At 39.0% G+C, this 144,179-nt stretch overlaps 2 protein-coding genes and 1 non-coding gene across 4 annotated transcripts; 1 reads left to right on the top strand and 2 right to left on the bottom strand.

Annotated features, from left to right (window-relative positions):
- Positions 1-23,965: 23,965 nt before the first annotated feature.
- On the bottom strand, positions 23,966-30,883 carry LOC145986263 (uncharacterized). The gene is made up of 2 exons (XM_083120220.1): positions 29,890-30,883; positions 23,966-25,213 (listed from the first exon to the last, which is right to left on the bottom strand). The coding sequence occupies exons 1-2, from the start codon at positions 30,249-30,251 to the stop codon at positions 24,643-24,645; spliced, it is 933 nt and encodes a 310-aa protein (XP_082976346.1). The 5' UTR covers positions 30,252-30,883; the 3' UTR covers positions 23,966-24,642.
- A 40,975-nt stretch (positions 30,884-71,858) lies between these two features.
- LOC145993428 (tubulin polymerization-promoting protein homolog) lies at positions 71,859-138,967 on the bottom strand. 2 transcript variants are annotated; one of them, XM_083129438.1, is made up of 4 exons: positions 86,748-87,501; positions 84,791-85,122; positions 78,173-78,302; positions 71,859-75,766 (listed from the first exon to the last, which is right to left on the bottom strand). In XM_083129438.1, exons 1-4 carry the CDS (start codon positions 86,913-86,915, stop codon positions 75,584-75,586), a joined length of 813 nt encoding a protein of 270 aa, XP_082985564.1. In that variant the 5' UTR covers positions 86,916-87,501; the 3' UTR covers positions 71,859-75,583. The 2 variants fall into 2 exon arrangements, with proteins under 2 accessions (XP_082985564.1, XP_082985565.1); XM_083129439.1 differs by lacking the exon at positions 86,748-87,501 and adding an exon at positions 138,696-138,967 and having other exon boundaries at positions 71,860-75,766.
- Positions 95,620-95,694, top strand: TRNAA-UGC (transfer RNA alanine (anticodon UGC)). The gene has a single exon. It is a non-coding gene; the product is annotated as a tRNA-Ala (tRNA).
- Positions 138,968-144,179: the final 5,212 nt, after the last annotated feature.

The raw sequence follows: 144,179 nt of genomic DNA, 5'->3' as shown, positions 1-144,179 counted from the left end.
CCCGGTGGACGCATATAGTGGTTCGGATCCCACTTTAAACTGTAGGTCTAGTCCCGATTAGCCTTTCTGTGCATAAAGTAGACTTAAAATAACAATTCATTCATTCTGTTAAAAAGAAACGTTAGTTGGAAAGGAGAATTAATATTAAGAGGAAGTAAAAAGGAAACTAAATCGAAAATAGGTTTAGAAACACTCCCGGAACTCTTTATCATCATGTCCATTATCAGAAATCAATATAGCTGTAAGTCGTTTATCTTATCATTAGTATCTTCTGAGAAACACGATACAAATTCATAAATTACAGGTCTTTGAAAATAAAATACTTGGAACAACAATTGGTGTTGAACTTCACACTTTGTAGCTATGCATCCACCTGCGTGATTAGATTATAGAGGATAATATGTTCTGCTTTTTCTGAAAGTAAAGGTGATGGGGAAATATATGCATATGTACTTTGACTGTCAGTAGCAGTGGCGCAGATACGGACGGGGGAGGGGTACATGGGGTACGATACAGTCAGAAGATATACCTTACGCACAGTGATCATAACTATTAGACATTTCGAGAGGGAATTACGCCTTGTAATCAATTGTTCTGGCTTCTATCCAAGGTGGAGACACATTGCGCGGTGGAACGGATCGTAGTTTTAAGTGTAGATCCAATAGTCCTGATTAACTTATCTAAACTTAAACTTTGCCGAAACGTTTGTCAGTAATTTATGGACAATTACGAAGAAAAATGGAGACATGTAAAAAATAAAATATGTTTAACTATGTAATTTTATAGAGCAGTACTTTTATATCCTATAACTGCTCTAAGGTACAGTACAACTGCAAATAAGTTGTGGAGTGTGCAGGCTGGACGCATATAATAATGGGTTCCGCTCTTAAATAAAATTAAAACTTGAAAACTTAAGTCATCTCGAAGTAACACTGTTAATACGATATTGCTGTACCCTGGTTGTAAGGGTTGACCATTTCTGAAGACACCCAAATGTCAATCTATTTCACGTAGTACACCCTGGACTGCATTTTGCAGACTAACGAGGCTCTGGCGTCACAACTCACAGCCAGTCTAAACCTCTGTAGAAACTTGTGTCGTGTCTTGTCCGTGTGTGTTTATGATTGTCCTTTCATCAATTTCAATCATCATCATTCATACTCATCTTAGCCAAAAATGGCAGAAAAGGGAACTAAAAACAAAGCAAATCAAACGAGTACACACACGTACACATGAGGCATGAGTATATCAATGTCTTCGTTCCACCGCTTAATCTATCTGTTCATCATTCTTCCTCATCGTCACGATTAACTCAAGAGGTAGAAAAGCGACACAAATAAGCAAAAAATTAAATTCACACACACACTGCTTGCCAGCCATATTAAAATAGCGTGTCTTCATGATTCTGGAACCTTCAGTATCTGGACCAGAATATGCTTGTATCGAAGAGGTCCCCATCTAGAATGATTCACGTCATGCAGTGTGTAGATTACAGAGTTGAGATCAAAGGCTGCGGCTTTGCTGACCCTTCTTACGCCGCTTGCTCAACATACTTCGTCAGTTACATTAGAAAATTCCCTTCTTTATTACTGTTTTGTCATGTCATGTTTCTCGTGCCTCCCCTAGGAAACCTCGCATGATCAGATGGTCTCGTTTCTGATGCAATCCATCTGCTCTGTTACACCTACACTACAGATCAATTCCAGAGGTAACAGATTGACAATTCAGAAGCAATTTTACTTATATTTTATTTCTTTGTAATGATTCATGAAACATATGATTAAAAACATAATCCAGGAAATTTACAATAAAACCCTGTCCCAGCTAACTGTAGAGCAGGGCCGCGCATAACGGCAGAGGAGGAGGAGGAAAATCGAGTGTTGAAAGCGCAGCGTTGCCAACCGTACGGTTCTGACCGTACATGTACGGACGTACGGTCCAGACCTTAGTCCGTACGGTAAATGCACGGCTTGTCAAAATTTGCTCTTGCAGCTTTATCCCTAATTTTTCCCTAAGAAATTCTTAAACCAATCGTACAGACCTGAAGGCAAAAATACGGTCCGTTTGCCATGTGCGTTCGGCATTATCCTTTTCAAAAGTTTGCAACTCTGCATTGGAAATCAGGTAACTCCCGTCGCCCATTACACAATCCCGTTTCTCTCACTGTTCATTGGCGGAGCCGTCTCGCGTCACTACTTGCGCAGAGACTTGTTCTCGTTCGCCTGGTCTACAGTTAGCTGGTACGAAGTTTAGTAGTCTTTCTTCTTGCGTAGCAAAATTTCTTCAAATGCATTCTGCCAGTAGTAAAAATAAATTTGAAGGTAAAACAGACTGACACAATTAGCAACCTATGAATCTGGATTTTCTGAATCAAAGTTAGTGGAATAATACTTGATGAGGTAACTTTTTAGACAAATTTTATAGTTTAGAAACACATGTATTCAGTGACGTGACTTTCTCAAAAGTGTTACCGGCCATCAGTACGATAATTATGCCTGCTAGACGTTATAACCCCCCCCCCCCTCGAAAAAAAAGATGTCTTCGATTTAGAGTTTTGTTCATTTCATTCTTTTTTTGCAATCCGGTCCGTGATTGAGCCACAAATACTCCTAGAAAGAACTACCACTCATGAAACAGTTACCGCTAAAATCCGATGAATAGTGGTGGACCCTTGTCAATTCTTCATCTGTCTCTGTTATTTGCAATGGGGTGCAAAGGGGAAGACGAAGAACCACACTTTTCTCGGGTCAGTTTGACGTTTGTGAGGTGAGCACTGAGCAGACGACAGAACTCCGCTCCACCAGTGACAGTCAATGTGGAAGGGAAGCCCAGCTGTACGTAACTGTTGCCAACTTAGTATTTTGGAGTAAGGTTTGTCCAAATCACGAATCGCACAAAGGAACTATATTTTCGTTTATTACGTAACTGGTCTCAGTTGTAGTTAAACCAACCTTGACTTTGCAATCTATCACTAGTTGCTTCACAGAAATAGTATGCCCATTTTAGGCGGGATTTGGCTCTTTTCTGCCAATCCAATGTGACAACACTGGTCTGATCCGGCAGGCCTGACCAGTAACCGGGTCCTTAAAAGGCATATAAATAACCCCGTAGCACGCTTTGCCCCAAATACTTCCCCCCTTCTTCCCTTGCATTGGCGCCCTCTCCTCTTGTTACCTCTTCAGGGTAGCGGAAACGGCCTATCTCTTCGCTTCTGTCGGCTGCAGGAAAAAAAATGTCCTATGCAATATATATTCGACAGCAACGCTGTTGGTTAACGTATTTAACAATGTTGTCATTTTATTGAAACAACTTTTTAATTCTTTACATTTTGCTGTTACCTGCGGTACCACCGGTTACATGCACGCCACGCCTCTGCATGTATTGTATATTTACATTCTAAAGACAATGCTTTGCTCTTCACTGATATAAAATTTTTACCATCAAGGCTGATAATTTTCTCGAATTGCTCTACAGTAAAATTTACACTCTACTACAGTTAAGACTAACGAATATATAAATAAGTTCAAGTTCGTTTCGTTCTAAAACGAAGAAATATCAATTTTCTTTAAAAAATTAACGACGTATTTAATTTCTGAATCTTAATGTTTTTGTGTAGCTACGCTTTGACAGTGTCGCAGGACTTTTTTTGCTTTTGTGAGTAATAAGTGCTCATCCTCCTTATATATATATATATATATATATATATATATATATATATATATATATATATATAATGTGTGTGGTGTGCGTCGACAAACCTTGGCGGAGTGGTTAACACAACGCTCTACGATGCCAGGGTTTCGAAACACGACCTGGTCATGGGTGTTCTTTTATCAATTTCATATTATCACTCATCTTCATCTTAGCGATCAGCCAAAAGTAGCATAAATGCGAAGTCAAATAATCTAAATCAGTCAATCTATTTCACTTGACAACGGTTACATTACGTACTGACTTGCACATACAATTGTTACGTAACACTTGCAATTTTGTTACCTACGGGGAAGTCCCGAGAAATAAACAGACAATTCAGATAAATTGCAATCGTGGATAAGATCAGGTTTAATCTAAACGTGTTTTATCCTAATCAGGAGGAAGGAATAAACGCATTAATGATTGATTAACGTAAGCTTTCATTCACATAATCCTAGGGCGCGGTAGTCACTTATATAACATTACTGAGCACACACACACACACACACACACACACACACACCCCCACACATACATATATATATATATATACATATATATCTTTATTTATTTATATCATGTGCATACAAAAAGCAGATTTCATTTCACATTTTTATATTTTGTGAATAAAATATATTGTTCCCGTGCTTATTATAATAGCATAGGCTAACAGTGGAGTTAACATTGCAGAAGTGATATAAAGATAATTATGGTTCCTAAATTTGAGAGGAGGGGTAAGATGGCCTCCTTTTGAGGATTTCTTTTTTTTTGGGTGGGGTGACAGAGATGTCTTGTCGGCACCTGGTATCGAATTTGAGTTACCAATTCGTTACACTCGATCCTATACCAATACCCGTTATCTGTAGGAGCCTCTCCGAAGGTGCACTGGTAACAATGCCGCCTTGTAATCAAGGAGTTCTGGGTTTTATACCCGGTGGAAACACATTGCACAGTGGTTCGAATATCAGTTTAAACTGAACATTCAGTCCTGGTTAGTCTCTCTGAACATATAGTGAGCTTGAAAACCTTTGCCTCCTCTACAAATTCAGTTTTGATTGATATTTGGTTAGGTGTACTAACCACTCCGCCACAGAGGTTAAGGTTTGGTGGTTGAGATGGGAGTTATTTAGCAACATACACAAAGTTATAATTATAAATTGCAATAAATGTTGTTATTAATAACGTGAGAGATGTGTTTAAATGTAAGACGGAACAATGTATCCCAGTCATAAATTAAAACGTATTTACCCGTTAAGAAATTCCTGGGAAATGTCCCACTAGCAGTACGGCCCTTCAGGAAGTAACATTGAGCCACATTAAACTTAAATAATGTAAGTGTCGCCTTCGAACTTCCTTGCAACAATTAAAACATTCTACGTAATTCCACCCTCCCTTCGTGTGGGATGAGTGCATCCAGGATCCGCATGAGATAATTGCATGCCAGCAGTTACCAGCATCTAGACAAAGGCCAAAATAATAGTCTCTGGAGCATTTCTCTTCGACAGTCCTCATCCTTGCGTGCTTTCTTCTGTTTCTAGTTCAGTTAATTTACGTCGCTTTTTCTTCCTCTTGTTTCGTCCGCTACGATAAGAATGATGGAACAATACAATGACACAACCTTACCTTAACGAAGGCTCGAAACTGGGACCTCTCGATACGTAGCACCTTAATCTGACCACCCCACCACGGAGAACAGCATGTATGTGCTTTTTGTAGGCAAGGAAATACAGTTCTAGTACTCGTATTTTGAAAATTATTGGATAAAGTGAGCGTCCACAGAATGCTCAACATGGACAAAGGAACCTATATTTTTTTCCAAAAGTTTCTGGTAAGAAATTGTGCTTCCTATGCGATGTACTTTTTTGATAATTTGGTTGATAGAATAACCAATCTTACATAATTTATTTTACAAATAATCCCCTCTATGAACTTTAGGTACCGGTATTTAACTTAATTTAGACACTTTGTTTGATTGTTCAATTGGAATGTGTTCTTACTGTATATGGTATAAAGAAACGAAAGTGAACTAAAAAAACAGAATCTAAAAAATTAATCGAGAAGAGGTAATCGCAAGAACAAAATCTCAAATATAAAATTAAGACTAAATTATTAACATTTAAAAATCAATTCCGCTTTATTCACATTCCGGTCTTACACTATTGTCCATTCATACAGTCTATTGGCAAAATAAATAAAACTAACATTTTATTTCACTTTTTGGTTTTATTATTCAGTGTTAATAAGTCTTTCAAACCCAAAACTTGAGATATTAAGAAACTGCTATTTGAAACCTGATAAAGTGATATGTGCGTTAATCTTTTTCTAATCGATCAACTGAAGTAAATTATAAGCATGCCAGGTTACTGGCGTTTTCTCTTAAACGTTTAAGGGGTTTATCCCTTTCTCCCCATTGTCTCTGATGTTTTGCCCCAAAAAGCACACCAATTTAAAGAGATTATTCCCATGCTACTGCCGTAGATAATGCTAAGATATTTGCAACATAAATTGGTTCTTAACCCAGTAAAAAACAACGTGCTAGAAAAAACTAAAATTGTTTCGTTAACCCCTAACAGCGTTTTACTAAATAACTAAGTATTTGTTGTTCCTAAGAAAAGTTATTTAGAAATCTTTCTTGCTGGAAGTGATATAAGCTTTCGAACACCATATCGAAATTTAAAGTTGGTTATTTGCCATTTAATTCCCCACACATATTTTTCTACGTATTGAGTATGTTGCATGTAGAGTTCAGGAATTGAATTGTGACAACCTCTTCAACAGCATACGTAAAAATCCACTCCCTAAAAAAATATGTAGGGGTGCAAGAAAAAATACTCAAAATAATCATAGGCAATTTACCGAGCAATACTTATGCATTTCACTGTACTAGGCTCAAGGTTCGCAAGGTAATTACGTTACGTTGTTTACGTAAATTACGCGCAATTTACTAGTAATTTACTTCGCATAGAAAACTAGTTTTATACGCAGATGTAAAAAATTAATTTTATTTCGTAAATTAATAATATGAAGACTAATTATAGGCTATTACATTTTAAACTTTAATCTTCTTACGTATTTGAGCACAAAATTATTATTTTCTGAAGATTCTTTGTAGTACAGTCACCTCACGCCTTCATGCTTACTAACAGATTTTTGAAAATAGAACTGTTTTTTCACATATTTTTAAAAATTGAGAAACCTGTTGATGTATGCGTCCTGCACTAGTACTTCTATTTATACTCGTAACATAACGACTAACGACAATTTAGTTGGATTGGATTTCAAAGTTTTAGTAACAGTTTCAAATTCCTTTTTCATACGTATTATACACTTCCATAGGCTAATTATGACTTGAATGTGGATATGGCAGTTTGTAAAAATTACAATATAAGAGCACATACAAATTCGGAAGGAAAGTTTTTAAAAGCCTTTTTGTTTTGTTTTTTGCCACTTGCAATTGCTATACACAACAATAACCATCGCAAAAAAACATGTTTTCTTTTCATTTTTATGTTTGATTCTAGTTTTTTACATACTTTATGTTTTATACGTATTTTACGCGTAATTTACGTATCATATAGAAAACTCTTTTTTACACGTAATTGTGTAACCCTGACTAGGCTTGTTGAAACCATGCCTACCTAGGTCAAGCTCTAATATGACTAGAAGTAGATAGGTGTAACCAGCGCCACAATTCGGATTCTCTTACCCTGAAGGATTGCCCCAAGGTCAAGCAAGTCCCAAGAAAATGACTTGGTTCGTATAAAATTTTTCGTCACCACTTTGAGATCAAACCGCATGCTCACGTATGCTTAAAAATCACAATCAACATGGAAAGGCATCCAATACAATATTCAGACCTGCGAGGAGTTTACGCAGACCGATAACGTTCATTTTATTTTTTTTATATATTGGCAACATTCATGACCTGTGATGAAATATTTCGTTGATAATCCTCAGTATTGTGCAAGACTTTCAGAATATCTCGATTGAAATGAGAACAAGTGATTTTCTATTTTTTATCCGAAATGCAATGCCAAAGGGTACCCTTGCGCAAATATCGCATGACGCAAATAGATATATCAAATTTGGGTACCGATTTAGTGTAATAACCTTTCCTTTGATTAATATTACCTAGGGCAATAAGGAAGTTTTCTTTAGTTTGATTTAAGGCAGACTGAAAAAGTTGGTAAAGTGTTACAGAAGTCTTTTTTTTTAAAGATGTTTTCTCATCTTTCCGAAGTGTCTAATATATTTCTAGTGTAGACAGGCTGGATCGCCTCTATCAACTGCCAGTCTTTGGGATATATTATTATGCCTAATAGTTTTTAAAGTTTCATTTAAGCCCACTTTATGATCATGATAGGCTAAGCAGAACTGGACCTACACTTTGGATCCAAACCACTGTGCAATTATGCCTCAAAAGGGGATCAAACCCCATACCCCTTGAGAGAATAGGATTTTGTTTCCTTGTTTATTTGCTTTGCTCCTCATATCTGATAGTTCCATACCCGGTGGAGGCACAAGCCACAGGGGTTCGGATTCCTCTTTAAACTGTATGTCCAGTCCAGATTAGCCTTACTGTGCATAAAGTAGACTTAAAACACCAAATCAATCAATCAATCATATCTGATAGTTCAGTTTAAGGTGGCAATGGAAGGAATTATGATAACGACATACAATACCATCTATTCCAGCTCTGAACCCCAATTTTTGCAAAACAATACGCTAAACCACGAAAAGTCAGCTTTGTTCCTGTTTACGGTACTATATCTATACAGTTCAAGTGTAGGTTAGAATCATGCATGTATCTAGAAATACATTTCTGAGGGGTACCTCAATAATAATAGAATACTTATATTTAATTAAATTAAAACAATATTAAATATATAAATTAATTAATATTGATTGTATTATTATTATTACATGAATAGGTAAAAAGATGATAAAAGAATAGGTAGTTAAGATCGCCAAAATTTGTATAAAACCAACTGCCCTGGCAAGGAAATTAATGCCAGATAGCTAGATAAAGAATTGATTGAATAATGAAAAAGGAGTTACATCAAATTGTAATAAGCAAAAATAATTGTACGGTAACCACTTTAAAATTGCCTATTACAATTGACGAAATGTAAAGTTCCTGATTAATATTTTATGCATATTATCATAAGTAGTGTGCATGCATAAATCTTTCGAACTGACCTTCAAAGCCGTATGAGTCAAATTCCTTGCCTTCCAATACGTTCATCGGAAATAACTAGCGATTATCGTATAACAAATGCTAAAATTATATTTATTATATTTTTATTATTACATTTTAGTACTTGTTAAGTCATTCGGAGCGGGTCCGGACACCCTGAACCCCACCCACCCCCTAAATACGTCCTTGGTTAAAATTGATTCTCGGTGAGGTGAGGTACCCAACCGAAACTCGCTCCTCCCAACTGTAATTTCTGTACCCACCTCTGAGTATAGATTCTGAAATAAGGCATCTTGGCGGAAGTACAGTCTCGGCAATAAAGATGGGACACCTAGATCCTGAAATATTAGATTTCTTGCAAGGCGTTATGTGTGTTGCCTAACTCTACGGCGATAAGTTGATTTTAATAGCAAATTTTCAATGGCAGGTTCTGCCACCACCGTAGAGTTAGGCAACACACAACGCTTTACAGGGACGTCTATTACTGAATTGAGAAATTTTTGTTAGTTCAAGTCCTGATTTGAACGCCAGTTCTGTTACTCCTGTATCTTCGATATAGCTCGAGAGGAAGCCGATCGGACGCGTATCTGGTTTCGACCCCAGCAGCTGTTTTCCTGAGAGGCCCTGTTGTCACTTACCTGCAGTGTTTAGACATCCAACACGAACTACGACAACGTTACACTCCCAAGATTTCCACTTTGTATATGTATAGCCTATGTATACATATAAATATGTATGTGTATGTGTGTGTGTATATAAAAGCACAACACAAACTATAAAAAACCCTGTCCCAGCTAACTGTAGAGTAGGGCCACGCATATCGGCAGAGGAGGAGGAGAAAAGTCGAGTGGTGAAAGCGTTGCCAACCGTACGGTCCAGACCTTAGTCCGTACGCTAAATGCACGGCTTGTCAAGATTTGCTCTTGCAGTTTTATCCCTAATATTTCCCTAAGAAATTCTTAAACCAATAGTACAGTCCTGGAGACAAAAATACGGTCCGTTTGCCATGTGCGTACGGTATTATCCTTTTCAAAAGTTTGCAACTCTGCATTGGAAATCAGGTAACTCCCGTCGCCCATTACACAATCCCGTTTCTCTCACTGGTCATTGGTGGAGCCGTCTCGCGTCACTGCTTGCGCCGAGACTTGTTCTCGTTCGCCTGGTCTACAGTAAGCTGGTACGGATAATAGCCAAGATAACCGCAACCTCACGTTATGAAATCTCTAAAGAAACTGAATTGACAAGGACAGCATCTTATTTACTCCACGTGGACTTCACACGTACTGACAGTTCCTAAAACATACGCTTTTGGTGGGAAAAGTTTGAGGGGAGGATTTACTGGGAGTCCACGTGGACTTGACATATGGTTGTCAGAAGGAAACTGATCTTTCGAAACTTTCTTTGAAGTAAAGTGACGTTCGAATCAGGACTTCAACTATACAGCTAATTGATCTGCTTCGTTACCAGCAGTGACGTGGGCTGACCTCGGTACTTAGGGTTGCAACTGATTATGCGTATATTTTTAAAGCATCGTAATTCACCTCCCCTCCCCCAACTACACAAATGCAGATATTGTAGCGTTATTTCTATACAAACGAAAAATCTAGCCTTTCAGTGGAAGTGATAATTTGGCATGAAACCTTAATTTTATTTATCTATATCTAATCTACGTCTGCAAATACCCGATACCTCTATGAAGTTTCACTTCAAAAATTAAACGCGATTTGCAGTTATTACCGTCGTAATTAAATAAATAGAAACGATTTGTTAATTTGTTATGCCCGGGCCGGGATTCGAACCCGGAACCCCTGGCGTCGTAGCGAGATGTGATCGTTTTGTGTCACTTCATTCTCGTTAGCAATCAGTTTGTTCATCGGGTGGAGGATAGGGATGGCCAGATCCGGATCCGGTTGGTTCCGGATCCTAAAATTTTTCGGATCCGGATCCGTTTGGCCATCCCACATGAGCGCTTCTTTGGAAAGTAAGAATGTGTTTATAACATATTGTTACCTGCTAATATACATACATATATATATAATACTCACACACACACACTATATACGTATATATATAGTGCGCGATTTGTAATTAATACACTTACAAGGGAGGTTATCTAAGTGTCCCCCTCCGATTTCCATGAAACTTGGCAGGTGTATAGAGGGGCCCAAGGGAAGAAATACGTGTTTTTTTGTTTCGGCTAAAAAACTGTTTTAGGAGGCAACCCCCATCAAATGTCAAGATGAAGACAAATTGACGCGGGGATCTGACCCCTGTGTCCCACTCCGATTTCCATGAAATTTGGCAGGTGTATAGAGGGGCCCAAAGGAACAAGTACATGTTTTTGTGTTTCAGCTAAGAAACGGTTTTAGGGGGCAACCCCCCCCCCCCGCTCAAATGTCAAGATGAGGAGAAATTGAAGTGGGGATATGACCCCGAAACCACGTAAATATGGCATAGGAAGAAACAGTGGGCATAGGGTCCCTCTATACACCTGCCAAATTTCATGGAAATCGGAGGGGGACACAGGGGTCAGATCCCCACGTCAATTTGTCCTCATCTTGACATTTGAGGCGGGTTTCGCCCCCTAAAACCGTTATTTAGCCAAAGCAAAAGAAACACGTGTGTCTTCCTTTGGGCCCCTCTATACACCTGCCAAGTTTCATGGAAATCGGAGGGGGACACAGGGGTCAGATCCCCACTTCAATTTGTACTCATCTTAACATTTGAGGGGGGGTTGCCCCCTAGAACAGTTTTTTAGCCGAAACAAAAAAAAACACTTATTTCTTTCTTTGGGCCCCTCTATACACCTGCCAAGTTTCATGGAAATCGGAGGGGGACACTTAGATAACCTCCCTTGTTAGTCTTACACTTTGTAATTATATAACACTGCATATATTATAATGTTTTATTTTAATTTTTAAAACTGTAACTGTAGAACAATTGTATAATTTTTGTATAACATTTCTATATTGTTAAATGTGTTAAAGGTTTCATCCTGGAATGGAATGTCTCACATTTGTGTGTGTGTTTCCATTTCCAATACATTCTAATGAATACATATTCGTTTCAATGGAATTTACAAAATCACCTCTGACATTTTATGTTAAACAAGTAAGATTATTTTTGTGCACGAGTGTGTTAGCCGATGAGTAGCAAATTATTTTAGGAACAACACTTGAAAAAAAATCTAACTACTAACTAACTCTCTAGCCTTCTTAAACCCGAAGGTTCGTGGCTGCAGCAACACAGGCCTTCCATCTTTCCCTATATTGAGCAAGATCTATATACTCTTTTCCATCCCTACCGATTTCCCTTAGGTCCATCTCAACGTTGTCCCTCCATCTTCGTCTTGGCCTTCCTACAGGTCTCTTACCATCAGGTTTCCCAACAAGAATCCTGTAAACTCCTCTTTCCTCTCCCATTCGTGCCACATGGCCTGCCCACCTAAGTCTTCTTGATTTAATTATTCTAATAATATCTGGACATGAATACAAATTATGTAGTTCTAAATTATGTAACCTTCTCCACTCACCTGTCTCCTCATCCCTTTGTAGGACTAACAAATGAAAAATTTCTTTGTAATCGACGATCATAATACCTTTTAAGGTGTGGTAATATTATAATGGGATTGAGATACGAAACTATCGGATCCAGATCCGGAACTTTTGGATCCGGATCCGGATCCGTTTGGCCATCCCTAGCTGGAGGATAGTGGCTAGTCTATTAGTTCCATTGTGAGGGAGAACGAGAATGTGTAAATTCCCTAAATCAGTTCTCGAGTTTGGGAATAGGTGGGAGATGCTTGTATGGATCAACATGGAAACAATACAGAAGGTGGTGGATTCCCATGCATATTATCCTAGCTGGGGAAAATGTAGGAACCAGGTCAGAAATTCATGTATTCATATTCAGCCATTTAAATCAAAGAATAAATGGATGCACAGATTCAAAATTCAAAATATTATAGTTTTATGTGGGAGGTCACAAATAAACTTTGACTAAAATTTTCCCCTAACTTTTAAAGCTCTTTCTTGTACGAGGTGTGCCAAGGGTGCCCACAGGGGGGGGGGTTGCGCCATCGAGATTTTGGGGGGGAATTTTACCCTTCAAATATTATAAAATTCAACATTTATATCTTTTTTCAAAATATATGTAAAGATTTTACACCTTAAATGCACCATATTGAATCCATTCGATGAAAAAAGAAAGTGTTTAAGTGTATTATCGAAGGTGGGAGGGGGTGGGGAGATATCCAACTTTTACATATTAGACCTTAATTGACATGTGGATTCTGGGGAGAATTCTGAATTAAATTTTGGGGGGGACAGTATCCAACTCTAGGTCTTAGATTATGGCGGGTATTTTAGTTAGAGGTGGGATGAGCATTAAATTGAGGGGGTATCCACATCTTGTGTATTGCTATTGTCTTAGACTGTTGCGAAAATTCTGGTGTGGAGACTGAGATTTTTTTTTTTGGAGGAGAAAAATATCCACTCTTCAATATCAACAATAAGTCTAAAATTGATTGAGTATTAAATTTAAAGGGGGAGATAGAAAGCTCTTGATAAAGTGTTAAATCTTAGATTGTCAAGGGATTTCTGTAGTGGAGAGAGAGTTTGAACATTAAATTTTGGAGACTGTAGCGATATGGTATCCACACGTTTTCGACCCCAAACGTACCAAAGGAGAAGCTATCCTATTAAATTAATATTCTTGAAAACCTGCAAAGAAATGGATGTAAAAATGTTCTTACTCGCTTCGCTCGCAATGATGTGTTGATAGGATGCATATTTGCTGCTTTAATGAGATGGATGTGAAGTTTTATACTATAGCTACATTACAAGACAACCAATATTCTCGATTATGATGGACGATTTTAGGGGGTGGTCTTGAGTGATGGCCCCCTGTGTAGAGAGGAGGGGCAGATCAAGCATAGTGTTCAGTAAAGCTAGGAGAAGAGTTACTTTCGGTAGACACGCTATCGTAATTAAATACTTTGTGGAGATTACGATATGGTTTGAGGGCGCGAATGATATGATTTGGGGGGGGGGTATGCATGACATAATTTTGGAGGGGATGCATGACATGAATTGGGAGGGGGTGGCACCCCTGAGGTGTGCAAAAGTTAATAACAAAATAGAATAACTATGCATTTCAGTGTACTAACTATATGAAATGTAAAATATAATGGTTGAAATAGTTGTATATTTAAGTAATTTTGGTTTATATTATACTGTAGCTTACGTAAGACTCTAATGTAACTGAAAGTGTCTTCAGCCTCCATGATGGAGTGGTGAGCACAATGTGCTGTGCAGACTGAGGTCCCAGGTTCAAACTCTGGAAAAGGCATGGCTGTACAATTGTGCATTTCATCAGTTGGACCTCCCTGATGGTATAATGTTGTTTATATCAACCCTTAAGGGGTTCGATACACAATGCAGACATATAGTGGTTCGGAGCCCACTTTAAACTGTAAGTCCATTCCCGATTAGCCTTTCTGTGCTTGAAATGAATTTAAAAACAAACTGGAACTCAAACAAACAATCAAACATTTCACCATTCATCCTCATTATGATGATTAATCCAAAAGGTAGAAAAGCTGCTTAAACATTCATAAAAAGAGAGACAGAGTGGTCGATTTTATGGAGATCTGTCTTTGTTCTCGCCCTCGTCTTGACAGGTCTCAAAGGATCTACTCTTGTTCTCGTCTCAAATTTCAACAGGTCATATCAGTCCCATCTCTAGCTGTGGTGATTTGCTAGGGATGTCGTGAACAAATTTTAGAAATAATTAGAGTATATCTATCCATCTCTCTCTCTCTCTGCACATATATGTATATATATGTTTGTCTGTGTATTTATTGACTAACTGAGGACCTCCCCCATGGTGCAGTGATAGTGGCGCCACCTTGTAATCAAGAGGTTTCAGGTTCGATACCCGGTGGAAGCATATAGTGGTTCGGATCCCACTTTAAACTGTAGGTCCAGTCCCAATTAGCCTTACTGTGCATAAAGTGGACTTAAATATCAATAAATCAATCAATTATTGACCACTGAGGATCTATCAGGTGAAAGCTTCTTAATTATCTTTGGTCCCTCCCTTGAAACTTTCATGGATCCAACTGTCTCTTAATGTTACGTCACTCTAGGTCAGTGGCCTTCAACGTTTCCCGAGCCATATTTACATTCTACAATAAGGGACTGGAATATGTTCAGCTTTACAAATAATTGCATGTTTTTTTGTTGTTCATTATGCATTCACTTATTGTACTCTTTTCTTCTGAAATAATATATCAGCATGAGTAACTGTTGCAATAAACTGTCACGTTCTAAATTGAGCTTAGTCACTACAACGCAACAAATAAACATAATGAAACAATGTTGTGTGATATTTCTTAAGAAAAAAGCACATTTTAATGATTCATGAACAAGAATTTTCATTTAGTTCTTCAATGAGAAGACTCTGATTGTTTTTTTCTTCACTAGCATGTCAATATTTCCCTTGAAGTTTGATGAGCAAATTTGAAGACATGTGTTGGTCAGTTGATTCTTCAACTTTGATTCCACATTCTTCATTTTGGAAAAGAGCTATTCACATACATAAAAGATACCGAACAGAAGGCAATATTTAGGTCAGGAATGTACAGAACAAACAATTCTAACTTTGACATATTTTGAGTTCAGCCACTCTCCACCATAAAGAATCGTCCAGATGTCTTCTTTGTGCCACAGGGTACTGTGTAGTGCAAGGTACATGTCCAACCAAAACTGATAACATGCAAACTGACCATCCAGCTTTCAATAGCTGCCCGAACAGCCATCATGCGAAGTGTGTATGGTGATACAAACACCATTCTGTTAATAGACTGGCATTGTGTCATTCTCTTGTCCCATCTGACGGCAATCATATGCCATTTGATATTATTTCTCGTGGAGTATATGCCTTTAGTTTGTGTTGTTTTCATTTTGTGCACCGTGTATTTTGCTCAATTAACATCAGTGCTAAAATACCAATTTTAATTTTAGCAAGATGAGCTTATTAAATATTAGTTTACTATTTCAGGAGGGTCCAGACCCACCTGGATTCCCCTGTAAATACCACTTTGACCAGGGATATTTTCTTCAGTGGCGTAACATCCCTGAAATCCTCACTTCCCATTAAATTGTACCCTAGGTGTAATATTCAAAAAGCAAGTCTACCACAACTACCATTTCAGACTACAACCAACTGCTGGTAAATGCAAGCAATTTGGCCAATATTGTCTGTAATTTGAAACATCTCTTAAATGCTGAGTTGTCCATTTAAAATGCATGTTTTACAATTTCTGTATTTGTTAATAAAATTAATCCAAATATTGTGATGAAATGCATCTAAGAATCTGTCCAATGATATTATTATGGATTATAGACAGGGTACAGGGTTCTTTCTCAGGATATTTTAAAATAAGTTTCCAGACCATTCTCTAATGCTTTAACGTACTATAATAGCCAAATGTTAAAATGCACGTTGTATTCAAGACAATAAAATTTTTCAACATTGTTCAAAACAGATTTTTGAGAAATAAGCTTCAAAAACTTTTCACACAGAATATCTATCGGGAAGCTGGTTGAAGAAAAAAGTGGAATTTATTTTCATAGAAAATCCTGACAAGAAATCAAAATTCCCTGATCTTTCCATGTGGGTTTCACTGATAGAAAGATTTCCATGACTTTTCCAGGATTTCCATGTATGCGAATTAATGGGGTGGGGGGGATGCCAGGGATTTCCCACCCACAAAACATTTTATCCCTGCCAGGAATGTTTTTATTCGCCTCAAAGAAAATGGAATTGAAAGCATATAATATAGCATTTCTTAACAGTAACAAACAAAACTGAAAAATCATCTGTGTACATTAATTGTCTAGTCATCAAAGCCATGGCGAAAAGGATGCAGCCTTGTGGATTAAAGGAGGACCATTGTGCAACTGACCAACCTTACCAAATATATATTCAAGTGTTCACAAGAAACTTGCAGGTAGGTTAAATGGATATTAAGTTTGAACCTGGCAATGGAAATTTTGATACATTTTCGGTGTTACTAGTTAGATAGCTCTTTTGCGTACGAGTTTGGGTTTTCTTCGAATGTAAATACACTGTTTCTAAATTACATCATAAATATATTAAGCAATGTTCTAAGATACTTAGGACCGGAAGACAATAGTTTAGTTTACTGACTGGTAACATATATATACAAATTTGAACATGCAAAGAACCTACCTGTAAAGTAGTAGTAGTAGTAGTAGTAATGTAATAGCAATAATAATGAAAACAACAACGATGCAAGTTTCTATGACTGAAGGGCAAGATATGAAATTTAACTATGCCCCCCCTGAGAAAAAATCCTACTGTGGCCTTGGAGTGCGCATCTGCTCAGAGCAAAAGGTTTCATTCGCACAGTGATTAGAAATGCAACATAAAATATGCTGTTGTAGCCTGTTCCCAAAGTGGGGAGATTCCGGGGACTGATATTCCACCAACTGGAAAAGTTCATGCAAAGTCCCCCACCATCTGTCTCATTGGCACAATGATAAACCATAGTAGCAATGCTTGAAGTGGAAATTCCTAGCTGAGGGATGCGTCGGGATAGAGGGAGGGATGTTTGTGTGTACCAACATGGAGACAATGCATTAGGTAGGGGATGCTTTTGTTAATTATCTTAGTTTGGGGATGCTTTATGAACATTTTCTTAACACGTTGACTGCCATAATAAATGCTGCATAAGGCCCCGGGCATAAAACCAGTGTGAACTAAACACAACTCACATTGCAGTTAATGTGTTAACTTGGGGATAGTATCCCCTCATGTTTCCCCAGTTCAAATACTGCATTGAAGCATCTCCCCCAGCTAGCCAAATGCTTGTGCAAACACCCCTTCCCCACATAAAAATTTCCACTTCTTGCTACAGTAGACAATTTTTGCTCTTTCATCCTTTAAAAATGGTGGTACAGTTAAGAGAAATTTAGCATTCTCATATAATCATCATAGCTGGATGGTTAGCACTATTGCTCTTTTGTGTGAGCTCCAAAATTTCAGTGTTGACCTAGCATCTTGAGCAGGGGCACCAACTTTTATAAAACACTGGGATAGCTCAAACACTTGAGTTATATGTACACAAAAAATCTCATAAATCCTCTCTTCTATGTATCATTATATTAATACACACCCAGGGGTGCCCAAACCCCCCTCCCCCCAAGGCCGAGGATGCATCCCCCCAAATCGTTCATCAAAATCCCCCCAAAAGAATTGTTCACCATAAACCCCCCCAAATACACACACACAGAAATATAGTTTGGATAAACATGCAGTAATGGATTTTTGTTTGAATGTCGATAAAATTAACATTAAATTTTCGAAATATGTAAGTTTTGGACAACGAACGCTGACAGTATGTTACAATTATCCAGTCAGAAACACAAAGAAGCGAAACAAATCGTGCCTGAAATCGTCCAACACTAAAACTGAAGTCCGCATGTTGGAAATTCCGAGCTGACTCGGAACAACAAAACACCAGATAGTTTACCACTGGCCAAGATGCCAACAATTGAAAGATGCATGAAATTTGAATCCTTTCATTGCAGTTGAAATTAAAAGACTAAAAAAGAAAAAGCACAGCTCACTTTCATGTTTGCTAACATAAAACGTGCAAAACTGCTCAGTACTGAATCAACCTTATTCTTAATAGTTTGTCTGCTTGACTAACCTTGTATTAATGCGAACAGCATGCCCTCCCCCCTTTCAAACCGATTCTAAAGGCATAAAATGTGGTGTTTCATTTCTACCCAATTGCTGCGATCACCCACAGGTAGGAAGAAAAAAAATTAATAACGATAACTAAAAATAAAAAAACAAGTCAATCAAACGAAACAATCCCCATTTTAGAGTGAAAATATATAGAATTGGTAGGTAAACTATAACTTTTTTCCCCCCAAAAAAATTCCCATGACGCATGCACATCATGAATCCCCCCTGTGAACACCCCTAAAATGCATCGCAACTTTTTCTTTAATCTGTTATTTGCTTATTTGAGTAAGCACTTCACTACAATCATATAAATAAATGTGGCTATAATGATGATGATGATGAGAAAAATTACCATATTTATTCATGTATAATGCACACTTTTTTCCGAAATTTTTGACCCCAAAAAGTGTGGTGGGTATTATGCATGGAATAATTTGGACAGCCAACATATAAAACCACGCATCTTTTCACTATGTCACTGCATATAACACGTATATATAAACAGGCACAACAACAAATTTACCAGGTTGGATTTCTTTAGTAATAATATTATTATTTTTTAAAAAAATGGCCATTTCCCATGATTTTTCACTTTTTAACAGAACATTTTGTGACACCAAGAAAAGTGGTGCCGCATTGTTCTTTCAGAATTGCACCTTCCATTACACAGGATGTGTGTCAACGGTATTTGTCAGGCGAGAAATAAAGAAAATAGCTTCCTGAGTTCTGCAAATTCATAACATAATTTTGATCTCTCTTACTTCTGCTACAGAATAAACAAGGTGGTTACAGAAGTTAAAGAGCTTTTGGATTTAAAGTGGAGGGAAGTAGGGGGGGGGGGGACAGAGGTGGTATGAGCTGGTGATTCATATGTATACACAAGGCAATATTCTCCTTTTGGTCCACATAGAAACAGGTGACTGATTGAATAGGTATGATGTCATGATGTCACCCACTCTTGATCAACATATGATATTTATTTATTTATTTATTTCCTTCAACAGAGAAATAATATGATATGATTTATTTGCATCCAAGGACTACAATTTTGTACAAGTAGGTACATCTGTAGTATAGGACATGTCAAATAGAAATACATGATAATAAAGTTTGGTAATTTTAACATAAGCTAAACCTATATATATTGGTGTATTATAACCCTTGCATATAAAGATATTATAATTGATAATTTCAGTTTGATGTGCAACAGCAAGCTCTGCATGTATGGTAACTAACCATACCTTTTAACATTTATTCTGATTACACATACACAAGATCTTGAGTCCTTCACACTCTGTCCAATAGATATGTCTGTATGCATTCAAAAGATAAGTGTTGCCTCTGTATTTTCTTGTATGCTGTAAAATGAATGTTTAATTAGCATGGTTTTGATTTTATTTTTAAACCTTTCCACTTTTGGTTCGTGTCTTAACTCTCTGGGCAACTTGTTATATGGTCAACTGCTGAGTTTTAAGGTCCCTTCTTGTAGAGAGTAAGTCTTCATCCAAATTTTATCTTTATTTCTCATGTTCAAGCTATGGATATCTTCATTGGTTCCAAAAGTACTAATATTTTGTTTGATGTATACCTAGGGTGACCAGATGTCCCCTTTTATCCGGACATATCCTCCTTTTTAGGTGTCTGTCCGGAGTCCGAGCAGATTTTTTTAGAAATCGGTAAATGTCCTCCTTTTTTTGGAAAGAGTTTAGCATCGACCATAGAACATGTGCTAGATCAAGATTGCTTCCACACATAACGATCATCATATCATTTGGGGCGTGATAAGTATTCGAGCAATGCTCACCTAGCATCTGGGAGTTGAACATGATCATTTTCCCGACTGAGTCATTAGTGGGGGTGTGCGGGATCCAGAATAGCCGGTACCGAGAGCGGTAACAAGAATTTCCCGTCCCATGGCCATTTGACTTCAGCCTCGCGAGGCCCGGCCTCTGAGTTGAAGGTCGGCCTCCGGCCTCAGTCTCCGAACTCCATCTCGGCATACGGCCTCTCACGGCCTCAGCCTCCAAACTCCAACTCAGCCTCACATGGCCTCAGCCTCCAAGCTCAAAGGTGGCCTCACATGGCCTCAGCCTCCGAACTCTATCTCAGCCTCCAGCGTCACATGGCCTCAGCCTCCAGACTTCATCTCGGCCTCCGGCATCACACGGCCTCAGCCCCTGAACTCCAACTCGACCTCAGCCTCTTAGTGGTCGTGGAGGCCGAGGCTGAGTCTGGGCCTAAAAGACAGTGACATAAAATTCGTGATTTCCACAGCGTCGGGAAATTTATAAACATTTCCCATCCTGAAAATTTCCCGGCTTGGTCCGGATATCGTGATTCTCTCCCGTCCTGACCAAAAAAAGTTCTGTCCGGCACACTCCTAGTCATTAAAAGGGTTGCTAAAGGTCCAGGAATTTTAAATAAATTCAATTCCGGTCCCGGAGAGAAAATCAGCATGCGTAATGGGTTCTGGACCGTAGAGAACCTTTTATCTGTGAAGTATTTCAATTCGGTCCAGGAACCTTTTTTACCGGATGAATTTAAATACGGTCCAGGAACCTTTTTTTGGGATGAATTTATATTTGGTCCAGGAACATTTTTTCCAGGATCAATTTAAATTCGGTCCAGGCACCTTTTTTACCGGATGAATTTAAATACGGTCCAGGAACCTTTTTTTGGGATGAATTTATATTTGGTCCAGGAACATTTTTTTCCAGGATCAATTTAAATTCGGTCCAGGCACCTTTTTTACCGGATGAATTTAAATACGGTCCAGGAACCTTTTTTTGGGATGAATTTATATTTGGTCCAGGAACATTTTTTCCAGGATCAATTTAAATTCGGTCCAGGCACCTTTTTTACCGGATGAATTTAAATACGGTCCAGGAACCTTTTTTTGGGATGAATTTATATTTGGTCCAGGAACATTTTTTCCAGGATCAATTTAAATTCGGTCCAGGCACCTTTTTTACCGGATGAATTTAAATACGGTCCAGGAACCTTTTTTTGGGATGAATTTATATTTGGTCCAGGAACATTTTCTCCAGGATCAATTTAAATTCGGTCCAGGCACCTTTTTTACCGGATGAATTTAAATACGGTCCAGGAACCTTTTTTTGGGATGAATTTATATTTGGTCCAGGAACATTTTTTCCAGGATCAATTTAAATTCGGTCCAGGCACCTTTTCTCCCGGATCAATTTAAATACGATCTAGGGACCTTTTTTCAGGATCAATTAAAATACAGTCCAGGAACCTTTTTTCAATGAAACAATATGCAACTTGGACCGAATTTAAATTGTGCGAGATAAAAGGTTCCGGTCCTGCAGCGCAACCCATTAGAATTTATAGGTTGCTTGACCTTTAACAACCCTGGTCATTGGTACATATTATTCTAAGTCGTTGCTTCGCGATCTGAGACTTCTGAAGCACATGTAATCTGAGCAGTTCATTTTCGATTGATTGTTATGGTTTATTTTCATTCACTTTTCTGCCTCTTTTGGCTAATCGCAAAGATGAGGATGAGCGATGATATGATGATTTTGATGAAGGGGCACTCCCAAAAAACACTCATGCTCAGGCTGGGATTCGAACTCGGAACCTCTGGCGTTGTGGCGCAGTGTGCTAACCACTCTGCCATAGAGGTTGGCCAGTTCATTTTAGAGTTAAATATATGCGATACAGAAAGTGTAAATTCATCAATGATCTTGCAAGAAATTATTCTGCTTTTAAAGGATGGAAGAAACGAATATGAGGTAAAGTGTAAGGTTCCCCTGCTGTTGAAAGACTGCAAAAATGTTCGTGGCATTAAAATCATATTTTCTGACACAATGTAAACTACCTAAAATTTAAATTCAGTTTTTGGAAATAACTTAAAGTAAAGCTTACTTGTAACATTTGCATTCACATATGGGGGATATTGCATTCTAATATCCAAGAATTGGAAAAAAAGAGAAAAAATTCTGTGCTTCAAACTATAGATACTCTTAGTTATGATTGCCATGTTAAACAATAGATTAGGAGATTGCTTTTGTTGCTTAAAAATAGGAGGAATTTATTGAAAAAATCATCAGAATTATCTGAGTAAAATGTTGGTAGTTTTTTTTTTATATTGATTAAATTATGAGTAATGGCAAAATGTGTTGCCATTTTTTGCGGTGTCCTCTTTTTTTGTGACTTTGTCCTCCTTTTCAACCATGCTCTGTTCTCTTTTTTGAATGCGTTTGTCTGGTCACCCTATGTATACCAGACATCTATAGATATACAAACAGGGTCTTTACAACGTACAAGTAAGAAAGCCATTTCTTATACCTGAATTGTTCTGTGCATTATATACGAGATATAATTGTTTGCTGCTTTACCCCAAAAAAAACAGGGTGCGCACTATACATACATAAATACGGTATTGAGTGGGTTAACCCAGCAGCCCCACATAAGTTGGCGCTACTGATTGTGAGTACAATTTGTGTGCTACTCGAAAGCAATATTCGTGAACTCAAGTCTAGACAGCTATAAACATCGGCAATGGTATGCTGAGCATGCGTCACCCAATGAAAGGCCACTTGGTAGGGTTTGGCTCTCTTCAAATACATACCAAAATTCCTATGGTTAATTTTATGATTCTCTTGCTGTAAACTAGACAGCTGATTATTGAGAGACCTCCCAAATAACAGACAAGATGAGATAGTTTGACTTTGAGTTTAAGGCCACTTTATGCACAGAAAGGCCAATCAGGCCTGGACCTACAGTTTCATGTGGGATCTGAACCACTCTATCCCTCCACTAGGTATTGAACCCATAGTTACAAGGTGACTACGCTACCACTGCACCATCGGAGATGAGAACACAACATGAATAACTTGAAAAAAGGGGTCATGTAAAGGTGTCTTACGGCAAAGAGTATAAATTCCTGCCAGTTTCATAACAATGCTAATTCTTTTCTAGACTGTACAACACTCATTCCAATGTAAATGTGGATTTTCCAAAAGAACATAAAGTTACAACTTCACACTATGATTCATGAAGGTTTCAACCAAAAGAAATATAAACAATATTAAACTAGTACTGTATTTCCTTTCAAGAACTAAAAAACAACATCTAAGAAATCAACAAATTTTAATACACAATTTTTCGCTTAGAAACATTTCCTTCATGTTCATATATAGTAAGGTTTAAGAAAAGATGTAAGTTGTACACACACATGTACACACTCCATTTACAAAAATTCAAAGGTTCCTTATTGTAAACATTCAAACTCTATGTAATTCAGTATTTCTATCCATTAATTAGCAGAGTTTGGAAATGTAATATAAGCATTACTTACACATAACAGATAGGAAGAAAAAATTTTGAAGTCTAATAGGATCACCCACATTGCTCACTCTAGCAAGGATAAACAAAATCATTAATTAATTATATGCAATCAGTACTATCAAAGCTATAACAAATATACAACAGTACTGCTAATTTTCTTTGGCAATTTACAAATTCAAGATGATCTTTATATTTCTTTGAAAATTACTCATACACTCACTGTAATTCTTTGGTAAATATCATATTGCTTAAAATCTATGAATCTTTTATTCTCTGGTGTATAATAAGCATGCATACTTCTCGTGACCAATTTTAATGAAGCTTATTTGGTGAATTGCTTCTACATATAGCTGTACTTGTTATATTTACTCAGCCAACACAATTATCTTTTTCCATCTTCTATAAAATGCAACAGCAAATGAATGACTTTGCACTCAGAGAAGGAAGTTTCCAATTATTTTACATAGGCATTACAAATATGACAAAGCAAGGAGATCAATTGATAAACTTTGGTAGCATTTCTTCAAAACAAGAGTATGCAGTGTCTATTTTAGTGTATAATATCACAGTATGTTGCACCAGATGTAGCATGAACAGCAATATGTTACTGCACCCACAAGAGCAACTTCTTAATAAGGTTCTCCCGGACCAAAAATGATTTAATAGTGGGTAGCACTAAAATGCCTATCAAGCCCAGATCTGGAACGGAACTGCTTAGAACACACACCACAGTGGAAAGAACTTACTTGGTCATGTGCTTTTGTATGGCGTTTCTGACTTCTTTGAGAAATAAACTCCTTCGTGCAGGAATTGCACCTATATGGTTTTATTCCAATATGCTTATTTATGTGAGTTTGTAAATCACACTTCCATTTGAATGGCTTTTGGCATTCATTACACATTAATAGATCATTTTGATGATGCTTGAGATGGCCTTGGAAGGATGATCTGTTCAAACACACTTTGTTACATTCACTACATGTATATGTAACATCCCTCACTTCTTTGTGACTAATCAGATGATTCGAAAACTGTACTCTCCGGGTGGATTTAAAGTTACAAAAAGTGCACAGATAGTATTTGCTTATGTTATTATAGAACATGTTAAATCTAAGAGGGCCCCTTTGTCCAAGGCATTTCTTGATTTCTTCCAGTTTTGGACGCTTCTCATCTCTTAATTCTTCAATCATTTGTGCTTCCATTGGGAGGCAAACATCAGAATTGTCTTGCCTGCAAAATATCATAGAGAAACAAATTGTTATTTATACATACATATTCCCTTGTTTGCTTTTGATTACATACACTAAAAACAATCACCATCAATTGTAGATTAATGAAAAAGGTGAAGTGCTCCCCTGTTCTTTGCACCACATCATGAAGGCGTATAGGTGGTGTGGAGTTAGGGCCCCACACTTTCTTGATCACAGCCGAAGGTGGGGGTGATGAGATCAGCACCACACCCTGGCCGCCTTTAGCCCCAAGGGTTTCCTCCAGGTACCCACTTTATACGATGCTGGGTTGGTGCCGGAGCCGCTTGAACAGGTGGAAAAATCCCAGTTCTCCCCTGCCAAGGATCGAATCCGCGTCTCTTGCATGGCAGTCAGATGCCCTAACGACTGAGCTACCGCGGCTTATTTTTTCAATTGTAGATTAAAGAATTAGCAATTATACTATTGAGCCTATTGCATACACAAACCATTAAATCAGAGTGTTCCTTGATGTGTGATTTTTATCTTCCTGAACTATAGGGGCAGAATATTTTACAATCAAATACATCAAATACATGTTGCAAAATGTATTCCTCGTCCTCATTATCATTTCTTTTGTACCAACGTAAGTTTAAATACTGTATTTTAGCAACTTCAACACTATAGCCCCCTTCCTGGGTTATCAAATTGTATGTTGAGAATGTATTAAAAACTTATTGTAAGTGGCAATAGTAGTCCTGAATTTGATCCATAATATGATACCACAATTACGTTATTGACCCATGAGGACCACAGCCAAGCAACTCGCAATGGAAGAACAACAGGCTCTGTTCTAAAGAACGAAGTTGAAAAGCCGTGGCATTCAATGCACTGACATAATGAAGTTGTTCGGCAAATCTTTACTTTCAAATGCACCATTGAGTTTAGTTCTAACTTGCAATAAAACTCACTATCATATTCCACTTGAACATGCAAGTTTAATATGGCTATTTTACCAACTATTTATTGAATGCAAAATAATAATGATCTAATGAATAGTAACTCACAGCAACATCAAATACGTCAATGGACCTGTGACCTGTCTAGACCTGTGGTAGACAGCAAGCAATCAGTGTACAGTGATTTGTTCAGCGGTGGCGCTAGAATTAATCATCTAGGAGTGCGGAATGAAATTTAGAGGGTGCTATGTTGAAAATAAAGAAAACATGAAATATGCATGCATGTTTTAGTCCCTAAATCAAATATCAATGAACTTTTAGAAGGCATCTATGATAATATGCTAATGAAACTGAAAAATACTAGCGACTTGCTTAATTTTTGCCTGATTTTAGCCCAACAACGATGGCAAGGCATTTTTCACGGATAGGGGTCAAATATATTTCCCACCTAATAGTGTTGCTTACTCTCTCTAAAATAATCCTTCAATTTTAAGTTACCATTTTCCTGTAACACTCTTATAATAATTTACGTAAATGACCGTGACTGAAATATACAATTTTAGATTGATATCCGTTGTTTTAAGTCCACTTTATGCACATATAGGCTAATCGGGACTGGACCTAGTTTAAAGTGGGATCCAAAGTGCAACATTAAGTTATTAATCAAATGTCAAATACGTTGTATAGGTGACAACTGGTGAGTGTTCAGTTTGTGTGTGTTGGGTAAAAGAAAGATTGATTGATTGACTTGGTGTTTTAAGTCCACTTTATGCACAGTAAGGCTAATCGAGACTGGAACTACAGTTTAAAGTAGGCTCCGAACCAATATGTTCCTCCACCAGGTTCGAAGCCGGGACCCCTTGATTACAAGGCAATGATGCTACCACTGCGCCATCGAGGAGGCCCAGTAAAAGAAAGTAATCGATACTATGCAACCTAAAGTTCTGCAATTTGAAATAGAAAATAACACAATAAATAAATATGAATTCATGTAGTCACTTTCATGCAATTTATCAATTCACTTTTTTTGGGACTGCGTTGTCTTGTTAACCCTCTTTTCATATGTGTTCGTTTTACATAATACATAGCCTACATTCCATTCGCCCAGATGCTATGGTGTCAGGACAAGACGCTAAGTGCACAGCACCTTCTTAGTTAAAATCCCTCTGGCCGCACTGTCCCCAACAATGAACTATAACGTTTCTTCGTGAAATTTTGGCCTTTTCGTAACAGTCTTTGAAAAAGTCTGAAATGGTACATTTCCTAGAACAAATTGAACGAATTAACAAGGAAACTACTGTCATGATACAACTCGCGTTAAATAATTTCCCGAACGACCTGATGATACTTGAAAGCAAGCAATTGCAATTTTTGTTCCAATGTGACAAGTAGGAAAACAACAAAACCGTGTATCAACAGTGCATATTAAAACATCCAATGACTAACACTGAGCTATCGAAAAACACAAACAGACTACTTGAAACACAAGAAGAAACAATTCTTAACAACAATTCTCAAGATAAAGACAAGGACCGCTGATCTTTATAGACTGGCGACAGTACAGGAAAATGAATGGCTAATCTCTTTCAGAGTAGAAGCAATGCTTGCTTGCTTGTAAATAATAACAGCAGTCTCACTTCAGTACCTAACATTCGGTCCTCAATATGACAACGACATGACATAATATGACACTGTAAGAGGTAATGTTTGCGCACCCTGGCGCCGCCCCTGGATTTGTTAAAATCTCAGAATAGTAAATATGAAGATTTAAAATTTTCCAAAGTTAAAGATATTGTAAATAGAAGCTTAACAGGGCAAATTTTTATCACCTCATCTGTCTGTATATTAAAAAAAAAAAAATTCATTACATCTTAAAGTTTTTACGAACCAAGAATTACTATTTAAAGAAATCAATCCACCCCACCGTTGGTAACTTGGAACACATTTTAAATGTGGGAAGAAACCCCATGACATGCAGAGGAAGTGTGGGGGATATCTGGTTCGAGCATTGTTTTCATATAATATATGTTTGATATACACTATTTGTGGCAGCTAATTAGGAAATAAAGAAAATAAGCAGAATTCTCTAAAAACTTCAATACTGTGATCAGGTTTGTAGCCAGAATTTATTTGGGGGGGGGGGGGCAGGCTCATCCCTTATGAGCAGCTTCCATCTAAAGGAAAAAAATGGTGGTAGAAGCCCTGAAGATGAATTTCTCAGTATATAACATATTCAACAAAATGTTTAATCCTGCTAAGGGAAGTAAGTTGAGCCTTTACATAACAGAAGCCACATTTTGACTAATGGTAAAGAATTATTGCCACTGGCGTATGCAGAGAGGGGCTGATGGGGATACAGCCCCCTTTGAAATTTTGGGATAATCAACATTTTCAAATAAAAACAGTGAAGAACTCAGGGAAAACCAAAGTGGTAAATGGACCCCCCCTTAAAATGCCCCCAATTGCCATTTTTGAGAGCGGAAAGTTCTAAAAATATGAAAAATCATGTGTATTCTGCCCCCTGGAAAGCACACACCTTCACACCAGCCCTCTCCCCCCCAAAAAAAAATCCTGCCAGTGCCAATAGCGATCTTACTGTAGTAGATTTATACTTGAAGGTAATTCAAAACATGACCCCATTTTCTGGAGCATTTAATATGCAATTTCTACTGCAACTACCCATAATACTTAGCATATCAAACTGAAGTATTGTAGGTATAGAAAAAAAAATGTAAATTAATTTCTTGCTTGTCATTTTTTTCTTTGTCCACAAAACTACTTTTACTACAAAAATGTTGATTTTTCCAGAAGTAAATTTCCCTCACACCAATGACCTTTCCAGAAAAAGTAAATTTCCTGACTTTTCCAGGTTTTCCAGACTGAGATATCCTGACATATACATTTTTTACTGGAAACCAGTAGTGCACTTGCATGAAAATTGTAAATTGACAACAATACATGTATACATCACATTACTAGAAACCAAGAGTAATAGGCTGACATACATATGCATATTTTAAAGTGCCAGCAAACATTTTAATTCCTAATACATGAAAGAATTTTCAGACTGTTGCAGAAAGAATGTTAGACATAAGTGTTCAAAGATGAGATTTGTGTTGAGTTATTTTAATCTCCATGCCAAATGAACTTCTATGTGCTAATAATATGCTACCTATAGAGTGGTCACAAAGTGGGCGTACCCTTTATTTTCAACATTACAATGGTTATGGTTGAATGCTTGATATGGACACATACCTGATGGTTTAAGAGTCCAGAACATCGGTATGGGGACCATCATTTTTGTAGCACAGTTGAATTCAGCACCATTTTCTGGCAGATGTCTTGTGGAGATAATTCAGAGTCACATGCATCTTCCACAGCTCTCGTAACTCTTGCGCTGTACAATACCAGTTAATTCCGACTCTGTTATTGATGAACCCCCAGAGGTGAGGTCTGGACTTCTTGGAGGCCAGTCTAAGGGAGTTAGGTGATCTTCAGAACCTCTTTCAATCCACCACCCAGGAAAGGTCTTATTCAGGTAATGATACACATGCAATGCAAAGTGTGCCAGAATATGGTGCAGAATTAGGCTGTGCTACAAAAATGACAGTCTCCATGCCGATGTTCTGGACTCTTAAACCATCAGGTATGTGTCCATATCAAGCATTTAACCATAACCATCGTGGTGTCGAAAATAAATATGCCCACTTTGTGACCACTCTGTACAAACTTACTATTATAAAGTGTAATTTAAACTTACGGATAATTTTCCATGTGATTCGCCAAAATGAGAGCCAAAGACTTTTCCTCTCCTGATACTGGTTGTTTTCTTGTGCGTTCAATATCTTTCTCTGGCACTTCCTTCTCAGCCAAAGCAAGTTTCAATCTTGATCGAAGAAGTTGTTCAGTTGGTGGTTTGAAGTTTTCAGCTACACATCTATTTTCCTCCAAATGTTCTTCACAGTCAATTTCATAGTCATAAGTATTTAAACCTTCAAGTTTAGAAGAATCCAAACCATTCAACTGTGATCTGGCTTCTACAGTATATTGAAGTTCATTGTTTTTTTCATCCGTTTCTTTAGAGTTTTCATCCTGTTCACAATTTTGACCATTGTAATACATTTCAATGCATTCTCCATATGAAACTTTGCAATCTCCAGCATGTGATTGCGACACTCTTTTATTTCCAAAATTTCATCAATTTTAGAATCTGAAACCTCACAAATTTCTTCATCAAGTTCATTATCCTCAGAGTCCATGTCACTGGTCAGGTCAACGAGTGCAATAAATTTTGAGGTCTGAGTAGATGATGAGATCTTTTCTACAGCTGTTGAATTTATAATTGCTCCTGCATTTCTATGGTCATCTGAAGATGAAACCTCTCCAATGACATCCGAATTAATTGTGATACATTCTATCTCAACAGATCCTTTATCACTTTCACTATTTATACATATTATTGCCTGTCCTTCAGTTTCAACTTCATTTGAAGTATCAATCATTTCCGAAGTTTCATTTTCTAAGCATTTATTACTTGAAGAATCTGTAACCAGCATACTTTCTTCATGAGAAGCAACTTCATCATCTTTAGTTTTACTGTCTGTTGTATTTTTGTTATCCGATACAAAGATTTCTTTTCTCTTGAGTGCATCGGTTACAACTACATTGGTTGTTTCTAATGTGCTTGCTGGGGCTTGATCTATACAGACATCATTAATCGAATCATGTCTAGAATTCGTTTTTCATCAATGTCACCATTAATCGTATCTAGAATTCGTTTTTCATCAATGTCACCATTAATCGTGTTTAGAATTCGTTTTTCATCAATGTCACCATATTCATTAAGAAATTCCTCTATGAGAGAATTCACACTGACGTTATTCTCACTGTCTAGTGAGACTCTTGCTCAAGTATCACAGTTTTCAGGTTCCTGAAATTAAAAGAATATTGTGTTTAATAATAGTATGAACAGAAGTTGCAGCAGATTAGTGACAGATATGGTTATCATCAGTATCACAAGCACCTTCACTGGCATGCTCAGATGGCAAGAGAGATCATAATTGCCACAGTTTTCCTTAACAACAACAACAACAACAACAACAAAAAAAAAGGAAAAAAAAAAGGATGTTTAATGCATGAACAGAAGGTATATATGTGACTGTTTTACTTAAAAATTAAGTCATCATCTCACACTTTTAAGATATTAACCCCTTAAGTGCATAATTTGCAAATGCCAAGTATCTTCTGTAATGGGCAATTTTAAAAATTACAACTCCTCATTACTCTCCAAAAGTGCATCTTCGCTGCACTCAAAAAAGATAGATGCCTTTTGCTGCTTTGAGCCATTGTGAAAGCATGCAAGACTTCAAAATGCAAGAAGCCAGGGATCCCCGTTTCGAATCCCAGCCTGAACATGTATTTATTTTAGTGTCCCTTCATTAATTTCATCATATCATTACTCATTCTCATCATCATGATTAGCCACCTAAACAACCTAATTCAATAAATTAAGAAAAAATGTTCACACAGCTCCTGAATTGGCACACACCCCGGCTCGAAGCACAGATTATATCTATATTATATGCAAGTGCAAGATAAACACAGCTACCAGTGTGCTAACATGGAAGCAGTGTCTCCATCTCAAGGCGATTATGCTAAGTTAAATACCCTGGAGATTCTGAAGAATAACACCTCGTGGCAGAAATGCGAGCTAATCCAACAGTGAAAGAAGCAATTCCATAGCTCTTCATATGCAGGAGACATGAGCCAGAAAATGTGGGGATGGATATATCCATCAAACCCACTGCAGATAAGTGGGCATGACAGATATATCAGCCATATCCACTTAAATGCTTAAGAGGTTAATATAGCAAAATATAAGGAGTCGAAAAGAGACAAGTTTTGCAGAATAATTTTGTAGAGTATGTGCAACATACAGAAACATATCAGGAGTGAGCATATATGTCTGCTTCTGTAAGGTTGAAAAGATTTGGTGCTTCTACCAAAATGTAATGGAAAAGAAGAGTTTTCTGGCAGAAATGGAAAAAGTCAATGGGCTTCCTGGCAATCTGCACACTGACTTGTTCAGATGGCAGCAAAATCGGTCTTATTCAATACATACATACAACTGAGTGATTGATTGTATTACTGCATTTATGTATGAGAAGATGCCGACCTCCGTGGTGGAGTGGTTGGCATAGCATGCTACGTAAGGGATCCCAGGGTCCGAATCCCAGCCTGGGCATGAACATTCTTTGTGAGTGTCCTTTCATCAATTTCATCAAATCATCACTCACCCTCATCTTCCCGATTAGCCAAAAGAATCAGAAAAGCATAGTAAAATCAACCAAATCAATCAATGAAGAGATATAAGAAATGTGAAGTAACTACTTCACTGCCTCCTACACCAGTGAACATAAAAAATAAATTCAAACCACACAATCATAAGATTAGGATTTGGGGGTATGTTCTCTTTACAACTTCTTATTTAGCTGCCCTGAAAGAATTCTACGTCCAGAATTCATAAACTTAGCAACATTTCACTTCAGGGCCTGCTGAGAGTAGCCAACTTTGGATCGGTCCCTCAAGTAGACGAAAAACGCTGCAGTGAAAGGTTTCCAATTTCACACATTCCATGAACTTAGAAATTATAAACAAAACAGCTAATATTTTTTGAACTCTTTGAGCTTGGTACTGGTATCAAAGCTCCAAAATGCCCTATGGAATACTGCATGCTATATAGCAGCTTTCGACCATCAAGTTATAACCAATTGCAATCAATAGAGGCAATTGGGGAAAAATTTGTTTGATTAGAAGTGTTGCCCCCTCCTCCTTTCTAAAATGTCAATAAGATTCTGAAAGATGATCGGAATGAAAATAAAAAATTCTTAGCAAAATAGTGCTCACAAAAACAAGCAAAACTGCATGAAACATTTCTTCCTTGCTCTGCTAGCAATACAAAAGACTGTGTGACAGTAAGGTAAAATTTATTCATACACAGTGTGTCCCACAATTTTCTGGACTGATGTCGTAGTGCATTTACATATTGCATGATTTGGAAAAAAACATCCCTTCTCCAATTACGCTGATGATTTCTATCCTTTTCTGGAAAATTTGAACATTGGGAAAGGATGCTCTTAAAAGTTAAAGTAACATAAATGAACACCCTACGTCACCATGTCGGAAATGACCAGTAAAACCAAAGGATTCAGCATTGCTGAGATCAGCTTAGGGCTGTGGACACGGATTCCAATTTCCTGAAAACTAGCGTGATCGATGATGAAACGTGATGTTTCCAATATAAGCCATTAACAAAGTGCCAGAGTTCGGTGTGAAAGAGCCAAGGGTCCCCAAAACCCAAGAAAGTTCACCTGCAGAAGTCACGTAGGTATTAAGACGATGCTCATCATGTCCTTCGACTCCATGGGTATCATTCATAGAGAATGATCACAGGGAAGTTCTACCTTGAGGTTTTGAAGCATGTGTGGGCACGAATTCGACAGTTACGCCCACAATACTGACAACAAAGCACATGGTCCCTTTTGATTGACAATGCACCAAGTAACTGTGGTTGTCCAGCACGTGATGTAAGAAGTTTTCTACTGTCAATATTATTAGTCAAACTCAACACGTTTCTCAAAGGGCCATCAGAAAATAGAATCAATTTTATTTAAACATAAACATTAATACATTTGTACATATTTATATAGATTTTGATGATAATAGTAATAATAATTTTTATCTGTCCATAGACGTGGGTGTGGACATCGTCATCAGAGATACATGTAATCTACATGTATATTTCTGAAGTGCTAGCACATAAAATTCAGTACAAATGAAAAAAATATTTGTATGCATATAAGTATGAATTACTTAAATATACAGTATGTGCAAAAACCCATGCTTTATGCGAGTATAGACATCTTCCAAGCAAACAGAATCAAACAGTAAAAAATTGAACAGTAATACAGTATTTAGCGTTACAAAAAAAATTCAGCACACCAAAAAATATTTTGCATGCATTGACTTGGTGCTGGACCCCATGTGAGGCTCCTCTAAGTCAGTACACACCTGGTGAGAAGCAATGCCTTTTTCCCTTGAAGAGAGGTTGCAATACCTTGCCAGTTTGTTATGAGGAAGCAACAGACAATAGTGATTCAAAGCTGATCACAAGAGCTATTGATAAATACTGCAGTATATTCTCACATTATGGTGCATTTGCATATATTTGTATACCTTATCTTTATAGGTGTTATTCTCATCCTCGAAAGAGATGTGCTTCTATAGGGCAACATTGCATACCACCAGAAAAAAATTAATGGCATGTGAATGTAGTGAAAATAATGTATCATAATCAGCTTGGCATCTAAAAGAAAACATGTATCTATTGTAAATATGAATATTTTATAATTAAGTAGGATAATTTACGTAAGTGAGGAAAATCCCCATCAGTCCCTCATTAATTTATAATCTGGAAAGAAATATTAGGCATTCTACTTGAATTTCGTTGTATAAATAAATAAATGACTCTTCAAGTTGGCATTGAGATCAGATTTGTAAAAATACAGTGGGTCGGAGTTCAGAAAAGTGGAGACAAAATTCGAAATTTGCATAGTTGAAAGTAGAGTGTTTAAATCATTAATTCCCCATAGAACAAATGATAGGACTGCCTCAAAACACACACAATTTCTTTCAGGTGTTTATATACATAGGGTTTTAAGTTGGGCCAAACCCATATAGGAAGGGCCCCAAGGAAGAGGTGCTGGTCAATTTTCCATGTGCCCACTTGGAAAATTTTCCTTGACTTACAGAAAAATTAACTTTCAATATTAAAAAAAGAACTCCAAAATGTTTACTTACAAAACAGCACTTTCAGTCTGCAATACTGGATTGGGAGAAGTTAGGAAGCAAAGGAAGAGTGGGATAAAGAAACAACCCTTTGGCCACAATTGAAAACAAATGACAAGTGTGGCAGGTACTGTTGTGGACATGACTGATCAAATTCCCTTGGGATTTCTATACCCAAAGATTTCTATTCATGAGCCTATCTGTTCACTTAGTTCAGACAGTACCATATATGTCAAGGAAGACGCACAAGAGATTTGCTATTCTTGTCATCTTCTCCAAACACACTCTGCTATCTGCTCTTTCCACCGACACCCTTGGCCTTATTCCCACTTCTTGTGCATTGTAAGCTCTTACTGGTAGTCTTTCTGCATCCATCCTCTTCATGTATCCGAACCATCTATCTTGTCCTGAAGCTTCACCACACCCACTGTCTGTCATTCCTTATTCTAACCCTTCTAGTCTTCCCCAATATACTCCTTACAAAATTCATCTCCATTGCCTGCATCTTTCTTTTGTCTCTCTGTCATTGTCCAAGTCTCTGCTCCATACGTAATTATATATTGGCATATAGTATGTGTTGCATTTCATAGGTACATCCCTGTTCCATATTAATCTTCAAACACTTTGATATAGTCCACCACCCATTTGTCCTCTTCTGTTTACCTCCTTATCTATTCTTCCACTTCTCTCAATTATGCTTCCTAGATATTTGAAGTTCTCCACTACCCTCAACTCTTCCGTACCCATCTTTATTCTTGGTTCATTTCTGGCTCCGTTTCTTGTTGCTATTAGCACCTTGCTCTTTTGTGCACTGAATTTCATTCTTGCTATCAAGCTGTCTCTGTACAACATCTTCCCTGTTTCCCCATATTACTAAGTAATTAGCGAACAACAGGGTCTTCATCTCTTCCTCTCCTATCTTCTTCCCCACCTCTTCGTTAACTGCATCCATTCGTTAACTGCATCCATTGTAATTATGGAGAGCAGTGGGGAAAGAGCACTTCCCTGTGTTAGTCCATTACTTATACTGAACCACTCTGTTCTTCCCACTGGTGCCTTCACACAACTCTGGTTGGCCTTGTATGTGCTCTATACTCTACATACTATCTCTTCCTCGACCCCTTTCTCTCTTAGAGCCTTCCAAATCTTTGTTCTGCCCATGCTATCATATGCCTTTTTCTAAATCTAGGAATGCCATAATCAAATCATTTCCATACTCATAGTGTAGGGTTACCAGACATCTGGTTTTTTCCGGACATGTCCTACATTTTATCCGTATGTCCGGCGTCTGGGAGGAATTTGAAAAATATCATAAATGTCCTACATTTTGAGCATCACATAATATTAATTAGGAAAATAGGTAACAGAAAAGAATCATGAAAGTTAAAAATCTATGGACTGCGCTTCAAAACTCAATAGTGAAATTTATTTTGATTCAGTCATTGCCAAAAAAGAAAAAAGTTTGTCCTGCTATTAAACACACGGGAAAACGGAAGCACTTAAGGGGTTTCTAAAGCCATGTTAAAGAATAGGCCCAAAGTGTTGGGACCACTTTCTGATAATGTCACTGTTCAATGCCTGAGCAGAATTTCTTTCCTTAGGGTTTATACTGATGGAACAATGTGATGCCCATTCTTATTCAATATTCAATATAATTTGATTGTAAAGCAGGGTATAGAGAACAAAGTTATTCAGGGTGTCTGCCAGTCAAGAAAGTCATGGTAGTCAAGAAAAAGGAAAGATATCAACAAGTAGGTCAAGAAGTCAATAAAAAGGCAATAAATTATTCTTGTAGTCAAGAATTTTTGCTATCACAATGACTGATTGGTTGATTTAGTTTATTTTACTTCCCTTTTTCCCCCCTTTGGCTAATCGTGAAGATGAGGATGAAAGGTGGTAGGATAAGATGGATGAAGGGACAGTCACAAACACTTATAGGGACAACCGACAAAAGACATAAGATTATACTGGCTGAGAGTTCAGATGGCAAAGCCTCGCTTGTCTGCCAAACACAGTTCAGGATGCATTAATACGAGAAAGCAGATCTAATTCTCTTCTTAAATTCAGCTTCAGTTTTCATCTTAACTGGTCCTTTGGTAGGGGTTTCATTAAATAAATATTTATTTTCTTAATTATTAATTTCCAACTTTACCTAAGTGGGGGTCGAATATATAAACATTAAGACTGAAAAAAGGTCTAGAAAAGTCCAGAAAAAGTCAAGAATTCTGGATGTGTTATTTTGGTAGACACCCTGTTATTGAACTAAAAACTACCCAAGATGAAACTTCTCGAACCATTTTAAATTATGGTAATTGCTGAATATTTGTTTGCCATTACAGGTCATAATTAACATGTTGAGAGAGTACATTCATTACCATCAGCACAACAGACTCACGAGAGAAATTATTTTTTCATGTAAAATGATTGTTTGGTAGAGAGTTTGACTGACTCTACCTGAAATTGTGATAAAAATTGTCTCCTCTGAGAAGTACCTCTTAAATCATGTAGTAAGAGGTGCATTGATTTGTATGATTGCAAGTTTTGAAATTTTGCATTTAGAAATTCATTAAGATTTCATTTTTTAAAACTGAAAAGTGTTATTTTTCAACTACTTTCTAATGTATTCTATAGAAATATGTATTATTTATTGATAATGTTTTCTGTCCTACATTTTGACTTAATGTCCTACATTTTGGGACAGCATGTCCTACATTTCCCTTACAGCGATAACCCTATCATAGTTCCTTTCCTGCAGTTGCCTTATGGTGAATATCAGATCTACTGTTGATCTGCCTCTTCTAAATCCATACTGTTCCTCTCTCATGTTCAGCTCTGTCACTTCCCTTATTCTTTTCCCTAATATTTTCTCATACACCTTTGATAAGTGGCACATTAGTGTTATTCTTCTGTAGTTTTTGCATTCCTTTCTGTCACTCTTCTTGAATATGGGAACTACAGGGTGTCCCACGAATGGCGCAACAGGGAATTAAGAGTGGCGTTATTTTGTAACCGAAACCTGTACATACATAAGTCATACACCAAATGTTAGCCCTGTCCAAATAGATATTTTTAAACATAGAAACAACAAACGGGGTGCAGTTGTTCATGCAGTGTTGCCAAATGTAAGTGAAACTGTAAATGTATTTTTCCACAAAGCATGGAAAATTGCATGTCAAACATTCGTACGGAAATTTGGACATCAATTTCCACCTTGGGTAGGTGGACTATTTCGCCATCTATAGTTCAGAGAAGAAAACCGATAGTTTTCGCGTATAGCCAATCCTGAAATGCCTCATAAAGGCGTACCGGTCCAAATGGGTGTTTTAAAAAAATTATGAGGTACAGTGGCAACACTGTTGATGTTTGAAGGCAACAAAAGGTGTGTTTAGTGATGGTCTATGTTGAAAATGACAACCATTTTCCCTGAGGCATTCATCAACACGTTTTATTATGTTGGAAGCAACTTTATGCAAGGTTGATTGGTTTATATTGTTAATGGCTGTGCAAATGTTTATTTTTAGATCATCAAGTGTTCTTGGGTTATTAATGTAAACTGTTTGTTTCAAATAACCCCACAGAAAAAAATCTGGAGGCGTCAGATCCGGGGAGCGACTGGGCCATAAGTTTTTGCTTATAATGTGATCGCCAAAAAACTCTGCCAACATGTCTAAAGTTTCATTAGATGTGTGACATGTTGCGGAGTCTTGTTGAAACCAACAATCACGTTCATCACATTCCAACAGAGAAATAAACTGTGTGATAAGGTCACGATAAACTATTCCGTCAACTGTTGTGTTGAAAAAGAATGGACCGATTATTTTTCTCCGCGAAATCGCGCACCACACACCGATCTTTTGTGGATGAAGTGATTGTTCATGTAACAAATGGGGATTGTTACTTGACCAGTGTCGAGAATTTTGACTGTTGACATATCCATTTAAGTGGAACCATGCTTCATCCGTGAAAAAAACCTTATCCAAAATATTCACACCATTGTCTCTAATAAAATTTCTAAACCACTGGCAGTATCTTACACGTGCACCTTTGCATAGGCGTAGCTAGAACTTTATATTTGGGTGTGCACAAAGAAAAAAAATGAGGTCTTTTACCTTTTTAATAGCATATTTTGCAACACAATCACTTGGCTCTTTAACTGCACTGATGTTTGTAAAGGAATATAAATTCACTAAATGACAGTGTTGAAAATTTCTGAATATATGTAGTAGAAAAAATCAAATTACATAGAAATTACACACACACACACAAAATGTTCATAAACGTTACAAACAAATACATCAAAATACACGTCATCTATAACAAGAGACGTCTGTCAAAAGGTTCAATGTTCTTAAACTGATCAATAACTTCATTTACATCAATAGACTAAGCTTTTTTCTGTTCCACAAATACGAGGGTCACTATTTATATTTTGAGCTTTGGCAACACTGATTGAAGTTAGGCGCGATTTGACGTTTGCACGGAATCGTCTGGCATTATTGACCATAACGTACTTCAAATGTTTCAATAGCTTCATTTGTGTTGTTATGTCGCCTTGGAGATTGCGCGACAACAATAAAATGGCATTAACTCGTGAACATTTTCGTGCGATGATTTTTTACGATTTTCGACGTGTATTATCAAGACAAGAGTGCATCGATCAACTTACTTCCACATTTGGCGATGAAGCCCATCCTTTGCCAATGTGAAACGCTGGTATAACGAATTTAATCGTGGCCGCCATTCGCTCACCGGCGAGATTCGCGAAGGTCGTCCAAAATCAGTTGTTCTTCAAGAAAACATTGATGCTGTGCAAAACCTTATACTGCAAGATCGCCATGTGACATACTGTGAGATTGAGGCAACCATAGGCATTAGTTCCATCAGCATATATAAAATATTACGTGATAATTTAGCTGTGAGAAAGGTATGTTCTCGTTGGATCCCACACAATTTGACAAAAACTCAAAAAGACGCTCGCGTCAATTGGTGCAAACAAATGCTCAATAAATACAATCGTGGTGCTTCAAAAGACGTATATAAGATTGTAACAGGTGACGAATCATGGATATATGCATATGAGCCGGAACGTAAACAGCAGTCGACTGTATGGGTGTTTCAAGATGAACCCAATCCAACAAAAGTTGTTCGCCCTCGAAGCACATCGAAACAAATGGTCGTCTGTTTTTTCGTGAAAACTGGTCATGTGGCAACTGTGCCTTTAGAGGAACGTAGAACGGTCAACTCTGAATGGTACACAACAATTTGTTTGCCAGAGGTCTTCGGTCAAATACGGAAAACAAACAAACGCCGTCGGATCATTCTTCATCAAGACAATGCCAGCTGTCACACATCTCGTCTAACAACCGACTTTATGAACAGTCAAAAAATCGAATTGATGGGTCATCCGCTGTACAGTCCTGATTTGGCACCCAATGACTTCTTCTTGTTCCCGAATGTCAAGAATAAATTGCGTGGACAACGATTTTCGTCGGTGGAAGACGCCGTTGATGCGTTCAAAAACCATATTATGGAGGTGTCTCAAGAAGATTGGAAAAATTGCTTTGACAAATGGTTCGAACGAATGAAAAAGTGTATTGACCATAAAGGAGAATACTTCGAAAAACAATAAAGCAGTTTTCAATGCCAAATTCCTGTATTTTCATTGTTAGGCTCAAAATATAAATAGTGACCCTCGTAGCAAGAGCAGGGCTTCCAATCTATCCTGCTTCTGAGTTGCTCTTAATTTAGTTTTAACTTGGGTAAGCTTGGACAAAACTCTCTCACACGTGCAGCTTGTGACAGGTATAGAAGAAAAGCGCTGCAGTACAAAGTAGAATGCAGTAAATATCTTCCTTCTCCAATGACATCAAAAAATCGAAAATCTATAGACACCCGTTTCATCAGCGATAATGCACACGTTTGTACAAAGTAATGACATTTTCAACTCCTTACAAACTGCTGCTTATTTTCTCTCTTATTGAAATATCTGTCTTTAATTCTCTTTGATAAAGCAGTCCATTAGGGTGTGCCTAGGCACACCCGGCACACCCCGCAGCTACGCCTATGCACCTTTGTCTGCTTCCTTCAGTTCTTGCACAGCCTGTACCTTATATGCACGTAAGCCGCTCGTCAAGTCAACCTTGCAGCAGGTTTTCGCATACGTAGATCCAAACGTGCGCGCAAGAACATAGTTCCACTGAGACGGGTTCTATTCCGACACAACTGCATACTTGCAAGAAAACAGTTATTTAGTTTGTAATATACAGACAAAATAATAAATCCATTAGCAGGTATGGACTTAATTGGTTGCAATCACTGTGCAGACGAACTTAGAACCGTAGATTCGCCAACTGCAATGTGTATTGCGTTGAAGAGACACTGAAACTTTAGAGCGAGTCGAGCGAGACTAAAATGCGTTGCAGAACGCGTGGAATCGGTGATACCAGTGTTGCACATCCCACTATTTTAACCCTATATTTATTTTAGAGCGGCGAGAATGGCTGAATCTACTGTTCAGCGCGCGGTTTTACCCGAATGTTATTTTGGACTTCGTCCGAAGGGAAATGCTCTTCAAAGACAAGCAAGTTGTTTTGAATGCATAATCCTCCTTGCGGCAACAAGATCAAAGTAAAACAGGGCGTGAGGTGATTTGCCGTCAATGTGCGCACGAATTGTATCACGGGTGTTGAATGATTTGCGGTTTGAGTTTAGCAAGAGGAAACGATTATTTGTTTTTTTGACGACAAAAGAATCTCCGCGGTATTAAAAGATATCGCAGTGAGAAGAAACATGTTTATTATTTGGACGAGACGTCCTTCATCTCGGTGGGTGGGGGAAGGGGGAATAAAACATGGAAGGATACCACCATGCAAAACCACCGCCAGGGCTGAAGAAACCAACGATGAGGGGAAGGGCGAGGCTTATTGTTTCACACACTGGCGGCAATGAAAGCTTTGTTGAAGACGCATATTTACTGTTCCGCGCAAAGAAAGGGAAGGGTGATTATCCGCAAGAAATGGACAGACCAAGATTTGAATCCTGGTTTAGTGAAGTGATTCATAAATTGAAACCAGAGTAATAGCGACAGACAATGCACCTGATTGTATATATCACCAATAACAAATCATGCTTTTTTGGTGGTATAACTTGAATTGCGTGTGTCTTACAGGAAGGGATGTATTGCGGACGAAGCAACCACGTTTTTCATAAATGTATTTCTTTCTAAACCAAAAACAATAATTTGTCATTAAATTCAAGAGGGGCCTATTGTTTACTTTTATCTTTGTTTATTTTTTATTTTTGCGTGCTCGAAATATACACACATGCTCTCATGTTTAGAAGTTATTTCGCTCTTATATTAATGACACATTTATTAAATAATCTATGCGCAGAAAGTACTTTTAAAATTTTATGTTTCAGGAGACAAAGAGAAGCAAAAATACATTCCACTTGACATGCATGCGGGTTTTGATGTGTTGTGCGGTTGGCAATACTGTGGATTTTCTCAGTGTCTTCGATGTAAGCAGCTCGGCGGTTGAGGAAAGACTGGCACGGAAGATTCTGAGCTCAGTTCTCGCGCGGATTGATACATAAAACCTGCTGCAAACTTAGCCTGACGCGCGGTTTAGGTGCAATTGTTTTAACGCTCGGTGAGTTGTTGTTTTTGATACACCTGACTGTGCAGCAAGTTTACGAACAGATTTCCTGGGAGATTCTGATATTCTCTGCTCCACATCCTGCAACACACCTTGTGTCAAAAGTGGTGGTTGTCTGTGGTAGGGTTTGTCATTAACTGATCCTGTTTCACGAAATCTGGAAATCAAGTCGATATATCGTCGAATTTTCTGGAACACTGTTATTCGGATATTTCTCGCGAAACACAGTTTTTACACTAGCGTACGATTTTGAACAAAAAAAATGTTCCACAATGAACACCCTCCCTTCCAAAGAGTACTTCATTTCACAGAACAATTCTAAACTTCCCCTACGAACAATGCTAAATGCACGGCTCAAACAGTTCTGAGTACACAACTAACTGATTCTTTTGTTCTCGTTCGGTGGGCGCTCTTATCGCATTGCATGGTGGCCAGGAGTAGGTAAGTAACACTTTTTTCACCATAATTTTCATTTTCTTTTTTTCCTGTTTCCAGTATTTCCATGTCATAGACCATCACTAAACACACCTTTTGTTGCCTTCAAACATCAACAGTGTTGCCACTGTACCTCATATTTTTTTTAAAAAACACCCATTTGGACCGGTACGCCTTTATGAGGCATTTCAGGATTGGCTATACGCGAAAACTATCGGTTTTCTTCTCGATACTATAGATGGCGAAATAGTCCACCTACCCAAGGTGGAAATTGATGTCCAAATTTCCGTACGAATGTTTGACATGCAATTTTTCATGCTTTGTGGAAAAATAAATTTACAGTTTCACTTACATTTGGCAACACTGCATGAACAACACTGCACCCCGTTTGTTGTTTCTATGTTTAAAAATATCTACTTGGACAGGGCTAACATTTGGTGTATGACTTATGTATGTACAGGTTTCGGTTACAAAGTAACGCCACTCTTAATTCCCAGTTGTGCCGTTCGTGGGACACCCTGTACTAGTCCCTTTGTCTAATTTCTTGGCACTTCTCTCTCTTGCCACACTGTTTTCAACACTGTATAGCCACTGCACACCACACTCCTGCTCCTAGTATCATTTCCACTGGCACTTCATTTACTCCAGGTGCTCTACCTCTCTTCATTCTCTTCAGTGCTTCCTCCACTTTTTTCCATGCAAGATTCATTTTTTCTTTCTGTTTTCTATTCCTTCACTTCTTCATGTTCATTTCCTTTTTCATGTTCAGCAATTTCTCGAAATGATACAATAGTAATTTAAATTATATCATTCTGTAACTTCAATTGTTTTCATCATTGTTTTTAACATCATGTGTTGAAATGGTTTAACCCTCAACTGGAGCCACAGGGTCCCCAAGCCCCTCTAAAAATTTCATTACTTCGAAATTCTGCCGCATGAGGTGCTATGTTCTCAAGACTTCCAAAAGATAAAAGGTAAAGTGCTCCCCTGTACATAGCACATGCCATGAAGGCGTATAGGGGGTGTGGGAGTAACGCCCCACACTTTCTTGATCCGGTCGTGAGGGGGGGTTATGTGATCAGCATCACGCCCCTGACTGCTTTTACCCCCCAGGTACCCATGTTATTCGACGCTGGGTGGGCGCCGGGACTGCTTCCATCGTTAGAAAAGTTCCCAGATTTGAACCGGCTGGGCATCGAACCTGGGACCATTAGCATGGTAGTCAGATGCGTTACCGACTGAGCCACCGACAAGGATTATCTATTACGGGATGGGACACTGAGCATATTCTCCATTGACCTGAGCGAACACTTTTCTAAGGATTTATAAACCATAGACTAAGGGCCGGTTGCACCATCTCCGCTTAACGTCTTATCCCCCACTTAACACCATTTTGCGGTTGTTCAATGTCCGCCTAACGTTACCTAGCACTTAAAGTCCCGTGTAACGTAAGTGGCGGTCGGGGCTCCGCCTAACGCGTTAAGTGCCAGGTAAACATGGAAAAGCAGTACACTGTGCAGCCAACAGATACGTGCAGCACCTAGTATAATCTGTGTTTACACTTTTATAGTTGATAAAATGGCAAAGTCTCGATCAGCTGTTGCAAATTGCGAAAGTTTGCTGCATGTTTTGCATTACCAAATAACAGCAAAAAAAGGCGGATTTGTTAATTATCCCAGGAACGGCAATAAATAAAGCAACGTTTGTAAATATATGTGTAGAAATTAATATTAGATGGTCATTTTCGTGTGTGTTCCGAAAATGTTGTATATTGATATTAGCATTAGCAGTTTCACTGTAATTTCGTATGTAGGATTTGAGAGAATGCGGGTACAGAAAATAAAACCAGGTTAAAGTAATGCGTTTGATGCTTGCAAAATTGTATTAAAATGCCGTTCCAAATAAATGAATGTGTGTTTGCTGTAACAATTTTTTTCAACCAAACGCAAGACACGAAATGTACACCATGCATCAGTTGCTTTTTCGCAATCCTGGTAATTTGTAATCTTTAAGATTAAAACACGTGTAATATTATTAGTCACTTCCGTCGCCATTGGTGTGAATGTAACATTGCAAATAAACAAGTAATGTGTTGTTTCCGAATAACAACTGGCAAAGAATGCACGTATAATATTTAGCAGTAGCTACTCTTACCGTCCAGTTCATAAATATGTACGTACAAGGAACAATTTCCGAATGGTGATGTGTTTTTTACAAACACACACATTTACAATAATAACCTTGCAAGAAACTACATACCTAGTAGTACATAAGACGTAATACCAATCTTTTAAGAAACGTATACATTGTATATGTGTGATTTTGTATGTTAACTTCCAAAATTGGCAAAAAAAAAAGTTTACTGTTAACAAGCATCCTTACGATGTTGACATGCATGTACAAGGAACAATTTCCTACTGGTTTTGTACCTAACCTAACCAACCCTACCCTAATATTCATGGGAGGGCATAAGACGTAAATGCCAAAGTTTTTTTCGGTATTTACTACTTAGAGGAAACGTTTTATGCGAAGTAACATATTTTTCATTACATTGTGTGAGATTTTGTACTTTAACTTTAAAACTGGCAAAGAATAAGAATAATAGAGACAGGCACAGCAGTATCTTTACGGCGTTGATACGTATATACAAGGAACAATTTCCGAACGGTGTTACGTTTCGTAGATGCAAAGAAAATGCACCATTGTAACAAACCTTGCACGAGTCTACATGCCTGAAGATGCATAAAACGTGCACTCAAGTTTTTTTCTGTTTTTTTTTTTAACATTCATATGCAATACACATGATCTTGTATTTGATTTTTCAAAATAACTGGCCTAAAAAGACTAGCGGCTTGGGGCAGCATTAGCACCTTGGGAAATACATGCTAACAACACCAAACCTGGCCTGCCTAACCTATCCACGTAGGCATATAATAGCATAAATAAGCATGTAAATATGTTTGGCAAATTATAATTTGTTTATTTAAGCTATTATATACATACGTGGATAGGTTAGGCAGGCCATGTTTGGTGTTCTTAGCATGTATTACCCAAGGTGCTAATACTGTCCCTATCTGCTCGTCTAAAAAGGAACACAGCTTGTATGTATATACAGTGTATATTTTCCTGGTGAATATTACTGTTTTTTGTAAAGAAATATATACGTTCTTGCATTGCACTAGCATATAACGTTGCACGAAACTAACTATCTGAAAGTATATACAGCCTGGAGTTTCTTATTTTTTCTTAATAAGAACAAAACATGCGTACATACAGTACTACGGTACTTTACATTACTATTTGATTCTTCCTTTTGTGCTAAGATGATAGTAATTCCCAAAATGTACCTTGTACATGAAACCGTTGATTAACGATTTTTTTTGTGCTATTCGAATTTGTTTTGAATACAAAAAATTAATTTTCATCTGCATCGTTAACCAACTTTCACAAAAGCTGCATTATAAATAAAGAAGAAACCTATAAGATGGTCAACGTTGATAATACTAATACTCGCTATTCGCCAAAGAAGGGGTTACGGATTGATAAATTATTAACAGAAACGAATGATAAATTAGTAAGAGCAGAATAGAAGATTGCTCTTCTCATTCCGTATATTTACACAAACTCAGATATGTCAGCCTTGCATTAAAAATTGAATAAATGTTACTTGCATTTGTTACGACTTCGTAAAATTTTGGTCACTGTTTAGTAGTGTTTAATATTTTTAAAAAAGTGACCGTATGTCTTACTGAAAGATAAGACGAGGAATATTCTTTTTTGCATTATGTTAATTGGAGTACGTGAAAAATAAATTGAAAATTTTGTAAGCTTCCCACTACTTCGAAAGATTACGGGTTATATTGTATCATTTAACATACATTTGATATTATATGAGAGTACGACACATGCAGTACCTACTTCTATCAGCTGTTTAATTTTATTGCAATAAATATTTAGTTTTTTAAACATATTTCAGTTGAAAAAGCATGCATTTGGAATTGACAAGCAGATATTAGCACGTAATAAACAAACAAAACACAATCGAAAACACAACTTTCTCCAGTTTCTGTTGCCAGGTCGTAAAGCAAGCAGGAGAAAGTTCCACCTTACAAGGCCGAGGATAAAAATGCTTGGTGCAACCCACCGCCGCCTAAATCTCCCGCCTGTCGTTATCCAACACTTTGTAAAGTGGCAGATTAAGTGGCGATGGTGCAACCCAGCCCTGGCCCAAAACCATGGTAACGGTTGAAGTTTTTGTGTGCGATGACTTGTAACCGGCCAAGTGAATGCATCACTTCAATGTGAAGTCACGTGAAATGACAGAACGACAGTGCTGCAGTATGCAGATATTAAACACCAGAACAAGAACAATGTCTAGATGAGGATGTGTACTACAGGCTGTGGAAAAGGAGACACGATAGCCACTAACGCCGTCAAACGGTTGGGCAGGAACTTTACGTCACATACCATGAAGAAGTAATAGGATCTGAGCTGATTATGTCCTTTGCGATTAGTCCACTCAGAATTAGTTCACTTCATCAAATTATTTACTAAATCTCATCAATTTACATTGTCGAGTTCATTATTTGTGTTATTTTTGGTTTAGATTCAACATCTTCTCCGAAGAGAAAAATATGCTCTTTTCTTTGTTTTCCTTGTCCCTGTACATCCAGGGTCAAGGAAATCAGTAATAAAGTGTATTATATACAGTGTACACCTATAGATTGAATTGTATCTTCTCCAAATATGATGTATAAAGAAACAAACTTCCCGATAACTAAGTGAGGTGAGTGTACATTTTTATATTACTCTTATAGTTAGTGGAGCCACAAGCAAGGAAACCTGTGCAGACTCGCGACTCCTGTGCACCGTACTCCAGTGTGGAGGGGAGGGGAGAGTGGAGCAGCTCTCTTATAGCCCGAGTTGAACGGAAGAGGAGGAACGTGCGCGGGGACTTTTCGACGAAGGTTCTCTTTCTTGTAGTCGCTCTTATAAGGAAGGGGAACTGTGATTGGACATTCATCTATTTTATCACTTCTTCATCATCTCAATTGACTTCAATGGCCGGAAGAGCAAAGTAAATTTATCAAAAATAAATGCAAACACGTACAGTTTAATAAATAACCAAAATAGAATGAAAAATTAGCAGTTTGTATTTTTATTGCCTTATGTAAATATGTAGAGAAAAACGAGAGAGAATTGTACACCAATGGCAAAAGAAACGGTAGGCGAATTGTCCATCAACATTTTCTTCCAGTCTGTTTTCCCCAATCTGGTGATCACATATTGAAATAAGCAGAGGACAACATCTGCTTTCCATTATTTAAAACAACACAGGATGTAGAAAAAAAAATGAAAATAACGATGGACAATTTGCCTACTATTATCTATCTCTTCAAGAATAAAAATACATCTAAATTTAGAACCACACTAAGGAGCTTGCTAATGTAACATTTGTTATATAGAAGATTATTTGTGTCATATTTTCCATTAATGGACATTAACTCTAAAACTTTTTCTTATTATTACAAAATACACTACATTACTTCTTAACTTTCTTAAAGTATTATTGTTTTTACTAACTTAATAGACTATAGGTTAATTTCCTTGTATTCAAAATTAGACATTAATATTATTGACATATCTCATATCATAGTGAAACTTATACTTGTATGATCAAGTGAATGGTAAAAAAAAAAAAGTAAAGTTCTCCCCTGTGCATAGCACCACGCCATGAAGGCGTATAGGGGGTGTGGGGGTAACGCCCCACACTTTCTTGATCCGATCGTGAGTGGGGGTGATGTGATCAGCATCACGCCCCTGACCGCCTTTACCCCCCCGGATTTGAACCGGCCGGGGATCGAACCCGGGACCTTTAGCATGGTAGTCAGACGCGTTACCGACTGAGCCACCGCGGCCAAGTGATTGGAACTCAATGAATTAATCTTTGTAGTTGGCTGTACGCCTTTAATTTTGTTTTAAATTAATGTTTCAAGAAAACTATATTTCTGCCCTGAAGAAAAAAGTATTGACGGATTGAAAGTATTCCAATCAAAATGTATGTGTCTTTACTCTTTACAATTCGTTTAACTCCATTACATGCCCGACTCTGAGTAATTATCCTTAGGAGCGCACAATTCATCCACCTTTCTCCAATTCATATTTCATATGATTGTTAAGGATCGCTGCTGCGAGACTTCATATCGCTAATTATTCACGCTATCTTTTGTCACGATTAATACTACTATTCATTTTCATTAATTTCTACATAATTCCCACATAGGTATGAGGATGACTTTAAATAAATATACCTTGTATCATCTTAAACTTAACTTCTGACATGCAAATGAATGATACTATCATTGCTTCAAATGTTCAAGTTATGAAATATCAAATTTATTGCTTATTTGCACGGCAGAAATATATGATTAGAGGATGAGAATGTGAATATATTTTACATTTTATAACAATTAACAGTTTGTCAGAAACATAAATGGAATGCAAGTATCATCATTTGTTAAAATATAAACATGCGCAAACATGTTGCGCACTGAGGAAAAAATACAAGTGCATAGCCTAGTGTAAATATAGCGTACATAAATGCTCATTTGAACTTTTCTTTTCTGGTATGCACAGCATATTATGTTCAACGTACTTGGAAGATGCATCTTGTGCTGAACTAAAATAAATAATAATAACAAGTGGTGTGCGGTATCTCGAAAAGTCGGGACCGGGATCGGAAAGAAAAATTCCGTCCCGATCCCAACTTCAGCAAATGACTTCCCTACTTCTCTGGATCCCGAGCAGTCGAGAAATACCAAATGGTCATTTTAAAACGATATTAATTCTTGACGTTTTCTACATTGCAAGTGTCTGGAACTTATGGGAAATTGTTAGTTTTCATTACAGATATGCAAAGACAATCACTTAAGGTGAAAATGACGTGTAGAATTTGAGATTTCCAGAGCCTCGGGAAATTTCGGAAATTTCCCGTCCCGAATGTCTGAATTTAAAAACAATTACCGTTCCGATCAATAATATTCTGTCCCGCATAACAATAAGTAGCCATCGATATTTATTTTCAATTTGTCTGAAGCCACAAAATGTAAATGGGTGGAAATGCTCGTCTGAAGCCACAAAATGTAAATGGGTGGAAATGCTCATTTGTGTACTCGATTTCGTGTGTCCAGTTTCTGGCATGGTTTCCTATCTGCATAGTGCAACACTAGCGCATAGATTTGGAATTCATTTCATGGGTAAATTGACCTCTTACCGTCGATTCGTCATCACGAGTAAACAACGGATTGGCCCAACCTATACTTCTAATAACCTTGGGTGCAACCGGCCCTAAGACTAAACATACCCAGTACAAGCAGAACCATCTGGCGAGGGAAGACGACAACACAGTTGAATAGTGAGGAACTATCGATTAATACGTATATCGATGTTTGAGCTCGATACTTGGAAAGCAAATCGACTTTTTTCCATTGGAATGTAATAAATTTAAAAAGGAATAATTAAAATTGTTGATTCTAGTCTTGGATTGTCCAAAGGAAATGCTTAGAAAATATTCTAATTTCTTATACATTTACTAAACATATATGATATTGGGTCATTTTTTGGTTTTCGTAAAATATTTTAATTCTTACACTAAAAATCTATACTTAATACTTAAATATTGTAATTGATTTCTGGATCTTTTATTTACATTGAAGTTTAATTATTGAAATCCACGTGATATGCAATGAAATTAACAAAAGGACCGGAATATCTTCCCCTTACCTGTAACACAGCACATTTACCACAGAAGAAATATTGTACTGTGGAGTTACAATGAACATTCATTGCATGCAAATACAGAGCAAGAATGTAGCCACATATATTTAACTGTAAGAATTTGTAATGTTGAATACACACGCTTCTTTTTATTTATTTGATACGTCAAAGTTTACCTTGCACATTGTCTTCTGCCCATGTGACATTAATTATAAATCATTTACTATTCCAAAATGTAGGTTTTCCATAATAAATAAAAACTATTCATGTAAGCAGGCAAAACTACTTTGTAGGATATAAGGGAGATTTATTCTTCAACTAAACTTAAATTTCATTCTACATCAACTTAAATTACACACACACACAAATGTAGAGCTTAGAGCATTCAAACTAAACTTGTCTGCTTTGAGACTTCTTAGAGGATGATATTTAATTAATATAAAAGGTAGAAAGATAAGCTAGCGTAATCTTACATGAGACTTAGTCCGGATGTAGAAGTTTTGTAATGAGATGTCTACGTTAAACATGAATACTCAATTCCTAGTCTCTTCTATACTATGCTTGACATAAGACACAACACATCTTTCACAGCACAGGGCTTAATTACAAACCAATAACCACTGATTTCCTAAAAATACCAAGAATAGCATAAGGGGAATCGCAGAAGCTTTAAAATTCTCCACAATGAACCAAAATTTTGGTTCAGAAAGCAAAATATAGCCACACTAAATCGAAATGTACTTATAACAAAAAATCTGTCCTTGCTCTCTGGTGTGTTACCACAGGTTAGGCAATAACCAATTTTGAGAGTAGTGAAATGCGTCACAATCTTCCATGAAAGTCTAGAATCTTTACAACAGCTTTATTAAAAAGTTGCAAGTGCTTGAATATACACGACGTAACGCAGTACTACACAAAATGCAATACAAATATACTTTATAATGTACATCCCTTGAATTTATATGATCGTTTTATGAGTTAGCCTCTGATCATGGACTAATGGCAACCTTGAGAGGGCAGACCCCATTAATTGTCCATCAGTTTAGGGCTGTTAGTTTTCGTCCAAGTGGTTAGATGGTGCTAGCAACTTCCGTCTCCAACAGAAATGCCATATAGCGACTTCTTAGTGATCTCTGCGTTCGCCATGGCTTATGGGGCTGGGTTATCCTATAATCCTTGCCTCCCATGTAAATTCCTTACAATATGTTGGTGAACTGTGTAGAAGTTGGTAGTATTCTGCTGTAAACCGAAATATCTGTAATTTACGTAATCTGGAGCCACGGGGTCCTGAGGACCCTGTAGGTCCAGTCGTGTTAGTACTTTTAATTTACTTTACTTTGGGCTAACTCTCACTTTTCTTGTTCTCAATACACACAAACATGTTCAACTAAGTAATTTTAATATTATAAATTGCAAAAAGCAAATATTGGTTGATTTTTCCCACTTGAAGTGTTTCTATATTTCAGGATCCTCAGAACCCTAGAGCTTCCAAGTTAAGAGTTAACAAGACTTAAGATTTCCCTGATCCCGCACTTCCAGCAATTTGATACCAGTGAAAAATCTCTTCACTACTAACAGAGACATTGAAGGTTCAGTTAGTATGTCAGCACAGTGCACTTTAAAATGTGTTTCACAATGTCTTCATGTCAATAAGGACAACATTTCTTTTTTTTTTTTTTTTTTTTTGGTGCAGACTGTAGTATCTCTCAGACACAGAAAATTATTTGTACAAATGCTGCTACATTATTACTTTGCACTGTCGTCATGTGAATAATCACAGAATTTCAATAATTTTATGTTTTTTATGTATTATATTTCATTACTAAGTCAGATTTCTGTCCCCATTTTCAGCTTTCTGGCCTGCCATACAATGTAAAGAAATTGACAGAGGTTCTTTAATAATATGTTTACTTATTCATTCATATGTGTTTCATAGATTATTATTTTTTAAATCTTAATTATAAAACTATATACAGAAATTATTCTCGAGAGCATCAGTGCTTCTACCAGTCTGTTTACAGGATGGTTGCATTAACAAATAGGTTAAACTTGAAAGTGTGGCACATCAATTAGTGTTGTCATGTGTTGTTACTGAATTTAGACTAAAATATCTAGTACTGACTGACTGTACTCTTTAAATACTTAGTAAAGAACAAAAATGTTTTTTAGAAAAAGTTTTTTATGTGCTCTACTATTTTTCTTCTTTTGTTGGTGCCTCTGTTCAGGCCTGTGGGAGTCAGTCAGTAGGTAAGCCCTGGCCCTCAAGGATTGTTGCACTGAGAAAGTTGCCATGGTGATGCATGCAGTGTATCAGTTGAAAATGAACCAATTAAATCGATAAATGAAGTGTGTCATGTCACTTTGGCATTAACATTTTTATGAATGATGACACATTGGACATGCCATATGCAGCACATCTCATTGCTATGGAAACCAGTAACTGGAAAAATTCCTGTAGAAGGAAATTTCAATAATATCTTTTAAAGCATTGGGATATTACATGTATGTATAGCATCAACCAAAATTTACAACTAGAAAGGGGATGGATGCAGTATACAAAGGAGGGATATCCCCCTCTACTTGTGTAAGACTGACCAGCTTGCCACTGTGATTTTAGAATTTCTGTCAAAGTGTTTAATTTTTGTTGATTGATTGATTGAGTTGGTGTTTTAAGTCCACTTTATGCACAGTAAGGCTACTCGGGACTGGACCTACAGTTTAATGGATCCGAACCACTATGTGCCTGAACCAGGTGTCGAACCCGGGACCCCTTGATTACAAGGAGACGACGCTACCACTACATCATCGGGGAGGCACAGTTAAATCTTTGTGACATTACATGAAAGTATTAATAGTAATAAGCATTTATTTCACACTCCACTGCTAATTATCACTCCTAAATATAGATGATATGTTAAAAATTTCACGAAGTTCACATACCTTTCTATCTTCAGTCCTATCAGAAAATGCATTACATTGCATGACCTGGTACTTCCATTTTTCAAACTGCTTGAGCTTGAAGTCACACTCTTCACACAGAGGCTTCTTGAAGTCTTCTTCTTTTACCTGAAATATTTTGAAACTTACTAACCATCATAAACTCTAATAACACTTTTTGGCTATAAAAAAGTCAGAGCTGCAATTAGAGTTTTCTACAGGGTGACCAGGAATTTAGGGGGCACCTTATTTCACTGTAACTTCTGTATTAATTGCTAGTATTTGTCTTTCCTTTTTATCTATCTTTACATGTATGTAAAATCTAACCGAAATAGTTGGAAGAAGTGGATGTTTAGAATGGCAGCGTGTCAAATGTGTACATGTATTTTCTATTACCAATAACGTGTAGCTGAAGTTCAGCGACGAATGCTGCAGGAATGTGGACCTCTAGCAATTAAAAGTGACACTATCTCAAGAATCAAACAGTTATTTGATGCAACTGGAAGTGTTTCAGACCTTAAGAATCTGGTAAGATAGGAACAGATAGAAGGAAAGCTAATTACATCTCCAAGCTTTTATTAATTTAAATGGAGCTCAAATTGATAATTATGTGAAAAACAGATAAAATTATCATTGTGATGTCTAAGTTACTATCTTCAATTACCCACTAGAATAGTGAAATGAACAAGTACAAGTCAGGGCCTGGAGTTGGTTTTTGCATGTGAATACTAAACATGCTGGTAAACAAGGAGAATAATATCATTTCCATCCATCAAACTGGGGGGGGGGGGGGTGCTGAGCTGAATTCACTGCAAAGGGCAGTGAATTCTATTCCCACCCTGGAAGCAAGGGTGGCCATGAATTAAGGGGGTACCTTTTGATCACCAATCACGTTTAACAATGATAATATATTTATAATATTGCCAACTTTTTATTTTCTGAAAAATGCATTACTACAAACTAGTATGCCATAGTAAAATCATTACAAATTTGTAACCAGGTGAGGACTCCATGCTTTCATATTCTACCACTTAATCCAAAGAAAAAATGGTTCCATCAGTTTCCCAAACTTCAAGAATTAGATTTTTATGTGAGTGTTTTTATGTTTAGTTTTATGTTTTACAAATCAAACTATAATTTCCCCCTAACACAGAAAGGTTTTTCTGGAAGAAAGGATGTGGTGAAAAAGATAAAGGAAAATGGTTGTGTTGAATAATCACTCATCTATTTGAATTTTGTATTTTTGGTTAGTTTGCTCATTACCTTCTCAATCTGAAAGCCTGATGGCTTGCTCCGGTCACGTGACTAAACGTCATCAACTGGAGGCGAGATAGCTGCCATGTTTGATTTGCTTCTTCGGAATCAATGTTGGACCTTTTTAGTGAATATGGAATTGTAATGCAAATTTAAGAACTGTAATCGAGTTTACATGACGTGTAAATATGCTTAAATGTGGAAGAGGTATGGTGTATAAGTCTTGTGTACTCAATTGCAGAGGCAATTACAATGAAAAAGGTAAGAGTAACATTCACATTTCTTCAAGATGTTGTTAAAAATGAGAAATTTGTAGGGCAATTCCATGTGATTCAGTCACTACGAAAATATACAAGTAACAAATGTATTATACTAAAAAATAAATAATAGTAATAGTTCATGATGTAAACATTTCATGTGTCCGAAATACGGTGAGTCACATAATTATTCGGACACATAAGGTTTCTGAATATTTACTGACGTAGTCGTGATATAATACGATGATAAATGTTTAATATTTATTTAACAAATAAAACTCAATATGAGCACACTGTTAATTATCTTCAATTATGTTTAATATAATATATTAGTAAAATATTTTCATTAAACAAAACAAACATTTTTTGTGGGTTAAACAAAATTATTCAGACACATGGAAGGAGAAACAGGAAAACACGCTTGAAAAGCAACGAACAGAAATGTCAGTATCTGGTAGGCATCCCTTTCATTTTTAACACCTCGGATAAACGATTTGGCATACTTTCTACCAATTTTCTGGTGTACACTGGCGATATGTTGGCCCATTCATGTTGAAGTCTCTTCTTGAGGTCTGCCTTCGAGGTTATAGGTGTTTTCTTCACTTCTTTTTCCAACTTACACCAGAGGTGCTCAATGACGTTCAAGTCTGGAGACTGCGGTGGAGGATGGAGCACTTTTGGGCAGTTGTACAATAACCATTCTTGTACTACGCGGGAAGTGTTCTTCGGGTCATTATCTTGATAAAACATAAAGTTACAGAGAATGCCCATCATTTCAGCACTAGTCTTTAGATTTGACTTCAGAATGTCAAGGTAACGGTACCATTGTCTGTTCGATGAAAGCCAATTTACCAACGCCTTGGGCCGACATGCAGCCCCAAACCACTACGTGACCACCCCCGTGCTTTACTGTTGCTTGCAAATTTTTCCCTCGGAGCTCCTCATTTGGTTTACGCCACACTGTTACCCTCCCATCTGACTCACAAATATTGAATTTACTCTCGTCAGTGAAAATTACCCGATTCCACCATGTCTGATCCTTTCCTAAGTGTTCCTTTGCGAACACCAGTCTTTTTGTCCTGTTTGGCTTACTTACTCCTGGCTACACGGCCATGATAGTTTATCCTTCTGAGAACTCTTCGTATAGTTTCAGGATGACTATGCTTTCCACACTCCTCAGCTACCTCAGCACACACCATTGGAGCACTCATCTTTAAAAAAAAAAAATCCTCACGATTACTGTCTCTTCTCTGGGGGAAAAAATTCTTGGTCTCCCTGAAAGAGAAACATGACAATTTTTGTACAACTTTTCTATTCGTACACTTAATAATATAAAAGAAAAAAGTATATTCAGAGCAAATTAACTGACAGTTCTAATACTTTGAGGCGTATCCTTTGGCTTTAATTACTGCTTGACACCTGTTCTTCATAGAATTAACCAGTTTCCGACATGTTTCAGAGCTTATTTTATTCCACTCGGCTTGCACAACAGTTTTCAACTCTTGTTTGGACTTGACGCCTGTTTTATGGACTCGCCTCTTCAATATTGCCCATAAATGCTCAATGGGATTTAAGTCTGGACTTTGAGCTGGTGTTTGTAGTAGTTTGGGCACATTCCATATTAGCCAATTCATGTTAACTCGCGCCTTATGCTTACTGTCATTGTCTTGTTGGAATCTGTAGATAGGCGGCATGTCCATTTTTTGGGCACTCTGCTTTACATTGTTCTTCAATATGTGCAAATAGACATATGCATCCATGATACCATCAATAAACTGGATGGTACCAACACCTTTGGATGACATACAGCCCCAAATCATTAATGACCCACCACCGTGTTTAACTGTTGGAACTGTGTTAAAGTGATCATTGTCTTTATTTGATTTTCTCCAGACCCTATTTATCCCATCTGACCCGTATATATTAATCTTGGACTCGTCTGACCATATGACACTATCCCAAAATTCCTGGTCCTTGTGGATGTGCTCTTTCGCGAATGAAAGTCTATTCCTGCGATTCACCTTATTTACATACGGCCTCTTTCGTGGTATTCTGCCATGATATCCATGCTTCCACAAGGCACGTCGGACAGTTTGATCGGACATCATCTTGCCAGCAACATTTTCTACTAACGGTCGTAACTGAGGAACACTTAGTCGGGGGTTTTCTCGCACTCTTTTTAAAATAAAGCGTTCATCACGATTATTTAACCGTCTCTCTTTTGGTTTTCTCGGCACATTCTGTGTTGAACCTTCCTCTCTAAATTTGTTTACTATGTATTGAACTGTGGAGTGTGATTTATTGACTGTTTGTCCAATTTTTCTTAACGAATAACCTCTAAGGACCAAATTTATAATAACATCCTTCAGATCGGAACTAAGTTCCTTCACCTTGCCCATTTCGAACACGCTGATAGATAGACGATAGGCCTACAACAATACCTAAGCCAGCATTCCGCTTGACGGGGAGCTCGCCTGCATGTTCAAACTTGTTACGAAGTTGCAAAGTGCACGAAATCGCCCGAATAGCGGTGGCGCTGTATGCGAGGAAGATTGAAACTCTTGCCTGTACGAATAACAATGTTGCATGAAACAGCGTGTTTTTCTCTTTTCACACAAATTATATGCTCTGTTTATACACTTTGAACATACATTTTTATTGACATTTGTTGGTGAAACCTTCATTAACATTAATTTCCAGGTACATATGAAAATGATTATATTTACTAGTAGATATGACATTTTTTCCTCGGAAATTCTATGTGTACGAATAACAATGTTACATACTGTATATAACTTATGTTTCAAATAGAAATGTTTTCACACAGAAAGCATTTTGTTACCTAGCTATGTTAATATGAACTACAAATGTATTAAATTTTTAAAACTGTTTCATATGAACTGCTTTTTATTTTTTGTCTTTGTGAAGCTTCAATGTTCGTAACTTTAATTATTAAGTCAGTGATAATGTTTATTGTTTCATAATTTATTAACATTCTTCACGATTTTTCTAACGGAATGTAAAAAACAGTGTAAGTATTTCCCAAGTGAACGTTAAAATGGAAATATTAATCTACTTTTTTTCTCAATGAAACTCTTAAGTTTCACAAATCTTACTAACGACAATGAAAAGATTCAATTTGTTTATTATCTTTCGTTCAATAAAGTCAATAGGATCGAAATTGCAATGTGACAAATTATTTACGTTTAGTCTTCATACATGGAAATGTAACATTGCCCTTGTACCAATTTCTTTCGCTTTTGCTGCAAGAATATAGAAATTAAGGTTTTGTATTGAGATTGTATAGCTACACAGAATATCTGCATTATCTGGTTGATTAATTTTGGGTAAACTTAAAGACAATTTAATTGATTAGGTAACTTGGAAAGTTTACGGTCAACCTAACATGTTTTTTATTTAATCAATTGATTTTACATACAAAAGTTCATACAAAAGCGGTTACGAGTTTTACCGTAGCTGACCAATATTCCCGATAATATTTTTCAAAGATATACAATGTTTAAATATTTCCGACAGGAAGTTTCTAACGGTTTTCAACTCTTTCTTTGTGCTATGGTAGGAATTTTTGTGGTGGCCATAATGACTTCCTGAATGAAAATTTTGGTGTAAATATTCAATATTATACATTTTTCTTCTAACTATATTCGTGGGGAGGGTAAATGTCAAAATTTAACTTCGTAAGAGAAATAAATATACCTTAATTATCTACGGAAAAATTACGTAAAGGAGTATACAGCGTTAAGACGATCGCCTCCAGATGATGACGTCTTGACTGAGCGCTGTGGCCTGAACCTCAAGATGGTCTTGGTTTGCTTCGCTTTTCTGTCAGTTTTGGCTAATCATGGTGATGTAGATGAGTAATGATTAAGTGAGAGTTGATGAAGGTGCCCCCTCACAAAGAAATTCATATTACTCTCATGAAATAATCAATGACAGCTTCCCTACCTGAAATTTCAATGTAATAGACAGTGTGTTTTTATTTTTGTTATTGCTTTAATGATTTAATGCCAATGAACTAAACAATGTTCTTTGTGCTTTGTTTTAATGATGTAACTATCGCATACTATTCTGTATCTTGACGTCTTTCATGCCCGTTTAATCAAGGGTGTACAGAAGAAATTAAAACAAATAAATAAATAATAATCAGCCACGCCCAAACTGGGACTCGAACCCAGGAACATTGGTGGGGAAACATAAGTCACTCGTCTGATGGATAAAATAGAAATGTTGTCCTGAGCTTTTTCTCTCTCTGCACCAACGTATCTCATTCTTTCTATCTTCATTTATTCCTTTGCTTCTTGTTCTCTTTCTGTTTATACTTCCAACTTTCTTTCTTTCTTACTTTTTTGTTTTTCCATCTTCATACCCGTCAAAAGAGTGACAGTTTTGCACCAGGTGTGCAATAATTTCAATATCGTCGGAATGACCAATGGTACCAATAAAAACATTGAACAAGAGAGCATGATTTATCCCCATGTTGCAAGTGGAGGCTGTTTTTTAAGTTGATTATTAAGCTAGATAAAAATATGACGAATAAGTATGTACAGAATCCCACGTATTCCTTATTGAGAAGCAACTTTAAGTTACGGCTAATCAAATAGAAGTTTGAACTTTTTCCCCACCACAAACAAAATCTTCAACCTGTCCTCCTTCCGTTCATGTGTTTTTCTACGCCATCAGATATTCTCAAGAGAACAAGTAAAATGATACTCGCATAAGCGTAATGTTAAGTTTCTCCCCCTGTTAAAACCATCCAGTGCACAGACCTCTCCTTCTCCAGCTCGTCGGGGGTGTGGGGGGGAGGTTTATGGTTTTTCCAGAAAGACTGAACGCATGTTGCTCGTGGCCTTAAAAAGATGAAGCATTTTTAAGCTGAAAATGAAAGTTCCAAGCAACGAGAGGAGGGGGGGGGGGACATGATTTCCTATGTAATTTGATTTGTCAGTGATATAGTGGAAGTGTTTAAAACTCGTGTACCAACTGAATGAAGACTAACATTGCAGGATAGGATGTTTTCCAGTGATGTCGGCAGAGGGGGACGTGGGTGGCAGGCTCCCTCAGAGACAGACGTCCCACTCCCTTCCGCCCCCAAACGGACGATAATGTAGTCGAATAAAAAGAATCTTCACTTCACCGGCAATAAAAATGAGGCACTTACGTAGATCCTGAAATACTCGCTTCTCTGGAAAGGCGTTGTGTGTGTTGCCTAACTATACAGTGATAAGTGTATTTTAAAAGCAAATTTTCAATGGCAACTTCTACCAGTGCTTCCACCACCGCCGTAGAGTTAGGCAACACACACAACTCCTTGCAGGGAAGCGAGTATTTCAGGATCTAGGTGTCCCATTTTTATTGCCGGTGACTGTACACAGTAATCAGGCATGTATTTAGAAATGTATTTGGGGGGTCTGAACCAAGTGTCTCAGAAATAATCATAATAAGTAATATAAACATTTAAATTAAAACAATTATATTAAATTAAAATAATCATTAAATATTAAATTAATATTGTATTGCTATTATTACATTAATATATAAAAAACTGTAACAATACAGATATAAAAGCCTCGAACAAGTGTTCTCGGGTTACCAGCCAGGTTAAATTGGAGTTGGCTTCCAACGTTTCGAGGGCATACATTGCGCTCATCTTCAGGGAATGTAGAAATGGAAACCAGTGTAGGTTAATATCAAGACTACTAGAAGGAAAGGCTGGGGTCAGCCATGCCTCTTTCCTTGGGTTAGACATGCCTCTTTCCTTGGGTTAATATACATGACGATTTGTATGAAAGCAACTGCCCTGGCAAGGACATCAGTGCCAAATAGATAAAAAGTTGAATATTTAACATACAACAAGAAGGGTTGTTAGATCCAGTTGACGAAAATGAAAGTTTCAGATAATGGTAATGTCATTCAAAGTTCGGCGGAAATAAATAACGCTCCATTATATTGCAAATGCTAAACAAGTATATTTTCATTGTGTAATGTTAGTACTTGTTTAGTCTTTCGGGCGGGGGGAAACCTTGACCCTAAATACGTCCTTGACAGTGCAGTAGGACAGTTTAGTGACAAGCGTCTCGCAATAAAATAATTATGTTCTTGTTATGCAGTCATTGTACTAAGTTAGCTTTTGTTTAAACACACACACAAAGATCAAATTAATGTTAAATAAAGGAATTATAAAAACTAAATGTTTACTTCCTTCAAATAAATTGAAGCAAATAACCCTAGATTATACAACAAAATGTTAAACAACGCATATTTTCATTGTTTAATTTTTGTACTTGTTAAGTCTTTCGGACAGGAATGGGATTTTAGAAGTCTGAGTAAGGGGAAAATTACAACAGATAAAATAGAAAAGGGAGAAGTAGAGAGAACATGAAAGCCAAAATGATTATTTGATTTGTTGTTTTAAAGTTCACTTTATGCACTTATAGGCTACTCGGGTCTAGACCTACAGTTTGATGTTGGATGCGAATCAGATGCCATGTGCTTCCACAGTGTGTCGATTGATTTGCTTTATTTTACTTCGCTTCTTGTGCCACTTTTGGCTAATTTGCGAAGATGAGGATGAGTGATGATATGATGAAATTGATGGACACTTACAAACATCCATGCCCAGGCCGAGATTCGAACTTGGGACGCCTAGCGTCGTAGCGCGATGTGCTAACTACTCTGCCACGGGGGCCACCCAACATGTATCGGGAAGCCAAAATGAGTTGAGAACAATGCAACGATAGAAAAATATACACAAGCGAAAAAAGCGTAATAATAGTAACATGTAAATAGCGTGTGAGAGAGGGGAACAAGTGGCGACATGTGTGTAAAACTTACAAATTAACAAATTATCTGCATTTATACCTGTCAATATAATTTATCATCGTATTTATATGCTCTTGCATACGCGTTCAAAGTTTTCTGGTGTCGTCCTTCGTGTAAAACTACGTGCCTTCCGGGGCGCGCGCTTATTTCACTTCCGCGAGCAGTCGCGTGTTGTACTTTTCACAGCATATGCAAATTTGCTGCTTTTACAAGTTTAATTTATATTCTATTTCTTGACTATGTTTTTTATGTTTTTACATTTATATTATATTGAATTTTTTTTATTATAAATTGTTTTAATTTATTTTGCTTTGTGAGATTATTTAATTAATTTTAAAGTCACAGTAATTACACAGTGGTTCTGATCCCACTTTAAACTATACGTTCAGTCTCGATTAGCCTATGTGTGCATAAAGTGAACTTAAAACACAAATTGTAATATTCTATTTTATTATTTTATATCGGCGACAAGGTTTTTTTCAAGAATACAAAAGAATTTACCATCCACACACTGTAAGGAAATATTTTGTCTCTGGACATGCTGCTTCTTGAGAATGTTATGCTCAATATTTTCTTCACTCAGGACACTTTGACTTTCATCTAAATACTAATTACGCCTCGCCTTAAGGTTCCTGAAGAAATCGTTCTATTTCTCTTGTATCTAATCCATGTGACATGTTGAATATAACAAAATCGCTCACAAAAAGTACGACAAAAAAAAAATACTACGCGAGAAGGCACGTGTTGTAAAAAGTACAACATTCACTGACATTCATTGTTCGAAACCTTATTTGCCACTGACAAACCTGTAGGAGAGTTACTTGAACTTATGGAAGTGGTGGAGGAGAGTCGAAGCAAAGAATAGACACAGGCGCCACGTTGCAACGATAACAAATGCCTTTGTTATTGTCAAAAGAACAACGCTGTTGTAAAATTTACAACGGCGCGCGTCCCGAAGGGTTAAACCATCCATTGTAACGGTCACACGAACAGCATTTGTAACGAAGGTTTTTGATAGCAGAGCTGCCCAGGCGGAAAACATTGTTCTGAGGTTAGAGAATACTGTAGTAATATTAGTTGTACACCCAACAGCGAAAGAAACAGTAGGCGAATTGTCCACCACCATTTTCATTCGGCCTGAATTACACAATATGATGACAATGAATTGAAATAACGACTTCAATAAGCAATGAGCAATGCCTGCTTCGAACCAACATAGTTTCATTCCTTAAACAACACAGGGTAAAAAAATAATGAAAATAGCGGTGGACAATTTGCCTACCATTATCTTTGCCGTTGACTGTACAGTGACGGCCTGTTTTCTAACAATTCCATGCACAAAACAAAAAAGAAAATCATGAAAGTAATTAATAATAAATATCCTTACCTTAATCGGAAACAAGGACATAATTGTCCTTCCTCTCTCCCCGACTTGAAGAGCTTCAACGCAGAAGTTTCCACAGAGCGTGCAGCGTTTCATCATTTTGTCTCACAAAGCCACTCTCCAATTTGGCGCCAATCTTACCCCAAGCTGCCAGATTGTTCGCTAGCAAGCAATGAACTATGGCTTTCGGAAGATGTAAACAATTCTTGATGCAAACATTGTTTCGTTTGATTTCGTGCACACGTAGAGAAGCATAACTTTCGAGTGAGAAGTACAAAGGAAAAATGAATTCACAAGAATGTTCTTGAAGATATTGTTACGCGCCTTTCTAAAGCCTTATTGTGATATGCAATGTTATCGTTGAGGTAAACATTCTATCGTTAAGTTCTTTGTTGGACAATGATTATGAAAAGCTACAGAGACAAAATAAATTATTTTGTAGATAACAAAGTGACGAAATTGGAAATACAGGGTAATTCAAAATGAATGTACAACTTTACACAGTTATTATGGCGTTACTATTTATGACAGAAAATCAGACAAGACATCAATATTAAGAAAAACTCTGGAAGTTTTATTCCCACTTAGCTGAGTTAGCGGGCTTATTCTGCTTAGCCGATGCTCCACCATGATCCCCAGTGTCGCAAAATGGCTAATGACCAGTGGAAGGCGTATTGTGTGTTGGAGCTATCGAAAACTGATTCAATCACAATGGTATCTACAAAGACATTTCTGCATGCGTTTAGGTAGTAATGCATATGTTTCACCCTTCCGAAAGATTTGCCAAAGTTACAACTGCGAATTGTTAGTGCCTTCAACACCGTTGACAACGACTTGTTGTCTCTTGCAAAGCAAGTACATTGATTATCTTTTGGACCTTTTCCGCATTACTCGTGGTTCCCATGTTGAATCTTTATAATGTGAGTCATGTGAGTAAAACTTGCAGAGTTCTTCTTTATATTGATGTCTTGTCTGATTTTTTGATGCCTGATGAGAAGAAAAGGACAAACACGCATACTCGGATAGTTCCAGCACACAATGTTAATACATGGAAACAGAGGAGTCGAGTGGTAAGAAAAGTTCCAATTTCACGTTCTGATTAAAATGGCAGCCTTAAAAGTGGTGACGATTTAGGGGATAGTAGCTCCCCTTTATTTTGCCTCCACAATATCGCCTCATAATGCTAACCCTTGTATACCAAGAGTAAGAGAAGGTAAACTTTCCTTGCACCCAGTTTTGGAACACATTCGCCGCCACTGGCCTTAAACATACAATTGTGAGGTTCTATCTATGCCCTTAAAAAGATGGTGTTCAGCCCCCCTCCCCCCGAAAGGAATTCCTGGATACGTGCCTGACCACCACTACCAAATGACCTGGACGAGCTGAAAAATCGAATCAGTGCTGCGATTGCTTCAGTCACGAAAGACATGCTTGCCCGAATTTGGGACGAATTTGATTACCGCTGTGATATTGTTCGTGCCGCTGGTGAAGGACATATTGAACATCTGTATATAAAACTTGTAGTGTTTGTGAGTCTATGTACAAAGTTTCACAAATTTACTATTTACGGTTTCTAAAATATACCTCTTTAAAATACGTATATTCTTTTTTAATCACCCTGTATTCGGAATACATTTATCATGCATTTTATGTCTTTAAAAAAAATTACACATGGCTTGGTCTTTAACATTTTAGTTAAGACAGTGATTTTTAACATATGGTAGGACTGTAGTTTGTGAGGGAATTGTGCTGGGGGCCGAAAGTTCGAGAGAGGGGGGCGCTGTAATGGCTACCCGCCCCCTCCGAGAGAATCTTTAATCCGCCACTGGTTGTGGAAGACCAACAAACGCTAATTAATTTTCTTACTCTGCTTTGTGTTGAATACAATCATTGCACAATAAATTTGGAGGATGTCATCAACTTCTTTGCAGTTATATTTCCTTATTTGTCCTTCATATTGTATATACCTATGCGAGACTGACGTGTTCCTAGTACCTAATCTCCATCGCCGCCGCAGGTGAAATTTTGAGGCTGGATTCAAAAGCATTCAACTTCCCGTGACATGCTCTCCAGCTTCTCAATAATGAAGAAATGAGACTCGTATATATAAATTCTAATGGTAGGTGAAAGTACAAAAATTTTGAATTCATGCAAAGTACATTTAGATGTAGGATAGATAGGGGATACAGTGAGATTGTTTTCGTAACATCCCTGGCCGTTACGAATATGCAGATTGGTAGCGAGTCATAAGTTCCGAATCTTCCCATCAACGAGCGATCCGCTGACGTCATCTAAATCCACAACCTATCGCTGAACCCCTTGCTCAGGCGCTACACTCTTGGCATGCCCGCTATCGGGACTCTCGCTGTCAGCTGGAAATGTTCCGAAAATAATCTGATTGTAGCTCTTAGTGATGATGTACAGTCGCCGTCAATAAAAATGGGACACCTAGATCGTGAAATATTCGCTTCCCAACAAGGCGTTATGTGTGTAGCCTAACTCTACGGCGCTGGTAGAAGTTGGCATTGAAAATTTGCTATTAAAATCCACTTATCGCCGTATAGTTAGGCAACACACACAACGCTTTGCAGGGAAGAGTGCATTTCAGAATCTGGGGGGGGTCCCATTTTTATTGCCGGTGACTGTACATATCCACATTCCACACCTTCGCATTTTTAAAGAAGGCGCTAGAGTCCGCTAACAAGTGTTGCAGTACAGCACATAATGATATTTCACGTGAAGGACGAATTAGAAAAAAAAAAAAACGTTTTTTGCAACGTTTTGTTCGCTGAAGCCTGGTTCTCATGTTATGAACCGTCGAAAATTGCCCGTTTTGTACAGCATGCATGCAAGCTCGCGTACAGATCCGCTGTTGCCATTGCCATCTCTTGTCTGTTCCAGACAAGACTGGCGTCTAGTACGAAAACCTTAAATTTTGATGCGAAAGCAGAAGAGTTTGAATAACAAGGGCACTGATGGTGAAACCAATGCATGTACCGTCAGAGACAGTAGCGTAAAAAACACTTTCTGCGCCCCCTGCAACCTTCAGTTATGCGCCCCTATTCGTAAAAAAAAAAAAAAAAAAAAACCCTACATTATCTTCATATTTCCCCAGAAATTTGTAGCGGATTCCACTCTCTGTTTATCGGTGTGTTCCGTTGGAGCGGTGAGGCTTCAAAACGTGAAGCTTTCTTTGATTTGTTTCATACTCCGAAATTATTCTTTACTTGATTTACTAGACTATCCAAAGCACGGTATAAAATCTTTACTTTAAAACAATGCAATGGGTCGAGAGAGACAGCATCTTCTGTCAGTTCGTCGAATAAGTTGTTTTTTTTACTTTTCTTTCCCGTTTAGTTCGATAAAGAGGTTATGACCACTTTTGCATTACTTTCGGTACGACCCTCATAGAAATTGACGTTTCTATGTCACGGTATCTAGTGACATGTGAAACACAGTTCGATATAAATTATTTTTTGTTTATTGATTCATTTTATGCACAAACATGGAAGTGTGAGGTTTGATCTTATGTTGTGAATCAACTTGTATCCGAGCCAGACGTCGGGAGCTGGGGACGGGTTTTTCTTGAGTGACAGCGGAACTGTCTGTTCGGCTTAGAACATGACATATTTGCACCGACACGGAGATACGAAAGGAATATTTTCGTCAAGATCGGGCTTCAAGTCAGCGGGCGGTCGAACCCATGTTCACGGATGACCAGGAACACCAGCTGGAGCCCAAGCCTGAAAGGATCGAAGACGCCTCGGTGACCGACTTTCAAGACAATGGACAGAGGTCATTTCCATCCCCTGAGAAAGCGAAGCCAAGCTACCTGAGCGTGGGTTTCAACGGACAAATTCGAAAGGGACATATAAACAAGAGTACCACGATCCCAGAGACAGTTTTTACCCGGATTTCATAGAGAGAGCATCTCCGCGCTACACTCTCGCGTGATCATTGCTTTGTGTCCGTGAACTTTGTTTCCTTACGTACTGTGAGCGACTTGCAGATAGGGAGTTACCAGTGTGCGCCTTATTTTGGTGAAGATTACGCGGTGATTTGTTTCTGCCAAGCGTGGACTACATAAGGATGGAGGGCTAAAGAAGATAGAGAAGGGAGTCTGTCGACTTCCCTGACCCCGCAACGATGCATCGCCATCTTCCGATGAAGCCAGTCAGCCAACGCCAAAGACGACACCGAAGCCAAACACTGCCCAAAGCCCGAAGGACGTTTTCAGAACGACGCCGATCGAAGCCCGTCACCAGAGAGAGAGAGATTGAAGGACGACTCCAGAACGACGCCGAATCGAAGCCAGTCACCAGAGATTCCGAACCGGCGCGTGACCACGTACACCCGACGCTAGTGGCAAGAGGAACGCCCGAAGTACCAAGGAGGTGCAAGTACACCAGATCGTCGCAATTATTCTTCGTCGCGATCGACCTCGGAGGACAATTTCGCCACAAAGGAACCGTGTGCAAGTCCCGCGTCCAGGAGAGATGAATGACCGCGCCATGTAGCAGAGTCTGGTACAGTATACTTCAGAGGGTCTCATGTCAATGTAAACGTGCGTCGTTAGTATCAACACCGTACAGTTAACGCCGAAGTCTCACTTATTCGCAAAGTTACTCAGGAAAAACCCAAACCTAATTTCCGCGTCTGATAATTTTTGGTATTATTGTAAAAAAAGGGTTATTTCATGTTCAGATGTTCTAATTTAATTGTCTGCATTCAGCGTTAGAAGCTCCATTTCATTTCTTTAATATTTAGTGTAAATTGTCAAAGTGTGCTCCATTTTTTGTGTAACCAACCGCCCCGTCGCGCCATTTAATTTGTCAATACTTGACTGATGAGTCCTTTTTAATTGTGGAAAGCGTAGTTGTTTTTATTGCAAGGTCGTGTGCGTGAAATAGTATTATTTGTTGCATAGTGGTTTTTAAGGTAATTTTTGCTCGCGCCGACGATTGATTAGTGTATTCCGGCAGCTGGAGCCAATTAAGTTTTTGCATCACTATGTAATTGAGTAGTTGTTCTCATTGGACGAGAGAGGCTTGTGTGTAATACCCCCGTCCGAGAAACTTGTAATATGTCGTGCTTACGACTCGATGCATACGTTCATTCGAACGAAAGATTTAACCACGCCGACCCAATTGTCTTAGTTAACCGCTTTCCGAGGGCTGGCACTTAAGTTAATTTAAAAGAGCACAGGAGCTGGCAGACAAATGCCCTAAATTCACATAAAGGTTTAAAAATTAAAAGGAATGATATGTTAATGAGATCCATGATTTGTATCCATACTTCACATGTAAAAATACCTCATGTGTGTGAGAGAGAGATAGAGTGAATGTTGTGAGAGTGAGGAGGCTTTGTAAACAGTTGTTGATTGCAATAATTTTTGTTGTTACAATATATATTCACTTTTTACCGTTCGTCAGTGTTGTTATTTGACGTTTTTCAGGTACCGGATATTATGCTATTAGTGTGTTATGATTGTTCGAATCTACATATCAAAGGTAAACAAAACAGTGTAACATTTCAAGGTATTAATCTCCGCCTCGCAATAGTATGACAATAAACGACCGTCTCAGTACCGAACTTGAAAACCTGGACCGAGAGTCACGACCGGTCTCCCGTACACATAACGACGTTTGGCCCCGTGCCGGGGTATGATTGACACGTCATTTAGGGGACCGTGAGTGCACTCGTTACATCTATTTGCCACCTTCTGGCCATTTCTATAGTTTCATTTTCTAACACCAAAGAATTACAGACTTGTCTATAAGGTTGGATGCCTCATCAAGGAATATGCTAGTATTATTTATAAAGTTTTGGAAACAACATTCCAAGATTTTAGTTAAGAATACAAGCATTGAGACGAAGTGGAATGAAGACATTTTCATTTATTCGCTGAATAAGACCCGTAGCAATGTATTTTTGGTTTTCAAATGCAGATGCTTTGGCTATTTCTGCATTATTCTTTGGCGTTACGATGATTTTTGACTAGCAGTTTAAGATTAAATAGGAATTGACTTCAATTACCAATTTACATTTTCTGTTTGCAGTTGTAGTGGCATAAAAATATAATATGTTTGGTTGAAAATATATGCATATTTTAACACCGAAAGGAAAACATTTGCGAACTATCGGTCTTTCTTATTTTTTCATTCTTACTGCGCCCCCGAAGCTCGTGCGCCCCCCGCGCCGCGCTGATGTTATTTACGCCCCTGGTCAGAGACAGTTCTGGCTTCAGTGGCTGCTCAAAGGCTGGACGCCGACCTCAGCGTCCCCTTTGTAGACAAAAATTACTTGAACTTACTGCTGCATAACGTAATAAGTATATTGCAAAATCATGTAGCAATTTAAGCTAAGAGATTGCTGTTATTTTATATAATTATGTAGGTATTAAATAAACTCTATAATAAAGGTGTTCTTTAACAGGAACACTTAAGGTATTTTTAAAATAAGGCTTTTGTTTTTCTCATTGAAACCGTAAATGTGTAACATGGTCATGTTTTTTATTGGAGGAAGGTGGAAACCTAGAAGTATCTATGACTTCTATCTGAGGTAGAGAGGGGAGGGGGCAACGTCTCCACTGGTATGATGCTGTTCTCATAGAAAAAAATGATATCGGCAATTTCGGATGTGTCGTGTGGTTGCATACGCACAGGATAAGAATCGCCGTTTTAAGAAGGCTCGTAGTGTCGAATCGATGCAATATCGAGTAAAAATTTACTAAGAAAAGTCGTGTATCTTGACCAAAGGCACCCACAGGAAGGGGCGAACTGGGGCAATGTCCTTAGCCAGATATCAAATTTTACATTCATAATTACAGCAAATATTTGATAAGCTTTTTCGGTTTTCATATACAAAATCCTATACTGGGGCCTCCCCAATGGCGCAGGGGTAGCGTCGCCGTCTTATAATCAAGGAGTCCCGGGTTCGATACCCGGTGGAAGCACATTGTGATTCAGATCCCACTTTAAACTGTAGGTCCAGTCCCGATTATCCTTTCTGTGCATAAAGTGGACTTAAAACAACAATTCAATTCAAAAACCTATACCCGCATACCTAATGTGATCCCCTTTATCAGACTTGATTGACTTGGTTTATTTTACATCATCGTTCTGCCACTTTTGGCTAATCGCGACGATGAGGATGAGCGGTATGATGAAATTGATGAATGGACACTCACAAGGAATACCCATGACCAGTCCGGAACCCCTGGCGTCTCAGCACGATATGCTAACCAGTCCGCCACGTAGGCCGGTCTTTTTATTACTGCTGAAAGTCACAGTGAACTATTAAAGAGTAAAACTGAAGAAACTGGTTTTGTGTGGGAGGGGGAAGAGAGAGAGAGAGAGAGAGAGAAAGTACAAAGAAAGCGCACAGCATAACTTTCGTGACTCCCCACATCTTCGAAGATTTTTGAGTGAAGTTTTAAAACGTTTAAGGAAATGTAAATGACAATGCTCACATGGAGAAAAAATAATTAACTCATCATGTGCATAGTGCAAAAATCTCAAGGAAATAATAATAAAAATAAAATAGGTTTACTATTGTTAGTTTATAATTGTTGTTATTAATTATACTGTTACAGCTGTAAGTAAATTCATGTTATATCAATGAACCTGACCCCCTTTACGATATTTTTTGGCAACGCCTATGTCTACTAGAAAGAAAATTCCACTAAATAAATGTTTGTCCTTCCCTAAAATAAAAGCCCTTGTCCTTCGAGTTCTTTATGAGCTGAAAAAAAATTTCCATGTTGTAGGACACCCTGTTTGTGTGTTTGTGTGTGTGTGTGTGTGTGGGGGTGTGTGTGTGTGTGTGTGTGTGTGTACAGGATATCGCCACACAACAGCAACAAACTTTCACAGTTGGTGGATGACATCAGGACGAAAAACCTTCCTTACAACAATTTGTATGTTTAGACGCTAGGAGCCTTGTATGTATGCAACCATGCAACGCAGATTCATGGTTGCTACTATCATTATTTTTTTAACCGGATTCAAGGTTGTCACAATCATTAATTTTACCATTGTAACTTCTACTTTCTGATTATTTCTATCTTTATCTCTTTGAACTCTTTAAATGTGAGAGTTGAGTTTTTGTTTTAAGACCACTCCATGCACAGATGGGCTAATCGGGACTTAACCCACAGTTTAAAGTGGGATCCGAACCACAATGTCCCTCCACCGGGTATCGAACCCAGAACCCCTTGAGTACAAGGCGACGACGTTACCACTTTTAAAAAGGAGAAAAGATACTGTAGAAGGTTGTCACTATTAAAAATTAAAAGAAGCACAATTTACATTATAGTTTATGTACATGAACACATACAACAATAAAATCACATATGTAAGTAACAATACCATATTTTGTAGAACATACATACAAGAAACAATTCTGTATTACATGAGAACAAGTAAGCATTTGTAAATAATAAAAATTAGACAATTTGCATTAAATAGACTGTAGAATGCAGTTAATATTTAATCGCTGTTGAAGCTGTTAAATAATACTAAATGTGAAAATAAGTATAGAGAATATCACAAGAACTTCAATAATTGCACTATATTAGTTTTAAAAAGTACGAAACAATTACAGTGAGATTTGTACTACTACTCTCAAAATTGTATGTATTGTATTAATTTAGTAAACATTATTTACTCAACACAAAGAGAAATCTTCTGTACAAAATACCACATTGACATTCCATATGGATATGATACATAGAATTACTACAAGTGGATATTATAATGAAACTTTGCTTCATTAATATACAAAAAATTGGTGGAAAAGCTTTTAATACAATATAAAGTAATTTTACATTTGTATTTTTCACTATTACTACAATGGCCTCTCATGTACACATGCAATTTTCTTAAGAACTGTAAAAATATGTACAATCAGCATGAGAACCTTATTAAAGCTGACAAAAATATACAACTACCTTTTTCCTCCATGGCTAATAATTTTATAAGTAGCAAGGGAAATTGTGTAACATTGTATAGAACATCTGACAAATGAATGATCATATAAAAATTTGTGCACACGGAAATGCATTCCTTTGTTCTTTTGATAAGATAACTATGGGCAGTGAATAATATTTAACGACTGAACTAAAAATTATTTAGATTTTCTATTACAAAAAGTGGGTACAATATATTTAATATACGCAGTATCAGTAGTTCCAGTTGGCCAAAGGCATAATTCAATTCTTGCTGTTTGCACAATCTACTTTACTACTTGCTATGAAATATAAACTTTCGCACAGCTTAATAAAAGGCAGAAGTGTATTTGCACTATTTTATGCTGTTTAGTAACAATTACCAATGTGACCAGTTGAGTTTCTTGCTTGACTTAGAATTTTGTATAAGTTTTTAAAGCAACAAAATTTAACATCACAGGAGGAAATACGCTTGAACATGATCTTTCCAGTTGCTTAATACACATCGATTATTATTATGTAAATAATATAATATAAATTCAATACTAAAAGCCGAACTTCGGAACTTTTAACTCTGTATTCACAGACAATATATCATTTACAGTACTTTTTCCACGTCTATTCTTATACGAAAAATATACTATATCAACACTCTTGCGTCTTCTAAGTGTTGTCTAGGTCGATATTTTTCTTGTTCTTTGAAATTATTCAAATCAAACATAAGCTTTATAATGGGTTAAGTTTGATATAATTGCAATCCCTGTAGCAATCACTTGATGCACATTTTATTTTTGTACATATGTGTGTGGATGCCAGAACTTCGCAACCTAGATCTAAACAAAAAAAACTACGTCGACTTTGGGAAATGATTTTCCGATTCTCGGGATTGCCGAACGGTTGGGAAGTTTCAAATGCTGGTGAAATCAGAATTACGAAGCGATCTGCACCACAATTATGGGAAACCTTACAAAAATGGCAGTTTTTGGTTCCATAAATCCGTCAATAATAATATCAAGAAAGCATCTCCTGTAAAATTGAGAATTCAGGAAGTAATAAGAAATTTTGATAATTTTCCGTCCTAAAAATTTACGGGAATCGGAAAATGCCAAACATTTTTCATTCCGATTGTTATTACGACCACCACCCCAAATTTCATTTCTATTCCGTACAACCAAGACAAAGTATGAATGCGAGTAGGTAAATCGTGCAGTTTACCCAAAATGCAATGTGATATGAAGACCAGTGGCGTGACCATGGTTTTCGAAAAGGGGTGGAGTAGGCTACGTATACTTTTTTAGTATTCAGGCCTCATTTTGTCATATTTTCCTGCCTTTGACATTCTGCTTTGAGGAAAACTGGGCCAAAGGGGTGAGGGAGGTCTCTTCAACTCGCTCCCCCACTTGGGCACGCCACTGATGAAGACACTCTTAGTAATTTTATAAAGTTGTTGGCAGTGTTTGTAAAATCTAAAATATATGAATCTATTACTTGTTTTTGCAATCCATTTCTAAGGTTGCGGTGAAAAATATGTAAGTAGTTATGCGACGAATATGATATTTTCTAATCGAAAGTATTATGTAGTTTCACTTACGTTCTGTCTGAACAATGATGTGGTCCAAATTAATCAAATACCCCATCATTGAAACAATATCAAATTGTGAAGAAAATATACAAGTGTTCTTAACATAAAGAAGTCTTTTAATAATGAGATTACATTGTAACATGAATTAACATTCAAATTACAAAAATATTATACGGAAATACTGATGATTGTGAAGATGTAGAAACCCTAATTATACTATAAAATAACTATATTCTATGATTATTCCATTAAGACAAGAGGGAAAACTTAAACCTTGACCACGGAAATTTGTTTACTTTTCTTCCTATCTTATTTGATTCATTTTGTACTTCTTTAAACTTACAATGAAAGACATGTATTATTAGTTTTGTGGTGAAATTATGTAATTATTTTCTTTACAGTGACAATATGAAACTGCATGCATTAGGCACAATTAATTGAACTGTGAAAGTTTCATGAAAGAGAGAGTTACATAAATTATAAAATACACCTGAATATTACTTCGGATTGAGGAAACACACTTTGATCTTTCTTGAACAACAGTGTGCAGTAGGGACTATACAATTTATTGCACTAATATCAAATTATTCTATTAATTACTTCAGTAAATATTAGTTAGCCATTGAATGTGTTGCGTATATTGCCATGGATGTTCATTGTTGCATATAGAGTTTCATTTACGTATTATAATAAGAGTTTTGTCGTCATTTTAGCTACTAGGCTAGTAAAGAATTTCCAAGCATAAACAAACCTTATAGCTTTAAAATTTCTTGTTTTGCGTTAGTAGTCATGTACTAAACATGATACATAGCACAAATAAGATATATATTTAATTTAGCTTCACAACTGGGCACGAGTAGAAAAATCTGGATCACATTGAAAGAAAACGAGGTATAGAGCTTTTGAATGCACTTGTTTTATCCTTTCAGAAAATTAAATTTCGTATTTGCGGGATTCTCATATGTATATAATATTAAATACAATATTATTATTTTTTGATTGGAATGAAATTTACATAGACATTTTTTGGACATAATAATGAGTATTTACTGAGATCTTCAGGTACTATAAGCATGTTTTCTTACCGTGACAAACATTTCATCAATAGTTTTATCTTCGAAAATATGCCTCCTGTGTGAACACGCAAGTTAATAAGAATCATAACTATGCTTATAGCATTCACAATCTCAAATATGAAATATGACCACAAATGTACACACTGTATTGCATTATGTATAAACTTTTTAATATATGCTATTAATTAATATCCATATTACATATAAATTGCCTGACAACTTTACATCTGTCACGTGATGAAATATCATACGCAATAGTGTTAATTCAAATAGACATTCATCTATATTGTTGGATTTCAAGATAATATATGTTTCCAATACCTTTGAAAGCAGAGCAACAAACTTTTAGGGGAAAAAAATATTTATCACTAAGCAGTGTATTCCTCCTGTGTACATGAGTTAACTGTTGACTTGTTTTTAACAAAAGCAAGTTTTTTTTTTCAACCTAATTGCAAATGATCACACTAATGGCTTTTGTCGTAGCTGTCTTTGTTCTGGTAACCAGAGACATATCCTTCACCTGCTGGAACATCCTTTCGACCAGCTATTCCCTTTCCTTTGCCTGTCTCGTCGAAACGCTGCTTGTGAGATCCCGTGTATCGAGATGCATCTGTCAATCTGTCCACTGTAGAACTTTTGACTGCAGCCTACGGGAACGTAACATTTGATAGCAATTAATGCAGATACTCACTCTATAATAAGGTTATTGTTATACCTGAGGCTGAGGAGTAATCATCCCTCCTCTCCGAGACGTCTAAAAAGTCAAACATCTCTCCTCAACATATAAAAGTTATCGATCAACCCTCGTAAAAAAAAAAACTAACTATAAATTGTCGATTAGCGTTAAGATATGGTAATTTTTGCGCCCCTACTGAGCCCTCCAAATGCCTCAAATATCGAACACCCCTCGTAAGAAAAACTAACAATAAATTGTCAATTAACGTAGATCCCGTGATAGCTCTATACACGATACCCAAAAGCTACAATTATTAATAAATCTTAAATCAACTCAGAAAGTTATAACCATGGACGTCCGGAATGGGACAAGAGGGAGCCACTGCCCCCTGGAAAATGAATGTCAACCGGAAATGATATATTTCACACATATAATTTCATTTCGGTCGCAGTAATTTATGTTACTTGTTGTAAGGACTTTGCAGTAACATGATAACTTCATACTGAATGAGTGTTATTTTGAGGGGGCAACAATATGGGGGAGAAATGCCTCGTCTGCCCCTCACTGAAAAAAAATACCTTCCTTGCCCCTCTCTGAAAAAAATCCTGCGGTCGTCCATGGTTATAAGTAAAAGGAAGTCAGTCGCCCCCACGAGAAAGGGTACTTTTCCGCCACTGTTATAACGATTTTTGGATGAATTCTTTTTCTCTTTCATGTACATAAAGGCAGTTAACAAGTTTAAAATTTAATAAATGGAATTTTATTTGGTATAGAGACACATGTGATACTTCAACACAGAACATTTTGGGCAGACTAACACGCGCCCAGGCGTCATAAGATTTGACAATTGAGTCGGCACAAGAAAAAGCATAGTGTGTGCATTGTTTCTTATCTGGCCTCCTAGATCACCTGACATGTTACCCATTTTTTGCGAGTCCACCGTCAAATATCAGTTTTACAAACCTCGATTAGTTATAATCCCGAATAACCAATGTTGTTGCCACTGGTGACTGTGACATGCTATGTCGAGTATGGACAGAGTTGAAATGCCATTCAGACCTCGTACTGTCAACCAAAGGTGTAAGTCAACCGATCAAAATACGTGGGTCGTTCAATATATAAGTTTCCGTATGCTGTAATTTTTTTTTATTTTTAAGATAAATTAGAAAACTATACATACATGTGTAGGAGGATCCTTCCTCACTTCTCCACATAATCCCCATAGAGATTCAGGCATTTGTCCCACAGTTGAACCAATTTGTCCATACCCTTTGCAAGAAAATCATGGCTCTGGCTATTGAGCACTATTCTCACATTCCGCTTTACTTCTTCATCTGTTTCGAAACTGTAACCTTGCAATTCAGACTTTAATAAGGGAATAAGATGGAAATCACTCGGCGCTAAATCGTGGCTGTATGGAGGGTGGCGCAGCCGTTCCCACCCCAATTCTTCAATTTTGTGTTGTGTTTGCACTGCTGAGTGGGGGCGAGCGTTATCGTCAAGAAGAATGACACCAGCTGACAGGAGACCTGGTCGCTTATGTCGAATTGCGTTTTTCAGTTTATCCAATGTTTGACAATAACGGTTAGCATTAATTGTTCTTCCTCGTTCCAAAAATTCCATAAGAACATCCTTAGCATCCATGCTTCTGAACTCCTTATGACGCGAGCCCGCGTTTTCCGAACAAGCATTTACTTTTCGCCCTTGAGCGCATGCGCCTTCACGTCTGATAACGAATCGATTGTTGTTCCTTGTAGATGAAGGATGGCGCTTGTCAACCATGTGCTTCGTTTTAATGGCATTGCTTTATACAATATTTTATAGCACAGGGAAACTTATATATTGAACGTCCCTAGTATACGTTTTGTTTGCTCTTGTATGCGAATTAAAAATCTTCTTATTAAAATTTAAACGCTATACATTTTAAACACTAACAACGAGAACTTTGTTCAAACTCAATTTAATATTCAAAATAAAACATTTTATTCTACATATTTTGATTTTCTATGCCAATTAAGATATTCTTATTAAAATTTAAATTATCTTATTAAATTTTAAATTTTAGACATTATAGACAAGAACGTCGATCAAAGTCAATACTGAAAAGAAAATATTTTGTGCTACGTCAAAGTTATGAGTGCACTTGATATTGCAGTCCCAAGTTCAGGGTGTGTTGAAAATATTCGTTAGAAATGCTTTGATCGATAACAATGTATAAATAAATCTAATATTTGTTAAGGACCTCTCCTGGATAATATATTTGCATGCCATTCTCATTCAGAAACTGTAGCAAATAATTCCAGTGTTTTCATACTCTTGTGTTTCTATTTTTTTTTTTAATATCACTCCTGTAATCAAAACAAAAATTTTAACTCACCGTAGCACCTGTTACTCCTGGAGGTCCTGTGGCTGACAATTTGCTTTTAATCTCATCTACATTAACTTTCTTGTTCTTTGCTAAATCATCCAAAAATTTGTTGTAATCGTCAAATCCAATTTTCTGAGATCTAGGGAAAGGAATAAGTAAAATATATTACTGAGAAATACATTCAAGGTTTCATAAGTAGTAATTTAAAGTTCCAAAATTGATAAAACTGTATATATCTTATTCAGGTGACTTTTTAAGAATACAACAAGCTGTGAGTTGTACAATGGGATCCATGAATATTACCGTGCAAATTGTCCTAAGCGATGGATTTTTATGTATGCTGGTGCAGAAGTTGTCAACAGCTTGTTTTGAGTTTTCTTTTAATTCTTGAAGCTCATGTTGGGTCAAATATAGTGCACGAACATGGTGATGGACAATTTGCAAGGTAATACTCATGGATCCCACTGTACATCGGTAATCAATGTTCGAATTGAAGGCAGAAGCCAAGGAATTTCCCCCTCTCAAAATTTTGTTTCCCAGCTACCTTCTATCATCGTTTTTGTTAGTATTAATAATGAAAAGTTCGAAATAATAGTTTGTATTTTAATTTCAAGTTAATTAATTTTGCACTATTAATCAGTCTAAATTGTACATTTTTATACTAAATTTTACATTATAATGATGGTTTGAAGAAATTGAGTTTTTTTTTCAGAGTCCGCTCGCAAATCTAATGTTTCTGTACGAATCACATCAAGTTTATACTTGAAAGTATTGGTGCCCTATTAAATTAATTTGTTATTGCAAATATGATTGAAGGGGCAATGAATTCTATTCTCGCTCCATGCGTAACGAATCTATACCAACGCAACGGCTCGATTATTGATTGAGTTTGTGTTTTAAGTCCACTTTATGCACAGTAAGGCTAATCGGGACTAGACCTACAGTTTAAAGTGGGATCCGAACCACTCTGTGCTTCCACCTGTTAATAACCCGGGACCCCTTGATTACAAGGCAACGACGCTACCACTGCGCCACCGGGGAGGCCAACGGCTCGATTAGAAGGTGCCTTGCTCCTCTCCCCCCAGGCACGTAGCCAGGGGGTGGACTTTGGAGGTTGATGTCCCCTTCCAGAAATCCTACAAATGTTTCTTTGGAAATAGTGTACAGTGGAAATTAATTTTAATTCCTTAGCAGGAATTACTACACTGAGAAATTCATCTTCGGGGCTTCTAGCTCACCACTTTTTCGCCTTTGGATGGCGGCTGCTGATAAGGGATGAGCCCCCGGAAATTCTGGCTACGGTCCTGCCTCCCTCTGAGAGTCGGAACCGATATACATCAAGGGCACTCGCAAGATTTTTCTCAGGGGAAGGAGCGCCATGGCTCAAAGTGGGGGTAACGTGTCCATGCCTCCAATAAAGCATTTCCCACTAGAATAATTTGCATAAGCATCTCCTCGCCCACTGCATTTTCTCCATACAAGCATCTCACTCAGCTAGGAATTTGTATTTGTACTTCGAGCCCTGGGGGCAGGGTAAGATTTCATATCTTGCCCTTGAGTCATAAAAACTCATATTTTATTATTATTATTATTACTTTTTACAAATCATAAAATCGAAAATGATGCACAGATATAAAACAGAGACCACTTATTTTTTTGTCTTCCATGGCACCCCTTATCCATGTTTTCAAGCTACAATTTCACCATTAGAATGGTATGGAGCTTTCCTGATGTGTCATATTGCTGCTCTTGCATATGAGTAGATATATTATATGCTTCTTCTTTAATCCTCTTGGTCTATCTAAGTTTCAACATGATCGTTCAAATTTGTTTAACAATCTGGTTCAGAGATGATGGATAGAAATGCGCAGTGTGAAACTGGGTTAGTCCCTCCCAACTCGTAGGCCCTCCTCTAGCTTAAACGCTTCTGCAGTTTCGAGAAATGAAAGTAAAAAAAGCCACAGAGGGAATATAGTGTTCAATTACGAAAATCGATATCCCTGTTTTAAGGTGAGCTGAAGTCACTCCCTCTAACAAAAAAAGAAGGTCGCTGGCGAACCTCTTCGCGCACAAAGGAAAATCCCTGCGCAGAGCAACCGATAAACCTAATTTATCTCCCCTTGTGAGTCACGCGATTTTGTAGCAGTGGCAGACCTGCGAGTCCAATATCTTTACTCAGTCACGAAGCAAACTTTTTCTCTTCATCGGTGTAACATTCTGCAAGACAACTTTGTAAATGTTTATGACTTCCTTGGTTTTTTTTTGTCTATATTGTAGGTATTAGCTTAGATTCCGTGTTGCTGTTTCCAGAATTAATATGCGTTACTTACTGATTTTATTCTGGGGTGCGACATGCTGTGACGTGTCAACCGGTAGGCTTATCAGACTAAACGCACTGTCATGAAAATAGGCGGCTGGCAGAATTGCGCTCGTGACCAATGGCGGGAGGGCAGTCATAGAAATGTTTATATTATTATTATTGCTCTTATTTTATTACTACTACTACTACTACTACTACTACTACTGCTGCTTCTGCTAATACTACTACTAATGTTTTTTTAAAAAAATTACATAGGCTACATTTGTAATTTTCATGTTCTCTATACATACAATTTGCATAAGTTAACATATTAATTCATGTAGGACAAAAGGCTGTTTCTTATAGTTAGTAATCATGATTACTAACTATAAGCTTAAATGTAACCCTAAAAATAATAATAGTTGCTGTAACTTACGGCCTGTTATAAAATATCGCTACAATTTCACCATTCAAATTACATTAACTATTTCCAGAAATCTGAACGGGGCACTTCCCCGCCCCCTTGCTGGTGCCACTTATGTGAAAAGCCAAGCTAGAGCGGGACAACAGTCGCTGGTTCCCGGACGCTATGTGAATGTGGCAGCGTCAACCGGGCTGCGTTGCCTAGTTCGAGCGTCATATCGACCTCTCTCCGGGGCACTTCTTTCGAGCAAGTATTCTCATTTTGTATCATATGGATTACAAAGACCAACTCTACAACAAGATCTTTCATTCTCTTAAACCTCCGAACACACAGGGTTGTGCTCCGACGTGGCAACAGCGCGAACTTCTGCCACCCGCCTCATTTCATTGCCGTGCGTTTAGAGCCAGTGGAGGCGGGAGCTAGATTTCTTTTTAGTAGTCAAGACTATATTTTACCATATTTCATGTATCAGACACAGGACATACACAACACATTAAAAAGGTAAGGGGGACATTAAAAATTTCCTCAGAAACAGTGTAAAATGGTTGTCCTTCTTAGAAAGATAAAAACATTTGTTAAAACACTGCCAACTTCCAAGTAAATGTGGAGAAGATGATAAGTTTGTCCGAGGACATTCAAATCTAAATATTCGATAAGGATGCGCCTTGCAACAGATGACAATGTGTGAGGCGATTGTGTGTGTTGGTTTATTTTACTTCGCTTTTCTACCTCTATTGGCTAATCGCAAAGATGAGGATGACTGATGATTTGATGAAATTCATGGACACTCACAAAGAACATCCATGCGCTGGCCAGGATTCGAACCCGGGACCACTGGCGTCGTAGTGCGATGTGCTAATCACTCTGCCAAGGAGGTTGACGTGTGTGTCTATGTATGTTTAGATATCTCTTCTCTACTCCTTCTATCGGCCCTCCCTGATGGCTTAGTGGTAGCGTCGTCGTCTTGTAATCAAGGGGTTCCGGGTTCGATATCCGGTGGAGGCACATAGTGGTTCGGATCACACTTTAAACTGTAGGTACAGTCCCGATTAGCCATACTGTGCATAAACTGGACTTAAAACATCAACTCAACTCCTATCTTTTTCTCTCCTCTGTATCTCTTTTTTTCCTCCACTCTCTCTCCCTCTCTATTATCAACTTATCTTGTAGTTGCTCTACGGAATCTATAAAATTCTCAGTAACCATGTCACTGTTGTCACTCTTCCAAAGAAAACTTTCTTTTGAAAAAATAAAGATCCGGCAGAAGTTTTACTCACAACCAAGCAGTCACAACATTGCGCAACATCGACGCAACCCCCAAGAGTCTGAGGGAGGGATGAGTTGCTTCTTCCGATTCTGACTCATCTGGTAAACGCGCATGCTCAGTGGGTTTCTTTGGTTTGCTTTCGGAGGTAAATTAAACTTAGAATTCTTCCGCCGAAAATCAATGGACCACCTCCTGTGAATTGGAACGACTGAGCCTCTTATCTCTCCTCTTCATCGTTGTTCCCTCGTAGCCGATGTATTTTCTCTATGCTTAAGAACGGAGCTGCGAGTTGACAATACCGATAACGCATCATGGGAAATTTAGATTCCAGATTGTTTTGATTCTGAAGACTTATCAGACCTGACGAGGAAATGTCCACTCCTTTCGACATAAAAAAAGTAATAATTGAAAGGTTTCAACACTTTCACGTTTGTATCTCTGTCTCTAGAGATTTCTTTTCAATTTCAACTTTGGATTACGGGAGAAGCACTGATTGTCCGTGATTAATTAATTTGGTTTATTTTACTTCGCTTTTCTGGCACTTGTAGCTAATCGTGAAGATGAGGATGAGTGGTGATAAAACATAGACGTGTGCAGTGGGACAAAAGGGGAGCAGTTGCCCCTCCTAATAGTATCACTTAGAAATTTAGTGCAGACAAATCTTATTACCGTTATTAAACAATATTATTATATTTAAAAATAAAGTATTTTCAAGTTCCAAGCAACTACGGCGGCTTTATTTCCTATGTAATTGGACTATCTCGCTTCGTTCTCCAGCAAATTACTTGTTATTAAGACTCACGCATTTCATTCGTTAGCCTGTGTGGTCGCAGAATAAATTGGTCACACATTGGAAATGAATAAGATATGTGCAGTTGTTTTGAATCTTTGGTACAAAGTTATGTTTATATGTAAATTAGTCTGAATCACAGAGAAGGAAAATAAAGGGGGAGGGAACAGAGAACTTTCGTGCCACGGAAGCTGGATTTCATCTAAAGGAGTGATTTTCGCTATATACGCCCCTGTTTAGTACCCATCAATACAGAAAAACCTAATTTCATCTGTTTTGTTTTCTCCGACTAAACTTTCATCAAGGCTTTTGCCCCCTTAATCAAAGGGTCTGCGCACGCCTATGTGATAGGATGAAATTGATGAAGGGACATTTACAAAGAACACCCATGCCCAGGCCGGGGTTCGAACCCGGGACCCCTGAATTTGTACTTAGCCCTAACACTAAAATCTAGTGATAATAAACTATAGTTGTTAAACACACCTTAATTAATTGAAGGAAGGAAAATATTTGAAAATATGGAAATTATATGTAAAAATAACTAATACAAGTAATAATATGAAAGATAAAAATAGTATTTTTTAACAAATGCAAGCATATATGATATTTAGCATCATATGAAGATGTGGTTCCCTGGTTATAAGGTAAAACTTTCTATTATAGTAAAGCCCCTACCATCAAAGAGGCTACAAGCTCCAACTAGGGTAACCTACCCTTCACAAAAAAGGAAGAATGCCCTGAGTTCAGGTAATCATGAGCGGCATACATTGTTCCAGTTTTTTTTTAAAAAAAACGTGCAATATAACACAAGAGGAATGGTCAGTTGAGAGAGGCCACACCCAAACATCACTTATATTTAGGTTCTCTTTCTCGTATTCACACGCGAGTTCATTCGAAATAACATCAGCGAAACTCACGCTGAACAACAAAATTTCATGGTGATTAGCCTTGTGCCTGAATTACACGCCAGTTGGACTTCAACTACTTGCTTTATCTGCTAGTTTTCGCCACACGATATACTCTTTGCCGTACTTGTCGGCATGGGTGCCGGCAGAGGCTGCTATTGCTTAGAATCAAAACTGAAAGAAAAGCATGGGCTAGAAATTCACTCAAAAGAAAATATAATAATCAACACATACCAACAAGCTTTTTAATGAACTCTGATTCGCAAGATTTATTCATATAAAAATATTTCGTTAAATTAAATATGTTAACATTTAATACATTGGTACTAATATGAATTTTAATTTTCGGCTAATCACATCTGTCGTATACAAGTCTCATCGCTTTGGATAAAATCTGAAATATTAATAACACGAAGGCTGCTCATCTCTGTTTTTCATTTCGACGATTATCGAACCAAAACAACCAACCCTCGGAAACCACAGAAAAAAATCTTTGCCAAACTTGCAGATTAGCCCCCTTGCCCCCGACAAGTTACGCCCATGATTTCTACTAATATTGAGTGTGATATCTTCAAGTTTCTCTGAAATTTGATATTTTTCATCATGGGCGTCCGGAAGGGGGGCAAGGGGGCGCCATGAAAGTCAACCAAAAAAATATGTATTTCACACATATAATTTAATTTTAGCCACAATAATATGTGTTACTTATTGCATGAACACCATAAATTCAAATTTAAGCAATGTTTTTTAGGGAACAACACTATTTTTGGGGAAATTTTGCCTTCGTTTGCCCCACCCGCCTGGAAAAAATACCTTCCTTGCCCCTCCCTGGACGTCCATGTTTTTCATCAAATCTTCCTGTTCTCTGCAAAGAAGGAAATTTCCCTTTATGAGCCGGGGAGGGGAATAAACCGAACAGAGCCCACTGGACATGGTACTTACTTCAGTTTCTTGAAGTAGATCCCCGTATCCGTAGTGGTGATCTTCTTCCCGTCTATGACCTTCGCCTGCTTCATCCACTTGTCGCTCTGGGACAGGGTTATGAGGCGACCGTCCGACTTGGTGTCGCCGAACTTTGAGAACTGCTTGAACCGTTCCTTGAAGGTGGCTTTGTTGGGCGCTGGGCTGTCCGGGGCGGGGCTGCTGGCGTTGGGGCTCTTTGGGTCTGGGCTGGTGTTGTTCGCCGGCGTGTCCGCGGGTTTCGGGGATTCTCCGTTCGTCTTCTCCAATCCCTCGTGGTTAGCAGGCTTTGGACTCTCGGCGTTCTCCGACATCTGAAACGAGAAGAACTGTGTAAATATTGCCCGAGTAGATGAAGCGACTAGAAGCTTTAATCGATTGAGTTGAGTTGTTGTGTTAAGTCCACTTTATGCACATACAAGCTAATCGGGACTGGACCTACAGTTTAAAGTGGGATCCGAACCACTATGCGCCTCCACCGGGTATCGAACCCGGGATACAAGGCGACTAGACGCTTTAAGCTTAACGCCCATTGAGATGCAGACAAACGCGGCAACAGAACGCAACAGACCCGTTTCCGGCATCTCACTGGGCGATAACCTTAAAGATAACAAGCAAACTTCTGGCACGGAAATTCCCGCTTCGGTTTCACTCGTTCCCTTCCCTGTATTGGGGGTTACATCATTTGAGTTCAATAGAAGCATACAACAGAAGTTATGTTGCTTTCTGTTGCCGCTTTTCTCTGTGTCTCAGTGGGTGTTAAGCTTCAACTAGAAATGGTCACAAAATCCGGATAACTGATATCTGGATTTCTTGCCTCCCCCCTCTTTTCTAAAAAAAATTATGGTATTGCTACACCTTACAAGAATATAAATTTTAAGTCAGCACGTTCAGGCACGTATACAGAAATACATTCGTGGGGGGCGGGGGCGACGAATTATTGGTGTTTTTTTTAAGTCCACTTTATGCACAGAAAGGCTAATCCCGGCTGGACCTACAGTTTAAAGTGGGATCCGAATTATTGCTGCAGGGAAGGGGACAAGACATAGTGCATAATACATCAATATTATATGCAACACTTTTCTGGATTACTGGAGGAACGGGTCCCCGTGTCCCCACTATGACGACGACCGTGTTGCTTTTCTGTAGTTACTGACAATAACAGGTTGTTGGGGAGAAACTCAAAGCAAGCCTGCGCCAAGGAAAGTCTCTTTAATCTGCCTACAATGGAAGGACACGGACATTCTATAACCTGATTTTGTTCACGTATAAAAAGCAGCAGTGAGGTGTTTTCAGTGCCAATTTTCTGGGAGGAAAAGGGGTAAGAAATTATCGCAGGCCTAGGGTGGCGACGATTAGGAGGGGCACGTGGAGTCATACGCAGCACTTAATGAATTTAGGAATAGAGATTTTGGGCGAAGTAAATATGCAATTTTTGAGGAATATAATCGTGTGACCCCTATTGGTGGCAAATCTAAGAATAGGATGGTGCCAGTCGCAGAACTTCGAACTGCGAGATTGGCATTCTTGGGTTAAAAATTCTCTCTGACTTGAACCTTTTATTCATTTCTGTATGAATTAAACTGGCTAGCAAAAAAAGATATATGAAAATATCTCTATGGAGAAGGCTTCATAATTTAAATGATGTGAATATGTATCACAGTTTTCATTGCGCGACTTTTAAAACACCCTGCATCATTGGCGGATTTAGCATTTTACACACAACATTTGGATCTCATTTTACGTTTTTCGGTAACCCTGTTGGAATTCTAATTAGCAGAAACTTCTTTACCTAAATGCAAGCTTTTAGACTTTTGAGCCCTTCCGAAGTCCATGGACATGGGTACTTAAGTTTCCTACTAAATACTACACAATAAATGAATTGTGCACTCTTGAACTGATATTAAATAAAGAAAATTTGATTTCTCTTTGTACTCACCCTGCTTTTCCGAAATTCTGCCACCCAACCTGTCACCTTGTTCGGAGAGGGTGCATTTTGGCGACAAGCTTCGATCAACCCTTTATGTATTTCAGCGGCACTCTTGCCCCTTAAATTTTGGATTTTAGCAAACGCTCTTTGCTCACTTTCGCTACAGCAAGCTGCCATGTTGCCTCAAAATGTCGACGGTCGCGCCATCAAATGGTAAAAATGGGAACCGTACAAACGTTCTGACATTTCCTCAGCAGTTCGACGAAGTTTAGCTCAGAACTTTTAACTGTTTCACACAACACAAACCAACAACCCAAGCAAACTCGCGAATTAAAATGAACAGGTATGTTCTCTCGCTACACCTTCCCTTGTGACCCGTGCTGTCACATGTATAACTTCCCTCCACAAACTTGAACAACGTTAAATATTATGTATCTACGTTCGCTGGGTGCAAGTTTTTCCCTTCACGGCGATACAAACACTTGGCACGAAATAAAGGTGACAACAATGTGTTGAAGAATGTACATTTTGACAACGCAAGAGCAGGATAACGTCATAAGCAGCTGGTTGCATCGTCCATGCTGCCCCTTGCGCTTAAGGTTGAAAATCCGACAGCACCAGTGGATTTTTCTTTTCTTGGTCGAGCCTTCACACTTTGGCCACAACAATGGCCATTAGTAAACTGAATCTGGTTCCAATAACACAGCCAAGATAAAACAAACACACTACACGATGACGTGATGTCTGCGTTATCATGTGAAGTGCATCCTCTTCCCTCAATGACACCTGCTTTGGCAAAACCGCACGGGCAGTTGGACTTTATATTTAGACACGAAGTAACCCAGTTCTTTCCCTTTGTTGGCAGAACGCCCGTTTCGCTAAATCTACAATATTTTAACCTGACCTTGAAGGGCTGATACATCGGTTAATTCGAAACCAAGTCATAGATTCAGGTACATCTTTTCTGCTATTATTAGGTTCGAGTAAATGCATCGTGCATCGTTGCAATCATGTCGATCCGAACTAATAATAATAATATAAATACTTGCAATTAAGACGTTAATAGGTCTCTTCATATGTTAATTTGTAGGTATATTCATAATAATAATTATTAAAATATATGTGTATTGTTTTAACATGAACAGGTAAAAAGACTGTATAAGAATAGAGATAAAACAGCACGTACTCATTATCTAGCTTACGTGTAGTTAAGATCGCTAAACTTTGTCTAAAAACCACTGTCCTGGCAAGGAAAGTAATATCAAATTATACAAAATTGAATAGTATTTACTGAACAACAAAAAGAAGAACTGTTGGTATACCAGTGACAACATTGATATGATATTCATGGATTGACATAGAGTTAATGAGATAAAAGTGTAGTGTAACAAACAAGAGGTTGACGTACAATCAACACGTAAGCTCACCTTGAATATTGTGCCACTGTTGTTGAATGTATCATGTTACTGTTGATAAAGTGGTAAAATTTCGCACTCAAATCAGAACCATTCCATTAGCCCTGAAAAATTTCTGGTTTAAATGAATGGGCTCATTGGTTATTAAAACTGAAACGTAAAAATTGGATTGCAATATCATTTCAGTTTGTTATCAGTTCCCACTTCAAAGCATACTTCGAATGCTTTGTTATTAATGACACTTGAAGTATTCGGGGACTGCTGATGTTCATTCCACGAATAAAGCACTATGCATATTTCTGACATTTAAACTTATCGTTCGCATAATAAACAGCTTCAAGATTAACACGAAAGGTAGATTAAGTATTAATCCATTTCAGGGCTGAATCTGCTTGCTTACTTTGGAATTATAAGACGTGAAAGAAAATAGGGAAGCGAGAGAGAGAGAGAGAGAAAGAAAGCAATAAAAGATAGAAGAGACAGAAATAAAGAAGCGAGAAAAAGAGAGAAATAGAAATATAGAAGAATGACAGAGGGACAAGAATAGAACATCTACAGAGAGAAAGAATAAAGAAGAAACAGGAAATTGGAGAGAAAACATAGAAAAAGAAATGTTCAAGAAGAGAGGAAGTGAACATGAACAAAGGAGTACTAAAAATGACGAAAGAATATTGAAAGATAGAAGGAAAACACAAGGAAATGAAATAGACAAAAGAGTTACAAATAAAAAGGCGGGAGGAAGGAGAAATAGGAGAGTGTTCCTTATTCCAAGGGCGGTCAAGTGACCTTCTCCCTGCGGCCTGCCATAACCTGAAATGTTGCTTGTGAAAATATAAAAAACATTCCTGAACGCATTTATATACTTCAAAAGAAACAGAAAATTGGCAATGACATGCAGACAACCGTTTCAATCGGTACAGTCACCAGCAATAAAAATGGGACACTTAGATCCTAAAATACCCGCTTCCCTACATGGAGTTATGTGTGTTGGTGTGTTGTCTAACTCCAGGGGATAGCCGAATTTCCTATTGAAAAGTTGCTATTGAAGTTAGCTTATCGCCGTAGAGTTAGGCAACACACACAATGCATTGCATGCAAGCGGGTATTTCAGTATCTAAGTGTCCCATTTTTGTTGCCGGTGACTGTACATAAACTCATCTGCAGCACCTGCGAATGTCCTCACTGTTCCTTATCCCTTCTATACTCGAATTTAGACCTTCGGAATTTCCTCTACATTTACCTTAATAATAATAATAATACTTGGAACAGACACGGTTCAATCATGGGTTATGCTTTACCATTTGAAGTGTGGTAGTAAAACATCATTACGTGCCAAATTCGCCTGGACTCCTTTTTCGCAAGAAACAAGCTCCCTGCCCCCTTCCTAACCCTCGATCCGAAACTCTCAAATGTCAAAGTGACATTCTGAAGAGTCGGTGCTTTTCCGTTAGCCATTCCGCCACTGTAAATGCTAGGCATCGAATTGTGGCTCTCATACCGAAGAACGTCTACATTTTGTTATGGACGATAAAGAGAAAAGATCGTTTATACATATTCTCTTATTCTCTTATTCCAAATGCGAATGCCGACCTTCGTGGTTAGCACAGTGCGCTACGACGCCACGGGTCCCGGGTTCGATTCCCTCTCTGGTCATTTGTGTTATTTGTGAGTGTCTCTTTATCATTTTCATCAATCCATCACTCATCCTCATCGTCGCTATTAGCTAAAAAATGCAGATAAGCGACGCAAAAAACCAAATTTGATCGATCAATCTACATGAGAAGGCAGAAAATTATGGTTTCGGTTGTCTTGGTGTAAAATATAAGATATGCATTTGTGAACCTTTAAAATTTCAGAATAATGGTGTGAATTAATTGAAAGAAGCAAGTTTTAATGTGTTGATACTCATTATAGAAATTTATACATTGTCGTAAACAAACAGTCTGTTGCAATGTTCACAATTAATTGCACACTTTTAAAGTATCAACAAATTGAACTAGAATTCCATTTCATAAAAATAAAGAAAAATATACCAGTACTTTCTTACATGAGCAAACAATAACTTACCTTTTGTTTAAGAAATTCTCCATTACTATAAGTTCACATAATATTCATGAAGGACAATATGATGTGTTTTAAGATGCTATATTTAATAATAATCGAAATTCAGCTTTCAAACACGGAGAAATCTAGTGACTGATTTTGAATTTAAAAAAATAAGGGGAACGAAAGTACTGAGGAGAGTACGTATGCCGTACATGCATGAGTATCGGGTAAGGTCAAAATAACTTGGAAATTGTTTTTACGGTTGCATAAATTCAGGCGCGAAACCGATGTACAAACAGTTTCATTTCATCTGTATTCTATTCCAACAAGATGTACATACACAGGTTGGTCCATGGAGGCGTGTAAGGGATATAATGAGTGGGCACCCAAAAGTCAATCTCACTTTCACGTAGTTCACCCCAGTAACTTCAATGTGGCAGGCAAACGAGGCTCTGACGCATGAACCTACGGCCAGGGCCATAGGGCTCTGTGCTGTCCTGTGTTTTGTTCTTAACGTGTGTTGAGTGGCCCTTTACAACCTCAGCTTTCAACAAGGAGATTTTAATCCTCAGAGACTTGATTGAGTGATTGATTTTATTTTACTTAGCTCTTCTACAACTTTTGGCTAATCGCAAAGATGAGGATGAGTGATGATACGATGAAATTGATGAAGGGACACTCACAAATGCCCATGCCCAGGCCGGGATTCGAACCCGGGACCCCTGGCGTCGTAGCGCGCTGCGATAACCACTCCGCCTGGTCCTCAGTATTGATTTTATTTATGGTAAGGGGTTGGTCTAATAAACATTTTACATCAATTGAATACTGCATCAACATTTAATCAAGCCACATAAATATTTTAAATCGTTTTGAAACTAGCCTAAAACTTATAGTTTAGAGTCGCTCCATAGATATAATGAATGCTCTAGTATTCTTCATGCTCGATAGATTTATTCTATTGATATCTTCAGAATACTGTATCAGAATTAATTATGTTAAAAATAAGCTATAAAATGGCAATAATTCGTGAACATTTTAAAGAAGTAATAAAAACACACAGATATATTTTGATGTAGAACTTGAAACATCTGAAAACAAAAATCAAAACGTACAGAATGAAAAGAAGACTGTAATTGTTAATATAATTATACACATCGATATGTACAGTAAGATATTTAGAATGTAACATTTTATTAATTCGAAACTGTTGAAAGACAATAATAAAGGGTTTTCCAATAAGAATGATATGATTTTGAAATGAACTGGAAACTATGCTTCAAATGTTATAACTGTCACTAGTTGCCATTTGTGTTTAGTATACTGTCACAATTCATCATGGCTAAATACACGCTTCAGCTTCAATAACGTTTGGTTATTATCCAAAAATCTTATGAAAACAGACGTTCTATTGAACTTGAAACGGATCATAATTTTGGGCAATAAATTATCTTCTCAGATGAAGCTCATTTCTGGTTAAGTGGATATGTTAACAAAAAAAATTGTCTTTTTTGGTGTGCACGAAGTCGAGACATAATGTAATAAACTATGCTCCAAAATAATATAAAAAGTTTGGTTGTATCTGAAATAGTTTTTATTTTATTTCATTGTAAAGTCATATCGTTCTTATTGGAAAACCCTATATAATTATTAACAAGTACCGGGTTCGAATCCCGACCTGGGGGCATGGGTGTTCCTTGTGAGTGTCCCCTCATCAATTTCATCATCTCATCATTCGTTCTCATCATCGCAATTAACCAAACGTAGCAGAGAAGCGAAGTAAAATAAACCAAGTCAAATAAAGAACAGTTTACCATTGTTGATTAGCTAACATCCATAATCAGTGGCGTCTATTGGGTTCCAAAAGTAGGAGGGCAAATTGCAAAAATTACATTCCCTTGGCAGATAAGGTTTAGCATAGTGCGGGGGCAAAAGTAGCAAAAGTTAAGGAGGCAACTGTCCCCCTGCGCCCCCTAATCGCCGCCACTGCCCATAATCAATAGTTATTATCAACATTACAGGTATTTAAATTTTACCATCGTCATACTACTGAAAGTTGATGAACCTATCTATAAATACGGCGGTGAATCACTCGTATGTTAAAATTGCTTGTTTTCCTGCAAAAACGCCCCTTAAACAAAAACAATGAAGCCAGTCACAGGAACAAGCTTTGTATACTTACACTTTGTGAAAACAGAGCAGTTGCTTGCATTGCAAATAGAAGCATAGGTCGGTTTCCCTCTCCCGAAACAATTCCTCGTGGGGATATACCGCAGATGTACAGATCGCGGGAGAGATTGGGAGGGGAGAATAGCTATTATTCACTTCTCTCGCTCTTCTCCCCTCCCCACTGATGGTTTTCGCGGGCAATGACGTCATCGCGAACTCGAGAGCCCATTGTTTTGGATGCATGCCTCTGCCTCAATTGAGGAAAGAGAAAAACTGAAATTCTATTGAAATTTCCCATATAAGCATTTTTATTCCATTATTTCAGCTGTGGCTGGAACTCTCATGCGGTATTCTACCTAGGGGATCGGACATAAAAAATACTGCAGTTTTATCACCGCTAATGCCTATATGTGCACGTTGTGTTACCATTGACTGGTGATATTATTCTATCTATTTATCTATTCTCCGTCCACAGCAAGTAAGAAGTTGAGTAAACAAAGCCATGTGACCCAGGAGAAATCCTATTGGTTGATTTCGGCGGCAGCTGTTGCACATGAACCGTCAGCTGAGCTGAGTTGAGAACCAACGAGAAAGCTAACAAGCAGCGGCGATAGGGTTCCAAAAGTGGAGGGGCAAGGTAAAGAAAATAAGGGGGGAGCAAGGAGAGTTTACTTGAACTTGGAAGATAAGGTTTAGCATAGTGCAGGGGCAAAAGTGACAAACATTTCCAACTGCGCCTTCACGCACCCCCTAATCGTTTTCACTGTTTTGTTTTCACTGACTTCATTCTTGCTTTGACGAAGAGTAGTTATTCTCTACATGGAAACTAACTGTACCTGTTCACACCATGTTTCTTTGTTATTTTTAAAATCACTATATTATGCACAAGAAAGTTCACAATAATAATAATAAAGGGGGAACCCCCGAAGTAAACCCTCCTCCACCCGCATACATTCGAGGGTATGCACTTACTATCCCGGTGCCTTTAAATAAACCAGGACGTCAGTTTCTCTGAATTTAAACGGTTCCCCCGTCTTTTTTGTCTTTTATTTTCTGTTTAGTATAATACAATAATAATGATATTAAAACATGGTAGTACAATATTGTTTGTGAGATTTTACACATTTGGATGCACAAGAAAGTGAGAGGCAACGGAAAAGCTTTGTAAATTTGAGAAAATCGTTAATAAAAAAAAACATAAAAAAAAAAAAACGAAATTAAACTAAAGTTGATCATGGCCAAGCAGGATTTACATATGTGGAAACCTGGGACTAGCAACATCGTGAGGACCCACTATCACCAATACAATTTAATTCTAGCTTTTAGATCAGGTTAACCTAGATAAATTGTTATATTTTTACCTCTTTACAAATATCTCATTTTCCCAATCTTGTGGCCCTTTCCAAAGCATTTCCCTCGAGTGAAAGTCCCTTTGCAGCTGATGGCCCTGGGCTGTAGGGTCCCCAGGCCATCTCCTAAATTTGAACCCGATTGTGTTAGCTAGCCATGTCTGAGAAAAAATATGGTGAAGTTTGAATTTGTATCGTCAGCTCAACCAGAATTTTTCTAAGGAAATAAGAGCTTCAACTATTAAAATAATTATTTTGGATGCAAAAATTAATAGGGAAATCAATTTAAAATATACCCTATTTACTTCAGGGAAATTAGGTCAAAAAGAGAATTTACCCCCTTTCAGTGCACTTCTTTATATTCATTGCTCTTAAGCACATATATACTTTTTAAAATGTGAGAGGTTACACAACACAATCTTTATGGCTAAAAGTCTCCCTTAACGTACTATATTGTTTTTTTCTTGAACGATGTGTATACAAATTTATGTGTGCGCGCGTGTGAATTTCAGTACACTAACATTAAAACATTATGAAAAACAGCTGTACTGGATATTCTCTCATTTGGTGGATCTAGTAGAAGTCTCCTCAAGAATATTAATAATAATAATAATAATATAGTAATGTAGAAATAATAAATTTGTATTAAAATGGTGGTTTTATTATTAATTATAAGGGTTGTTAAAGATCCAGGAAATTTAAATAAATTCAATTCCGGTCCAGGAGAGAAAATTATCAATCGTAAATGGGTTCTGGACCGTAAAAAACCTTTGTAGCTGTAAAGTATTTCAATTCGGTCCAGGAACCTTTTTCCGGATTAATTTAAATACGGTCCAGGAACCTTTCTTCCTGATCAATTTAAATACGGTCCGGTAATTTTTTTTCGGGTCAATTTAAATACGGTCCAGGAACCATTTTTCCTGATGAACTTAAATCCGGTCCAAGTTCCGTATTGAAATGAAACAATACACAACTTGGACCGAAAAAAGGTTCCGTTCCTGTTAGACCAATTACAGTTTATGGATTCCTGAACCTTTTACAACCATGCATTAAAGTTAATATTGTGAAACAAAATCATTATCATAATAATGATAAAGAAATAAAATAACGAAAATCTGATATATAACCTGTCTCAACCTCTAAAAATATTTGATATCGACGTCACTACTTCGAACCATTAAGACAAAAACAAGAGTGGGATGCGGCGGCGCTAGCGTTGCATCCTGCCCATGGAAAGACGGAATATCTCTGTGAAAATCATTGACATCCCCCCTCCGCCCCGTAAACCCTCCTCAAGCACATTTCTGACATTAAGTGAGCGATCAACTTCCCAGTGTGTTCAGACGCAACGTTACCATGACGACGCGCTGCGACGTTGCCACACGCGCCCGGCCATTCTCCCGTCGGCACACAATCCTCTCGCCACGAGGTGTCTTATCGACTGTTCCCGTCTCTGGTGACACACATTCAACAGTGCGTTTGTGCGTTCAGTCGGATCCGTTTCTCCACCCCCTTGCAACCTCGTTCAACCATGGAAATGGTTCCACTTGTCCCCGCAAAAAAGGCGACCAATTAAAAGTAATACCAACCCACCTCCACAGTGAGATGTGTGACGTACGTCGCCAGAAATTTTTACAATGAGTGGATATACACTTGAATAGTGCGCATAATAACAACGGTAACAATTATTATCATGCATAGGCGCAACCATGATTTTTTTTTCTGGAGGGTAATCCAGTCCCGATTAGCCTTACTGTGCATACCAGGATAAATTTACCAATATTTAATAATAATAATAATAATAATAATAATGTAAATAATAATTATTATTATTATAATAATCATAAAGCTAATAATAATAGCGTCATTATTATAACATTATTATTATTAGGTATTATTAAACGGGCCTCCCCCATGGCGCAGTGGTAGCGTCATTGCCTTGCAAACAAGGGGTCCCGGGTTCGATACCCGGTGGAGGCACAAGTGGTTCGGATTCCACTTTAAACTGTAGGTCCAGTCCCGATTAGCCTTACTGTGCATAAAGTGGACTTAAAACAGAAACTCAAACCAAAGGTATTATTAATGTTCTTATTATTGATTTGCTTTATTTTACTTCGATTCTTGTGCCACTTTTAGCTAATTTGCGATGATGGGGATGAGTGATGGATGTTATGGTGAAATTGATGAATGAACAATCGCAAACATCCATGCCCAAGCTGGCTGAAATCAATATTGATTTAATAGGGCGCAAATAATTTCACGGGACGCCAATGCATTCTCTCTTTTACAACTTTTGTGCCTCCCCGATGGTGTAGTGGTAACATCGTCGCCGTGTGATCAAGGGGTCACGGATTCGATACCCGGTGGAGGCACAGTGGTTTGGATCCCACTTTAAACTCTAGGTCCAGTCCCGATTATCCTTTCTGTGCGTAAAGTGGACTTACAACCACAAATCAATCAATCATCTTACAACTTATTTTTATTTAGATCATTCGGCGCCCAGGACCTACTCCCGCTGTTACCTAGCTACGTTTCTGAACTTGATAAGGCTACGAAAAGTAAAAGTATTTTGAAAAGTATTTTTATTTGCATAAAATTTGAAGTTGTGGGCGGTAATTGCTCCTTGCAGGTACACTTGGCTGTCAATGTTTGCCCCTCCCCCCACAACTCATATTGGTCCAAGGTTGGGCGGCAATGCCCCCTCCCCCCCTGTGGTTGCGCCACTGTTATCATGGTTATGATTATTATTATGCAATAATAATTATAATTATAAACTATTGGAAATTAACCAATTTTATTCTTAATGTATTATTATTATCATCATAGGCGAAAATTGGGACCTAACTTTGGAAGGGGAGGACAGAATTGAACTTAGAGCTTTACTTCGGGGGAAGGCAGCATAAAAAGTTTTTTTAAAAAAATACTCGTTACTTTAATCCTCAGGTTCCAGGAGACCGTGGCGGAGTGGTTAGCACACCGCGCTACGACGCCAAGGGTCCTGGTTTCGAATCCCGGCCTGGGCATGGATCTTCGTGAGAGTCCATTCATCAATTTCATCATATCATCGCTTATCATCATCTTTGCAAATTAGCCAAATGAGACACAAAAGCAAAGGAAAATGAAGCAAATCAATCAATGAATCAATCAAACCATCGGGGAATGTGTAAGTAAGATCAAACCTTGACCTCCGCTGAGTTCGATTTCAGCTGAAGATGCGGTTGAGTGATTCACACCCATTTTAAACTGCAGGCACAGTCCCGATTAGCGTATCCGAGCATAAAATTGTGCTCCACTGAAGTGTTTTTTTTTTGTTTTTTTTATCGAATCCCAGCTCGTACGTATAGATTGGTGTTTCTTTATGACTCTCCTAACACAAATCTTATCCAATTATAATTTATCGTCGCGATTAGCGTAAAAAATAAGAAAAGCGACGTAACATACGAAAATCATAAACTACAATTAAAACAATCTTTACTTTAAACAGCATTGTTGTCTAAGGTGCGGTTCGATCAACAAGGGACAAAAATATTCTGTAAAGCAGTGAATTGCATGTAGTACTACGTGAAGCGAGTGTACAATTCCAATCATGGGATGTAGAAATTTCTCGCATACCTTACCCGACTTTACGATACGCTGACTATAAAGATAATGCGCCACCATATGAAGATTGTCTGGTGAAGCTCTTCAAGAATTTAATCGAAATTCGTTATCTTTTATTTATTCGCTTCTCTACTCATCGCCTTGAAAATCCTTCCGCTATCAACATGACAGGTCCTTACAGAAGATTTACCGAAGAACGTCATACAGAACCTATTTATCTGTTGTACAACCTTGCAATAGTGGAAATTTGAAAATAGGAAAGTGTTTCGCACGAAAAACCTAACATACGTTCAAAGCTCGTTTGTTTTCAAGTCAATTTATAGCACAGAGAAGCTAATCGGGACTAGACTCTAGGAATGCCAAACTCTAACTTACGCGCCTACTGAATTGTGCAGTATGGAATCGCATAACAAAATGTCAAAATGTCACATTTTTATTATTATTAAATTGTTTATACTTCAACGACGACTTTAAACTTTGACAAGGGCAGTTTACTTTCCTTTGGCGAGGGGCAAAAGTGACAAAAAGAGGGAAGGCTGCCCCCATGCCCCCCTAATTGCCGACACTGCTTTCAGCCTTTAAATCCCAGAAAACAAATTTGAAATAAAATATGGCTACAATTTCACCCTTCGAATTAAATGATCGTGTCTCAGTTATCTCAGGGGAGAAGAGCCCCCTCTGCCCCTCCTGCGGGCGCCTTTATCATGAACACTTCTGGGATGTAACAATACCACTGAAAATCTATGGGGCTGTTACAAGCCGGAAGTGACTTCCCCAGTGGCGTTGTTGTAATAATGTAATCAAGCGGTCAGGGGTTCGACAGCAGAAGGTATGTAGTGGTTCAGATCTTATTTTAAACTGTATCTGTGTATAAAGTGGACTTGAAACAAATTTTAATGAATGTACAGTCACCGGCAATAATAATGGGACACCTAGATCCTGAAATACTCGATTTCCTGGAAGGCGTTATGTGTGTTGCCTAACTCTAAGGCGATAAGTGGATTGTAACAGCAAACTTTCAATGGCAACTTTTACCAGCGCCGTAGAGTTAGGCAATACACATAACGCATTGCAGGGAAGCGAGTATTTCAGGATCTAGGTGTCCCTTTTTGCCGGTGACTGTACGTATATTAACGAGGTGTAGGTCAACTTTGTAACAAGCATGATCCTGGTCAGATGATTGCCAGCCTCTTTGGCGAAGTGGTCAGCGAAACGAAACCAGAGGTTTTAATGTTCGAATCCCGATTAATGAATGGACGTATTATAGTGTTTGTTCTACCAATCATCCACTTCGTTTCATCATTTCCTTAGCTTAGCGGTTGGTTTAAAGAGATACCAGAGGCGACATTAAATAACCACCTAGCAGCTGCACGAATGAACCGATTACAACAGAGAAACGTTAAAAAAAAAAGATGACCAGTGAACGCATGTGCTAAATATGTAAATATGGAGTTAAATATGGACATAAAATTAGCAAAAAATTACGTTTTTAATAATATAAGACGCTACACGAGCTACATAAAATAGAGTATGCTTACATTGAAATAAATTGTAAAACAACACAAAATGTGTTTTCATTTTCTGTTTCCAAAACAATGAAATTTTGTTGTAAGTGTTCGAACGTGTTTTTAAGATGAATTTATATTGACTAAAACTGCGTTCAATGTCGCAATAACTAATGGGAGTGTGTTTCAAATACGTCAGTTAATCGCAAGAAATTGACCCAATTCTTTCAGTGAAATGGGGCATGTTGAGAAATGTTCTGAAATATGGAAATAATATGTAAAAATAACTAAAATATGAGCCAAAATCTAATATATGCACAAATATGGAAAACAAGAACTGAATTTTTCGAGTCTACGTCAACGTTCCATGATACGCAACAAAATATAACTGATTTCAGCTTCATACATAAATATGTATTTACATATAAATCCGGTTCCTGGTTATCATTGTCATTCGCTCCTTCTTAATACGACGCATGCGCATAACTAGAGAAGTGAACACGAAGAAAAACTTTCTTGGAAGCGAATATTTCCTCTTAGACAAGTTTTTGTGACGAACTGCGGGGAAATCGTGTGGCAGGTTCTATTTCTGACAAGGCCGTAAAGAAAGAGATGCCACAGATGGTTTTGCTCTTCCTTACGTCGGAAACCTTTCAAGTTTAAGCAAGCCAACCTCCAAGTAACAATCAGTGAAGTTGGTATCTTCACTGGAGAAAAGTATTCGATACATGCGAACAGTGAATTTCCCGTTACGTTCTTAAACGATAGAAATGGTGTAAAGATGTGTTCAGACGTCACTTCCAATCCTCAAGCTAAGACTAAACAATGAATGATTACAAATTCAGTTCGAAACTTTAGCCTGGTGCAGCTTTGTCTGCAAAATATAATGAAAGTACGCGTATTTTATTTTAACTGAAGAGTCTTTTTATTAGCATACTCAAAGGGGACCCTGTCCCCACTGACCCTTCCCCTAAATCCAACCTTGACCTCTAGCTTCGTAGTGCGTCACGATTGGTAGTTTTTTGCTATATGGTGTACGATAGTGTGGAAAATGCATTTCAAATTGTGCAGCATGGCCAGAGGTGCCCCCAAGGCCAATGGCGTCCCCCAAATGACGTCATAATCCCCATAAAGTATTTAATTACAATTACGCCAGCGTGTCTACTACTATCCTATTACTTTTTTAAAGCATTAATTACCATTTTACTTGATCTGCCTTCCCCTTAAACCCCCTTTTCTTCATCTAATGGATTAAAGCAAGTTAATTACTAAAGGTATATACCGTATATATATATATACCTATATATAAAAATCAAATAATGTAAAAGGAAACACTCACCGGACAGTAGAAAAATTCAAAATTTTTCTACTGTCCGTTGAGTGTTTCCTTTTACCTTCTTTGATTTTTACTTAGCCCTTCTGGCCCTCCTTGCTTTTATCCATATATATATATATATATATATATATATATATATATATATATATATATATATATATATATACAGGGTGTCATTTTAATGGCGCCCACGGACCACAGAGTCGTATAGAGGACATCAAAACACACAACATTTCTCAGTAACATTTTTCTCGTTGGTGCGTCGATTCGACGCTACAGCCGTTCAAAAAAGACCGTTTTGCCACCTGGATGCTGGCAACCCAACACAACATTTGATCGTATCTGTGACGTCATTTCCTACGGTGAAACAGCACACGGAAGGGTTGCAAGGAACACGCAAATTTTGTGAAAAATTACAAACTACCAACCACATTATTAGCTGTAAAACAAAGCGAGAAACGCGTCCAGTAGACTGAAAATCATAGCCTACCAGCCAGAAGATCAGCAGTCATCTCAGGGGAAGGGAGAAGTGAACCAACGATATGAGAAATGGTACAAAACGTATTGAAAATGAAGTGTCAGTATCGGATTTTGTCTCAGCCTACATGTCAAATATCAACAACAATAAATGTTATTGGACTTACAGCTTACATGTGGCCGTTTACGCCCAACTACATGTCAAATATTTGCAAAGTCGTTGAAAGGTTAATATCTACAGGTTTGTGTCCAGATGCCATGTCGTACTTTTGTACTGATAAGGGAAGTATCCGAGGTTCACGTTGTTACATTACGGCTAAAACACGTACAACCACAGTAACAATTTTATGATGAATCAGTAACGAATGCCCTGTTCACAGCTGCAACTATTACATGTGTATCCGGTGCATGGATAAACACAGTCGTCGGAGAGCTTGTATTACTACTACATATATCCCTGTATTTTCAACGATTTTTGCCACTTGCCTCATAATGCCCTGAATATACATTATATTAGCCTATGTGTTGCTTAAATTTGGAATTTTGAGTTTTTTCATTTGTATTTTGTCATCTGTTCTGTTTCACTGTGTCACAGACAACTAGTATCAGAAGGACGAAGTGGATAGACTAAATTGTAGATGCCAACTTGGTAACTAGATTTGCAAATATTTGACATGTAAACTGAAGCAAAATTCGATATGACCACTTCCACTTGAGTTCTATTTTATTTCTACCATTTTTCGTATCGTTTGTTTACTTCCTGTTAGGTTACAGAACGTGTTTTCTCGTCTTGTTTTACGGTACATAATGTGGCTGATTGTAGCTATATCATTTTTCACAGAATATGTGTGTTCCTGGCAACCCTGGAACGCATCGCTTCACGACGGGATATGACGTCACAAATGCAATCAAATGTTGTGTGTGGTTGCCAGCATTCAGGCGGCAAAATGTGCTTTTTTGGGCGACTGTAGCGCCGAAACTACGCACCAACGAGAAAAATGTTACTGAGAAAAGTTCTTTGTTTTGATGTCTTCTGTACGTTTCCGTGGTCCGTGGGCGCCATTAAAATGACACCCTGTATATATATATATATTCTGATTCCTTCCTCTCCCAGGCTCGTGCACGGGATGCTGATTGGTGCCAAAGTTTAAACTTCTTTTACACATATTTAAAAAATATATATTTTAAGGAAATCTCCTTAAATTATTTTTTTAAAAAATGACGACGCCATATCTCCTCCTCTGGGCACCTCCTGCCCCCTATTTAGATTGAGTGGCCACACTGAGTTTTTCAACTTCATCATTTAAAAATTCATCTCTTTTTGAATTGTACAGAATCACCAATAGTTAGAACAAAGGTTCCTTAATAACTATGATACGAAACCAACAGTTTGAGAATTTTCTCCTAAATCTACCCTCGCGTCACAGTATCTGCTGGTCCCTTACCACCGGCACTGAATTCATGTCCCTTGATAGGGTGTAACAATAATGAAGATTCTTTGATAAGCTGAGCAGATTTTTAAAACAACAAAACGGAACATTTTTAATCTTTTGATTAACAAAACGGGACTGCAAAATATACACATTTTAATAGAAAATGTTTCGTCATAAATACGTATTATATGTTTGAAAACTAAATAAATAAATAGTGTAAATAACTTACATAATGTGGTAATATGCACTGCATTCCAACCAAGCAGTCCTTTAGAATTAAAAGCCATTCTAATGGATCTTCTTCCTTGCATCCTTCTTTTCAAATAACATTTCGTAAAAGTTTACACACCTGTGATTAAAGTTCACCATTTTAATCAACATAGCTTCCAAAGTTTGTACTTAAAGAGCGTTCTTGTCACTTGTCCACAAACCGTTCATGAAGGAAAACACTCGTTCAGTGGAGGTATTAGTTCCAGGTAAACAGAGAGGAAACTCCAATATTTTAAGAAAATTTGAATATGGTATATTGTTGACATTGAAATGTAAAATAATTTCTACCCAATAATGCCACTGTTCATCATAGTAATAGTAGAGGAGGTGCATTGTTGTAGTAATTCTATGCCGATAAATCCGTCACAAAAGAGGAACATTTTGAGGTCCCGTATTACGTTTAAAAAATCGGGACAGAAACTAAAAAAAGAGGGGACTGTCCGAGCTAATACGAGACGTCTGGTGAGTGGTCACCTTAATCTTGCATTCAATGGCCCACTATATGCTCTGGTCTTGTAGACTTTAAAATTACTGCATTGTAAAGTCAATAACCTAGTTGTGCAACCTTGAATTGGTTTCTGTTTCTTCCAACGCCCTGGTAATCCTACCAGCGCTGATCCGCTCCTCTATTCTCTTTCCTTATCTGAAATAATTTCCGGTCATCAGGCGGTCGATTCGTTCAACAACGTTGCACGATCGAGAACGTGCCGCGTGTAACGGATGCAAAAACGTTTTTCTTGCTTTTGTCACGAAGAGTGTTGATTTCACTGAACTGTTACTGTCAAAGGCGGAGATTGGGGGTGGGGGTGGGGTGGAGTTGCCCCCCGCCCTTGCCACTTTGGCCCCCGCACTATGCTAAACCTTATCTACCAAGGGAAAGTAAATTGTCCTTGCCCCCCCCCCCCCCGACCCTAGTTTTGGAACCCAATCGTTCGTGTGAAGACTAATCGGGACTGGAATTGCAGTTTTAAGTGGGATTCAAACCACTGTGCAAAGTGCTTGTCTCGATTGTCAGTGCCTGTCTCGGTCTCGTCTCGACAACCGAGCTCTGGAATGTACATAAACGACATATACAGTGCGTTACAGCACAGACTTTCATGGCGTATGGAGATATTTAAAGGAAACTGCTTTTCTCAATGACGTCTTTCTTTGTGATCTCTCGTCTTGACGCCACAAACCCTGGAGAAACTAAATTTTATCCTGAACGTATGCAACCACGCAGCACAGTTGCCACTAGTGTGCTAACTTTGCAATTACGGTAAACTTGATTGATTTGCTTTATTTTACTTAGCTTCTTGTGCCACTTTTGGCTAATTTGCGAAGATGGGAATGAGTGATGATATGGTGAAATTGATGAATGGACACTCACAAACATCCATGCCTAGTCCAGGATTCGAACCCGGAACCCCTGGCGTCGTAACGCACTGTGCTAATCAACTCCTCCTTACAATGCGGCTTAATTTCATCATATCGCAACAATTCATCATGATCTTTGCGATTAGACAAAAGTGGGAGAAAAGAGAAGTAAAATTAAACAATCAATCAATCAACATTATAAATGTATTTATCTAATATTTACCTACTTACTTTATAAATAATAATAGTAATATTATCAGTATAATAATGGAATACAAGAGCGGACCTACTTTGTGTTTTATATCTGTACATACATTTCATAAAATACAATACAATGTACCGAAATAAAGTGAGAATATTAATCTGTATGCTGATCGAAATAAAGATAATAATAATAACCAACCACACATTGTACATTTTCATAAATCAAGAGTAAGCAGTTTAAATATTATTTTGTCGCAGAGCATTGTAAACTCAGCACTGTCGACACGAGGCCGCAGCGGCGTGCTTGACCGATATTTGTGGCACCTTTGCGTGTGGCTGCGACCTACTATGAATTGCAAATTAGCAGGGTTGATATAATCTGAGTGAGAAGAAAACGATTTCAAGCTTTGTACGCTCCAACCTGGACAGCGACAGTACATGAACACTGTGTTTGTATTGTTCAAGGTTTATATAAAAAGGATTAGCCGTTGTCTCTCCACCACAGATACATCACTCCGTTGTATTGATATGAACAGATTTATATGTAAATACATGTCTTCATTATGCTAAAAATCAATGTTATTTTGTACAGGATGTTTCATAATTCCCTCCGGGATTTCATTAATCGGTTGCTCAGAGGCCAAGTCATCAGTGAATAGAGCAAATATCCAAGTTTTTAACCCACCTTACAAATGTTCGATATGTCCTCCCTTGTGACTCGACAGACGTCAATTCTGTAATTTTGCTAGTATGCGATCCAGAGTCTCAAACGAAGGCTCCGGTCTATCTGCTCGTTTTACCCAAAAGCAGTTTTACACTCCGGTAACTGCTTCTTGCAGGCCAACGAGGCTCTGGCGCCTGCATCGCTAGCCAAGATAATCCACTACGGAGTTGTGTTGTCTTGTCTTTGTCCTTGTGTGCGCTGAGTGCCCATGTATAGCCTCAGTTTTTAATAGCTAAGGATTTTAGTCCTCGGAGACAGTATAGTTTTAGCAGTGGCGTATACTGAATCCAAGATCTGGGCTATCTCACAATGTCACGTGGTCCTAGGCTATAAATAGAAAAAAATACCAACTCCTAAGAAATGAGGTTGCCAACTCATAGGAAATCAGGTTGCCAACTCATAAGAAATCAGGTTGCCAACTCCAGGATCAGCATCATCTCACTGATATGAATAATATTATTTACAAACTCTGACATATTTTTCTCTAGCTGGAAAGTTTTTAACAGACCTATTTCATTTCGTTGTTGGGGCATGTCCTCAATTTTGTTTTAATTATGGGGTTTCTCCCCGTATTGTGTGACGGGCATAAAAAGCCTGTGGGCTGAAATGCCCATAATAAAAATATCAATCAATCAATCGTTTTGCTCATTCGTTCCAATAGGGCCCCGTACATACAGAATTCGAAATGCATCAGTGAAGGTTAAAGGTGCAATTGTCACAGTTAAAACTGTAATTTTGCTTGTATTAAACAAAAATATATTACAGTTATATTCTTAATAAAATAATTAACCCTATGCACACAAAACTTATACCTATAGGGACTGGCCCGTACCCATGGTTTTATTTCGGGGGGACTCATCCCTTATCAGCAGCCGCCAAATAGAGGCGAAAAAGTGTTGTGTACAAGCCCTGAAAATAAATATCTCAGTATATTACAACTTGTTGTGCAAGATGTTTAATCCTGTTAAGGAAGAAGTATAATTAATTACCAGTCTCTTTCTGTCTATATGTCCCTCTCTCTCTCTCATTAGACACTGTTTCCAACCCAACGAAACATTTGTAAGGTTTTGGAGTCACCCCCCCCTCCCCTCCCGGACTACGTGCTCTTCCTAGGAAACAATAACGGCAGAGCAAATTGTCCTTATTTTAAATATTTTCCTTTCAACTTTTTTATGCGAAACGGGAATTCCTGTTTCACATAAAATTGCGGACAGGTGTCAAATTAGATAATCTTGTAAACTACCTTCAATTATAATTCTTGCATACGAATACCCAAGCATGATTCGATTCTTTATTGCCTATGTTATTAGTTAATCGTACAGTTCCAAAATAAATTATGGATAATGTTAAAATGTTGAGGTACTGATTAAGACCTAAATGCAGGATGCCCATGCAAGAAAGCACAATTTTCCTCAACTTCTGCGCACATGCAATGCTACGATATCTTATTCAGATATTCATATTCAGAAATGGAACAACAGGGCAAAGGCTAAGATCAAATTTTTGCACTACTTTTGCAATATCTAAGAAACTAAAAGTTAAAATATACAAAACAGTAATTTTGCCTGTAGTATTATATGGGTGTGAAACTTGGTCCCTTACATTGAAAGAGGAGCATAAATTGAGAGTATTTGAAAATAAGATCCTTAGGAAAATATTTGGACCTAAAAAGGATGAAGAGACAGGTGAGTGGAGAAGGTTACATAATTTAGAAGTACATAATTTGTATTCATGTCCAGATATTATTAGAATGATTAAATCAAGAAGACTTAGGTGGGCAGGCCATGTGGCACGAATGGGAGAGGAAAGAGGAGTTTACACGATTCTTGTTGGGAAACCTGATGGTAAGAGACCTGTAGGAAGGCCCAGACGAAGATGGAGGGACAACGTTGAGATGGACCTAAAGGAAATCGGTAGGGATGGAAAAGAGTATATAGATCTTGCTCAATATAGGGAAAGATGGAAGGTCTGTGTTGCTACAGCCATGAACCTTCGGGTTTAAGAAGGCTAGAGAGTTAGTTAGTTAGTTAGTTACTTTTGTAAGAAGCATTTTAAAAAAAGAACGAATTGGAAATTTATGTTGGAAACCTGGAATTTTGTTTGTCTTCCAGCTAGAGTAATCACATTGTAAACATGTTGGTTAAATAGCACGTCAAGCTACTGATCACGCAACTAAGCCCAGAGGCATTCCATGTGACTGACCCTATCATGAATCAATTCTCGCCATGTAATATATTGCTTCAAGAGTTTGTGCAATGTTCATGTCAGACACGAAATAATTTTCCCCCTTTATTCCAGACTCATGATTGGTACGAAAAAAACTGGAGAAGTCAATCGATTAAATTTAATGCTTTCTGTGCGCAGTTTTATCTGAGGAGCTTACTGCATTGGACCTCAAAACTAGAGACGGTGGAAGGGACATCGCATCTCAGAACATATAACAACATTTCTGTAAATAATCTGTCAGTGACTGGCGGCGATTAGGGAGAGGGGCGTGGGGGGGGGGCAACACGAGGAACAGTTTCAATGTCCAGCCAGACGCGAGGTTCTAAGCAGTCCCTCCCCAGCATTATGCTTATAGGAGTATTACTTTACTTGTTCTCTTGGGAATACCAAACTTCCGATTGCGTAGAAAAACATATGAACGGAAAGAGGACACGTTGAAGATTTCAGTTGTCGTAGGAAAAGTCGAAACTCACATTTCATTAGCCGTAACTTAAAAGTTGTTGCGTGCCTGGAATTCTGTAAATTCTTATTCACAATATTTTTCAAATATAGAATCTTGCTTAATAATCAAGTGAAGAAACCGCTTCCACTTGCAACATGGGGAGAAATTCATACTCTCTTGTATAGTCCGAGTATCAGTGCCCATTCCGATGGTATTGATACGTGTATAAATGTACACCTGATGCGAAACTGTCACTCTTCGTCTTGTCTACCAAGATAAAGTAAACTGTCCTTGCTCCGCAAGTTTTGGCACCCAAATCTCCGCTACAGTCACCCCTAGTATATCTCACAGTAAACCACCACATTTAATTTTCGGGCAAAATGTTCCTATTTCATATATTCTAATTTATCAATGTCACGAGAGATACTCCAAGCTCTGTCTACTCTAGGTTTTAAAGCGCTTGTCCCGATCTCGTCTCCACACGTCTTTGATTGATTGATTTGGTTTATTTGACTTCGCTCTTCTGCACATTTTGGCTAATTGCGAAGATGAGGACTAGTGATGATATGATGAAGTTTATGATGAACGGGCACTCACAAAGAACACTCATGCCCAGACAGGGATCTGAACCCGAGACGCGCGGCGTCATAGCGCGCTGTTCTAACCACTCCACTACGGAGGTCGGCAAACACGTCTACGAGCATCTGATTTTGTTTCTCGGTTGAAAGTACCTCCTCGATCGTGTTTACTTCTTCTCCTCTTGATCTTTCTTTTTTAATGTTTTCCCCTCCTATTTTCTGTAACTACCTTCCCCTTTCTATCTATCGATCATCCCTATTCCTCTCGCTCTTTCTCTCTCCCTGCGTGTTGTACTTCTATATTTCTCTTGTCTTTCTCTCGCTTCTCTATTTCTCTCTATCTCCCTCGCTTCTTTATTCCCCACTCTCTTCTCTCCGTATGTGTGTTTGTCTAGCATCATCGTTTCTCAACCTATGGGGCGTGACCCACTACTGGGTCCCGAGGGAGCGTTTGGTAGGTCGCAAAAGTCGGGCTCGAAAATGTATTTACCGTGTCTTAAAAACCTATTATATTTAAATTACTACGATATATTAACAATATAAATTCAACCCGTGTTGTACGTAATCTAAACTCTACATTTCTGTTATTCGCGCTCTGATGTTTAACTCGAGAGAATCGGATACTTGTCATTTTCGTTTCGGTCGCAGGAATGAGTTCTTAATTATTTGTGTGTCACATGCATGTCGACTTAAGGTGTCGCTTGATATTTCCGACCGCCATTCGGATGAGGCATTAAAGTTGATCATGCCGTTCTCCATCACATACTTGTGTGAAAAGGGATTATCATCTCTGCTTCAGGTGAAAATCAGGTACAGAAATAGACTTGACGCGCACTCAGATTTACGACTCAAGTTAACCAGCATTGAACCCAACATACTCCAGCTTATGGGGAAAAGGCTGCCCCAACCGTCGCATTAGTTTGGTGAGTAAAAAAATGTTTTCAATTTCAGCATGTGTTTAGTTAGATGTTAGACTAGATTAAATTAGTCTTGTAAATTACATATTTACGAATGAAGTGTGTGTAATTTTTTTAAGTAAGCATAAAAGAGGGCTTCTTAAAGTAACCGATGTTAGCAAAAATATGATTATAAACTGGGTGCACACCCTACAAGTAATTCTGCCGGCACCCATGCTTATTGATCCAATACAGTGTAATATCCTTCAAGGTGAGTCCCGGACTGAAAAAGGTTGAGAACCATTGGTCTAGCTTCTTTATTTCTCTTTCTTTATGTCCCTCACCGGTTTCTCTCTTCTCTCTCTCTCTCTCTGTGTGTGTCTGTCTGGCTCGTTAATTCTCTTCCTTTCTCTCATTCTATACCGCTTCTTCCATCTCTCTCTCTTCTCTCTCCCTCAAGACAAATAACTTATTTGAAGATATATATCTCAAGGACCCAATCTTTCGATTTTGACTCCCTTGAAAAACATTCTGCTGGCGTCCATGATCAGGATGCTGCTGCCTACATTGAAAATTAATGACATTAAATATTGCGATGCGTAGTGTGTATATTAGACCGGAAGCTATTCCTCACCCATCTGTTAACTTCTAGGATGCTGGGAAATGGAAAAACGAATCTTACTGTGTAAGGCAGAGAATGTATATGGATCCTTCTTCACAGATCAATAATACAACCAACACGCCCTCGGTCCATCCACTTGGGCAAATTGGATTTGTGTACTTTTCCCCCGATCATTCTCCTAGTCCTTGGGCGGATTAAAGAGATTCTGAGGGACAATTGCCCCTCTGAGAAGTCTGCAACTACGTCGGTTGACGTCATAGTTAATAGTAATCCGCTCCCTTGACATCTAATTTGAGCGGTTGCCCTTCCAAGGATGGCTTAAATCTAACAAAACATAGGGACCTAGATTATCACAAACGCAACAATGAAAAACATTAATTGTTGAAAGAAAGTGTTTATATATGTGCATTAATACATCCTAAACATGTTTTTGATGCCTACGAAGTTGCAAAATAACGCGCATTTGGCATATTACGTAACCTCTGTATTTTTCTGATAATTTCAACACATTTTGGATTTAAAAAGCGAAAAGGAATTCACAGGTGGAGTAAAATTAATAGGATTTGAATCTTAAAGATGTTCCTATCCAAACAGCGCCGACTTGAAATATATTTTGGCGAGGTAAGATTGACGTAATGATTGATTTATTGATTTGCTTTCTCATTTCTGCCACTTTTGGTTAATCGCGACGATGAGGATGAGTGATAAGATGATGAAGGGACATTCACAAACAGCCATGCCCAGGCCTGGATTCGAACCCAAGACCCTTTGCGTCATAACGTGCTGTTCTGACCACTGCGCCACGAAGGGGGGCGATTTATATAACGAAATTGCCCATACATGTGCCGGACCTTCCCGATGGCGTAGTGGTAACGTATATTTTTCTGTCCCCCTTCTCCCCCTCCGGTGTATAGGTAAATTTAACACCAGAATTACTATAAATTGTCAAGAATTTCAAGATAGGAGTGTACAACAAAAATTGGCTGACGCGTAAATTCCTCTTCCCTGCCCCATTTATACCATGAAATGGCATTTTCTACAACAACCACAGTCTTCCTGCAGGTATGACATAACGTGCAATACGATTTTCTTCTTCTTCTTCTTCTTTCCATCAGCTGAACTTGAAACATTATTTAGCATGCCCCGTGCGTGACGCAGTACAAAATGGAACCTGGAAATGGTGAATACGAGCCCAGCATCGTTAATGGAAGTTTAACTTCAACAATGACGTAACGTTAGGATTGTATGTGTGGGCGGGTGCCAGTTTGTTTACTTCTGCTCATTATAGCATGTGTGTTGGGGATGGGGGAACCTCAAGGCCATTTCCTACTGACGAAACCAATGCGGAAGACTACTGCTGCAGCTCATGCACCGAAATAAATTTTCTGCTCTTTGACAACAGAATGGCTTCATTGTGTTAACCTGCCACTGCTTTCCGCTGGTTTGGTTTCACATCTCGAGGTTCGAGTTTGAGTTTTTAACTCCACTTTGTGCACAGATAGGCTAATCGGGACTGGACCTACCGTTGAAAGTCGTATCCGAATCTTATGGGCCTCTACCGGGCACTGGCGTACGCAGAGGGGGAGCTGGGGGCTACAGCCCCTCCCGAAATTTTGAGAAAATCAAAACTTTCAAATGAAAATCCGTTAAGAACTCGAAAAATCTCCCTTAAAATGACCTGTGATTACCATTTTTGCCTTCGAGTACAATTTTAATAGAGTGAAAAGCTTCAAATATACGACATATCTTATTGTGTACCCCGCCACCCAAGAACGATGCTATGCACTATCCGCCTTTACAGTTGCAGCCCCTTCCGAAGAAAAATCCTGCGTACGCCAGTGCTACCGGGTATCGGGGAGGTCACTATCATCTCTGGGTGTTGATAATGCCAACGACGTATCCAAAGAAGCGGCTAATGAAGCTGCTGTAGGCCCCTCTCCAAATTGATGAAGGATACTTAACAAAATCTTGAGTAGGCTCGGTGGACTTGCGATCTCGCCGCCGAAGTACCCAGGTTCAAATCCCACCGTGGCATGGGTGTTCTTTGTGAGTGTCCCTTATCAATTTCATTCAATTATCATTCATCCTCATCTCGTGATTAGCCAAAAGTGAAAAAAAGCAACCCTAAACAATAATACAATTGAAAATTTTGAGTAAAAATTGAGGGATATTACATACAGTTTATACGAATATATGCAATCTTGAGAAGTATGAAATTAATCTATAGTAATATTTTATTATATTTTATGTTGTAAAAAACGAAACATTTAGTATTTAACTTTCACATAATGTATATTTGTTACTTAGCGTCGCTTTTCTGCCACGCTTAGCTAATCGCGAAGATGGATAAATGGATAAAACTGATGAAGATACACACGTAGAGAAAGTAACGATTACTTATAACTTCTTTACATGTAACTTGCTAGCCTCAAAGACTGTAATTTCCTACTGGTGGTAGTTCAGTCTTAAAAGCATTCATAGATCCTTCAGATTCAACAGTCGCCACTGTCCCCTCTTGTAGTGTGAGAAATTTAACCCCACAAGATTGTCGGATGTTATTTGCACCCCTAAGGAAAAATATCCGTAACAAGTTTATGCATAACTTTTGGAGATGTACGTGAAGCCTTCAACAGCATGTCGTGTTGGCGATGAGAGCTTCGTGCCAAGTTTTCAAACTCCGACCCCTCCCAGCCGGCATTATAAATCTGCCCCCTTTCTTCGAGTCTCCGGAAAGCGGGTCTAAGAATAGCCAGTTTTCCGTGACCCATCAACGTCTTCCCTTCGAGGATCAGATATCAAATTATTTGCCTCGGTGGCAGAAGCCCCGTTCGATTTTCAAGCGTCATCCTCATCATGGTTCTCCCAGATGTCCCTGTTTCAAGCAATTGGTTACTGTCGCTGGTTCTATATTTAAGTTCTGTGACAATAAAAACCAATAAATATTCATGGAGAATGGTGATACGATCTGAAGGCAAGCACGTGTAGCCCCATTTCCCACATTCTCATGCTACTCGCATCTTGTTTCACCCCAATATGATTTTAAGTTTCCTTAGTGGGATAAACCGTGGTATGATATGCTACTAATGCTAATCAGAACGTGCTATATATGACCATTGACTTTTGGGCGATATATCCAACTATACTTCATATTGATACAAAATAATATTTGATGTCTTTTAGTATTCCAAATTTTATCTTTACATCAGTAGACTGATTTACTTTACTTTATTTTTCTTCTTTTGCTAATCGCGAAGATGTGGATGTGGATGGTGACAAGATGAATTGAACTGGTCACAACGTTGTAACCAACAAAAACCTAATGCCACAGAAACAGCATAGCAATCATGTTGCTTTATCTCATAGTTTTTCTTAAGTTTCACGGTGCACATAACAACAATATATTCACAAAACGGGTCACTACTACGTATATTCTAGTATCCAAAACAGTTTTTCGTATACTGGCTGTGAGTCTAGACGCCAGAGTCTCGTTAGTCTGCAAAATAGAGATCGGGGTGTTGTTCTTCGTGGAAGTGAAGTTGACATTTGTATGTCTCTAGAAAGGATCAGCTCTTACACCCTCGTAATCAATAGACAAAGGTTCGACTGTTGGCTCGAATATTTTGATGCCATTAAGTAAGGTAGGTGAACCAAAGGTGACCCTAGTTAAAATTCTAGGGCAATTTACAAATCTCTAATGAGGGATAATTTTCTGAAATTAAAATAAACAACTCCCATAACTAATTAGCAACGTGTACCAAATGGATATTTTGTAACATTTCTCGTAAAGAAAAAAAAGAATTACAAAACCGTTACATCTGTTCCCAAGGTGGCCATGGGTCCCAAAGGTGGTCCACGGCTTATAGTCGGCTTAGAAAATGCTAAAAAAAACATGTTTATTCACGTTTCTACATCTTATTAGAGAAAATTTTTGGCGTCAAACTTTTGATTGTTAACATGCATTATATAATTACATTTCTTCTTTAGAACAATTAAGTAACGACGAACAGCCGACCTCCATGGAGGACTGGTCTGCAGTCTCTACGACGCCAGGGGTTTCACAATAACTTAAATAAAATGGCTGCTGGCAACCCGAGACAGTTCGTTTTCTTCATGGTGCACCTGAGGGGTACTGGGTATATTAATATAGTGTCATTTGTTAGCTGTGTTAAATACTAATATGATTTTCGTAACGTGGGACACCTTGGGAACATGGACTACCATTGGCTCAGCTACCTTAGGTATTTATATAGGTACGTACGTATTTCAATTCAAATAGCATAACTGTCGTGAAGATGTCTAATGCTGAAGATATACAGTGGGGCTTCTCTATGGGAAACGTCCAAATGTCCGTTATTGAGAAGTGTACGCTATTCGTCAATAAACTTGCAATGCTATAAAAACTGAATTTACACAACAAAATGTTTCATGTATATAAATAGTTTCATTTAAATACATGATGACGTCAGCTGCTCGATTACTGGTTGGTGGCTTGAGAAGTTATGACTCGCTTGAAAGCTGCAAATGCATAACAGCCGGAGATGTTACGGAAGTTATCTCACTGTTGGACAATGTTTGCGAATGCTTATTTTTCCCCCTCCCCCATTTATCTTCCAAACTCAGCTTCACAGGTGCGGTTGACCAAATGGACACAGCAGTAGACGACCTAAAGAAAGTCGCCGACGTTCATGATAGATTGGAGCCCCGTAAATCGTTGCTGTGGATGGAAAAGTGCTGTAATTCTGCGGTCACGAGGGGCTACTGTATTAGTGGCATTGTTTCAATTTATTACGCTTCGTGGCGTTTTGGGCGGAGGGGGGATGCGATGATGAGTCGATGATTTATTTAGCCTGGCGTGTCGACCGGAAAGGCGTAGGGACTGCCGCATTGTTTCCTGCAAATTATCCTCTCAATGCATGTGGGTCATCGTTCAATTCGGAACTTTCACAATTTTTTTTCAGACTGGCAACGATGCAAAAAAACTTGCTTTGCCTCGGTACCGTTGCGGCTAGGGTAACCCAATGGGTAAGACTCGTGTATTGTAATTATCTAAATATTAGTAATAATGGCTCTTCATTAGCACAATGACGTAATGGTAAGGAGGTCGCCTTGTAATCCCGGGTTCGATACCCAGTGGAGGTCCATAGTATTTTTCATCACACTTTAAACTGTAGGCCCAGTCCCAATAGGCTATATGTGCATAAAGTGGACTTAAAGCAAAAAATATCGAACTCTTCATTAGCAGCAATACTAATTGTTTAATGTTTTCCTGTTTAAACGCTGCTACATAGTGCCTCTTTTCTTTCCTTCAGGTGAACAGTAAAGATCGATCCTACGACTCAATGGCGTACCTAAGATTTCATTGGGGGAAGGAGTTTGTGTGAAAATATCATGTACATCCAGCTCGCAAACTCCACGATTGAATTGAAGTTGTACAGTTACAGATAATTGTGGATAATAATGGACCCCGTTGATTTCCAATCAGGTTGATCTTGATATACCCAAGAAGAATCCGTTACTGTACATAACGACTTTTATAATATGTGTGTAGTAATCCACAAAATACGTAAAAAAAAAGTAAGTCAAAAAGTAATGAAAACGATACAGCCCCCCCCCCCCGGCCACACCCAACACACATTCATGCATGGAATATTCTCTATAGACTGAACAAGGCATGAGTTTCAAGATTATACTACTCTCTTTATTATTACTATATACAGTTTGTATTAATTAATGAAGACAGCTTATTTTAATTCAGAAGGGCTACCCTATGTGCTGTCGATAAAGGGTTTCCCCGATGGCGCAGTGGTAACGTCTTCGCATTGTAATCAAGGAATCCGGTTCGATACCCGGTGGAGGCACAAAGTGATTCGGATCGCATTAAACTGTAGGTCAAGTCCCTGTTAGCCTATCTGTGCATAAACTCCGTCTTGTTGATAAGGCGTTTGTCCCATACAACATGACAGGGGCAAGTAACCTTCACGTTGATGCACCAATAATTTTAATTTCACTCAATCAATTCGTTTTGTCTGTATTTAGAACGAGAAATGTGCACAACCACAAAAAAAATAGTTTTTTATGGTATGTGTTTCTCCATTTTCAGTCCAAATATTTTAGGAGCGTCCCTTGAACTACACGCCCTTCCTGTCATTCTCTCTTGCACCACCCGCGTGTTGGATGTAAAAGATGTAAGAGTTTTCTTCTCGTTAACTCTCTCTTGCCGTGTCAGGCGATCTTGCAGCGAAGGTTGAGAAGAACTGATTGTGTTCTTTACTCAACGATTAAGTATAGATCCATGTCGTGACTGGTCGTTTTTACGGAAGCAACACTGCCCCGAGCTTCGAAGGTTAAGAGCTTGCATTCAGGACTTGCGCGTGTGTAGAATACTAGGTAGCCTTACTTCACACAACTTATGGCCATTTTAATATCAGGTAGTCTTTCTCCACATACCTTATGGTCAATTTAATATCAGGTAGTCTTTCTCCACATAACTTATGACCATTTTAATATCAGATAGTCTTTCTCCACATAACTTATGACCATCTTAATATTAGGTAGTCTTTCTCCACATAACTTATGACCATTTTAATATCAGGTAGTCTTTCTCAACATAACTTATGACCATTTTAATATCAGATAGTCTTTCTCCATATAACTTATGATCAATTTCATATCAGATAGTCTTTCTCCATATACCTTATGGTCAATTTAAAATCAGGTAGCCTTTCTTCACATAACTTATGACCATTTCAATATTAGGTAGTCTTTCTCCACATAACTTATGACCATTTTAATATTAGGTAGTCTTTCTGAACATAACTTATGACCATTTTAATATCAGGTAGTCTTTCTCCACATAACTTATGAGTTATGACCATTTTAATATTAGGTAGTCTTTATCCACATAACTTACGGCCAATTTAATATCAGGTAGTTTTTCTCCACATAACTTATGGCCATTTTAATATCAGGTAGTCTTTCTCCACATAACTTATGAGTTATGACCATTTTAATATGAGGTAGTCTTTCTCCACATAACTTATGACCATTTAATATCAGGTAGTCTTTCTCCACATAATTTATGACCAATTTAATATCAGATAGTCTTTCTCCACATAACTTATGTGGCCTCCCTGATGGCGCAGTAGTAGTGTCGTCGTCTTGTAATCAAGGGGTCCCGGGTTCCATACCCGGTGGAGGCACATAGTGGTTCGGATCCCACTTTAAACTGTAGGTCCAGTCCCGATCAACCTTACTGTGCATAAAGTGGACTTAAAACAACAAATCAATCAATCAGTCAATCCACATAACTTACGACCATTTTAATATCAGGTAGTCTTTCTCCACATAACTTATGGCCATTTTAATATTAGGTAGTCTTTCTCTTTCTCCACATAACTTATGGCCAATTTAATATCAGGTAGCCTACACGTTGTGAAAATCTGGCAGTGTTGTAGTACATCGTCACCCTGATGTAACTATGTATGAAGTCACCGACCAGTTCAGTATCAGGCCAGTTCGGTGGCCGAGAGCGTTAAGTGGTCGACTTTAGACTCTGGTCAGTAAGGTTATGACTACAAGCAGAAAAACTACACTTCGTGAGAGCCGTGTAACTGGCAGATGACGTCACAATGCAGTACAATGTCTGACAGGAGATATGTGGGCAAAAACTGCCTCGCGTGTGCAATATGCATTTACGCTCAGAGTGTGTATTGCGTGAGCAATAGGAGACGGACCTCTTGAAGTCTTCAACTAAAAAAGTGACAGCTTACTTGTTCAGATCAATTAGCTATCTGTATGTACAAATTGAGCTAAGTTGCTTTGAGATAGCATCACGAAATGCTATCCTATAAGTAGAGCAGTGGCACCGGTTCACCAACCGAAAATGGCGCTCGGTGGCGCTCGCAGTGTTGCCAACCCCCTACTCGAAAAAATCACCAAGGTTTTTGTTTTTGGGTATAACCTAACCTCAAGCAAGGAGCTGGCAACGCTTGAGGCTTTCTCGCAGTGTTGCCAACTCACCCCAAGAATATTTCACCATGTGATATTTTACAAGCGAAGCTAACCTACGAATGGGAGTTGGCAACACTGATTAGTGGAGGTGCACGGGTTCTGCAACATCAATTGGCGATCAGTGTTGCCAACTCACCTCAAGAATATTTCACCATGTGATATTTTACAGGCGAAGCTAACCTACGAATGGGAGTTGGCAATACTGATTAGTGTAATCAGCTCAGTTGAGCGCCATCAATTGGCGATCAGTGTTGCCAACTCACCCCAAGAATATTTCACCATGTGATATTTTACAAGCAAAAATAACCTACGAATGGGAATTGGCAACACTGACTAGTGGAAGTGCACGGGTTGAGTGCCATCAATTGCGGTTCAGTGTTGCCAACTCACCCCAAGAATATTTCACCATGTGATATTTTACAGGCGAAGCTAACCTACAAATAGAAGTTGACAACACTGGTAACATCAATTGCGGTTCAATGTTGCCAACTCACCTGAAGAATATTTCACCATGTGATATTTTACAGGCGAAGCTAACCTACAAATAGAAGTTGACAACACTGGTAACATCAATTGCGGTTCAATGTTGCCAACTTACCTGAAGAATATTTCATCATGTGATATTTTACAGGCGAAGCTAACCTACAAATGGGAGTTGGCAACACTGACTAATAGAAGTGGCCAGGGTTGCGTCCGAATCAGCAGCAGATGTCACCTAGAGCGCTGTTTCATCCGGGACTCAGCCAATCTCTGTTGTCCGAATTTGCGGTAGACGTGGAGTCGGAGGGAAGAGCAGAGAGGCGCGACAGATGCACGCTTGAACTCGCTGTGACGCTGCGCTTGGCAGCCATATTCTAACTTTCACTTTGTACAGACAATATTTACTGATTAGAGGATGTAAAACTCAGTTATATTTTAATATTTTTTCGATAATACTGAATGCAGAAAACGTAAATGATGAAATAGCGTGTTATATTTTTAATGTGAGTAGTTAGGTGGAAATTATTGTCATGTTTGTTTGCGCCCCAGAGCGCGGTGGGTGAAGTTCGGGCTGACACCTGGCGGGAAAAGTGACAGCCGTACTACAAGGGGACATGCAGATTCGGACGACTTGGACGCGACTTCGAGTGCACGCGAGAGCAACGGGGGAGAACGGGATGGAGCGCTTGCCAATCCGGACACGGCTTTTGTAAACCTCTCTCGGGAACGATGTGCCACACACGCGCGCGCGCGCCTATCGGTAGATTATGTTTCGCGTATTTATTCGTTGCGCTGACACAGCGTGATGAGTAAATAATGCATTTTCTCATTTTTGAAGTACGAATGCACTTTATCGTAATCTTCCAAGTCCCGGGGACACTAATGTTTGTATATCGTGACTTTTGTAAACCTCTCTCGGGAACGATGTGCCACACACACACACGTGCACGCGCTGGCGCCTCTTATTATTTTGTGCAAGAAAAAGATGTTAAACCTGTTAAAACTGCTCTGTAACCCTCTCGTTCTTCACGTCGTACGCGAAAGACTTCTCTGCAATCAGGATAACGCTGCACACGGTATCATCGGGCAGCGCGTCGTGGAACTCGCAGACGATTTTGATGTTGGTGCGATCGTTGACCACCACCTGCTTCCTCTTCGTCGTATTGATGACGAACATCGGCCTGCGGATTTTGAATTCGCTGGGCGTGTAGTACACGTCCACGTTTCCCTCGGTCACGCGCTTGTAAGCCGTGTAAGCTTCGTAAAGTTTTAGGTAATCGTCTTTGGTCATGTCGAGGTTGTAATTCTCGCGCGGGAACACTTCGTTCCTACCGTTCTTCAGGTAAACATTTTTGATCTTGCAGTCGTCGAACTTACTGGAATCTTTTTCCTGGTTGTTATCGCGACCGGTTTGAAAGAGCACCACGACGAAATCTGGCATGTCGAACTGTATGTTGTTGAACTGCGTCGTCACGTCGAATTCCATGTGACTTCCCGACGCCACCTTCTGCACGCACTGGTAACCGTGAAAGTGAATCGGCACCTGCGGACTCTTCAAGATCTCCGCTTTGTACTTGAGGGCGTAGTTCGTCTCGTATTCCACGATCGGCATTCTCAATTCCATGCTTCGGATGACGCACTTGGCTGCTTCGGGTAATGTGTTGGCTATCGGCGTGCCGTCGGCGTTCAAGTTGGTGTATCGCATCAGTGCGCCGTTGTCGTTGGCCGCTCTTCGAAACGTGACGCGCAATCCTCCCTTCCACATGATCTCTTTGTAGTCGGAGAAGAATCCCGGCAGCAGACGCATGGGAAAGAGCACCGTGTGACTTCTCGTCGATATTTTTGTTCCCGCTTCGAATCCTCCCGCTTGATAGTATGCCGCGTCTGTTTTGGATAATTTCAATGTTCCCACTGCCGTCGACGTGATGCCTGGATAATCTATTCTGTCGATGACGGTGTTGTGTTTCCTCACCTCCACCTGCGAGAACAGGTGAGGTACGAAGTTGTCCACGAGTTTCAAATTTGCATTGGGTGGAAACGCTTCTCCACTTTCCTTCTTCACCACGTCGAATTGAAGGTAGAGGTCCGCTCTGTGAGGATGAACGAACCCGTCGCCTACGTCCACGTCGTATTCGATCTCCCTGTTTGCTTCGTTGAGATTGGCGAACGTGCGACGGTTCGGAGGGAAAGATTGCAATTCGTAACTTTCGATTTGCTCCATTTTTACTATGCGTGTTATTTATTATACGTTGATCTCCACGATGGCAGTGGTCGTTGCACCTGCGAAATCCACCACGTCTCCTTTCTCGTTTGTCACCACCAACTCTATGTCGTCTATGCGGTTGCGGCATACTGGAAAATAGATCGGCGAAGAGGGTGTGTAGATGATCGGTTCCATGAATTCGGAACTGGGTTTGAATGTGGCTATGATTCCTGTCTGCTTGTGACTTCCTAACAATCCGTCCGAGGATTTTGTGATCATGCCTTCCGCCACGTTGCAGTGAACGTTTAGAGTTTCTATGGCTAGAAATTTAGGAATGTTGGTTGCCGTATGTTTGATGCCAGCTTCGAGTTTGGTGTCGTTCTCGAAACCTAAAAGTTCTCCCATGGTGCCCAGGTCCACGGTCTCCGTCGCGGATAGGATTTCCACTCTGTGCGTGACCGAATTTTGAGAAAGGTACGTGCCTTTGGGTAACTGAGCTTGCAAAGTGGAAAGATTGTATTGACCTGGCGTGACGACGATGTGTTCGCTTCCGACGCTAATTTTGTTGTTGTGCTGCGTGACGTTAGGTATGAGGTACATGCTGTAGAATGCACGCAGAGCTACGGATTTAGGATAGACGATGTCATCGTGCAGCGTGAGTTTCAAGATCGAAGATTCGCTTGTGAGATGGAACACGCCCATTGTGTTTCAGGTTCCACAATGCTTTCTGAAAATGTTCCACCGACGGGTTATTTATTTTAGACATGTATGCGAGAACAGAAAGGCATAGGTGGCCGCAGTTAACATCGGTGAAACCCTGGATGCGTTTGTCATTGTAGTAGAGGTTGGCAACACTGAGATACTTCACCAACCTGGCAGGCGGTGTGCCACCGAACGAATCGAAAACAAATGCTTTGTCATCGTTAATTTTGAGGTAGCATATCCAATGTGTACCAGGATTTTTGTAACTGTCCAGGTTGACCACGCCATACTCTTTTTTCTTCACAGCAGAGGGTAGAGAATCGGACATGAAAACACCCCTGAAGTTTTTTATTCCCAACGGTTCGATTAGAGATTCAATATCGAAGTTGGACAGGGCTTTTTCTTTTTTTTATATTTCTTTAAAGCATCGAGGTTGCTTTTTTGTTTTTTGGTTATACCTTTCCCTTTCTTCTCCATAGCCAGGTTGTGACGTTTTTGTTCTTCCAACTCCGCCTTGTTCTTCTTCGAGTCGATGACGGTTTTTGCGATGGCGGCGCTTCCGCCGGCCAAACTTCCAACGGCCCCCAATGCTGCCAGGATGGCCGGGATGCTGAATATGAAACCTCCGATTTTTTGCTGTTTCCGCGAACGCTGCAAGCGTCTCAATTGAGGTGTGCTGAGAAGTAATTTCATTCCGTGTCCTTTCGTCAAGCAAGAACGTTTCTTCTCGCGTTGTTTCTTGGTGAGTAACCCATCGAGGGCACCTAGATTTTTCAGATTGGAGTATGGTATCTGGTACACAACACCCTTGGGCTTCATGTTGATGCTCTATATGTTATCTTCACGGTATGTTATTTATATATATGTTCTAGGATTTTTTTTTGTGTAATTTTTTTTGGTATGTTATTTATATATAAATGTTCTGAGATTTTTTTTTTTGTTCCGTGTAATTTTTTTCAAGGATATACTTCGCGCAGAGTCGTTACACAAATTCTATTACGTGCTTTGTTTTTTTACCAAGAAGTTCTTTTGTACCCTTGTACACGATTCGAGTTTTGTTCTCGATTAAAATAGCTAGCTTCTCGTCGGATAACATGTCAGCGTATCGATCTGGTAAAAATAGACTGTATTGTGCGTTGAGCAACAGACGCGCCTTGGGGCCATACTGGGTAGAAACAATTGAACCGGAAGTTATCGTGTAAGGTTTGTCCACTTCTAATTCCTGAATTTTTACATATTCGACTGATGAATTTAGCATTTGTTTTAATGCTTGGGCGTCTAGTGATTGTTTACTCATTTTATAAATGGCAAACACAATTGGAGTTTTTTTTTTTTTACGTAGTGTTATTTATATACCGAAGAAATTTTTTTCACGGGTTGAGAAACTTTTTTATTTCTACACACCCCATCCAAGTTTTTGTTTCGTGTTCATGGCGATGGTGGTGCCCAGTGCTGCAACTCTTTCTCCCAGCGAAGCGTCTCTGCTAACGAATCTTTCGAAAGCTGCGTGCTCTAACTTTCTGTCTGCTTCGTGACGTGCATCCAGATCGGTGCGAGTGGTGTTGTAAGCGATGTCGTGATCTTTGCATGCGGCGTCCAACAGATTCACACCCTTGTCTCCTCTCTCCAATCTTTTCTCGAGTTTGGTACCTGGTCCGCAGTACTGGTAGCCAGGTAAATGCATCTCGAAAGGTAACTTGTTGATGATGTCGTTCACGAGACCCTTTCCTTCGGCCACGTTCCAGAATCTCGGAGGCAGCGTGTTGATGATTTTAATGAGGTACCCTATGCCCTTGTCGTCGTTTACGATGAAGTTGGAAAGTTTTGTGCTGATCATGTCCACGATGCCAACCTTCTCGTTGTAGAAATTACGATTGCCTGCATTCTCCTCTCCTGCAATAACCAACAATCGGTCTATGAGCTTGCGCACGTCGTCCACCCACACAAACTCTTTGGGCAGGGTGTTGTAGAGTTTGACGCCGCTGCCTGTTTTCACCTGGTTCCATATCGGCTTGATGAGATTCCTGTATTTTTCGCCGCTGCTCGATTTCACCCTATTCTGCGTAGCGTCGTTGTTCTGGTACAAGGCGTCCGTCATGATCAGAATTTCCTTGTAACTCTGGTAATCTTCTTCGGTGTAATCCTTCGGCTGCTTTTTGGCAACGAGTTCCCACAGTCCCACCGTACCCGGATACCTGTTCCAGCTATTCTTATCGCCTAAATTGACTTTAATGTCGTTGCCTTCAAAAGTCACCTTCGATTTCCCAATCTTCCATACCACACCGCCGCCTTCATTGGTTTCCATGGTGGGATACAATCCGAACACTTCATCCTTGTCGAACTTACCCGTACTCAGGTAGTCTCGTGCCAAAGGTCCCAACTCGATCTTATCCAAAGACGACGACGTGCTGCTTATGGCTCGACGTCCTGGCGGTACGTCCTTCAGTTCAAACGGCGTTGAAGGAATGCTCGAAATAGGCGTGGGTACGGTGTAACTTTTAGCTGCAAGTGGTACGAGTTCGTTGATCAAATTTTTATTTTGTTCTGTGACGCCTTTAATTTCTTTACCTAGATCGCTGATGGCATCGATCACAGGTTGATCTTGACGTTTCTTCTCTTCGTAGAATCCGCGATTCTCGGATTTCCAACCTTTGAAGCGTTTCGCGAGGTAGTTTCGCAACTTGAGATTTTCGTCTTCGATTTTTCGTTTCGCCATAACGTTATTTATACACGTCGTTTCTCACAACGTTGCAACGTTTAGAAAGTCGTTGATTTTGTTTCTATATTTTCCGTCGTTGGGTTTTCTCGTCATGTCGATCGTCGCGAATCCGAAATCGTCACTGTTCCAACAGTGGGAGCAGCAGCGTTCCGAAAATTGATTGTAGTTCATGTCTCCGCCTACGTAGTCATCGTACGCGTGCTTGAGGTTGGTGTGATCTTGACGAAACAAACATATGAAATTAGCGTTGTCGCGTACTAACTGTTTTGGAATTTTGGAAAACGTTTGAGCTAGGAAGAAGCAATCTATTCCTTTGTGACGACCTTGCGTGAAAAAGTTGCGAATTTCATTTTGATTTTCCAGGATGACATCGTCGAACACAACGACTGAATTTTCACGACAATCGTCGAGTGGTTTTATTTCCGAAGCGAACGTTGCAATGTCCAGACCATCGTACAGTTTTATCAGTTGCTGGTATTTCGCTTGTTCGAGACTTTTCGAAAATACGTAGAGGTGCCTGTTCTTCCAATCTAACCAATTCGGTGCGAGGAGAAAATTGTCCACGAGCAGTGTTGTTTTCCCACACCCTGAAGGGCCTACGATTAGACAACGGATGCTGTCGGGAAGCAACTCGCCGTTCTTTTTTTTCGTTTGACTTTCCGAATCAGGTAGACGTTTCACGACATTCCACGCACTCATAGAATCACTTCGTTCGCGTCGATCCAACTCTTTTCCGGAAGCCCCAGCCATTTCACCAATAGTTTGTCACCTTTTCTACGCAATACTTTCTCGATAAGGTACGTGTTAGGATGTTTTGTTTTAGAGAGTTCCTCTTCGTAAAATCTTCCTTTCAAAATCTCGTTGCTACTATCTTTTATTATATACGTGTGCCGGTTTCCGGGTAAAACTCGAACCACCGTAAAAAGTTCTGTACTCCAATTTTTTGTGAATCCCTTCTCGAAGGTGCGTTTGAATTTGCTGATCCTCACCTGGTCTCCAATTTTGAATTTTGATTTCTTGGTAGTCGTGGGAGTGTACTTTGGACAGTAAACTGTAGAAATTAAACGCTGCTCGTCAGATTTTGTAACATCAGCTGGCTTCATGCCTATCGTTCTGTGTACCGTATCATTATAGGTGTCGACGAGTTCCGGCAGTATGTCGACCCATTTGTAATTTCCTCGAAGCGTGAATCGTTTCCACATGTGTGTTTTCAAGGTTCGATTAAATCTTTCCACGATGCTGGCTTTGATGTGACTGAAGGTTGAATAATGTCGAATGTCGTGTTTCCGAATAAACTTTTGGAATACAGCATTGTAAAATTCCTTCCCCTTGTCTGTTTGCAAAAACCGAGGTCGTCTGCCGCTTTCGCGAAAAATTGTCTTGAATGCTTCCGTGACGCACGTTCCCGTTTTGGCTTTCAAAGGTAGAGCCCATGCGAATTTCGAAAACGTGTCTATGACGGTGAGGAGGTACTTGTTACCCTTGTTCAATTTATGCACATTTTTTAGATTGCCGCTACTCATCTCCACGAGGTCACTTTGCCAGAGGTCATCGATGCTCTTGGTTACCACCGCCAAACGTTGGTAGTTGCGGCGTGCAGGTTTATGCAATTCTTCGACGATGGCTTGCCTAGACATTTTTTAGAGATTACGTTTGAAGAGAAGCACCAGCGTGATGGGATTCAAAGAGGGTGGCACTTCGCTCGTGTTTTGAATGATCAGCTTATCGCCGGCACTCACGTCGAAAACGGTGAGATCTTCGTCTTCGTGTATTTCATATATGTTGCGCGTTTCGTTCCAACGTGCCAGAGGAATGTTTCCTGCTTTCTGAACACCACGATTCGATATCAAGGTCATGGTGGGAACGCTAGCTTTTCTGCCGTGAGACCAGTACGAAAATTCGTTTATCTGAATTGTACCATCGAGGAGAAACTTGTAGTACGGATGATAAGGATGTAACATGTACAGTTTGTTACCTTCGACGAACGTGGAGATTCTCTGTTGATTGGGTATGCTGTTGATTTCGATGGCTTGCAGAGAATGCAGTTTAGCGAATTTAGTATCGACGCTAACGAGGTTGCTGTGAAGCTGTCCCAGTGTATTTTGTACGGGCAACAAATGTTCGACGATGGTATCCGTTACTGTAGAAAATGACGGTTTGATTTTCACTTCCACGTTCAACTGCTTGTAGTTTTCGTTGAGTTCTTGTAACTTGGCACCGAAAGAGGCCAGCGTCGATTCCTGCGTGGATTCCAACACTCCAACTTGATCTCTGATGTTGACGACGATACTCTGAAGGTTCTCGACTTGATTCAATTTCGAACTTTTCTCGGTAAGATCGTTCACGATGCTTCGCATCTCGGTAAACTGCGTGTGAAGGTCGGCGACGCTCTGCGAAGTGGGCAGCGTCGACACCAGCGAAGCAAGTTCGTCTCGAATCTGTTCCACGTTCGCCGTTTCCGTTTCCAGTCGTTTCAGCATACGTGATATGCTTCTTTTCAAAGCGTGCAATTCTTTGGAGGTGGGGAGATTGGCAACCCTACTCTCGAGATCGCTCAACGAACTTTTGATGTCGCTCGAATCGGATAGTGCCGTCACCGCCGTTTTCAATTTTTCCAAATCTTCGCTCGAAGGTACGCTCGTCCGTAACGATTCCAAGTCACCCTGTATGTTGTCCAGTACGTGATGAAAATGAGCAAGGTTCGATTCGACGTTCAAATTTTCTAAATATTCGATCTTCTGCTGAACCGTGCTCAACGTGTCTTGTATGCTCGTCAACGCACTTGCTTCAGCGTGAATATTTTTAATTTCTTCGTTGATCAACTCCAGAGACGCCTGAAGCGTAGCGATGGTGGTTTGAATGTGTTCGAAATCTTGATAAGCCTCCAATTGAATTTTTATGTTCGCGACGCTTTTGCCGATGACCTGCAGTTCGTCTGACGATGGTAGGTTCGTCATGGTATCTTCCAAAGTCTGTAACTTGGATTTAATTTCTTCCAACGTGCTGGCGAATTCTTCTTGTAATTTGGAAACAACAACATGCAAGTGTTCTACATCAATATCCTTCACGACGGTTTGAAGTTCAGAGAAATTTTTTTCGATTGCGGAAGTTCGTTCTTCGATTTCGAGTTTCAATTTTTCCAAATCTTCATTTTTCGATTGAAATTGTTGTAATTTGGCCAAATCATTTTGAAGCTTATCCACGCTCAACTGTATATTTTGAACATTGTCGTAAGAAGGTACGTCGACATAATTTTTTATGAGCGTTTTCAGTTCGGAATCGATTTTCAGAATGGGGTCCAGACATTGCGTTTGGAGCGTAGCAATCTCCGACTCTAAACTTTTGTTTAAGGTCTCCTGCAAAGCGATCAAATCGCTTCTCAACTTTTTAATTCTGACGTCCAACATGAGAATCTCTTCTGCGTGGTCTACACGTTTGGTGTGGCCGAAAATATCGTTAGGCATTTTGGTTAACGGTTATTTATAATAGGATAGACGATTCGTAATTCTACGAAGAGAGGAATAAGTTTGTCGTAATCTCCTAGGAGTTCAACGTATAAACAATCTCCTGCAGAAACATCGTACGTAATGTTAGAAAGCATCTTGTCGTGCTTGATTCGAAAAATGTTCTTGCCGGTAGATATTTTGATTTCGCCTACGTTTTCCGGATTCACGGTGATTTGAAGTTTTCCATCGATCGGAATTTTGTAAAAATGTAAATTGTTGTTGAAGACGTAAAACATCTTGCCCACATCGTCATCCAATTTCGTCCAAATGCTGTTAAGGTGAACAATCAGTAGACCGTTGAGTTTAGTTAACATGGAAGGTAGAAATTCATGATCTGTCGTCGCGCGATGTACAGTCTCCATGTTGGTTTGTTTTCGGAAACCAAAGAGATTCATAGGTATGCTGGTTATTTAAAATACGGTCAAAGTTTTTTGTAATAACAGTCAGTGTTTTTTTTTTTTTTTTTTTGTAATAACTAACAAAATGTTTTGTTTTTTTTTGTTTTTTTTTATGAATCTTCTGTTGAAGATGGGCATATGTTGCAGGTTTTGCTTTCTGCTAAGCGATAGTACCCCCACGGCAGTGTGTGGATTCCACATTGGAGAACGCACCTCTTGTCGTCGTTGGGATCCAGGGCAATCTTTCTCACCTGGTTGGTGGTCAACACATGGTCGACGCTCTGGATGCGCTGTTCTGCTCTTAGAACCGACGACCTGGTCTTGAGGCAATCCACGAAGTCCTCGAATGTGAGATGCTCCCGAACCACCTGTCTGCCGACACCCTTGGCCTTCTTGGTAACGCCACCCTCGGCTTTGATGGTATAGGCCTTGGCGCGAAGACCTGCAAACTCGAGAATTATATCACCGTTCTTCTCGTCTTTGAGTTTGCCAGGCTTCTTCTTGTTGCAAGTCGGGATTTTGTATCGGTTTGGCTGGGGATAGCCTGACGTGTCAAAGAGGTTCACAAAAGCTGGTACCGTGGCTATATCCCTGTACGCATCGGGTGAGTGGACGTGGTACATCAAACTATCTGTGTCCGTGTAGAGTAGGTTGATATTGTCGTTATAGTGCTGGCGTAGTATCCCATAATATATTTGAAACATGTGCAGTTTGCTCAGGTCTAATATTGAGGCACCAACATAAATTGGCTTGTTGAGCATCACCTTGTTCTTCCTCATATGCACTAGAGCAAGCTGCTCATTATAAATAGTCCTCGATTTAAATAACGGGTTTGCTACGAGCCTGCGACATTGTACTTTGTTTGATATTAGCCTCACATCTACATGATTTCGCACATTCTCCATAGTTTTCCCAAACACCGCATTGTTCATTAACTTGAAGAAATCGCGATCGAAATCAGAAGTGGCGACTGTACGATGTTCGGTGTTGAGCTCGATGTATGACCTCAACCATTGAGAATGCTCGAACATCAAAACTTGATGTACTGTGCGGACGGTAACCCCTTGCTTCATCAACCACCGGAGGTTTTGGTAGTGCAGGACATAACGCTCTTTGGGCTCGAAGTCCATGACGAGCTTCTTCTGGTTGGAATCGGGTGGACACTTGAACTCGGGTGCAGGGGGAAGATCGCAGAACAAATCCTGCAGCTTCTCGGAGAACTCGAGGTCCACCTCGGCAAAAAATCCGCATTCCTCATCGTTGAAACCTTCAACGTCGAAGTTGGAGGGATCAGCCCACTCGAAACCTCTAAAAGGGAGTGGCTGCATCATGGAGTGTCCGTAGAGGTTATTAACGTCCGTGTACATGATGTAGCTGGACGGTTGTGAGGGGTCGTAACCGGTGGCCATGTGATGGTTGTTGGCATGCGAGTGTCGCTGCGACACCTGGACCATTCCACCCCGCACGGCACGTTCCACAAACAGCATCATGTCTACGTCCGAAAGAAGCTCCAGCTCAATTTTCGTCACCAGAAACATGGCTGACCATGCCAGTCCGGGGAGACTATAGAAGTAGGCGGGATCCAGGTGGTAGATGGTCTTCGCAGTTGCACGAAACACCTGGATCACGTCGGCGAGGAGCGTCACATCAAGTCTGAGGTAGGCGTCGTGGTAGTCTCCGAGATTTTGGCAATCCAGCTCGCGCCACATGGACTGAGCATGGTTATAGTCATCCTCAGAGATGCCCGAGCCTCGCAGTTTGCTATAGAAGTTTGCTCGAGGAGGAAGCGACGTCTCCGCAAACTTGGTAGAGTCGGTGACGTATTCGTAGGGGTAGACCCCCTTACGCCTGAAGAGACTGGCGTCCAAGTTCGGAAAATTCGCAGAGGTGATGAGCATTTTCTCGTCGCTAAGCTTCCCCGCGAGAGCATCGAGGCTGGCCGGGAGGAACCTCAGGGAGTCGAGGAAGCGAAGTTCGACGGTAGAGTCGGATTCTGGGATTCGAACCCATTTGCTCACACTGATGTAACGCTCCTCGTTCTGCGCCAGGACGTTGATTCGCTCGTTGTCGTACCCAAGATGCTTGATCAGGTGGTGAAAGTCGTACCCCGAGCCATTGTGAAAAAACACAGGGATGAAGCGCGGGTCCCGAGCCAAGCGGTTGCAGTCGTTGCACCAAGGACCAACATACCTACCGTTAAAGTGATCGTGGTGTCGGACTTTACAGTTGTTGGCGGTGTACTCCTCGACGCAGACAGGGCAAGCGATGGCCTCGTCGTGTCTATGTTGATCGTCGGGGGACAGTGGGAGCATAGACTTGGGGGTCAACAGCACCTTCCCTATCTCGATAGCCTCGACAACCATCCTCTCGAGGAAGTGTTTGGCTGCGTCGAGACCACGGTACACGTAGGGCTCGGGGGCGATGGGTTGGTCTCGTCGTACCACAACGTATGCGAAACTGGATGCCTCTTGGAGTTGGTAAGGGGTAGTGGAGGAAACTTCGGGATCGGGATCGCAAGTGGACAGGGGTTTGAGGAAGGCCTCGAAATCCGCGATGATGATAGCAGGGTGCTCCACCATGGCGCCGTGCATGTGGAAACGCTCCACGGTGCCAGGTTTGGGCAAATCTGCCAGCCCCGGTTCGTTGGCTTTGCAGTAGAGCTTGTGGTTAGCGAGCTTCTCGGCAGCGATGTTGGGACCTCTGATGCGCTGGTAATCCTGCTGTTTTTGATTACGAAATTTAGACAAGCACCTGGGACAAACTTCTATGTGGTGTTCGTCTTTGCTCAGCTGGCTCGAAACAAGCCGAGAGAGGGAGCGGATGAGGGTGTAATGGTGGTGGGCCTTGTTCTTGATGAGTAGGAGATGGATTTCTCGAGCATCATTGTCCTCTACGTCGCTCACCCGGATAGGGTACACCACTTTTTTGTCGATGAGGCCATAAACATTGATGGCCAACCGAGGGTTGTGTGTACGGGCCTCGAACTTGCAAATGTCCGAGACCTCCACCGGGTAGCCAATCCCAGCAATGGCATCTTCCAGTTCTGGCTCGTAGGGTAGGTAGTGGTTAACTCGGCGTGGTTGTTTTTTCCGGTCGACAGGGTGCAACGCCGCAAGCACAGACCAAACGAAGCACTTGGCGTCACTGTTCTGAATGTTCAGGACAGCTTTTTTTGCCTTAATTGCTTCTGGTAAGGGGACGTAGCTGGAGGCGAAGAGAGGCACAAACTTGGAAAGTTTGACGCGCAGTTCGTGAGGCTCCCCACACAGCGAACCTCCCGAGCCCTTAGCTTGATGTTCCTCCTGCTTTGCCAGCAGCTCCTCGACAAACTTGTTGTAGATGACCTCGAGGTTGTCGACATCCGCCAGATGCAGCATCTTCGCCTTGGTGTTGTGGCAGAAGCTGTAAATTTCGTCAGACGGCTTCTTGTACCGGCAACGTAGCGATGCGTAGAATTTAGTGGAGGAGTGCGTAGCCAGTGCATTACTAAAAATAGAAACTATTTCTGCTCGCTTCTCCTCTAAAAAGCTACGAACATCGCAAGAGCCATCCGACAATTGAACGTAATCTCCTAATATTCCACCGAAAGCAGACCGGTCTGCTTTTATCGCAGGCTTGACGCGTTTAGCAGGTGGTGCATTGATGGAGGCTGCTTCTGCCTTCCTCTTGGTGGAGGTCGAAGGCTGGGCCCCAGATGTATTTTTGCTTAGACAAGTAAGCTTATGCTTCTTGACATACGCAATTGTAATGTATTTATTGCATCCGGAACACAGTTCGGTGGCAGCCAAATGCTTGCTTGGCACGCAGGTGCGACAATGTCTTGCAAAATTTTTGCTTGATATGGCTGTTTTGCACACAGGGCAACTATTCATGGAGCGCATTTTTTTTTGGGTATGTTTATTTATATGTGATCGGTTGGTGGTAGAGTGTTGTCTTCCTCAAATATGTGCTTTAATCAACCCTATAAAAAAATGGAAAAAATATATAAGAAAAATATGATTGTAGATAGAAAAAAAAAATATTGTATGCATGTGTAATTCTATTTAGCTTATTTTTGCTAGACACAAATCTTCTTCAGATTTTATTGCCCACTAATATATTTTTCTACCAATCTAATAGAAGTGTGAAACTGAAAATGTTCTGAGACAATCTTCTCTAGAATATTCTTCCCCAAAGCTAATGTTAACAACCTGTTGTAACCTAAGCATCGTGTGTATTGCATCCGGCGAAGCCACGCTAACGCCCAAGCAGCTCGCTATTATGTACCTGCACGCTCCGGATATGCTGACGATCTTCCATCCCAGCTCGCTGTTGTGTGCCTGCATGCTCCGGTTATCTCGCTCGCTCTGAAACAAAATATAAACAAAACAAATTGTATACACCCAAGCGACCCGCTATTATGTACTTGCATGCTCCAGATGTTGGGGGTAGGTGTACTGACGAGGCTCACCGTTGTGTAACTTTCGTCGTCCCAAGGCCTACGTATTGTTGATAGCACACGCAGAGAGGAGAGGGAGCAAAATTGTAGTTTTTCTAGATGTGTTTGCGCCATAATACAGAAATAATAAGAGGCGCCAGCGCGTGCACGTGTGTGTGTGTGGCACATCGTTCCCGAGAGAGGTTTACAAAAGTCACGATATACAAACATTAGTGTCCCCGGGACTTGGAAGATTACGATAAAGTGCATTCGTACTTCAAAAATGAGAAAATGCATTATTTACTCATCACGCTGTGTCAGCGCAACGAATAAATACGCGAAACATAATCTACCGATAGGCGCGCGCGCGCGTGTGTGGCACATCGTTCCCGAGAGAGGTTTACAAAAGCCGTGTCCGGATTGGCAAGCGCTCCATCCCGTTCTCCCCCGTTGCTCTCGCGTGCACTCGAAGTCGCGTCCAAGTCGTCCGAATCTGCATGTCCCCTTGTAGTACGGCTGTCACTTTTCCCGCCAGGTGTCAGCCCGAACTTCACCCACCGCGCTCTGGGGCGCAAACAAACATGACAATGATTTCCACCTAACTACTCACATTAAAACTATAACACGCTATTTCATCATTTACGTTTTCTGCATTCAGTATTATCGATAAAATATTAAAATATAACTGAGTTTTACATCCTCTAATCAGTAAATATTGTCTGTACAAAGTGAAAGTTAGAATATGGCTGCCAAGCGCAGCGTCACAGCGAGTTCAAGCGTGCATCTGTCGCGCCTCTCTGCTCTTCCCTCCGACTCCACGTCTACCGCAAATTCGGACAACAGAGATTGGCTGAGTCCCGGATGGAACAGCGCTCTAGGTGACATCTGCTGCTGATTCGGACGCAGCCCTGGCCACTTCTATTAGTCAGTGTTGCCAACTCCCATTTGTAGGTTAGCTTCGCCTGTAAAATATCACATGATGAAATATTCTTCAGGTAAGTTGGCAACATTGAACCGCAATTGATGTTACCAGTGTTGTCAACTTCTATTTGTAGGTTAGCTTCGCCTGTAAAATATCACATGGTGAAATATTCTTCAGGTGAGTTGGCAACATTGAACCGTAATTGATGTTACCAGTGTTGTCAACTTCTATTTGTAGGTTAGCTTCGCCTGTAAAATATCACATGGTGAAATATTCTTGAGGTGAGTTGGCAACACTGGCAACATCAATTGATGGCACTTAACCCGTGCACCTCCACTAGTCAGTGTTGCCAATTCCCATTTGTAGGTTAGCTTCGCCTGTAAAATAACATGTGGTGAAATATTCTTGGGGTGAGTTGGCAACACTGAACCGCAATTGATGGCACTCAACCCGTGCACTTCCACTAGTCAGTGTTGCCAATTCCCATTCGTAGGTTATTTTTGCTTGTAAAATATCACATGGTGAAATATTCTTGGGGTGAGTTGGCAACACTGATCGCCAATTGATGGCGCTCAACTGAGCTGATTACACTAATCAGTATTGCCAACTCCCATTCGTAGGTTAGCTTCGCCTGTAAAATATCACATGGTGAAATATTCTTGAGGTGAGTTGGCAACACTGATCGCCAATTGATGTTGCAGAACCCGTGCACCTCCACTAATCAGTGTTGCCAACTCCCATTCGTAGGTTAGCTTCGCTTGTAAAATATCACATGGTGAAATATTCTTGGGGTGAGTTGGCAACACTGCGAGAAAGCCTCAAGCGTTGCCAGCTCCTTGCTTGAGGTTAGGTTATACCCAAAAACAAAAACCTTGGTGATTTTTTCGAGTAGGGGGTTGGCAACACTGCGAGCGCCACCGAGCGCCATTTTCGGTTGGTGAACCGGTGCCACTGCTCTACTCCTATATATAAGCTTAGCCAGCCAGTAGGACAATTGTAACATTATTATCAAATTATATCAATTGAAGTTGAGTGACAAGTTCAATTACGTCAAGCTAGTTGCATTATGTGTCTACCCTTTTTTACACAGAACTTCCGAAAGTCATCAGCGTTGATATAACTCGCCTCGGTTTATTTTTTGTAGGGTTAGTAAGTGCTTAAGCAATTGGTCGTAAACCATAATACACCATATATTTACATTAAAGGTAGTGCATAACATTCTAAATACAGTGCATATTTACATCAAAGACAGTGCTTAACATTCTAAATTCAGTTTTATAAGTACTAAGGCAGCCCACGTGTAAGTCATTAGTTTGGATGAGTTTAATCTAGTCGATGATCAATTCTTGGGCCTAAGGAGCAACCCTGTGGGAAGACACCCAAATGCCAAGATCTCTTCCACGTAGTACACTCTGGACTGCAGTTTGCAGGCTAACGAGACTCTGGCGTCTGGTCTCTAGAATCCTCAGTAAGTCTCGTGCTGTGTCGTCCACATATGTTTGTGATTGTCCCTTCATCCATTTTACCTTATCACGATTCATCCTCAGATTATCCAAAAGTGGCAGAAAAGCGAAGTAAAATGTATCACTCAATCAGTAATTAATGGATGATAAAATCTGGAGGGGGAGTAGATGTAACATTAATTTATTTCGTCCCTCATACTCAAACTCAAACATTAAGAAGCTTTAAAGTGCTGGTTGGTTTGTAGTGTTAGTCTATAACGACGTTAGGTGCTGTGGTGATCCCTTATTTACTAGTAATACAATGACATAAGTCGTTAAAAACAGCATATTTACGAGGTATTTTCACACAAACTGCCATTTTTGCGTTCGGGCTTCATAGTTAACCTCAAGAACTTTTCATTCATAGGTAATTAGTGTTAGAGAAGTAACACTTGTTATAAAAGTACGTATGTGATCACATTGCAAAATATTGCATAATTTTTCTCTGCAGCATTTTAGTGATTAAGCAAAGGAAAATTAGCTCATTCAATGTGGCACACGTGACTCTCATTATCTGCAAATCGCCATTCCCTTCGGACGACATGTCGATCCCTATTTGACAATTATTCCACCTGATGATCGTATTAGTAACCCAGTGGAGGCGGGTGACTAAACTCATCGCTGAAACAAGACTTCAAATTCAATTACATCGACGTGCCCACATGACCACAACCTTGCTCTCCCCTTGTCATCGATTTAAGCTGCGTTTTATATAAACGTTCCTCATTAAAATAATATATTCCAGGACCTTCTCTACTTTTCTGGTATTGAATTACGCTAGTCAACAAAATTCTTAGAACTTTTCATGTTGAATTCAAAATATGCGGTGAAAATATTTACATCAACCATGGTTTTCCTGTGATGAAGCTTTTCTATATGTCTATGCAAGGACACATTGCGTAACAATTCATTTTCAATCTTTCGACTCCCGACGTTTTTCAAAGTATTTTTTCTAACATGTATGATTTTACTTAAGAAACAAGTAGGCCTACCTTTTCTTGCGAATTCCGTTTTTTAACGTTTTAACGCGAGGTGATTTTAACATGCTGGTTTGGAATTTGTCCTCTAAATCACACAAAAACAAAAGTTATATATGATGTGATGGGTAATCTTAAGGGGTTTGAGATCGAAAATTACGGGAATTCTTCTTGCGGTCATTTAGTACAACTCCCCTGGCCTATAAAGTAAATACTTGGGGGTAGAGGGAGTAACTGATGAAACAATCTCTATGTGTTGTACCAAGGACGAGAATGTTCGAAGCCTTGCAGCCACACCCTCTATATCCCTCTATGACATGGTATACCTTGCGTATACATATACAGGTCAGGGATAGTAAAAACATTTATCCTTCCTGAAATCATTCGAATTTACAACTTCGATAACTTATCAAATTTATGTTTAAACAATGACAACAGTTCTCTATTAGTCAATACAAAGGAGTCGATAAGGAAACAAGGTCGTTTTTAAAATAAGGAAGAGCTGATGGTAAGATAAGTCTGTCTGTCACCATATCACGATATCTATGGTTTCTTCAAGAAGCTGGGCAAAGTACATAGGACACTTCAGCGAGTTACTTGTAGTAGAAAAATCAATGTCCAGGAAAAATCAAACCAATATTTCCTTCCGAAGAGCCTGAACACACGGCAACCACATTTTCCCTATTGGTTAATTGGTTATTAGGTTAAGTATTGGCATACTAATAATCTAAAACATTATTTTGATTGATTGATTTTATTTTACTTCGCATTTTTGCCTCTTGGCTAATTTGCGAAGATGGAGATGAGTGCTGATATGATGAATGGACCCTCACAAACATCCATGCCCAGGCCGGGATTCGAACCCGGGAGCCCTGGCGTCGCAGCGCGATGTGCTAACCACTCATCCACAGGGTCTGGAAACATTATTTTGAGATAGAAGCATCGTTACGTTTGAGTTATTAGGGGAGCATGCTGCATAATAGTCTACACCACTATCATACATCCTATGTTTCCCGCATTATTAGTGGGGATGCGTCCCTTGTCTCCCCTGCTAACGATGCCCGTGATTAGAATGGTGTAAAAATTTGGATAGGGCAGTTGTTAGTTACCCTCCACATTTAAAATATACATAATAGGTTATTGAAATGAAAAAACAGGTTTTTAGTTAATGTAGCAATTATAAAGCTTTTAATTGCGTATTGAAGAGGACTAATATTTTAAGGGTTTAATCTTATGATAATACTATAGTACTAATGAAATTTACAGTTAAACATGCTCTTAAGACTGAAATTATGATTTTAACTCTTTATTTTGTAGTCGTTGCCCCAAAGTCAATTTTATTTTTGGCGTGACATGTCAATACATAATCAGTGCTTTCAATAGTCAGTGCTTCCATGAATGAAAATAGATGCTTTTTTCGTATTTTTCTTACTTTGCATCGCTCTCTATGTAAATCTGACGATGAGGATTGATGAAAAGAGATGTGGAGACAAACACAACGAAACATTCAACGTGGATTCGAATCTACGACCTCTAGCTTCATAGTACGCTACGCTAACCACCCCTTCTCGCAGGTTGGCACACTTCCTTTGTAGGATTGATGTATTGAGTTGGCGTTTTAAGTCCACTTTGTGCACAGATAGGCTAATCGGGACTGGCTACAATTCAAATTGGGATCCGAACCACTATGTGCCTCCACCAGGTATCGAACCCGGTACCCCCTGATTACAAGGCGACGACGCTACCACTGCGACATCGGGAGACCCTCCTTTGTGGGAGTTTGAAGCAAATTCCATCTTAAGGATACGCCTTCAGGCTCAGTTTTTAACATGGGTATGGACAATTTCGTTTGCGGTTCTCAAATGTCGTTCTTGTGTCACACAAGACTAGACTAATGATTATGTTTCCTTGTCTTATGTCCTCTTCTACTCCCCGCAGCTGGTACAATAATGGTGCCGTGGCTAATGCATATGACTAACGAAGTAAATTGAGATGTTAGAATTGCAAAGAAGGCAAGAGTGTTTGTTGACACGTTGTGTGCATTGATACACAAGGCCACCATTGTCATTCAATAATCCTTGTCCCCAATATGTTCTCTGACATTAATAAGACACTTGACAAGCGAGTCACGCTCAATTACCACATGTATAAGATGCACTTTGTATGCATGTAAAATGCAACAAGTTGAAACTTTGTTTACGGCGGTATTGTGTTTAGAACCTATGAACATTTTTAGAAGATTGTAATGCAACGTCACGCGTTTTTCTATCTGTTTTGGTTCCTCGGGTATAGATAACTGAAAGACCGGCACTGATTGGTATCTCCTGACATTCTGTAAACCAAGCTGTGTTACCAGGTTGCGTACATATCAGGTGACACGAAGCATAATGTTTTTCTATCGATTTCTAAACCATGCAGAACCTTGTGACCATGTAGTTTTTATGGCTATTTATCAATGCTGACAAAACGATACTCTATCAGATTTAATTCAATCGTAATTCTGACCACAGAGTTTAAAAAAATCCACAGTTTACTTGTGAATTGGATACTGGCGAGTCACAGAAAACCGTAAAATATAGTAACAATAAGGTTCGGTAAAAGCGAACACAACCATTGGCCACCAAAGAACTTCACTATAAAGAAAGTTCACTGCAGTTTCAAGTAAAATATACTGTAGCTTATTTGTTTTATTCATTGCAAATTCACCGTAGTGAAAACAAACCCTGTTTTACCGTAATTCGGTAATGTATTTATGTTCACTTTTCAAGACACTTATCCATGCCTTCTCAGGGTATGGTAGTCACAGCAGATCAGTGTTTATAGTTTAACCTGGAAGCGTTTTTGCAGTTTAACTTTTGACATACATTTTAACAACGATGAAATATAATTAGAAATTACGGTAAAGCTCATTGCACAATGGTAAAATTCTATTGACTCGTACTTTACATTATGCGAATCATGAAGTTAGTTGCATTTGATTTTTTAAAAGGGGAATGAATTTATTGTTATTCGAGAGTGGAAGAGACTATCTGCAGGTATGCAGTATTAGTGAAAACAGTAATGAAAATAGGTTCAGCCTGAAATTAAGTGTACTCGAACTCCCCTTCCGAAAGGAGGGAAATCGAATCGAAACTCGACACCCTAGGCATCCTAATGCTGTACAAAGGCACGCGAGGTATTTTTCCTGACAAGAATGTATTGCATTTGTCGATTTGAGTGTTTGACATTGTCAGATGAATGCTAAACGGTAAAGGCTACGCAATACGCACCACCACGCATCGCTTTGCGCGCTGCGGATCGATTCCATGGAAGCTGATGACAGTGTGGGGCAATGGGGAACTGGAAAATATAAACAAACCGCCAAAAAAAAGTCTCGTTCAGCCTACATAACAGTGACGCTATTTTAATGTCCACACTGAGAAGGGTGCTTAAACCTGCAAATGATTTGGTTTCGGACCATCGAAAATGTATCTTACCTCTGTCGATTACAAGTCTGCCTGTGTCCCTCTGTCCAATTTCGTGCTCACTCGATCCGTTATCAGCTCTCCGATATTCACCGTGCAAATTCACCCTCACTTCACTGAACACTATGCGTTTTAGAAACGAACTTGAGTTTTTTCCTCTCTTTTTTAACTCGCTTGACAAACACACCACACCTCTTGACGTTTCGGATCGGCTCGGTGGGCGTTCGGAGTGGCTCGTGGCTGTGCCAGCGACTGACGGTGGATGCAGGCGCTGTACCGAGCAGCAACAGGACCCTTGTGGTGTGATTGTGAAGTCATCCGTGCGCGCCGACGCGGAGTTCTACGTAAATATGAGAAGACGACATTATCGCAAAGACAGTTTACAGAGCGTGCCTAGAGAAGTCCAGCTTTAGAGCGGTGCGAGTAATGTCACTGGAGAGGGTGGCCCGGGGGGATTAAAAAGTATCCCCCGCCCGAAAATTTCAGTAACCTGGCAGAGCATTCGGACAATAGCTAAGAAATTTGACAATCATGTTCACTTTGGCTTTCATTCAACGTAGAACGTACTCTGCAACTATACATTCCACTGAATACATAGTCCAAACAGTACGCCAAGGATGAGCAGACTATTACGCAATTTAAAAATAAAGTTTCAAGTCCTCAGCGCTCAACTGGGTTTTCATAATATGTTGTAAGAATTAAAAGAGCACAATTTAACTTCTTAACGTATTATTTCATATTAAAGATACCGACACAAACTCATTTGCAACTTTTTGACACAAGACATTTTAATCCAATCTTCTTACATTACAAAGACGAATCGAAATCAACAACTTAAAACAAATATCGACATTGATACAGCATTCTTAATCTTCATGGTTCCCTGTTAATTTTATAAACTTGTGTACATCAGAAATAAAGTAAATACTGTTATTCGTGAATGTAGAAGACAGTCACAACTCTCACAGTCCTCTTTATAATTAAAAGTCAAAATAAAGAACGAATTTAAATTATCGATCGTCTTGATAACTGTTAAATTCAGAAGTATAATAACTTAGATCAGGATACGCTTCAAGCTTGTGTGAAGGTGTCAGTTGCTGAGGGGAGAGGGACAAGGAACCCAACAGAAAGTGTCATTGATGATGTCATCCACAGATATGATGTAGAAAGCCTAGAAGCCTTAGTTTTCTGTAAATGTAAATTATTGCATCCTATATTATTTTCTTGATTCTCATAAGCTCATTCTTAAAATTATAGTTAATTATTCCTACTTACACTTAATTTAATTACATATCAGAAGTAAGGAGCAAATTAAAAAATGGTATTGTTTTATTGGTCTTAGAATTTGATCCCCCCGTGAAGTTTGATGTTTCCCCGGAGGAAAGTGGCTGGATTCAACACTGACTGGGAGGGTCGTAGCCAGAATTTATTTTCGGGCTGGGGGAGGTCATCGTTTATCACCAACCGACATATAAAAAAGGAGCCCTGAACATGAATTTCTCAATATATCACAACTTATTACACAAGATGAGATAATCCTGCTAAGAAAGTAAAATTAATTATCACTATACGCTACTTAAATAAGATATTTGTAGGATTTTGGGGAGCTTCAGCCCCCATAACCCCCGACACAGGGCTATGAGTCTGCCCATTGGTGCACTGCATTGGGAGCAGGGCCAGCGCTAGGAGAGTGTGGGGCCTGGGGCATACCGCATACAGTGTATGCGGGACCTAAAGCCAATTTTTTTCAAAGGACTGAGAAATCAGAGATTTATGTTCCTTAGTTTGAAGTATATTTTGTCCTATATAATAACAATATAACATTATTATAATTAATAAATAATTTATGCCGACCTCCGTGGCAGAGTGGTTATCACAGTGCACTACGACGACGCCAGGGGTCCCGGGTTCAAATCTCGGTCTGAGCATGAGTGTTCTTTGTAAATGTCTGTTCATCAATTTCATCATATTATCACTCATGCTCATCTTCGCAATTTACCAAAAGTGAAAGTGAAATAAACCAAATTCATTAATAATCAATTTAAATTTCGTATTTACCTAACAGCAATAAACAGAATATGTTGAAGATTAAAAACAAGAATTATGCGAGGATAATAAAGGTTTCTCAATTACTGTACCTTTTTATTTCCGGATGTTTTTAAGTATGTCAAAACAAGTCATAAAGTCAAGAAAAAATGTTAGTTTAATCTGTCTCCAATGGGCCAATCTAACAATAAGATAAGTCCGGAAAAACCATTACAGTCTTCCGGCCTTTCGAGGTCAACGTCCTGGATACCGAAATGCATGAACGCGACGTCAGATGATTCAAATTGTAGGTTCACCCTCAAACAATTACGCCCTGTATAATAACTATACCATGATCTTTCAAAAACAATTCATTTGAAAGTAGGCACTGCAATATGTTTCTGTAGTTGTATTAGGTACACAGAAGATAATCTGTATGGATCCACTACGTGGAAGGCTTGTAACGTCGTTGCGTTGTAATCGAGGGGTCCCCTGGATCGATATCCGTTGAGGGTACATAGTGGTTCTGATCCCACTTTAAGCTGTAGTTACAGTCCCGATTAGCCTATCTGTGCATAAAGTGGACTTGAAACAGCAACTCAGCAACATTATGTGAGAGGGGAGAATCCGGTAGCTTCTTTCGAATCATGGGCACATTATATTATGCATAACAACCTTGGGATGCACTATACAGAACACCGTACGTATATCACGTTAAATCTGTCCCTACCGAAAATCGAATGCCCTTCTGCTTATTACAGTACAGTGTAATGCATAAGTATTACATATATATTGTCCATCACCATGTATATTCACTTGGATTTACCTTCAAAGAATTGGAACAGAATACAAGCAAGCTGATCACATCCTCTGCACCATATACCTCAAAATCCATTCCTTAAAAGCACGTAGAATGCAAGAAAAAGATAATGAAATAGTCATGGACAATTTGTCGAGAAATATTTGTGCAGCTCTCTGTACGTAATGAAATTTTATTTTCTCGTATTTATTATTGTTGCTGTTCAGTTGAATATTGAGAGTGCGACATGGATTTGAAGCGTAAAACACTTAATGACGTTGCCAATTATAATCTATCCACACCCCATTAATACCCCAAAATATTTTCCACAAAGGTCATAATTGTGTATCTTTTAATCAGAAGTTACCCTTACACCCCCTTAAACACAAACTTACAACCCCCGGATGGAAAATTCTGGATGAACCTCTGGCACTGGCGATCCCAGAAATTTCGAAGGGCGGGTTACGTATACTTATTTTCAGTAGTATCACAAGGGGGTTACAACCCCTACCAACCCTCTCATGGGCAGGCCACTGTTCAGTACCCCTCAAATACTTTGATCCGTATTGTATACCCATTGCGCCCTCATTTTTTTGTTATTACAGAGCGCTACAACATCAGAGTTCCCGGGTTCGAATCCCGGCGTGGACATGGATGTTCTTTGTGAGTGTCCCTCCATAATTTCCATCATAACTTATCTTCCTTCATCCTCATCGTCGCGATTAGGCAGAAGGGGTAAAAATTCGAAGTAAAATAAACCATATCAATCAATGCATTATGTTAGTCTTGCATCGACGTTTGAATCGTTTACATTTCAGATTGTGTCTGAAGTTTTAGTATTTTTTTTGAGTAAAAAATAAAGCCATGTATGTATTCATAAATAGGGGTTGTTAATTCCAGTGACAGGCAAGGGCGCCCGCTAGTGTTGCCCACGAGACGAGACGAGACTGTCTCGTCCCGTCTCGTGAAAATGCCGTCTCGTCTCGTGTCTCGTCTCGAAAATATACGTTTGTCTCGTCTCGTGTCTCGTCTCGAAGGGCTCTGTCTCGTCTCGAAGGGCTCTGTCTCGTCTCGTCTCGTCCCGTCTCGTCTCGTAAAAGTAAGCAGGATATTATGCCAACAAAAGTTAAAACTGGAAGACATCACAAAATATTATTCCCGAAAGTGGGTAAAACCTTAAAATATTTTGTTCACTGTATAGTCAGAATAAATAAGATTCCTTAACCATAAGGACATTAATCTAATATATAAAAATGGATGTGTGTGTGTGTGTGTGTGTGTGTTTATGTTTGTTCCGGCATAACTCTCGAACGCCTGAAGCGATTTCAACCAAACTTGGTACACGTATCACTTGCAATCTCGAAATAAATACTGTGGGGGTAAGAGGTGGGGGTGGGGAGGGGGTGACATGTAAAAATAATCGAAAACGACCGATATTAGTGTGGAATTCATAATTTTCTGGGTCTCTAAGATGAATAGCGACATTCCTAATGCCGTTCAACTCCAAATTTATCACCTATCCGGATGGGGGTTGATAGGGGGTGAAAATTAAAATGGCAAAAATTACCAAGATTAGTGTCGAATCCATAGTTTTTGGAGTCGCTAAGCTAATTGGTGACATTAACGATGACCAAACTTAGTACACATATGAACTATACTCTGGAAAGAAAAACTGTGGGGGTAAGACACCTCTGGTAGGGTGGGAAGGGGGTGACATTTAAAAAGAATCGAAAACGAACGATATTAGTGTGGAACCCATAGTTTCCGGGGTCGATAAGATAAATAGGGGCACTCCCAATGCCGTTAACTCCAAGACACCCCCGGCACCCCTAGGGGTGGGGGTGGTAAGGGGTAACATGTAAAAATAATCGAAAACAAAGGATATTAGGATATTAGTGTGGAATCCATAGTTTTCGGGGTCGATAAGATGAAAAGTGACACTCCCAATGTCGTTCAACTCCAAGACACCCCTGGCACCCCTAGGGGTGGGGTGGGAAGGGGTGACATGTAAAAATAATTAAAAAAACTACCGATATTAGTGTGGAATCAATAGTTTTCGGGGTCGGTAAGATGAATAGTGACACTCCCAATGCCGTTCAACTCCAAGACATCTCTGGTACCCCTAGGGGTGGGGGTGGGAAGGGAGTGAAATGTAAAATGACCGATATTAGTGTGGAATCCATAGTTTTCGGGGTCGCTAAGATTAATAGTTACACTCCCAATGCCGTTCAACTTTAAGTTCATTTTACACTATAGTTAAAATTCAATGTTATCCTGTTTAATAGAAGATTGGGATAAATAAATACCCGAGCAACGTTGGGCAATCAGCTAGTAGAGGAAAAGGTCTAAATATGGGCCCCTCTTTTTATGTTGTCATTTTCGGAGGGAAAAAAATAATATTTCAAGCACCTGCCTTTAAAATGCATATCTATGAAATATATACTTAAATGTAATAGGATGCTAAAGTATAGAAGGTCTCAATTTTTTTTTTTTTAAAAAAAGCAATTTCCAAAAAATGGTAAAATGATGTATTTCAAAATTGTGGTCTAAATATGGACTACTAGTGGCAATATCACAAAAAGCAATTAAAATTTAAAGAAACAGTCATTTATCGCTAAAACATTATAACATTCATATTTATGAATAATCTGTTGTTTTGAAAATCTCGCGGA

This window comes from Lepisma saccharinum, chromosome 1 (genome assembly GCF_977018435.1).
Source record: "Lepisma saccharinum chromosome 1, izLepSacc3.1, whole genome shotgun sequence".
Taxonomy (NCBI): Eukaryota; Metazoa; Arthropoda; class Insecta; order Zygentoma; family Lepismatidae; genus Lepisma; species Lepisma saccharinum.
Note: the sequence above shows the minus strand (reverse complement) of the source record. Positions and strands in the feature narration are given on the sequence as shown.

Bases quoted from the DNA above. Each gene is read 5' to 3' on its own strand.
- LOC145986263 (XM_083120220.1), bottom strand. From the start codon at position 30,251: ATGTATTACAATGGTCAAAATTGTGAACAGGATGAAAACTCTAAAGAA. The intron at 25,214-29,889 runs GTAAGTTTAAAT...GATATTTTGCAG, and splicing joins AATCACATGGAAAATTATCC to GCAAGACAATTCTGATGTTT.
- LOC145993428 (XM_083129438.1), bottom strand. From the start codon at position 86,915: ATGGCAGCTTGCTGTAGCGAAAGTGAGCAAAGAGCGTTTGCTAAAATC. The intron at 85,123-86,747 runs GTGAGTACAAAG...TTCTCGTTTCAG, and splicing joins CAGAATTTCGGAAAAGCAGG to ATGTCGGAGAACGCCGAGAG. The intron at 75,767-78,172 runs GTGAGTTAAAAT...ACGTTCCCGTAG, and splicing joins CAGGAGTAACAGGTGCTACG to GCTGCAGTCAAAAGTTCTAC.